The sequence below is a fragment of the Oryctolagus cuniculus genome, chromosome 4 (assembly GCF_051225735.1).
Source record: "Oryctolagus cuniculus isolate XC-2025 breed Fujian yellow rabbit chromosome 4, ASM5122573v1, whole genome shotgun sequence".
In the NCBI taxonomy this organism is placed as follows: domain Eukaryota; kingdom Metazoa; phylum Chordata; class Mammalia; order Lagomorpha; family Leporidae; genus Oryctolagus; species Oryctolagus cuniculus.
In genome coordinates, this window is record NC_142870.1 from 103,169,103 (window position 1) to 103,311,975 (window position 142,873).

Genomic DNA, 142,873 nt, shown 5'->3' on the forward strand with positions numbered 1-142,873 from the left:
GTTGATTTTTGTGCATTGATTTTATACCCTGCTACTTTGCCAAAATCTTCTATGAGTTCCAATTGTCTCTTAGTAGAGTTCTTTGGGTCCCCTAAATAAAGAATCATGTCATCTGCAAAGAGGGATAGTTTGAGTTCTTCCTTCCCAATTTGTATCCCTTTAATTTCTTTTTCTTGCCTAATAGCTCTGGCTAGAACCTCCAGAACTATATTGAATAGCAGTGGTGAGAGTGGACATCCCTGTCTGGTACCAGATCTCAGTGGAAATGCTTCCAACTTTTCCCCATTCAATAGGATGTTGGCTGTGGGTTTTTCATAGATTGCTTTGATTGTATTGAGGAATGTTCCTTCCAAACCCAGTTTGCTTAGAGTTTTCATCATGAACGGGTGTTGTATTTTATCAAATGCTTTCTCGGCATCTATTGAGATAATCATATGGTTTTTCTTCTGCAGTCTGTTAATGTGGTGTATCACATTGATTGTCTTGCGCACATTAAACCATCCCTGCATACCAGGGATAAATCCCACTTGGTCTGGGTGGATGATCTTTCTGATATGTTGTGCATTCTATTGGCGAGAATTTTATTGAGGATTTTTGCATCTATGTTCATCAGGGATATTGGTCTGTAATTCTCTTTCAGTGCTGCATCTTTTTCCGGCTTAGGAATTAAGGTGATGCTGGCTTCATAGAAAGAATTTGGGAGGATTCCCTCTTTTTCGATTGTTCTGAATAGTTTGAGAAGAATTGGAGTTAGTTCTTCTTTAAATGTCTGGTAGAATTCAGCAGTGAATCCATCTGGTCCTGGGCTTTTCTTTGTTGGGAGGGCCTTTATTACTGTTTCAATTTCTGTCTCAGTTATGGGTCAGTTTAGGTTTTCTATGTCTTCCTGGTTCAATTTAGGTAGATTGCAGGTTCTCATTTTTTTTTTTTTTGGAAAATTTTGCATAGTTTTCTCATAATACACATTTTCCATGAATGTCTTAAAGACTTCTCTATGTATGGATTTCAAATTTGTTTGCATCAAAATAAACTTACCTTTTAATTCAATTTTCACAAAATATTTGAAGTGCTCTTGGATAAGAGAAGCTTGGGTAACTGGGAGCAGTCACTGTCTCATCTGGTACTGAGGGGCATGACCGTATGAAACAGGAATCTGGTAGCAAGGGCCAGGTTGTGATGGAAGGGCAAGTGGCAGGTAGAGTTAGAGGTGAGCATGAGGGACAGCAGATCACTGTCTGACTGGTCTCCAGGTGTCTTCAAATCTTAGAATGTTTGTACTCACTGCCTATATTAAAAGATCATAAATTAAGCTCAGACTGGAGTATGAAGTCATTGTTGATTTTCACATGTACCTAAGATTATTTGGCCATGAGTGTCTGGGAGATATGTGAAAAGCAAATTCTAGATTCAAGAAAACTCTCCTGTGTTGAGCCATGAGGCTCATTTTCCTAGGAACTGTAGAGAAAGTGGTTGGGAGGTGTGGCAAAGAGCTTATTTCTTTTGTTTTTGGTACTAGTCAACCCTAATGCCTATTTCTTCTTGTCATGGGGGTGTGGTGGGAGAAGTAGCTCATTCATATGTTGCCAGTTGTGGCTATAAATTTTGTTCTAACAGACATGGATGATCTTTTCTGTTTTCACTTGCAATTCTGAAAAAAAATCAGTGACTTGGAATTCCTTATTTTAGTTAATCATAAAATAAGTTAATTTAATTAACATTGTGTTGATAGATATCAAATATGAAAAAGGTCATATGGAAAAGACAACTCTTAAACCTCACTTAAAATATGTAATTTGTAACACGGAGCACTTTAGTGTGAAAACATAACACTCTTAAGGATCTTGAATGGAAGAGCAATGAGTGCTAGCCTAGGACAAGAAGAAAAAGGCTATGTGAAAGGCTCAGAAGTCAATTTTATTCTTTTCAAGATACATTTCCACTGAGTGAACTAAAATGTCACCTTAAGTATCAGCATATTTTTAAAGAAACCCTCCAAGACCAGGGCAAATGCCCTTTTGTTTATCAGGATCTAAGTAAAGAATTTTTTTTTTTTTTTTTGAAAATGAATGATTCATACGTTCAGGATTCTATCAGATAGAACTCAAAGAGATTTGTTTAGCATCCGGATACTTCTAGAAGTCTAAAGCTATCATGAAACATTTTTTCAAAATCTAAATAACTGACAGAAAAACATCTATGTATGGGAGTTTCTTAGAAATATTTTAGGCCGGCTCCGTGGCTCAATAGGCTAATACTCCGCCTAGCGGCGCCGGCACACCGGGTTCTAGTCCTGGTTGGGGCGTCAGATTCAGTCCCGGTTGCCCTTCTTCCAGGCCAGCCCTCTGCTATGGCCCGGGGGTGCAGTGGAGGATGGCCCAGGTCCTTGGGCACTGTACCTGCATGGGAGACCAGGAGAAGCACCTGGCTCCTGGCTTCAGATCAGCGCGATGCACCAGCTGCAGCGCGCTGGCCGCAGCAGCCATTGGAGGGTGAACCAATGGCAAAAGGAAGACCTTTCTCTCTCTCTCTCTCTCTCTCTCTCACTGTCCACTCTGCCTGTCAAAAATAAAAAAAATTAAAAAAAATTTAAAAAAAGAAATATTTTAAGCAGTAAGCATATTTACATTTTCCTGATATAAAATGTCAGGACTTTGCATAAGTTAATTTCTATTCCTTGGTCCAATTTGAATAAATTATGAAATAGGGCCATGTGTGTTTTCATGAGCCAGAAACACATTTTCAAGTTCAATTGAGTATTTCTAGGTTTGGAGGCAGATTTGCTAATCTTTTTTGTGTACACCATTGCTTCTCCACCAGAGTGAAAAACTCCTGCACTGTGAGGCTCATGCTTCTGGCCTATTCTCTGTGCCATCATGAACACCAAGAAGTATTTTTGTCACCCATGAACATAGAGATAGATGCTATTTGTTAAAGTCTTAAGCATTAGGCTTAAAGTCATCATCTCCATTTTTGTCAGTTCTTTGCCTCATTTTTGTCAGTTTTCAGTTGGTTTTCCATCCATGTGTATTTCACATCTCATTTGGACATTTTGGATTCCCCATACCTAGAATACTTTCTTCTTGGCATCAAAGCCACCTCTTGATTTTTTTATGTCCAATGAAGGATTCCTTTTGGTCTCTATGTTCATGATTAAATATTGCTCCCCAGGCTTCATTCTGTGTGCCTTCCTTGGGGCATTTCATTTCTCTAATGGTGTCAATAGACAGCTATAATGGATGAAAAAAATCTGTAGCTCTAGTATAGAAATAATCTTTGAACTCAAGTTCCCAGTGAAATTTTATATTGGGTCTCTGCATTTAGAAACTGCGATGATTTGGATTAGTTTGTGTGTCCCAAAAAGTCCGTGTGGCAAAGGCTTGATCCTTGGATGGTAGAAACTTTAGGAGATAAGGCCTAGTGAGAGGTACTTAGGTCATTGGGGATGGACACATAGAAGTAATTGTCATGAGAAGGTTATTATAAAAGCCCAAGTTTGGGCCCAACCTCTCTCTTTGCTTCTTGGCTAACGACATGATCCTTCCTCTGCATGCATGCAGTCATCTGCCATGAATGAGGTTTTGCCAAAGCATGCATCATGCCATTTGGATTTAAGCCTCCAGAACTGTAAGTTAACTAAATAACAGCTTGCCTCAAGTATTTTGTTATAGTCGCAAAAACCTAATACAGAGGTCTAACAAAAGTCTCAAAAGCAGCATGTTTCTCATGCATTCATTACCTTCTACCTTGTCAATTTTCCATTGTCCAGTTCATTGGGGGAGATTAAAATTGCTTTCTTTCCTCTTTTTGAATCTTATCGTTGGCATCTGGTTCAAACCTTAAAGTTGGAAGCTATGTTTTGCTACTTCTTTTCTATAATATTTTATCTCTATAAAACCAATCCTGGGGCTGGTATTGTGGCACAGTGGGTTCACCTGTTGCCTACAATGACTGATACCCAGCATCCCATAATGAAGTGTTGTTTTGAGTGCTGGCTGCTCCTATTCAGATTCAACTCCCTGGGAAAGTAGGTGCTTGGGCCCCTGATACCTACGAGGGAGACCCAGATGGAGTTCCAAGCTCCTGGTTTTGATCTGGCTTAGCCCTGGCCATTGGGGCCATTTAGCTGATGGAAGATTGATTTTTCCCTCACCCCTTCTTCCTTTGTCTTTCCCCTTTTCTCCCTGTAACTCTGTCTTTCAAATAAATAAATAATAAGTAAATAAATAAACAAACAAACTAGTACTGTAGATTCTCCTTCCTGAATAAACCACAATATCTCTAAAATTTGCTTTATTTCTCCTAAATTTCCTGCAATTACCCATTTACAGATGATGACTATTTCAAAAACTGTATTTCAAAAACTTTGCTGCCTTCAGCTTACCTATCATCTAAGTATCTTTACTCCAAAAAGTAATTATAATTATTTTACTCCTCTTTGATAGTATCCCTTTTCAAAACCTGAATTCCTAATTATTTGATTACAATGCCTGGTTCTTACATCCCAGCCTCATTTCCTGCCATTCCTTTCTTTGGAAACCTCTAAGTCCCTCTCATGTTTCTTTTTTTCTCTATTCAGAACATTCTCCCATTATTGTCTGTTCCATGTAGGTTCTCAAGAGGCTGACTTCTATGTATCTTGATTTTAATTGGACCTCTCTTGGTTGTCTCTCTTAATACTCCATGACTGCTTGCCTTTTTTTTTTTCTGATTACATTTTAAGTCCAGATTGCTTTATCACTTTGTTCACCATTGCTTCTTCACTGCTCAGAAAAGTGCCTAGAATGTAGTAGACACTTGATACAAAATGTAAAGGATAAATATATCAATAGGCAGGATTGCTGAGGACTCAAGAACTCAAGTCTGGAGGTAAGTACATACACTTTGGAATTCCTTTTCCACTGTTACTGGCTCTGTGGTATTGGACATATTCTTTAATTAAAAATATATGTATACAGTGTATTTTTTTCTTTTCATGCATCTTTTCTCTGAATGACTATGCTAGGGAGGAGGTAGATCATGAACAAAAAAACAACTTATAAATAAATAAATATATCATGTTGGGAAAGTGCTATGAGGAAAATGGGTGAAGCATCACTATGTGGGACAGCAGTGGTCATTCAACATTTAAACTCTGATATCAGAGAGAAGCGAGTCGGCCACGGGAGGAGCTTGAGGAGAACATTGTTGGAGGAGGCACAGTGACTGAGAGTTCTTCAGAAATCTGTGCCTTCTTCCCTCATTTGTAAATTAGAATGGTAATAGTAACTACCACATGAGATGGCTTCAAGGTTTGAACCAGATAAGTCATGGACAGCGTCTATCCCACTAAACATGTATTAGTAATATTATGGACAGTAAAGTGGAACAGGCTGTCCTTTCATGAATGGGGTGGTCTTTAGTTATGGATATTTCACTTTGTGTGCCCACTGTCAAATCCATCTGGGCAAATCATAACAGCACCTACTAAGTGTGAGGCAGTATGATGCCTGCCTTGGAAATCTTAAGAAATATCTAGGATCTAGGGTCTTTTTTATATTTTACTTTTCATTTCTGTTGTTTATTACTGCTTCATCTCACTATCCATCCTAGAAGCTACTTCCTCATGCACACACACACACACATGCACACACACATTCACATCCCTCTTTTATTTTCCCTCTGTATGGCTGCTTGGAAATTCAGTATATGTGGCTTTTCTTGGGTGATGACCTTATAAATCATTTGAATCACAGTTGGTATTTCTGAACATTTGAAATGCTCACGGCAAGGAAGCCTTCACATTTCTGAAAGAAAGGCTGTCACAAATACTGAACTTTATTGAAAAAGAAGCCAGATGCTAATGGAAAATATAAATGTTATCCAAGAAAAGTTTTGTATTTGTATATTAAAAATATTTTTGTACCTAATAGCTTTATGTGCCTATATTTCTTTTCTTCATATAGATGTCCACTTCCAAGGAAATGATGACTGAAATGTTGGAAATGTAAAATTAATTAACAGCTTGTATAGTTCATTTGGCTCCTGCAGATTCAATAATGGCTTTATTTGTATATAACTGTGTCTGTTCCTTATGTTTGACAAGTTTGGACAAAATATCTGCTCTGCATAATTTCTGGGTTTCTGATGCTGCTGAGAAAACTGCAAGGATAAGAGGCAATGAAAGGGGAATGAAAGGCTGAAAAATGTTTTTGTGAGGGATTATGCTTTTATCTGAACTCATTGTGTGTCAATCCTGGGTTTTTATTAAAAATGAGAGGATATTTTTAGGCTAATGGCTTCCTTTATGGAAATAAAGTAAAGGAAGTGACATTTTAATTGTAATTTTTAAAGCACAAAAGTTACACCTTTAAAGATGTTTTTGTAACTTGATTGCCAAATGTCCCTCAATAATGAAATGTTGATCTAAATCTGACATCTAAAAAAAAGTCATGAAACTTACATTCATTCTTTTACCCATTATTTAATTCTTTTTATGTTTTTATCTTGTTTCTTTCTTTCTTTTTATACAAAATTATACCAAAACTACCCAAAATACTAGGGATCCTATTCTTAAACTTAAATTTTTCCTGGTAAAACCTCTATTTAATATGTATGGTATAAAATACTATTTTTAGTATGTAGTTGTAGGGCAGAGTATAAAACAAATCTCATCAAATTTACAGGTTAGTTTTCTATTTAAGAATTATCACTCTGATGTGAGAATGACTTCTTTTAATATATATGTAAACGTGTTTATACAGCATTCATAAATATAAATATATACATTGATATGTGTTTATGTGAGTATATTTCATCCTTGAGAAAACTTCCTGATTATGTGTGGGACTTCTAAATTATTTTTAAAGTGTTGTTACTATCAGATTTCCAAAGTCATAGATTGGGAATATTTGGGGAACAATTGGTACATGAAGTTTCAGAACTTAACACTGTGAAGTCTGAAGACAATTACCATGAGTAATTGTCTTTTTTAATGTGTAAATTTGTTGATTTATATAAGGAGAACACATTTCATATATTTCATAAATGCAGTTTTAAGAACATAATAATGCTTCCACCCTCTCTATTTTTTCCTTTCTTATTTTTCTTTTGATTTTTACAATATCACACTTCCAATTTACTTTATAACAACAAGCTTAATCCTCTATTAAATGAATAATTCAACAAGTAGAGAGTAGACAGACCATTGTTTCTCAGGTGTATAGACAAGGACTATAAACAATAATCAAATCTCAAGATGTCAGTTTTACTCATATGCATTATATTTCTTTGTCTTTGGAAATACCAAGTATTGGTAAACCTGTTGATAGATTCTCCGAGCATTCATTAGAACATAGGACAACAAGTACTGTTTGTTAATTCAATATTTATTAGCATCTATCAAATACCAAGAATTGCAGTTCTAGAGGAGCAACCTGTCATTGCCCTGGTTTTCAGCTGCTGTCGTGTCGCCATCTCCCCTTTCTCTTGGGATCAGCACACTCTCTCCTTACACACCTCTTAGTTTTTTGGCCTTGGTGGGCAATGGTCATGATGCCGATGGCTTCTGAGCCCATGGAACTGACAGAGTGATAAATTCATGGAGAAGCAAATGAATCATGGGAAGATCCATATGTTGATATTTGAGATGAAATAGTTGCTTTCATTTGGAGTTACTAATCTGAAATCATGTTATCTAGGATGTTTCTGTTAATGAACGCAGAAGTTTCCTGCTTTGCTTAAATTATAATCGGATTTTCTATCTCTTGGCAGCCAATTGACTTGACTAATGAAATTGTGGATGCAGAGATGAATAAAATACAATTATAGCCTTTAAGTTATTATATTTAATTAGAATGTTTATGAAACAATAGTTCATATGCAATTTGGAAGGTGTTACTTGTGGTTCCTACACAGTGAAATGGAGTCAGAGAAGAGAGAAAGTTGATTTAACAGTGCTGGAGAAGGCTTTGGAGTGGCATTTGAGCTGGGTGCTTAATTATGTTTGGGATGTCTTTAAGGTAAGACTAGCTAGAGAAGAAGGAATACTCAGCCCCAAAATATAGCATATCAAAGCATATGAACTCAGAAAAGATATGTTGTGCTCAGGCTTTTTTACTGCTGGGTAAACTGTGAAGACAAATAGATGATGGCTGGATGAGTAGAGGATTTAATGGGTTTGGTACAATTTGAAAGCTATCTACTTCTGGAAAAAATCTCTTTTAAAATACAATATCAGAGAAATTTTAAAAAATCCTGTCAAATGATAAATTAAAAAAAGTTTAAATACACAAGGATTGAAAGCTTCCTACTACTTTCCTGCTTTCCCTGTATGAAACAGCCATTTTAGAAGATCTTTCATATGCTGGCCAGAGCAATGGGTGAAGGAAGAAACTGATAAAGAGAAAAAGGACAAATTATCAGTGAAAAATAATAGGTGGATAACTGGGAAAGCAAAGAGTCCTTCTGGAAAAATGAAAGAATGGAAATGAAAAGAGTGAAGGAAAAAAAGCCAGAGAAGGCTGAATATTAAGAGTTTCTGAGCACGTTAAACACTTGATTCCAGCAGCAAAGGAGGAGACACTGTGGGTAACAATAATATTATGTGAGATAGTAGAGGAAATGCAGGATAGTTATATTTAAAACCACTGCTGTGCTCTTTAAGACTTTAAAGTTTTGAAAATTTATTTTAGAGAAAGAAACAGACACACACACACACAGACACACACATATACACACACAGTGAGAGTCACAATTTACTGGCCTGCTACACAAATGCCAGTAACAGCTGTGGCTGGGCTAGGGCCAATGCGAGGATCTAGAAACTCAATCCAGGTCTCCCACATGGGTGGCGGAACCCTGTCACTTGAGGCATCACTGCTGCCTCCCAGGACTGCATCACTAGAAAGCTAAAATCAGAGATGGAGCTGGGCATCAAACACTGGCACTCTCATGTGGGGCATATGTTCCCATCAGCATCTTAACCCCCAGGGGAAACGCTTGTCCCCACTGTGGTTTTTTTTTTTTTTATTTCACAGGTAGAGTTATAGACAATGAGAGAGCGAGAGAGAGAGAGAGAGAGAGAGAGGTCTTCCTTCCATTGGTTCACTCCCCAAATGGCTGCTATGGCCAGCGCTGCACCGATCCGAAGCCAGGAGCCAGGTGCTTCTTCCTGGTCTCCCATGGGGTGCAGGGACCCAAGAACTTGTGCCATCCTCCACTGCCCTCCTGGGCCACAGCAGAGAGCTGGACTGGAAGAGGAGCAACCAGGACTAGAACTGGTGCCCATATGGGATGCCGGTGCCACAGGCAGAGGATTAACCAAGTGAGCCATGGCACTGGCCCCCCTACTATGTGTTCTGACCATAGTTTCCCTTTGCTGCCTCTTCCAGCAATACTGTTTATTAAATGATTTTTTATCATTATTGATATGTTCCTTTTGTATGAGACATCTGATTAGGCCATCCAATTTTAATCAATATATAAAAGCAAGCAACTTCTCTATGTATCTTCAGCTTGGAAAAGATTAAGTGTGTGTTCCAAATTTTACTTTAGTTAGGCTAATGCATAGAAGGGTGTGATGGTTCATTTTATGGCAGATTGGCTGGGCCACAATGCTCAGATATGTGATCAAACACTAGACTAGATGGTGCCATGAAGGGTATTTTTAGATGCAATTAATATTTAACAAGTAGATTTTGAATAAAGCAGATTGTCTTCCATTGCAAGAATGGGCCTCACTAATAAATTGTGGAAGATTTTAAGAGAAGGAAAAAAACTCTGAAGTCCCCAGAAGAAGAGGAAATGCTGCCTTTACCCTGTCTTCTGACTTGAGCAGAAGCACCAACTTTTCCCACAGTTTAAGCTTGCTGGCCCAGCCTGCAAATCTTTGATTTGATAGCCCATCAATCATGTCAGCCTATTTCTTAAAACAAATCTCTGCTTGTCTGTCTCTGTCTCTTTGTCTCTCTCTCTCTGTATATATCACACACACACATACCCACGCACACCCCAAAGCACACCCTGTTGATTCTGTTTCTTTAAAGAACTCCAGGCAATGCAAAGTGCTAGCATCCAAAATGAGCTAATTAAGTCTATTTGAGCCTGTTTGATAGCATGTTATTAACACTATAGAATGGAAAGAAGTGAGACATGTGTTCAAGATTCAGATCCCAAGATGCTTGACCAGCTGGTCTATGTCTTATAAACATAGAGCCTTTCTGAGAAGAATGGAGACTCAGGCCCACACAAAAAGTTGGAAGAGAGAGAATTAGAGCAAGATGGGGCCAGGATGAGGGCATAGCCTAGGGGAACAAATTTCCTGAAATCAATTGATCTAAAATGTCTTCTTTCCAAACAAGAAAAGTTTCCATTTTGACATCAGAACTTTGGTCCAAGTATCATTGTTTTTGACCTTGATTACTATTAATATTTCTCTAAGGCTTAGAATTTATTGGTTGGGAAAAGAAAGTGGGAGAAAGAAGTTTTGAGTTCATTTCAAAATTCAAGGTAAAGTTTAGGTACCTGTAAGACTCAATTTCTATCATCTTTCCTAAAAAAAAGCAAAAAACAAAAAAAAAACCAAATTTTTACGATACTCTCCTGTTGTTCTTAAAATTTCTTTTGGGGACCGGCGCGTGGCTCACTTGGCTAATCCTCTGCCTGCAGTGCCGGCATCCCATGTGGGCGATGGTTCTAGTCCCGGCTGTTCCTCTTCCAGTCCAGCTCTCTGTTGTGGCCTGGGAGGGCAGTGGAGGATGGCCCAATTGCTTGGGCGCCTGCACCCGTGTGGGAGACCAGGAGGAGGCACCTGGCTCCTGGCTTCGGATGGGCGTAGCTCCGGCCATGGCGGCCATTTGTGGGGTGAACCAACAGAAGGAAGACCTTTCTCTCTGTCTCTCTGTCTCTCACTGTATAACTCTGCCTGTCAAATAAATAAATTTTTTTTCTTTTGACCCACAACACATTTTTCTGCACTGCCTTTTGCTCTGACTCCCCTTAACAACACTGCCATTACAGAATACATCAGAAAGAGTGTCAGTAATTTAGGTGCAGGAAGAAGTACTGAGTGTACTTACTGAATTCAGAGAGGTGCTCAATGTCTTTTTTGGATGAGGTATCATGTCATCTGTGAAACCTAAATCAGTAATCTAACACTACGGATGTTCTTATGATAGTTTTGAGCTTTTTAAAGACATTAAAATATATATATGAAATTGGTATGTATATGTATGGCCAACCAAACTAGATCCAGTATTAAACACGTAGAAATGGTCAAGAGAACCACCTTCCAAGAGGTACAATTTTCTAACCTATATCTCCTGTTGCATTTGGTATTAGCTTATACCCACAGTAGGAATCAAATACTTTTGGAATTAAATTTTTCAATCAAATGGTTCAAAATTTCAAAGTGATGCTGATGGTTTATATATAGTGATAAGCAAAATTATCTTCTGAATAGGAATATGTTAGGTTTCCGAATTAAAGAGCACAGCTTTTAATGAAATAAAAGAATATTTTCTATACTTTTTAATGATGTCAGCAAGCAACACATATTGCTATGCTCTCATGGATGCACTTTGGTAGTATCCCTCTATGCCCAGCTGGGGATGAGTGGCTTTATTTAGTAAAGCTCCTGAAGCAATGCTAACCAGTTATGACCTCCTCGAGAGGTAGGAACAGCAAGCAAATCTCACTGGTATTATTATTAGGGAAGAATACTGGGAAACCAATACAACAGACTCCTTTTCAAAGAAAAAATACACTCATAAATAGAAAAGTGTTTTGAGTGTGGCTGACCCTACAAAAGATTAAAACTAAAGTAAAAATAAATCAAATAGCACTTTAAAATACTTTGTTCTTCACTTGTACAATCAGTGTTCCATATATGTGCTATAAATACCAGAGTATAATTGTGTAATATATGACAACAATATGTGACATTTAAATCTATACTATGGATGTAATCCAAGTCGATATAGTAATCACTGTAGGTTCTGAGTGGAGACTATGTGTGGGGAAAGGTGCTAGGCTCCTCAAGCGTGTCCTCTGATTTATTTTCCTAACAGAGATATGAAGTAAGTTTTCTTAGCTGCATTTTTAAAAGGAGAGACGGAGACACAGTGAAGTTAAGTAACTTGATTAGAGCAAGAGAGCTAGGAAGTTTGTAGGGCAGAAAACTTGAGCCAGGTCTGTTATTCCAAAGTCTGTGCTGTTGCTGGCAGCTATTTATCATTGCTGACGTGTAAATAAATAAATAAATAAATTAGCCAAAGCAAGCCAAAAAACCTCTATATGCAACATGGTGAGTGTATTTGTTTTATTTGTTGTTCATGAAGTAAAACAAGCAAACTAAAAGAATAGCTTCTATTAAAGAAAAATTTGCCGGATGTAACAGTATATTAAAAAAAAACCCTGCAAACTAGATAAAACTACAATTTCACTTTGAGTACATTGTTGGTGACTGTTCACTGAGCTCACACAAAACAAAAAATTAGCAAATCTCAGTTTTCAAGGTCTAATATCCTTGGATATTAGCACTAAGATTATAACATGTGTTTGATTGCTCTAGAATTGAATGTATGAACCATATTGAATATGTTAAAAATTAATTAAAAACAAATTTTAGGCATTGGGAAAAGAAGAATTGTTCTAGACTGTAAGTAATGTGATGAAGTTTGAAGGGAAAACAGCCTTGGAAATATGCATTATATGTAGTTTTGACTTTTTTTTTTTTTTTTTTTTTTTTGGACAGGCAGAGTTAGACAGTGAGAGAGAGAGAGAGACAGAGAGAAAGGTCTTCCTTTTCCGTTGGTTCACCCCCGAGTGCCACCGGTGTGCTGCGGCTGGCGTGCTGCGCCAATCTGAAGCCAGGAGCCAGGGGCTTCCTCCCTCTCATGTGGGTGTAGGGGCCCAAGCACTTGGGCCATCCTCCACTGACTTCCTGAGCCACAACAGAGAGCTGGCCTGGAAGAGGGGCAACCGGGACAGAATCCGGCACCCCAACGGGGACTAGAACCTGGGGTGCCAGCGCCGCAGGTGGAGGATTAGCCTAGTGAGCCGTGGCACCGGCCCTAGTTTGACTTTGAGTAAGAGTCAAACAAAAGATTTAAGAGAGAGCATTGGAGAGTCTTCTGAGATCTCTTATTACTGGATGTAAAAAAAACCCTTGGGTTTGAGCGTTTGTTACAGTGTTTGGAGGGGCTGGTGCTGTGACGTAGTGGGCTAAGCCTCCGCCTGCAGAGCCAGCATCCCAAGTGGGAGCCAGTTCATGCCCTGGCTACTCCTCTTCAATCCAGCTCTCTGCTGCAGTCTGGTAAAGCAGTGGAGGATGGCTCAAGCACTTGGGCCCCTGCACCTGTGTGGGAAGCCTGGAGGAATCTCCTGACTCCTGGCTTCCGATCTGCTCAGCTCCAGCCATTTTCTGTCTCTCCCTCGCTCTGTCTGTAACTCTAACTCTCAAATAAATAAATAAAATCTTGAAAAAAAAAAAAAAAAAGAGTGACACTGCTTGGGATGTTCACATCCCATATTGGGAGTGTCTGGGTTTGAGCCTCAGAAATTTCCAATTCTAGGTTCTTGCTAATGCGCACCCTGGTAGTCAGCAGGTGATGGCCCAAGTATTTGGGTCCCTGCCATCCATGTGGGAGTGTAGGTTGAGTTTTTGGCTCCTGACTTCAGCCTGGCCCAGCCCCAGATATTTCAGGTATCTGTGGAGTGAAATTGTAACTGGAAGATCTCTCTCCTCTCTTTCTCTCCTTCTATCCCTCTCTTTTTACCTATCCCTTTCTGCCTTTCAAATACAGTGAAAATAAATAAAATAATTTATTAAAAACTAAAAAATACCACAAAGTCTAAAATCATGGATTTTGTGCTAAGATTATAATATGTGTTTGACATCTCTTCCTCATTTTTGACTGCTCTTATTATTTTCTGAAGGAGTATTTTCCAGGAACATAAGTATCTAATTTTACTAATCCATACTTGTCTTCTCTATGAAATCAGGTATTGTATACTACTGCTATATTTGAATTTTTTCTGAAATTGACTTTGAGCTAAGCTTATTTTCCATTCCGAATCAGACGATTGAGCTTGCTATATGACAACAGTGTAGATGGATATTATATATAGACTTCACTTTGTCTGGATATATTCTAAATTCCACAGCAAATAGAAACCATGCCACAGCAGAAACGATACTGATGGATAAATACGTCAGGCTTACAGGAGGTAAAATGCAATTGTTCTGATATGCACATTTTTTTAAATTTTTTTTTTTTTATGTTTTGACAGGCAGAGTGGACAGTGAGAGAGAGAGACAGAGAGAAAGGTCTTCCTTTGCCGTTGGTTCACCCTCCAATGGCCACCGCGGCCGGCGCGTTGTGGACGGCGCACCACGTTGATCCGATGGCAGAAGCCAGGTGCTTATCCTGGTCTCCCATGGGGTGCAGGGCTCAAGCACTTGGGTCATCCTCCACTGCCTTCCTGGGCCACAGCAGAGAGCTGGCCTGGAAGAGGGGCAACCGGGACAGAATCCGGCGCCCCGACCGGGACTAGAACCCGGTGTGCTGGCGCCGCAAGGCGGAGGATTAGCCTAGTGAGCCGCGGCGCCGGCCTCTGTTATGCACATTTATTTGATGTGTATTTATTCAACATCTACCAGCTATGAGGCACTGTCATAGGCATGTAGGATACACTAATGAATAAAATGAACTAAGTGGACTGAATGAACTAAAATCCACACCTTAAGATGTGTATCTTCTGCTAAAAGGTGTATTGTAAACATTGCAAACTACTATTCAACATACTCTTAGGCCAAATATCAGAAAAAATTTTCTGCAATGGGCCTGATAAGACATATTTTAGACTTTGGTGGCTATGGTTTCTGTTGCAACTACTCAGATCTGCTACTGTGATGTCAAAGTGTAGACAACATGTAAATGAGTGCAGTTATAGTCCAATCAAACTTTATTTACAAAAATGGGCATTGGATCTAGCTTATAGATGATCTTAGTCTAAGTGTGTGACTTGATGAGTTGGAAAGACATGAGTTGGAAAAGCACAAAAGTTACACAATTTCATTTTGCATTTGAGTAAATGAGATCTTGAGAGGTTTATTGATTAACTTCAGATAAGAAAGTAAACTAGCAGAAGCAGGGCAAGAACCTATAACTTGCATCTCCTCATAGAGTTTCTACTTTACTATTTTGCTTTTACAGCTCTGGGAGTCGTAAGAATTATACTATGGTTGTAGAAAGTATAAGAGAACATTATTATTCTTTTTCTTAAAGTCCAGATACTACTCCTTCTAAAAACTCAACCATATATTACCACTTCTACTACCAAAAACTTACCAGCATCACTGTGACCACTACAACCACCATGACCAACCTCCCTCAATGCCATCACCAATTTCACTCTCACTATTATTATCACCCACCATCATCACAATACAAGAAACAACCAAAGACCTGCACAATCACTCTCATAGTCATCAGATTGAGTTTACTTAACTTCGTCTGGGTATACAATCAAGTGTAAACATGAAAGAACTTCGGCAAGAGTTTGAGCAATTGTTTCTTATGGTGTTTGGATTTGTGCTGCTGATTAGCAAGATGGATTAGACAGCACTTCGAACTGGAGATGCATTGATAAAGAAGCAGTAATCACTTGGGTTAACCAGAAAAGCAGTCAGCTAATCATGCTTGGTTGTAAATGACTATGTCATTATCTTATTCCAGAAAACCCTTTTTAAATATTTATTTTGTTTGTTTAAAAGGCAGAGTTATGGAGGAGGAATGGGAGAGATACAGAGAAAGATGTGGCTGCAACAGCCAGGGCTGGGGGCTGGGTCAGGTTGAGGCCAGGAGCCAAGAGCTTCATCTGGGTCTCCCACGTTGGTGGAGGGGCCCAAACACTCAGGCAATCTTTCACTGCTTTCCCAGGCACATTAGCAGGGAACTGGGTCAGAAATGAAGCAACTAGGCCTTGAACCAGCACCCATTTTGGGATGCCAGTGTTGCAGGCAGCGGTTTAACTCATAGTCCCCAAGCACATTTAAAAAAAATTTCTTACGTGCATTTTTGAATTTTGTTAACAACACAGGTTTTCTACTGAAAACATATAAAATCCAGATAGGGAATAGATGAAAATTAATATCATTAATCCATATATAATTATAATTAACAATTTAGGGTGCACCTTTTTTGTGTATAAATACACATACATACAATGGCACAAATATGAGGCCATAGAATCTATTCCAATTTTAGCTAATATTTTCTTTTAACATATAGCAAACAAGTTCCATATAATAGCACCATTTTAAGGATCTCATAGACATTTCACTTTGTGATTCTGCCATAATTTATTTAATCAACTACTTATGTATTTAGATCATTTCCAATTTTTTGCTATTACTGAAAAAAATATTTATCTTTCCATATATTCTGACCACTTTTCTTTGGATTCATTTCTAGACATGGAAAATTAAATCATAAGCACATTTAAAATTTTCTTTTCAGTAATTTTTTTTGAGAGCAAGGGAGGGAGAGAGAGTGATGAGAGCGATATATCTGATCTACTCACCCATCTGCTGGTTTATTCCCCCAAAAGTCCACATAGCCCTGTTAGGCAAAACCAGGAGTCAGGGACTCAATCCAAGTCTCCAACCTGGGTGGCAGGAACTTGAGCCATCACTGCTCCTCCCTAAGGGTCTGTACTATCAGGAAACTGCAGTCAGGTGCTGGAGCAGACGCTGAGCTGAGGTGCTCTAATATGAGATGTGGGCATCTAACTGTTGGGCTAAAGACTTGCTCCCCCAGCACATTTTTTAATCTTTAAAAAATTCTTGTTAAATTACCATCAGAAAATTTGTATAAATTTTTACTCATTCACACAGCACATGAAAATATTCCCATCTCTCCTCTACCCCAAATAAAATACCCATTTAATTTACAAGTGACTCTACTGTAATGTCCAAAGCGTAATTCTGTTCTTTCTACATACAATTTATTCACATTTCCAATCATTCCAATAAACTTTTATTGAAAAGCTAGTGTGGCTAAGTCACTGTGCTGGATAGCAAAAATACAAAGATGAATAATCTATTATTTTTTGTTAAGTCAGCATCTTTTACTTGTTAAAGTCTAGGTACACGGCTACCAATTTATTTCATTAAAAAAGGTGAGGAGATATATAAATCTTGTTAGATGAGCTTTCATTGGAGAAAAACTCTTTCTATATATTGTGGTTCCAACCAAAATAAATCCATTACTGTGGGGAGCAACTCGGACTAGACTAAGTTACTGGAATTAAGACTTATTCTATGCATCTGCTCTCCCACAATATGGCGCTGAGAAGAGAGAAACAGCTTCTACACAGCTCCCTCCAGTTCAACCAACAAACTGTAGGAGCTGCTCCTGATTGGAGGAGAGCAGCGTACTCGGCGTGTGGGTAGCAGAGTTGGGATTGGTGGATGAGGACTATAAAGGAGGAGAGAGACAACATGCACCAGGAACATCTGAGGGAACACCTGTGCAGCCCCCGAGAGAGCCGGCCGGCGGTGTGCCGCTCCCCCGCGGAAGTGGGGAAAGTGGCAGGGGGAACCGCCCTTCCACGGAGGTGGAAGGGATGGTAGCCAACCCGGGAAGAACCAGCAGCAAACCCGGGGAGGGCTGAGCAGACGAAAGAACAGTGCAGGGTCCTGTGTCGTTCCTCCACGAAGACGGGGAGCGACAATTACAAATAATTTGTCAGTTTCTTGTATATATGATATAAGAATCAACATTTCCTACAACATTTAAGATTCATGCTTTAGATAAGTTAACGTAACTTCTGTCTGATCCATTTCTATCACATGTATTTATTGGACTGCTAAGAAAAAATATTAGGGCTGGCGCCGCGGCTCACTAGGCTAATCCTCCACCTGCGGCGCAGGCACCTGGGGTTCTAGTCCAGGTTGGGGCGCCGGATTCTGTCCCGGTTGCTCCTCTTCCAAGCCAGCTCTCTGCTGTGGCCCAGTAGGCAGTGGAGGCTGACCCAAGTGCTTGGGCCCTGCACCCACATGGGAGACCAGGAGGAAGCACCTGGCTCCTGGCTTCGGATTGGCACAGTGCTGCCGGTAGCAGCCACTTGGGTGGTGAACCAAGTCTCTCTCTCTCACTGTCTAACTCTGCCTGTCAAAAAGAAAAAAAAAAAAAGAAAAAAAAAGAAAAAATATTAGTAGTCATCAATAAAATACTTTCTGGCTCATAAACAAACTCTGAACTAATTATTCTGCCCCCCTCCAAAAAAAAAACCTTCTTGCCCTACTGCTCAATTAATGACATCTGTCAAGACATAACAACAACAACAAAAAGCAACACAAGTATTACTATATGAGATCATGTTGGATATCTTGAAAATAAAGCTTCATGTTGCAAAGCAAAATTAAGATTGAGGTAAATAATTGCACAGCAAAAATATTTTTTCCCTTAAATTTTGTTTTCTGCTGTATTCTCTGAGGTTGGTGAGTGGCTTCCTCAACAATCTCTTTCTTGCTTCTTGCTAAACCTGGAAAACCTTGGGCAATGTACACTGTCTTCAAATTCAATCAAATGTGGGAACTTTTTATTTCCCCATAATATCCTTTTATCTAATTCAGTTTATATCAATAACATTATTAGACTTTTGTACTGAGTTGTAGCTATTTTTTTAAATTAAAGAATTTCATAACAGCTTATACTTTTTTCATTTGGGATTTATTTATGTTCAGAAGTGAAATATAGCCGCTCATATAACAGTTAGTTTGTTCTCTCAATATATTCTTTTGCTTTTTGAATTGTGGTTGATTTTTTCTTGCATGAAACTTGCTTAAACTGTAACAATTTGTTTTTAAAATAAATCATGATAATGACTAATTTGAATTCCTTTGTTTTAAAGTGGCACTGAATCATTCTTCTGATATTTTGTTTAAAAGTAAAATAAACCATACAACATATGAAACTAGTTCTTTGATATACTTTCATTGTGTCCTCATTGTTCTAAAGTAATTTTCTGTTATATATTTCTCAATTAAAATCCAGTTGAAATTTAATATGTTCAGAAAATCATAATCATATATAACATGTAAAAGCCTTAGTCTCGGCCGGCGCTGCGGCGCAATAGGCTAATCTTCCACCTTGCGGCTCTGGCACACCGGGTTCTAGTCCCGGGGCACTCAATTCTGTCCCAGTTGCTCCTCTTCCAGGCCAGCTCTCTGCTGTGGCCAGGGAGTGCAGTGGAGGATGGCCCAAGTCCTTGGGCCCTGCACCCCATGGGAGACCAGGATAAGCACCTGGCTCCTGCCTTCGAATCAGCGTGGTGCGCTGGCCACAGCACGCCAGCCGCAGCGGCCATTGGAGGGTGAACCAACGGCAAAGGAAGACCTTTCTCTCTGTCTCTCTCTCTCACTGTCCACTCTGCCTGTCAAAAAAAAATTTTAAAAAATTAAAAAATAAAAAAAGTAAAAAAGCCTTAGTCTTCTTTTCCACTATTCTGACTTTCAAATCGCAGCTTTATGACCTAAAATGACAATCAGGGTCATCATTTACACCCTGAGTTTTAAATATGTTAATAAATAAATTAATTGAGTCAATTTCGTTGCTTTCATGTGACTTTCTTTGTTGTGAACAGAATGGTACAAGGTCAGAGTTCTTGTTCAAAACCATTACTGAGATAACTGAATTACATTAATTGTTTCATTTTTATATTCAAAATCTAAGTGAAGTTATTTTAAGTTACCTTCTTTCCTTATCTAGTCTTTAATTCAGTTGTTCATTTTGATGTGACAAAAGTTTGCTATATGTACATAAGACCCTGTGTGAGGGAAAAGCCTTTATTTTCCATATATTCACAAAGGATCTATGGTTTTGCAAAATCTCTCTTCACATCACACTCACACACACACATACACACACAGAGTTTGTTATGCAAAAGCAAATACATTTAATAACTTTTAAAAATTTCTATTTAATTCACAGTAAACTTTTTTGGGGGAAGAAGTGGTGTATATAGTGTTACATGCTTTGCTAATACATGGAGGTGTATCTGCTATCACTATAAAGACTAGGAATTTCATTACTAAAAAAAAAGAAAATCCATTTTGCTATCTCTCGGTAATCTCCTCCTCCTCTGTAATCTCTGGCAATCCTCGATCTGTCCTCTCTGCAGTAGTTCTTCCCTTTACCAGAACGCCATACAAATGAAATCACACAGTGATTAGTCTGTGGGTCTGGCTTCTTTCGCATAGCACACTGTATTTGTGTTTCATTCATGCTGTTGCACACATCAGTATTTCCTGTTTGTTGCTAAGCAGTATGACATTGAATGTCTGCACAACTCTTTTCATTAGCGGAAATAAATTTTAGTTGTTTCCAATTTTTAACAATTTTGAATGAAGCACCTTGAAACATTTGCTTACTACTATTTTTGTGAACAATAATTTAATTTCTCTTGTGTAAAGAGCTAATGTATCTGGGAAAGCAGTGGATGATGGCTCAAATACTTGTGCTTCTGTTTCTGATGTGGGCGACAGGATGGAGTTCCTAGCTCCTGGCTTGCCCAGTCCTGGTCATTTGAGAAGTGAACCAGTTGAATTAGTGGGTGGAAGGATTAATCTCTCTCTCTTTCCATCCTTTCAAATTAAAAAAAAATCCGTTTTACATCCCTACCAGCACTGTATGAGAGTTCCAGTTTTTTTTTTTTTTTTTTTTTAGATTTTATTTATTTATTTGAGAGGTAGTGTTATAGACAGAAGAGGGAGAGACAGAGTGAAAGGTCTTCCATCCATTAGTTCACTTCTGGCCCAATGGCTGGAGCTGAGCTGATCTGAAGCCGAGAGCCAGGGGCATGGAGAAGGCACCATTGTGAAATGAGAAGGGACTGTGGCTGGTGGTTCTTGTGCATGTGTGTGATCTAGGGATTTTACCAGAGGAAAAATCTATGTTCTCCACTGATTTTGAGTCTGGCTGGGAGGATTGATAGGGGGCTGGACACCCATGTGGGACTGTGAGGTGCCCCTGACTTCTCAAGATATCACAGGCTCTGGGGCTCCAGCTGCCTATGTGGAGCACTGACAGGCAGCTGGCTCTGAGAACATCTCAGGCTCTCCATTTGCAGGACAAGCTAGTAGAGTAGAGTGGGTCCTCTGTACTCTGTGACTGTGGGATCCGTGTTCCGAGACTGTGGGAATTCTGTGCCTGTATGAGAGTGTACAGGGGGGCTGGGTCTCTGGAAAATCACTATGTGTGGCTTTAGATACTCAGAGCTCCCCGATTGCCTGAGGTGGGTCATTGCAGCAGGATCCGTGCTCACATTGAGGACTGCACATATCCTTTGTGTGGCTCATGCAGAAGCATGGGTGAGTATCGTACTCACTGTAGACTAACACCTGGGCATTGGTTCACTTGGAAGAGAGGAGGTGAGTGTCTGATTACACCAGCAGAAGTGATCGTACCGTTTGTTCTGTGAGTAAGAGGAGATCTAGCACATCCAAATTGGGTGTCAGCATGGATAATCACCTGTGTCTTTCCTTTGGCTAGAGTTGGTGTGGCGTGCTGCTCTTAAGTGCTCAAACATGAGAAAGATACCCCGCTCTCAGAATCCTGTGCAGATTACCAAACATAGTAAATCTATGTGTGATCAGGGCCTGACAGTCCAGGTCCCTGTCTCACAGACAACAGTTGATGACTTAGGGAGAGAGAGCTTGGACAGTGAAAATGACAATGTAGCAAACAAGGTAGCAAACAATGTAGCAATGCATAGTCAGCCACCCACCCCCACATACCCATAGGATGAACTTAGAGGACCTCGAGGCAATAACTCATGCGAGGTCATCCCATCCGCACCCAGTGAGGATCTGCACATTTGTGGCAGTCCTCGGGCACCCCAGGCTCTCAGAGCAGCTACTAGACCCCATCTCACCCACATGTTTGTTGTTAATCTCAAAGTGGACACAAAATTCAGACCCTGGATTCCAACACCTGTAAAAAGGCTTCTGCTAACCAAGGTCGAGGATATGCTTGTGTCTTTCCAGAGTATGTGGGACAGCCCATTTGGGTACCAGCCAGAAACATCAAGCCTGCAACTGACAACCAACCAGAACCAGCTGAACAAGACTGAGAATCCGCCTTGTTGGCAGACGCACCTGCCCTATCATCCTACCCTGAGAAACTGCCCATAGCCACATCTGTTACTGTTTTATAACCTACTAGCTCTGGTCAGCCACTCGAATGGCCCACAGCCTGTGTGCAGTCATGCCATTCCTGATTACCATTGTTCCTCATTCTTACCCCTATCTGAGCAAGCACTCCTGTGGTCTCACATTTTGAGCACTGGTTAGTCAATGACGGGTAAGATCCCCTGGGGGACAACCTAAGACAGTCGCAGCTGTATCAGGAGACCACATGGAAATGGGGTCAACAATGGTATGGCCAAGAATCATGCCTCCCATTGCTCAAAAATAAATGAAAAGGGGGAAATGTGGTGGAATGAGAAGGTGAGAAGGTCATGCCAAGATGGCCACTGACAACAGAAACTGCCTGGCAACAGGCCGTGATTGGATGGCTTTGGAAACCACATGACAACAGAGCCTGACAACAGGCTGTGATTGGATGGTTTCAGAAACTGCCTGGCAACAGAGCCTGACTGGCAACAGGCTGTGATTGGATGGCTTTGGAAAATGCCTGGCAACAGGCTGTGATTGGTTAGGGCATAGACCACCCCTTTGACTGGATTGGCTGCCTTGCCTATATAAGCAGCTGTAGCAACTGAAATAAATGAGTCTGCAGGCTGCTCGCCTCAGGCCTGCTTTTACTCGACTCCTGGGGTCTGTATGGAGACTCTGTGCCTCTTGCCCCCACCACACTCCTCCTCTCAGAATGAATCCTCTCAGAAAGAAATCAACTTCAACAATCACCTACTCTGGAGCATGGACCAGATCCCCCTGGCCACACCCAGCACATGCCTCTGAGTATTCACTGAAAGAGCAGAAGCTCCACTAAGTCACAGAGGCATAGTTCAATGATAGGAGCCATCAGAGTAAAAACAAAAAGTATCTCCACAAATGCCTAAATAGAAATGCAAAAATTCAAGAAAAAAGAATAAGAGAGATGACAAGACTCCCCTCTCCCCCAAAGAACACAACACTTTAATATTAGAATATGAAGATGAAGAGACTGATAAAATGTCAGAAACAGAATTCAAAAGATTAATCATAAGATTACTCAGATGCAATGAGAAGCAAATTCACAAGTTAAAGAAATCCATATATGACATGGATGAAAAATTTTCCCATGAAATTGAGATTTAAAGAGAAATCAAAATGAAATGTTGGAAATGAAGAATTCAATACGTCAAATAAAAAATAACTAGAAAGCCTTAACAACAGATTTGATGAGGCAGAAGAAAGGATGTCTGAGCTAGAAGACAAATCTTTGGGAATTTTTCAATCAGAACAAAAGAGAAAAAAAAAAGGAAAAAGAAATTAGGAAAATTAAAGACAATGTTCCAGATTTTATGGGATACAATCAAGTGTCCCAACATATGGGTCTTAGGAGTTCCTGAGGAAGGAGAGAATGGATTAGAAGGCCTATTCAGTGAAATAATTACAGAAAACTTGCCCAGTTTGGAGAAAGAAGTGTCTAAGAACATGAGGCACATAGAACTCCTAACAGATATGACCAGAAAAGATTTTCACCACCACATGTTGTAGCCAATCTTTCAACAGTAAAACCTGAAGATTCTAAAATGTGCACAAGAGAAATTCCAGATAATTTTCAGAGGTTCTATAATTAGTCTTTCAGCTCACTTCTCATCAGAAACCCTATAGGCTAGGAGAGAATGAAGAGACATTGTCCAAGTCTTAAGAGAGAAAAAAATGTCAATCCACAATACTGTACCCTGAAAAGCTCTCATTTATGAATGAAGGTGAAATAAAGACCTTCCATAACAAACAGAAATTGAAAGAACTTGTCACCACTTGTCTGGACTTAAAAATGATGCTTAAAAATGTGCTACACACAGAGACACAGGAAAATAGTCATTATTATGAAAGAATCTGAAGGCAAAAAATCTTCCAGCAAAAGTACAAAGGAAATCCAAAGTAAACAATAGGAATATTTAAAAAAAAATTCAGGACGATGTCATTACTTATTAATAGTAACCTTGAATATAAATAGTTTAAATTCTTCAACTAAAAGATAAAGGTTGGTGGAATGGGTTAGAAAACAAGACTCATCTTATTTGCTGCCTACAAGAAACTCAGCTCACCAACAAAGATACACACAGAATGAAAGTGAAACGATGGGCAAAGTTATTCATGCTAACAGAAAGCAAAAAAAGAGCATATGTAGCCATCCTAATGTCAGACAAAATGAATTTTAACACAAAAACTGTTAAAAGAGAAAAAGAAGGACACTATGTAATGGTTAAGGCATCAATTCAACAGGAGGATGTGACTACAATAAAGGTATAAGCACCCAATATCAGGATTACTGGCTATTTAAAGAATGCTAATGGATCTAAAGGGAGACTTAGACTCCAATACAACAATAATGGGGGACTTAAACACCCAACATTCATCAATGGATAGATCAATTTGACAGAAAATCATCAAAGAAACAACAGAGATAATGAAGAATATGGACCAAATGGTCCTTACTGATATCTACACAACCTTTCATTTGACAATTGCAGAATATGCATTCTTCTCATCAGTGCATGCAACTTTCTCTATGTTAAGCTATAAACCAAGTCTCAGCCAATTAAAAACATTGAAATCATACCATGAATCTTTTCTAACACAATGGAATGAAGCTGGAAATTAACAACTCAAGAATCTCTAAAACATTTGCAAACCCATGGAGACTGAACAACTTGCTCCTGAATGAACAATGGGTCATAGATGAAAGCAAAAGATAAATAAAAAATTTTTGGAAATGAATGAAGATTAAAATACAACCTATGAAATCTTTTGGGATACAGCAAAAGCTGTGTTGAGAGGGAAATTTATAGCAATTGGTGCCACATCAAGAAATTGGAAAGGCACCAAATAAATGAGCTAACAATGCATCTCAAAGAACTAGGAAAACAACAAACCAAACACAAAATAAATGGGAGGAAAGAAATTATTAAAATTAAAGAAGAAATAAACAAAACTGAAACAAAAAAATACAAAAGTTCAGTGAAATGAAAATCTGGTTTTTTGAAAAAATAAACAAAATTGATTAGTTACCAAAAAAGAAAGAGAGAAGACCCAAATCAATACAATCAGAGATGAAAAATGAAGTGTAATGACAGACCAGCAACATAAAAAGACTCATCAGGATTTACTACAAAGATCTCGATGCAAACAATTTGGAAAATGTAGAAGAAATGGATAGACTCCTGGACACATACAATCTATCAAAATTGAGTCATAAATACATAGAAAACAATTCAAAGACAAGTTTCCTTCCTTATAAATTGAAGCTAATACTTTATGAACACCACGATTCTTTTATTAAAAAAGAGATTTATTTATTTATTTGAGGGATGGAGTTACAGACAGAGAGAGGGAGAGACAGAAAGAAAGGTCTTCCACCTGCTGTTTCACTCCCCAAAGGGTGCAACAGCCAGAGCTGGGCCAATCTGAAGCCAGGAGTCAGGAGCTTCTTTTGGGTTTCCCACATGGGTGCATGGGCCAGAGCACTTGGGTCATCTTCCACTGCTTTCCCAGACCATCAGCAGAGAGCTAGATCAGAAGAGGAACAGCTAGGATTCAAACTAGCACTGATATGGGATGCCAGTGCTGCAGGCAGAGGGGAGGCTTAGCCTACTGTTCCATGGTGCTGGCCCCCTAAGGATTCTTATAATGTGTTAATTCCAAGGTCTAAACCCCAAAGTGTCTCACCAAATCATTGTCGTTATTGTTGGTCTTTACTAGTTGCTATTTATATTGAAATAGAGCCTTCTTTCTCTTTCCACTTTCTTTCAGTAATCAAAATCATACAACAGTATAGGAGCTGAATCTTTCTTGTTGCAATTCTTGCCTCCTGTTGACCAGCTTCCCAGATACCCTATTGCAGTGCACTGTCTTCCTGCAGTGACTTCACCTTATCAATTGCCTTCTGGTGACTATCATCACCAGTGTGCTACAAGACATATATGTGCTACATACTAAATTTTACCTGCTCAGCCTGGCTCTCACTGCTATCCACTGCTCACTTCCGTTCTTTCCAAGTTAGTATTATTGTCTACTGCTCAAGTCCTGAGCTTCATACTGCAGCTTTGAAAGTCTCTCCTCTTTTCAAAGTTTTTTTTTTTAAGTTGTCAACCCTCTTTTACATCTTTAATTTATAATAAAATAAAAGTGTATCATAGATTCAATATTAGTTTCTATTTGCCTAGGCCATGAGATCTCTCAGTTAAGTATAAAAAGTTCATAATAGACTGTGTATGTAGCCTTCATTTCCTTTGGATTTAAATGACTGCTTTGAAAGTAATTTAGATTGCTTAACATATGGTATCCTCACCTTACATTTTCAGTGGAATGTGATAGAGGAAATTATGGGGTGGCAATAATTTGAACACAATTGATATTGAAACATTCCATATTCTAGAATCGTGAGTGTGTGAGGCAAAGTTGGGATATTTTATCTGTAAAACCACTGCTGAACTGTACAGAGAACTGTTGTCTCAGGTCACGTAAGACTCTTTTCATGAAAGGCCGTTTCCTTGTTTGGGAGTTGGCAATACTGCTTATATTGCTCTGTAGTGTTTTGAATACCACCATTTTCTCCCTTTGTAAAGGAAGGAGGTTTCAGAGTGCTTTGAAGTCTGTTTTTATCTTCTTTCATCTCCTTTCACTCTCAAAACTGAGGCTGTGAGAGCTGCACCATCTCCCCTTGCCTTCCCATTTGAGAGCTGTGATTTTTCAGAGGAAGAGATGGAAATGCCCTTTGATTGCTATGAAGGGGCAACTGTGACATCTTCCTGGAAAGTTGAGCACAGGGAGAGATCAAATGCTCTGATTTGAAGTCCATTGTGTGTGTTCACAGCATACGTGAGTAAAATGCGAAATTTAGAAGGACCACTTGTGTAAAAGTAAACTGAAATCCTAATGATAATAGAGTTAGAACCCAAGGAAATGACATAACATTAACTGCTATAAGATATATACTAATTATTTACCACGGAGTGTGTTGGTATTTTAATAAGCTAGAATGAACTTCCTATGCTCTTGAACTACCATAAAGTTGGTTGCCTTCTGCCTATAGTTCTGTGGAAAGTCTCTTTTGGGATCGTCTGCTACTTAACAGATATAGGTGAAGTCAGTATAGGTGCCAACTGCCCACATTATTGGATCAATGCTGATAGAATGTCAAAGAATCATATAATTAGTTCATTTGCTTGCGTAAGTTGTCAGTCTCTTACCTGCAAGAGGGTTAACAAGTGAGATTTTTAAAACAAAATTGTGCCAAATCCTCTTAAGTGTTAGGTTAGCCTGGCATGACCCATATTGCCCTTTCATTTCCATGAGCAGGGACCTTATTGCTCTTCAGTATCTGTTCTCTTTCATTTTGGGTGCTGTTATGATTGTGCTGTAGTTGGAACTTTAATTTTTATCATTCACATCACTCTGGTACTTATCAAGGCCGTACGTTGGGGCAGTAAGGTTCTGGTGTCAGGGTGAGCACAGCAGCTTGCTCTATCTTAGGGATTTTCTGATTGCCAGTGACAGGAATTCTATGTGACAAGTTACCAAGAGCCTTGAAGGAGGTAAGACACAGAATGAGACCCACCACTCCATTGATAAACATCTTAAAATTGAAGTTAAGATCACAGATTTTAATTTCTGCTTTTGTTAGTGATGCCTGCATTACTTAGGAGAGATTATAGAATGCAAAACATTTGAGAAACACCCAATAGTATGGATGGTGTGTGTCACACCTTTTTTATTTACTTTAACTTCTCCTGAATGTTTACTAAGTGCTCTACATATGTGAACCCTTTAGTCTTCTTATTAAGAACTCCACGAAGTTAATGCTGCACCCACTTTACAGAAAAATGACTTGAGATAAGGTATTATTTAGCTTGGGAGGCAAAAGATAAAAGGGCATTATAATTGCCTAAAGTTACACAAGTCCACACTGACTCCACTGTCCTTGCTTTAACTCAGCCCTCCAAGTAGATCATGTCTGATGAGATGGTCCTCAGGGGTAATAATACATATCATTACTTGTGCCTTCCTTCAATCTTTTAAGGTGACAGAGCTGTTGACCATGTTGCATAATGCATATGTGCTGATAGGAAAAGACTAAGGCAGATAGCTTTAAAGGTAGGCATAACAAGGTAAACTTGTAGTATTTCTTGAGGAAGAGACCCTAGTTGTTCTTTCCGAATGGTAAGAAAAGAGCATATGCTGAAATGAGATTGTAGATAACTTATTCCTCTGTCTTCTCTCCCTACTACTGTCATATTTTATTCTTCACTACTGTGCTGTCTTCACCTTCTACTTTCTAACCTCTCTTGCCATTCTTCTCTTGTCTCTGTCCTAGAAGTGATGCATGACTCTTCTGGCCCTCAACTTGGCTTTGACACTTGACTGGAATTTTGGCTCAACCAAGCAATTGCTTTGATCTCTAGCCATGCGATTTTTGTTAGCTGATTCTACTGCCTTTCCATGAGGCCACCCTTGGGATTTGAGTCAACCCTAGTATCTAGCTTTGTTTTTCTAATGCTATTCTGTCATAGATGACTATACTGCATCTTTTTCTAAAAACCAAAAAGATTTTCCAGCAAATGACCCATCACTATTACACTGATTTCCATGCTATGAGCCACAGACAAACTGTACCTTCATATAGAAGAGGAAATAAGGTCATGAGGTTAAGCTTGGTGATTAGCAAATAAGATCATAGCCACATTTCTGGCTGGCTCTGGCTGTACTACTTATCCTTGGAAGCCCTCAGCATAATTTAATGGAAATCTCGAATAGCACCCAGAAATTTTTGCTCCTCTAGCAATTTATATTCAAAGAGGGAAGCAGGGCTATCCTATTACACAAATGAAGACCAGATTAGTTTATTAATTAACTGATTTTAGGCCTCTGTCACTTACTAAATGTATGGCTTTGGGTGAATTAATTTACCTTTCTATGCCCCAATTTGGGAATGTATGTAATTATCTTGAAAGACCATGTGCACAGCAACTACTTATTAAATGTTAACTTTTATTGAGACATGAAAAGTTACTGGATGCTCAGCAATTAAGGGAAATATGTATGGTGGAAATAGACAGGAAAGCAAACAGATTTGCATTTAAATACTAGCTGAACTTCTTTGTAGCCATAAAGCCTTGTTATTTCAACTTATCTTAATGTGTTTATTTGTAACATGGGGATAATGCTACTAATGTCACCACATTTGAGTAGAGACTGGAAAGCTAAGATATATGAGCACCTATCCTAATGCTTAGCATACATCATGTAGTCAGTTAGATAGTTGTTGTAATTATTGTTGTTGATAGCAATAGCCTCTCCAGGGAAGTTTGCACTTTATCTTAAATGTATGAACACATTTAAGAGTGTGTGAGAAGGGTCATGCCATAATCATATCTACATCTTTATGACTCCTCTGCAGTTTGGGAACACATTGAGGGGAGCAGAGATGTGGACAAGATGAGAGGGTTTAGCAGTAATACAAGAAGTCTTGGCTAGAAGAATGGCAGTGTAGTCACGGGATGGCAGACTGGTTTAAGAGGTTCTTGAAGGATGGATTATTAGGTTTTGGTTCCGTATCTGAATGTTAGATATCATTGAGGCCCTCAAAGAGGCCTCTCACTTCCTCCAGCTCGAGATGTGTCAGAGGTGGGAGGGAGTCTGGAGTTGTCTTTTGAGATAACAAATGGCTGCAAATACTGTTACTGGCAACGTTTAGCTATTGTTGAGGAGCAGCTAACATGGGGTGGAGGGGGTTCATAAATTACTGGACAAGTATCTGTGAGTGCAAGTTGGAATTCCCACATTCAAGGTCAGGAGATATTTAGGTATCTTTCCTTTCAACTACTTGACAGAGAGATGTCATTGGCTGGGCACAGTTGGCTCCACAGTGAGCAGTACTCATGGGAAGGAGCTTTAACTCTCCTGTGGTTATCATTTGTCCTAGATGGGAAAGAAAATAACAGATAGACTAGATTTGTGGAGCAGCTGCTCAAGAAAGTCACAGACAGATTTCTTGCAGCCGGCTGTTAGAGGTATCAGTTTCCTGCCTTGAAACTGAACACTTTGTAGGAAGTTGAAAACAATAGAAACGCATTGAATGAAGAGCCACAAATCTCAGCTAGCTTCTTGCTAAGCGATGTGCAGGTAGCCTACAACAGCAAGCAGAAACTCCTATTTATATCTCCAAAATAAATACGAAAAAGAGAATAATGAGGTGCAAGAATATATATATATATATATATAAATATATATACATTTCTATAATTATAGCAAGAGGGAAGGAAGATGCACCATGGGTATATGTTCAGAATCAGTTACATTTTGTGTTTGATAGAGTGTTGTGCCCAGATCGTTGGATCCCCAAATGCCGCCAGAGACTCGAACACTGCAAAAGCAAGGTTTATTTCGGAAGTACAAGCTGGGGCAGGGACCCCGTCTACTCAAATGCGCAGTGGAGGGCAGAGGAAGGCCTTGAGCCGTGCTCGGGAGCCTCTTTTAAAGCAGGGTTACCTCATTGAGGGGTGGGGGTAATGGTGAATTGGTTAGGGTCACCTCTGGTATTTCCTGATCGAATGCAGGGGATTTCCTTATTTGGTGAACGCTAACGAACTGTTCTGTTGTAAGTTTCCATTTCCCCTGAGTGACACTGCTTTTACAGGAAGTGGGGCCTGCCTCTCTGAATGGAGACACTTTTTAAAAAATCTAGCTATTCCAGCCCTTCAAGAGGAATCAAGATAATCCCTTACTGATGGTTTCTGTGTTTCTTATGAACAGTTGGTCAGGACATTTGTTGAGAGGGAAGTGGGCAACATCAGGTTTAGAGATTTGAGGAAACACAGAATTTTAAAAATAGACACAGTGGAGAATAGGAAAGAGATCTGTTTACAGAAGAACTGCAGGATTGCTAGACAGCTTAAGTGTGAGGCCATGGCGTTTTAGCAGTTTCAATCTAAGTAGTTGTTTGATTTTCCTCTAACAGTGATGGAAAATCACTTAGGATATGATTAGGAAGAAAGCAGAATGATGGATGGGATTTGGGATGATCCACATTTGGGATGATCCAAGGTTGGAGTTTTATTATACGGCACTGAATTGAGTATAATTGTGGTAATAAAAGCATTTAGAATATTGTTATAAGGCTTGTAATTTGGAGTGGAATGGTCATGGGGTAATGGGAAGGAGACAGTGAAAAAGTGAAGAGTCTAAGAAATGTGGCTTAGACACCAATTGCAGAAGAAGATACCAAGGAAACACAGAAAATATTCCTGGCTGGAGAATAAGTCAACTACGCGTAGGATTTAGGACATGTGAAGTCACTTCACAGCAGGTTGATATACCAGTTCATGGTTATTTTTTTGTGGGTTCTGTCTTTTGACTTGTACCCTCTCCTTAAAGGGGCCTCTGGTTTCCTCCAGCTCCAGCTGTGTCAGAAGTGGGAGTTTGGAGTGTTTGATTGAGGAGCCAGGATGGCTGCAAATACTCAATTATTAGGTATATAAGTGAGAAACAAACAAACAGAAAGTCAGTCATGGGTTGGACATGGCTTCCTGACTCTGAGTGGTAATTAAATAGTAAACAGAATCTGCAGGAAGAGGCTGGGCTTCCCGTGACAGGTGAGAGGAAAAGGAAGAAACAAAAGTTCTCAAAGGAGTAACATGGCCTCTATTGAGGCCAACCCAGTGCCACTGTCAGTCTATATACTACCACTGCTTAGCTAACCTGTGTCTATGACTCACCCCAGGCTCACCCTCTGCAGATCCATCCCCCACGCCCAGTGTTCTGCTTGGATATGAACAACATTACTAGCTTCTCTATCTTCCACCCTGTAAGCCTCCCTGCCCTTCCTCAGAAGGTGAGGCCCCTAGGCAGTTGTGGTAGGATAAGAAAGCTTTGCTCTCAAGCCTGCTTGGACTACAAAAAGTAATCTTAAATCTTCTTCTGAGTTGTGGAGAGCAGAAACTCACAAGACCCCAGCAGTAAGAATTATTTTTAAAGATACTTTGGAGAAAGATAGTTTTGAACCACATTACATAAAAAGTTAAATTTCAAGATAAGGAATGTAGACCGTACTGTAAAACTCCAGAATAATGTCTTCTCCATTGCTCCAGTCTGCTAGTTCACTCCTCCAGGTATGTGCAATGGCCAGGATTAAGCCAAACAGAAGCTGGGAGGCATGAACCCAAGTCCTTGAGCCATCACTGCTGCTTCCCACAGTCTGTATTACCAGGAAGCTGGAGTCAGGAGCTGCAGTCACGTATCAAATCTAATAACCCTGATATGGGATACAGATGTCCTAACTGGTACACCAAACTAGCATCCTGAAAGTTAACACTTTTCCAAATTCATTAGGTGCGGCTGAATGTGTGGATTGTATATTTGTATCAACTTATAGTAATGGAAAATTGTCTAGATATTTTAGAGTTCCACTTTCATCACATCTTGTAGTTTCTTCCTAGATAATATTTCCTAGTATATTTCCGTTTTCTCCTATTATTCCGCTTTAATTCATATTCAGCCGCTATCATTTTGAATTTTTCTCTTTATTTACTTTCAGATCCCTTATCTTCTATTCTAAAAACTGTAAGTGCTTTTTTCTACTCAGTAACTTTTGTGGACGAATGTTACTCTTTGAGCTACTCGAAAATCTGTCTTCATGATCTCATTTCAATTAAATAAAAATCTCCAATTGTGAGTTTATTTCCTTATCCTTGCCCTGTCTAATTTAATTGCTCTAATTTATTACGATTGCCACATTTAGCCGGTACCACAGCTCCATAGGCTAATCCTCTGCCTGTAGCACTGGCACACCGGGTTCTAGTCCCGGTTGGGGCGCCGGATTCTGTCCCAGTTGCCCCTCTTCCAGGCCAGCTCTCTGCTGTGGCCCGGGAGTGCAGTGAAGGATGGCCCAAGTCCTTGTGTCTTGCACCTGCATGGGAGACCAGGAGAAGCACCTGGCTCCTGGCTTCAGATCAGCACGGCACACCAATGGACAAAGGAAGACCTTTTTTTCTCTCTCTCTCTCACTGTCCACTCTGCCTGTCCAAAAAAAAAAAAAAAAAAAAAAAGATTGCGACATTTACTGCATTTACTGTGCGCTCTTCAGTTGGTCATTTCCTAGTTCAGGTTTCTCACTTTCCAGTTTCCAAGGGACAATATAACTTCTGTAGTGACTTTCCCATTGTGAAATCTCAGCTGTTGATTTGAGCAGACCATGGTCAGCATCAGCCAAGTGGATGTGTATTTCTTGGTCTGAGCTGTTAGAGAAAGAACTTTAGAACCCTGTAATCAGAAAACTACCCTATCTTGCAGTATATTGCTAAAATTCCACTTTCACAAGTATGAGAACAATTGAATATACCCACGGCACCTAACTTTGCCCTTCAACTTTAATGTTTTGTCTGCTGAAATGAGATTTGAATATACAAGAGCATATCAGAAAAGTTTGTAGGGGGGCAGGTGTTGTAACACAGCTGAGTAAGCTGCTACCTGCCATGTCTGCATCTCATATGAGTGCCAGTTCGAGTCCCCTCTGCTCCACTTCCAATCCAGCTCCCTGCTAATGAACCTGGGAAAACAGTGGAAGATGGCCTAAGTGGTTGTGCCACTACCACCCATATGGGAGACCCCGATGAAGCTCCTTTCTCCTGGCTTTGGCCTGGCCCAGCACTGGCTGTTGTGGCCATTTGGGGTGTGAACTAGTGATGGAAGATCTCTCTCTGTCTCTCCCTCTCTCTGTAATTTTGCCTTTCAAATAAGTAAATCTCTAAAAAGAAGTTTGTATAAAATGGTATTAAAAGATAAGTTTCTTTTGGTGCAAACCATGATATCCATGCAGTATTTTCATAATGCACAGATTCCGTAGACTTTTTGGAGATTTCCCTTATTTCTAAATATATATGCTGACATATAAATTTCTAGGGCATACATCACAGTCAATCTAGAAGTATACGAGTGTACCTGGGCAACCCGATAACCTCCCAAAACATTGAATATTAAGTTTTGTGTGTGATTACTTATAGCATTATTTTTTCAAGAGACAGCCTCTAATTTTTTTAATGAAAATGTACTTTGATTTCTTTATTGTTGTGAAGTGACACAAGCTAATTTGGTTACACAGATCTTTTTGATTGAGAATGGGGGTAGCCGATGGAGTTTGGGGTGGTGAAAGTCAGCAGTCCCCACAATTTCACAACCAGCTTATAAGGAAATAAATCTTAGGTCAAATCCTTACACACATCAAGACATTTATTAAACGATAGAACATTAACAACCAGAGAGAAAACAGTTTACAGGACCGAGTCTGTCAGCTTGAAGAAGACCCAGCTGTCTATTCTTTTAACGCTTTGACCTCTGCACTAGATGAAAGATTCACTCAGGATAACATGACAGCACCAAGGGAGGCTGAGTTTTGATATTCATAGTCATGTTGACTTACAGTGCCTGGACATAGAGTTGCTTACTGATTAAGCTTTGATAACTTTCCTAAAATTCAGGCTATACAATATTGCATTCTTATAACTTCTTTATGGAGGGGCTAGAGAGAGGATGTCTCTCACAGTATTTTATACAATGTACATTTCTTGAATACCTTTAATTTTTATCTTTGAGAGCCCAATTCTTTCTCTCTCTCTCTTAAAAGATTTATTTATTCATTTATTTGAAAGGTAGAGTTCCGGGGGCGGGGGGGGGGGGAGAGAATGAGAGAGAGAATCTTCTATCTACCGGTTTACTCCTGAAATGGCCACAATGGCTGGCCCTGGATCAGGCTGAAGCCAGGAGCCAGGAACTCCATCTGGTTCTCCCACATGGAGGGCAGGGGCCCAATCACTTGGGTCATCACCTGCTGCTTTCCCAGGCATATTAGCAGCAAGTCGGACAGAAGTGCAGTAGCTGGGACTTGAAACCATGCTTATATGGGATGCTGGCATCACAGAGTGTGGCTTAACCGACTGTGCCACAACATTGACCCTGAGACCTCAATTCTCACATGTACCATGCTAATAAACAAGCCAATAGTTTCATTAAAAAATCTATTTCCTGGCATTTCCTATATTCAGGTGATAATCAAGATTTGGAAAACAGAGCACCAAGAATGGCCACTTTTTATTTGCATATTTATGATATAAATCTGTGTAACCACTGTTGGAGTACAGTTTATCACTAGGCAAACTGTTACTAGAGTGGAGCCATTAAGTGACTTGAACATACAGAATATATACTATCTATGCTGAAGCATTCTAAAGCTAATTACTGGTATCTATATAATTTATACATATAACACACACATACAAAATTATATTAAAATGCAAAAGCTCATATATATTCAAATTTTAGTTCAATCTTTTGTTTCTATTTTGGTACTAAGTTACCTTTCCCTTTAACCTCCCTCAATTATTTGTTTTGAAAAGATATCATGTTTTACCTCTTTTTCTGTACCTTCTTTTTCTTTTCATTTTAAAAGTTATTAAACTTTGTAACCAACTGTATTGAAATATAACTTACATGCCATAAAATTTACCTATTTAAAGTGACAATGTAATGATTTCTCATAATTTTACTGTGTTGTTCCACCATTATCATAATCTGTGGTAGAATATTTTCATCATTCTTTGTGATAGCTAATTTCCAATCTTACCCTTCATCCTAGATGATCAGTAATCTGCTTTCTTTCTCTGTGGATTTGTCTATCTTGCTTTTCTTAATAACATTCAGTGGAAATCCCTCCAAGTCAAAAGATGTGTCTATAATTCATTGTTTGGATTTCTGTACATTTTTCTATGATGTAGATATGTAATGATTTATTTGGCTCCTTCCCTATTTTTAACATTTATTTATTTATTTGAAAGGCAGAGTTACAGAGAGGTAGAGGCAGAGAGAGAGAGAGAGAGAGAGAGAGAGAGAGAGGTCTTCCAACCACTGGTTTACTCCCCAGATAGCCACAAGGGTTGGAGCTGCACTGATCCGAAGCCAAGAGCCAGGAGTTTCTTCTGGGTCTCCCATGTGGGTGCAGGGGCCCACGGACTTGGGCCATCTTCTACTGCTTTCCCAGGCCATAGCAGAGAGCCGGATCGAAAGTGGAGCATCCAGGACTCGAACCGGCTTCCATATGGGATGCCAGCACTGCAGGCAGCAGCTTTACCCGCTATGCCACAGCGCCAGCCCCAGGCAAGTTTCTATTCAATCTTCCCACCCTCCACTTTATTAACTTAGATATTCTTTTCCATCCTACTTATTATCACATTTAGATTATATTCACTATTTCCTCTATATAATTCAGTTGTTTTTGGTGAGATGGTTCAGGAACAATATTATTTATAACTAACATGTATTGATTCTTTCCCTTGATTCAGAAATATTTTGAAGTGCTCTCCCCAGAAGCATCACATAAATGATGACTTGCTGAAGTCATGCATATCTTAAACTATATTTTCTCACCTCAATCAGAAATTGATATATCATTTGGGTGTAAGATTCTTGGATTTCAATCCTTTTCTTTCAGTGGATTCCATGGGTGCTATCTCACTGGGTACTGGCCAATGTAGACTGGAAGTGAGACGTTTGGTACCAGTATGACTTTAATTTCCATTTTTGCTAAGTTATTCTTTTAGTTGGAAAATTTACAAGATTTTTCTTTTAATTTATATTCCAAGTTCAAGAAGTTTCCCAGGGTACACTTAGTTTTGTATCTTTATTCATTCATTCAGCCCTTAGTGAACTCTGAACTTGCAAACTTAGGTATCTCCTCGTTAGTAGGAAAGTTTCCTTCTCATATTTGTTTATTTGTTTTTCCTCCATCTGTTCTCATTACTCCTCCAGAACTAGTAATGTTTTCACCTCGAGTCTTCCGAATCTATCCTTTAATTCTCTTTATTTTCCTCTGTGATTTTCATCTTTGTAGTTTTCTCCATGCTGTAAGATAAAGTGAGAGTTCTCAAACTTGATCTTCTGAGTCACTAATTTGGGTCTCAGTTGTGCCTTATCTTTCCAACCCATCCATTGCATTTTTAAATAGGAAAATTACATCCTTTATTTCAGGGAACTCTACAATTTCACCTGAAAAATTCTCAAGTGTATGCCTTTCTTTTCAGATCTTAATTTATCTCCTTAATATTTCTATACCCCATGCTATCAGTTCTAGTTGTTTTTCTTGATTGATTGTCATCTCTACTTTTTCACCTGAACTGACATATTTTTTTCTTGGACTTGGTGGTCTAAGGTTGATTACAGTATTTTAAATAGCAGGACTCTTACTCCAGTACCTGCATTGTTCACACATAATTGTGTAGGTTGTCAGGCCTCCTTGGGCTGCTGGTAGATATTCTCCTTCTTGTGTAAATGTGGATTGTTAGATAGAGGAGGTTGGGTCTGACAGTTGAAGAGAAACTAATGCTGGACAGCTCCTTGCCTATATCCAGTACAGCAAGGGTTGGTGATTGACAGCTCCAGGTAATCTGTGGTTTGATAACTGTGTTCAAGCTGCCATGGGGCAGCTGTGGCTGGTTCATATGACAGCCTGGCCAGCCCATATGACAAGTCCCCTTCTGTTCACTATCCCAACTCCCTTCCTTTTCTGTGGACATCATCACCTAGGCTTCTGGAAGGACAATCTTCCCAAGACCACAACTTTTTGTTCTTGCTTCTAGGTTCTGAAGACATTGTTTTGGTTCTTGTCCAGGCATAGGAAGTAAAATTTCTCACCAATTCTTTCCACTATGACAATGACGGAGTTCAGATCTTATTTAAGCAAAACTATCTCTAAGTCTTAGTAAGCCAGAGACCAAATGAGATGTGATGTGGAATATCTGAAGAGCCAATAAAGATAGCATCATTATTTTTGGAACATAAAGTAATTGCTCCATGTGTTCTAAAGCTTTAAAAACACACCTTCTCTGAATGATGTAGGGCTCAGGAGGGATGAGAAAGCAAATGCTGTCAGACTCTGTATTCCTAATCCTTTGTCCACTGCTTTCATTAGATTTCCAAACTAGCTTGTGACCCAGAAGGGAACTGATTCTTTAGAAAATATCAATTTAAATTTTCAAAGTCTCACATTCTTCATATTTTTACTACATTTCTCTAGAAACTATTTTGTATATGAATGACAAGGTTTATTAAGATCCATATGACTGTTAGGTATCTTTCTAGTCTACCAGATAGTTGGCTTAATTTCTATACATCGTAGCTGATTTTTCTTTTCCTGCAGGCAAATCATCATGAATCTATTGCCCCATTTAGGAAAAAATACATGTATCTAATGCCTTCTGTGAGTTTTAGATCCTTAAAAGCATCTGTACCCTCCACGGCTTAGTAATATAAAACAGTGATTTTTTTTTATTTTTTTTAACTTTTATTTAATGAATATAAATTTCCAAAGTACGATTTATGGATTACAATGGCTTCCCCCCCATACCGTCCCTCCCACCCACAGCCCTCCCCTTTCCCACTCCCTCTCCCCTTCCAGTGATTTTTTTAAAAAAAGGCTTTCTATCTAGTAGCAAATATTATTGTTGGAGACTGATTTAAAATAAATAAATTCAGAAAACTTACTGAGTCTCAACACCCACACTTAAGAAATGGAAGGAACTTTAAAGATCCTCTATCCAATATCTCATTAATGCTAAGTGGGTCGTCGAATTTTACTTTAATTCCCTAGAGAGACTAACCCAATACCCCGTGGGCAGCTGATTCATTTATTGAAAATCTCTGGTAAAAAGGTCTTGCAGTAATGAGCTTTGATCAACGTCTTTGCAAACCATGACCATTGATCCCAGTTCTACCTCCTGAACATCTATTTTTGCAGAACAATACCACCCCTATAAAACCAACATTTTATCATCTAAAGAGAACCACACATGTTTACAAAGTTCTTAGGAGGTGTATATAGGTCTAATTGCTCAACAAGTAGATGCTTAATGTTATGTTAAACTGTCATGCAACTTTAACCTTGAACATTCTGAACCAGTTAGATAAGATAGGCATCCAAAACGTATCTAGTCTGAGGCAATTTCAAGTATATTAATAATTCTAGTAGAAACTTTACACATGCACCTCATAGTACACTAAACTTATTTAACATTTGAACATATTGAAGTCTAGATAAAGGAAGATTCAATAGATATTAAAAGGTGCATATCAAAGAGTAATGGAAAAATTTATAAGTGCCAGAGAGTAGCACAGATGGATTTTTAGATGCTGAAGAAACAATAAATGTAGCATCATTACCAGTTACTGCCAGGTGATACAGTACTTTGAACACCAGTCTATTCCCAATAAATCCTCTCTATAAAAAACTTGCAAACTTTTACAGAGATTAAGCCTAATTACCTAGAATTTGGTGCTATGTAGGCCCAGACCAACATGAAAAATATCAGAAAAAATAATCTTTTAAAATTCATTATTGTTTAAAATTAATAATAGTGCTAAAGTGACTCAGTTGCTGATTTATTAATTTTTTGAAGAAGGAAAATCTAATGCTAAAAGTTTAACATAACATAAAAAGTTTCTGTTCTTAAGGAATAAGTAAGAGACATTTTAAAATGTAAGAATGCGTTAATTAATGACTCTAGGTGACATGTGCTCATGTCATTAAGGGAATTTATCTGTTGAATTATTTGGGTGAAAAACCAAAAGGAACCAAAAAGCACTCCAAAGGACATTGGAGAGTAGAAGAAAAAAATAAAACTCTTCTTTGTTTCTGAAAGTGCTATAGGATGCTGATTCAAAATCCATTTTCCCTGGTGGAGATGTTACTTCTTTTAAGATGCTTAAGAGATCACTTTTCTGCTGTGTGGTTGGATGTGGGTGTAATGAAGAGCTCAATGCTATGACAACATTGTCCTTTATGATGAGCTGAGAAATATGTCTGGTCTATCTGCCCACAATTGGTGGCACACAGTATTACAAATGCCAAACTATTAAAATAGAAACACACAGAAGATTTTTATCAAAACAAATAGTTATTTTGATACTTTATGCCATCCTTGTTGGATACAACTCCTGAGGGGCTGGACTTGTTTTTATTTGTCTTTGGGTTCTCTCTACAGTATCAGGCTGAGGCCGTGGTTTATTTTCACTCTCTTACTTCCTTGAAACATTTGAAGACACTCTGGCCAGGCAGTTCAATATTTATTGAACAGAGCTGAAAGAAATCAAAATGAACAAAATACTTGTGTATGGTGGATGGTATCACAACACTTGGTACATAAACAACTATCCTCCCTTTGTGAATATAATATTTTAACTGTGAAAAGGCAACCAATTGCAATACTGTTTCTCAGTTATACTAGTAGATACAAAAATACCATGTGATTTCATTTCATCAATGCAGTGGACAAAGAAGAATTATTGTTTCTTTCACTCTGTGGCTCTGGTGAGTCCTCAGGAAGTGTAGTTGAAAAATCAATTTTCCAGGCTGAATTCTTTGCTGGTCACAGTTCAGGGATTAGAGAAATCCAATTCGAGGGAAATATTGGTCTGCCTGGAGGCTCCCTTATAGCTTATCTCCTTGAAGTGCTAAGATGGCTTCCCTTCAGGGTGATAATATATAAGTCAGGATTTTCATCTGTTAATAAAAGAACTTTCCCTCCTTGCTCTTTGTATAATAAGTGTTCAAAAACCTCTGGAGTTTTACCTTCTTTCAGAAACAAAGGATATCTGTGTTTTACTAGAGTGTATATATGTGTATCAATTGTTGTCTAGGTTCTACTAAGACCTCATGGTATGGTTGTTATTTGAAGAACTTTGATATGAAGGATTTATTGCCCATCCTTGTCCAGGAATACTACTTTCCATCCTTGTAATCTAATAGAAAATTTAGAAAACTTGATCTTAAATTAATCTTGGTAAGACTAAAGCTGTAAGGTTATCAAGAGTAAGGCTGCCTTATTAATTTGGGTTATTCTGGGTTTCAAAATCTTTCATAGACAGGGTATACTTTGTAGGGGGAATTCTGTAGATAACTATCTAGAAGGAACCAGCTGACCCCAACAGAACCCACACTCTGAATGCAAAAATTGAACAGCTTACTCTTCATGTGCAGTATTCAATCTTTGCTAGATAACTCAAATTTGCTCATTTTTTCCTTCAGAAGAAACAGCATTGACAGTGGTGGCATACTCTTGCCATATTAAGAGTATATTGCCAGCAACCTAGTGTCTAGCAAAAAAAAAAAGTTTCTCGGTAATTATTTGTTGACTAAATAAAGAAATCCATCCTAGCGTTAGAACAGTAAGCACTTAACATATAATTGATGAGAGTCTTTTGTTTTCTTTGCATATACTCGGTCCCTAAAGAACAGCTGGTTTGCAGTCCTATTGTGGGACTCTGGGCCTCGGAACTAGCATGTGGGAAGAGTAATTGCATCTTAGTATACATTTTCCCTGTAACTACAGACTTGTTGAACTGAAACGGGATTTAGAATATTTCAATGCTCTTTTTAAAATTCCAAACCCTTACTCTTCAAAGAAAGGGTAAGTTATTAGCCAAAAAGATCAAGGCAGCATTGTAGATTCATTTCTTTATTGTATTCTTAATCCTCCATTTTCTTCTCTTGCCTGACCAGCATTGTAGCTTCCCATAACCTCCAGTTTAAGGTGATGAAATCTATGATCCTCCATATGGTATAGACCTGGAAATCACACCATGGTGTTCAGTTCATCAGTGTTCCAGAAAGTGTGTAACTCAAGACATGAAATCCCTATAAGGTTTTCCATTTGGGAACCATCTGGAGCTTGGCTTTCTGGATTCTTTCTATTCTAGTAGTTTCATTGTTTTTGGTCTCTCACTGGTAACATGTTTGCTTTCTCTTCTCCTGCTCTGCTGGAAAAGCCTTTGAGATCAATCTTTTTTTCCCCCTAAAGATTTATTTAGTAACGTGACAGGCAGAGCAAGAGAGAGAGAGAGAGAGAAAGAGATATGTTTCTATCTGCAGATTCTCTCCCCAAATGCTCATAGAAGCCAGGGCTAGGCCATGCTGAAGCCAGGAGCCAGGAACTCCATCCACACCTCCCCCCGGGTGGTGGGGCCCAAACATTTGAGCCATCATTTGTTACTTTCCCAAGTGCATTAAAAGGAAGCTGGATTGGAAGGAGAGCAGCCAGGACTCAAACTGGTGCTCTGATATATGATGCCTGTATCCCAAATGGTGCCTTAACCCATTGTGCATATTAGTCCTTTAGAGCTCAATCTTGATCTTGCCAGGAGATGTATTTCCTGCAGTAATTCCTACAGATACTCTGAATTGCAATCTAGGGAAAAGGAGTTCTTCTGAAAGCTTAGCTGTCCCTGATTACTCACAAATCACCAGGGGGCCTTGCAGCCCCTTACACATTGAGATGCCTATTTGCATTAGAAACTCTGGCAATCTCTTCTGACTGGGTCAAAGTCTTGCTTCTGAAAAGTAAGTTGAAGCATTCATGCTCCAACGAAACATTCCATATTCCACAGAGTCTAACAAGGCACATGGATTAATTTCATGGGTCACTGGATGGAGAATTGTGTATTCACTGACAAATGCTATTTCTCCTGATTCTTGTGAAGTCATAGGAGTCTGCCCAGTGTGTAAATCTTTGTCTTGCTTCCAGTTGTTTGGAATGATTGTTGTTCGATTCAAGACTGCCCAGAGACACACAGTTGACTGCTGGCAGCATGAGAACTAGAACCCATCTCTCTATCAATTCATAGCGCTCTCCGTAGCAAATATGGCCTTGGCTGCTGGCAACAAAGTTTATTTAATATATAGATATAAATTATACTTCCCGGATATGTGAGTCATAAAACAGGAAAATGACAGAAAGCATCTGGCTTATTATGTTTCTTTATTGTTCAGTTTCACTGAAGAGCTTGTTTTTGAAAGAGTGGTGTTGAAGAGAATCTGCAATGAAGGGGTAATTTTGTGTTGTGTTTTGATTGAGCTGAAATATTCATCTACCTTGATTTTCAGCTCAAAAGTGCCTAAAGTGATCAGCAGCTGTTCATTCAAGAGTGCACTACCCCTCTGAATACAGAATAAAATAGATGTGTCTTTGAAATTTCACAAAGGGAGTGGGAGAAACCATGGCTTCTTTGTAGTGAAACAAACACATCCCGGCATGAGAAATCTGATCAGCACGGCCTGCTGAGTTTTCTTAATAATCAATATTCCCATTATATAAATGATTTGGCTTTTGCAATCTATTCTGTAAATTGTTCTCAGTTCTCTTTCTTGCTACTTTTATCATATGCTCTGTAGGGCCTAACATTGGCTTTAAACTTGCTTTAAAACACAGACAATCTTGTATGATATATGCAGTGTAATAAAAGAGCAAATATAACTGGATTGCTTTCTTCCCATACATCTGTCAGTAAGAAAGATATTTGCCAAAAAGAAAAATTCATTTTTCTTAAATGTTTGATGAGGAGAACAAGAATTGTTTAGAACTGTATTATCTCTTTATAAATGAGTATAGGCTCCTACACTACTGCCAGTTTCTGAACCATTCAGTGTTATAGACAGGAGCTGCCAAATTACAGCCAATGGGCCAAGTCTAGTCCCATGCTTATTTTTGTAAGTCTTATTGAAATAGAGCCACACTTATTATTTTATGTATTACCTACAGCTATATGGACTGTATGGCACACCAAGTCTCACATGTTTATTATCTGGACATTCACAGGAAAAGTTTATTGATTCTTGACATTGAACAATGATTTTTATAAAGTATTGCAGTTTCATTGGCATTAATTTTATTCTACTTCTCATCCTCTTAACCATCACTTTTTTCTTTAAACCTTTTGGTTATTCCCTAGGTAGAAATGACTTCATAGCCATGCTCAGATGTAAACATACCTATTAACTACTTTTTGTATTCTTTTGATCAAAAATACTGGTCTAAACAGTCAGAATAAAGCACATGCTTTCTCTACTAATCAGAATAAATGAGAAAATGTGTAGCTAAAGACTGATTTTACTAGATTGTTTACAAAAGTCTTATAGTTGATAAAATATATACTTTGTTTTGTGAGGTCCGGTGAGACTGGTGGCTAGCCTAGAGTCATACAATTGGCAACAATGTTATAAGCAGTGCATCTCTCTTGCTTGCATACCACTCCATCGCCAGGCAATTGTGACTTTGCTCAGTTTGTGCTTTGCTGAGCAAAACATGGTGTCTTCCTTTATGGTTGTGAGGATGCTGTGTGAAAGCCATCTCAGAAAACTGAGCAGTCTTATTTTAGAATGTTATAACTACAGGGTGTTTGTGTTAGTGGTTGGATATTTATGGTATATTCAGAATAGTCACACACTCTCTCTTTGTTGATAAATCTCAAGTGTAACGAATACACAGGGTCTGAAGGTGTTAAATATCCCAGAAAGAATTTAAATATGTGTGGAAATAAAATAATAGCAATGGTTATCGTCACTTAAACATGTCTCCTGTGACCAGTGCTTCCCAATTAATGGATTCTAACTTGTATTAACATGTAAGATCCTGTGTAGTTATGCAATGATCATCTGTAAAACATAAGAACAGTTTAAAATCTACATGCAAGCTTCCAGTTTATAGTAACCAACTTTTAAATCTTATATTTTTTTTTCCTGGTTTATTTTTTTTAACTTTTATTTAATGAATATAAATTTCCAAAGTACAGCTTATGGATTACAATGGCTCCCCCCCCCCCATAACTTCCCTCCCACTCGCAACCTTCCCCTTTCCCTCTCCCTCCGCACTTCCATTCATATCAAGATTCATTTTCAATTCTCTTTATATACAGAAGATCAGTTTAGCATATATTAAGTAAAGATTTCAACAGTTTGCACCCCCATAGAAACACAAAGTGAAAAATACTGTTTGAGTACTAGTTATAGCATTAAATCACAATGTACAGCACATTAAGGACAAAGATCCTACATTAGGAGTAAGTGCACAGTGACTCCTGTTGTTGACTTTACAAACTGACACTCTTGTTTATGGCATCAGTAGTCACCCTAGGCTCTTGTCATGAGTCACCAAGGCTATGGAAGCCTTTTGATTCACCAACTCTGATCATATTTAGACAAGGTCGTAGTCAAAGTGGAAGTTCTCTCCTCCCTTCAGAGAAAGGTACCTCCTTCTTTGATGACCTGTTCTTTTCACTGGGATCTCACTCACGGAGATCTTTCATGTAGGGTGGTGTGGTTTTTTTTTTTTTTTTTTTTTTTTTTTTCCCAGAGTGTTTTGGCGTTCCATGCCTGTAATACTCTAATGGGCTTTTCTGAGGCCAGAGTGCTGTTTAGGACATCTGCCATTCTATGGGTCTGCTGTGTATCTCGCTTCCCATGTTGGATCGTTCTCTCCCTTTTTTATTCTATCAGCTAGTATTTGCAGACACTATTCTTGTTTATGTGCTTCCTTTGGCTCTTAGTCCTATCATTATGATCAATTGTGAACAGAAATTGATCACCGGGACTAGTGAGATGGCATTGGTAAATGCCACCTTGATGGGATTGAATTGGAATCCCCTGGTATGTTTCTAACTCTACCTTTTGAGGTAATTCAGCTTGAGCATGTCTTGAATTGCACATCTCTTCCCTCTCCTACTCCCACTCTTATATTTAACAGCGATCACTTTTCAGTTAAGTTTCAACACTTGAGAATAACTGTGTATTGATTACAGTATTCAACCAAAAGTATTAAGTAGAACAAATAAACAAAAAAATACTAAGAGGGATAACGTATTAAGTTGTTCATCAACAGTCAGGGCAAGGGCTGATCAAGTCACTGTTTCTCATAGTGTTCATTTCACTTTAACAGGTTTCCTTTTTGGTGCTCAGTCAGTTGTCACCTATCAGGGAGAACATATGATATTTGTCCCTTTGGGACTGGCTTATTTCACTCAGCATAATGCTTTCCAGATTCCTAACAGGGATCACTGTTCAGTTAAAATTTAAACACCTAAGAATAATTGTGTGTTAATTACAGAGTTCAACCAATAGTACTTCCCTTCTATATTTAGTGTGCTACTTAAAGATAAGAATTAACTATTCCAACTCCCTAAAAGTTATTTTACTTTTTTACTAAAAGCAGCAATATCTTTTAAAAGTATGTGATGAATGAGAAAATATGAATGTATTTAGTATGATTGTTGAATGCCTAATAATATACCTTTGTGGTCTAAGATAACTGAGGATGGAAAAGAAGTAGGAGAAAATTCTACAAAGTGTTTAGGTGGGGGGAACACATGAATAGAAATTGATGACAATGATATCAACTCCAAGCCTTGTTTTACAATATAGAGCATCTTGAAAATTTTATGTGTACTTTATACTCACAGTGCATATTAATCTGGTCTGTATACATTTCAGGTTGTCAATAGCCACATGTGGTTAGTAGTTAGCATACTGGATAGCTTATCTTTAGACAACTCATCCTAACTATATAACACTAATCTTTGTATATTAAATCTCTTCTGATTGACAATTAGAATGTTTCCAATTATTTTGTTATTTTTATAAACTACTCTAAAATTTTTTCTTAAATATTTATTTATTTATTTTCAATTTTATTTGAAAGGCAAAGAACAGAGAGAGCTTCCCTCCACCGCTTCACTTCCCAAATAAGCAATAACCAGGACTGGTCCAGGCCACAGCCAGAAGATCAAAACTCAAATCAGGTCTCCCACATGGGTGGCAGGGACCCACATACTTGAACCATCACCTGTTGCCTTCTGTAATACGCATCAGCAGGAAGCTGGATTAGAAGCACAGGAGCTGGAACTTGAACCAGGCACTCTGATATGGGATGCGGGCATCTCAAGATGTGACCCTAATGTCCACTCCTTAAATTTGTTATACATGCATCATAATCATACTGTGTTTATACTAGTAGAACTAATGGATTAAGGGGATGTTTAATTTCAACTTTACTAGAGATGTAGTAAAATACTCTTCAAAAAATTTGCATTATTTCAGAGTTCCCATGTCACACATGTATACCAAATTTGTTAATCTCACACTTTAAAAATACAATCTGATTGATATAAAATGCAATTCCACTGTGATTTAAAAAAATATATACAGACATGATTAATAGTAGCACCAGCAACTTTATACATGCTTTCTGGCTGCTCAGTTTTTCTCTTGTATAAATTACCGGTTCTTACATTTTGGCTGATTGTTGTTGGCTTGATTTCTGTAAATAATTTCAATATTCTATATGCTGATCTTTTGCCTTCGTAGTTGCAAGTATCTTCTTGTAGATTGGGCCTTGATTTTACTCTTTTCTTTTTTTTTTTTTTTTTAGATTTATTTACTTATTTGAAAGGCAGAGTACAGAGAGGCAGAGACAGAGGCAGAGGGAGAGAGTTATTCTTTCTGCTGGTTCACTCCCCAATGGCCACGATGGCTGGAGCTGGGCTAATCAAAAGTCAGGAGCCAGGAGCTTCCTCTGGGCTCCCAAGTGGGTGCAGGGGCCCAGATATTGGGACCATCTTCCACTGCTTTCCTAGGCCATTAAGCAGAGAGCTGAATTGTTAAGTGGAACAGCCGGGACAGGAACCACTGCCCATATGGGATGCTGGCCCTGCAGGTTTGCGGCTTTACCCAGTATGCCACAGTACACGCCCCCTTTGCTTTCTTCTTTTTCTTTTTTCTTTTTTTTTTTCTTAATTAGAAATTTTATGTGTATTGATGCTAAACGTATTGGCTATTTCCTGTATAGGATATGTTTTTGCTTCTGGTTTAGCAAATGCTGTTTCATTGAAGTTTCCTATATTTTCTTCTAAAGTTTCAAATTTTTGATTTTTCTGCATTTTCTTCTTTAATGCATCTGGATTTAAATTTCATTAGATATCAAATGTATTACTTTCCAAAGGAAAACCAATTGGTCTTCATAATTTGTTGAGAGGCCCATCCAATCTCTACTAAACTATCATATATCAAGTTTCTATGTACATTTGGTCTCATTTAGGTACTTTTTCTATTTGTGTGTCATCATAGCTACTATAGCTTGATAATAAATCTGAAGATGGGACAGGTTAAAGTTCTTCATCCTGTTCTTTAGTATAGACTTAGCTAGTGTTGAGCCTTTAAATTTCCATGGAAATTTTTGATGAGTTTATCAAGTTCTGTGGAAAACTTTAGTGAAGTCTTGATTGTCATTGTAGAAAGTTGATAAATTCATTTTGATTCAATTGATAATTATAATCATTTAATGATGTCTTCCTACCTATGAGTATGCTATATATCATTATTTTTAGATTATTGAAGACATGTTACAACTACTTTTCATAGTTCCTCTCAATAAAGGGATTAGAAATATTGTTAAGTTTATTCTTAAGAGGTAATTTTTGATTTATTATTTTATGCATGCTATTATGTATATTACTACAATATTATATATATACTTTTTGAAAAATATTTATTTCTTTGCGAGGCAGAGTTATAGACAGAGAGAGGGATAAATAGAGAGAAAGGTCTCCCATCTGCTGGTTCATCCCCCAAATTTTGTGATGGCCAGAGCTGTGCCAGACCAAAACCAGGAACCAGGAGCCAGGAGTTTCTTCTGGGTTTTCCACATGGATGCAGGGTCCCATACACTTGGGCCATCTTCTGCTGCCTTCCCAGGCCATAAGCTGAGAGCTGGATAGGAAAAGGAGCAGGTAGGATATGAACTGGCACCTATATGGGGTGCCAAGGCAGAGGCTTAGCCTACTATGCTACAGTGCCAGCTCCTATATATACTTCTAAAATTACATTATCTGCGTGGGCATAAAGAAATTATTTGCTAAACTTTTACTTCCATATTATCATACCTTTTTCAGTAATTGAGAAAGGAAGCAGATACAGTTAACATAAGAGGTCGACCTAAAGAATATATGTTGGAACACTGCTTCTAGCAGTTAGAGATTATATTCCTTTTGAGTACATAAGGAAATTTCACAAAACTTTTCTATTTTACACTCTACCAACTTTTTCTTTTTGTTCATTATAAACCATTTAATTCATATATTAGATGTTAATCATAATAATCTTATCTTAATTTATGGAAATTTAGTTGTTTTTCTCAGACTTACTGGTAATATTAGATATAGCTTTGTATTATTCTAATATCATTAACTTAAATGTTCTTAGTTTACATTGTTTATTTGGTGATATTGTTGCTTATTATTTCTGTTTATTCTTATTGATGAATTTTATCTTCTACATGTTTCATTGCAACATCATGTTTATCTAGTGGTTTTATCTGTGGAAATATTATGAGATCTGGTTTGAGGGTCCCTACTCAGATATTTGCATTTGCTCTTGAGAGACAAGTATTATTCATTCAACCCTATGTTAAGTAAATTTCATCCTTTTGAGATTCTAGGACCATGCAGTTGATACACATTCATACTTCAGTCTCATTAGAGTCAAGAATTTGCCTCTGAAATTTCAGGGAGACTTTTTCTTTCACCCAGAAGTCAGGTTCAGTTGGGAGGTTTTCTGGTCATCTCTTATTTGTGTCAGCTAGTTCACTTTTTTTTAAACTTTCATTTAATAAATATAAATTTCCAAAGTACAGCTTTTGGATTACAGTGGCTTTTTCCCCCCATAACTTCCTTCCCACCCGCAACCCTCCCATCTCCCGCTCCCTCTCTCATTCCATTCATATCAAGATTCATTTTCAATTATCTTTATATACAGAAGATCAATTTAGTATATATTAACTAAATATTTCAACAGTTGTACCCACACAGAAACACAAAGTGTAAAGTACCGTTTGTACAATTCACATTGTACAACACATTAAGGACAGAGATCCTACATGGGGGGTAAGTGCACAGTGACTCCTGTTGTTGACTTAGCAAATTGACACTCTTGTTTATGGCATCAGTAATCTCCCTAGGCTCTTGTCATGAGTTTCCAAGGCTATGGAAGCCTTTTGAGTTCTCCGACTCTGATTTTATTTCGACAAGGTCATAGTCAAAGTGGAAGTTCTCTCCTCCCTTCAGAGAAAGGTACCTCCTTCTTTGATGACCCATTCTTTCCACTGGGATCTCACAGAGATCTTTCAGTTAGGTGTTTTTTTTTTTTTTTTTTTTTTTTTTTTTTTTTTTTTTTGCCAGAGTGTCTTGGCTTTCCACACCTAAAATACTCTCATGGACTTTTTAGCCAGATCCAAATGCCTTAAGGGCTGATTGCTGTTTAGGACATCTGCCATTCTGTGAGTCTGCTGTGTATCCTGCTTCCCATGTTGGATCGTTCTCTCATTTTTAATTCTATCAGTTAGTATTAGCAGACACTATTCTTGCTTCTGTGATCTTAGACCTATCAGTGTGATCAATTGTGAACTGAAACTGATCACTTGGACTAGTGAGATGGCATTGGTACATGCCACCTCGATGGGATTGAATTGGAATCCCCTGGCATGTTTCTAACTCTACCATTTGTGGCAAGTCAGATTGAGCTTGTCCCAAATTGTACATCTCCTCCTTCTCTTATTCTCACTCTTATATTTAAGAGTTCACTTAGAAAAAAAAGTCTATTCTGTAGAATATAACATGTTTATCTACTGGTTGTTATTGCAACTCTCACTTTATATGGACCTCATCTGCTATGCTTTGCCTGGTCATCAAAACCCAAGCATTTTTGTTTGCTGAGATGGTCAAATATTCCCACAGTAGTTATTTCAGCATCAATTCATTACTCTAATATCAAGTTCCCCATTTGTATTTGGTACCCATGTATTTCCCTTATTTTCTTTCTTTGTGTTTAAAAAGCTGTATATAATATTGTTTTACTTTCATGAAGATATGTAACTCCCCCAACAAAACGTCTGAAAGTGGAGCCTTGAGAACGTTTTAAAAAATGAAATTGCCAGGTCAAAGGATTTGCAATTCAGACATTTCCAAAATTCCTCCTCCCACCCTGAAGAATAATGTACAGATTTACAGCCCTGCCAGCAAAACGTGAATTTATAATTTCTATATCCACAATAAATTTTGCTGTAATTAATAAAACAATTCAACTCTTGGTATTTGTTTAATATGTGCTTTTTTGTTATTTTCAAAGGAGACCTTTCTAAAGGTCTGATTGCAAGCCATTGATTTTCATTTTCTATGTTTCTTGCTGTTAAATTGCGTCTGCTAGGAAAAAAGAAAACAAAGTAGAAGGATGAGAAATAAGTATTTAATATTCAAAGCATTTTATTCTGGAGTTGGTGTTTTGTGCTCTAGTGGTTCCTTGGCTAGGTTTTTGGATTAATATGCTCACTAAGACTCTGTGCAAAAATTTGTCAATAGCAATTTTTTTTTGACAAGTAGAGTTAGACAGTGAGCGAGAGAGACACACAGAGAGAGTTAGAAACAGTGAGAGAGAGACAAAGAGAAAGGTCTTTCTTCCATTGGTTCACCCCCTAATGGCCGCCGATCCGAAGCCAGGAGCCAGTTGCTTCCTCCCGGTCTCCCATGCGGGTGCAGGGACCCAAGCACTTGGGCCAGCCTCCACTGCCCTCCTGGGCTACAGAAGAGAGCTGGACTGGAAGAGGAGCAACCGGGACTAGTACCCGACACCCCAACTAGGACTAGAATCCGGGGTGCTGGTGCCTCAGGCAGAGGATTAGCCAAGTGAGCCATGGCGCCAGCCAATTGCAGCTATATTTTTGGATGAATAGGCTTCATAATTTTCATTAGGTTCTTGAAATGTGATCCACATATAATTAATAACCATCATATTTAATGTAATCTGATCCATTTTGGAGACTCAGATGTCAACTCATCATTGGTTTGTTTTCTTCAGAGCAGTAAGCCCAGAACGAAAATAGAGGGTACATAGTGAAGAATGAAAAATGAAAGTTTCCATGTACTTCATGGTGTTTTTGGATCCAAAATTATTAAAAATAAAAAATAATCCCTCACAGATAATATAATTTCTTCCCCCATTTTATAGATTGAATTGATTAAAAAGAAAAAAAGAAAGAATAGTTCTACATAATTTAATTGCATATAGTTCTCTTCATTTGTGAACATTAACTCTTGAATAGTCCTTAACAAATAAACAAACAAGTAGACTTAGAGAAAGACACAAACGTGTTCTAGGACAGAGTGAAGCACATAAAATCCCTTGCTTTCTTCTTCTTCCATAGTAGAATTTTATATTGAAATTTTACATTGACTTACTTTTTAAGAAAAGTGGTAGTAGTAAGGAAACGGAGGTCGCTTCCATCTTGTGAGTGAAATAATGAAGACATAGATGATGAAGAGATTTTCTAGAGAATGCAAAGAAATCACCCTAATTGAGATTGATGGAGCAGATGGCAAATGTAAGACTTCAGAGCGGTGGTGCAACTAGTTTAAATTCTAATATGTAATGTATATGAATAAATATAGTACAGCAGGTGGTTTGGTAAATGTTAGTAACCAGACTCATGGAATTCTTGTCTTTTAGTTTTAGGAAAATTATGTTACTATAGGTCAAAGTGGAAGGGTGTTCTGCCTATTGATTTACCAGATCTAGCCCTGTCATTGACTTTTCCCCCAGATAATAATCTCTCCTTAATGTTAAGATATCTATTTCTTATAAGCAATGTAGCCAATAGAATTTTGATGCTGGTATACTTCCATGATAGAATAGTTGTTAAAGAAGATGAATAATGGTAATTAACATTTCTAGCATAAAAACTTAAAGGTTTTGTTACTATAGACAAATTTTAGATGACAGTAGAAAGGAAGAGTATATTTAATGAGAATGTGAACCCTATAAGGACAAAGCCCCTTGCCTGTTTTACTCTATAATTTATCCAAACTACCCAGAATAATGCCTGTTGAATCAGAGATTATTGTTTGTTGTTGTTTATCACTGAACTCTATGGCATTTTTGGGGTCTTGGGATTGTATATGTGGATTTTTATTATTATAGCAACAATTCAATACATGGAGTCATAGAATTTGCCAGCTATACAGGACATGATGAAAAAGGTTTATACCATCCAATATCTTCATTTTGTGCTAAAGGTGATTAAAGTCCAGAGTGGCTAGCAGTCTGGTACATTTGACTTCAATCAATTGTAGAACCCATACTGAAACCCAAGATCCTCCTTCTCCATGCATTGTCAGCGCCACTCTTCAAATGGATAGAATTTAATCACAGATTCTAACTTGTTTTTTATTTGTTTATTTTTATGGAGGTAGTCACATACCCAAAATTCTTCATATAATTGTTTACAAATCAGTGCATTTTAATATTATTTTTAAACACTTGTGCAACTATCTCCACTATTACCTTCCAGAAATTTTTCATCACCTCAAAGTAAAACCCTGTATCCACCAGCCATTATTCTCAACTACTTTCAACTGCCAAACCCTGACTATGATTAACCTACTTTTTGTCTTTATGTCTGCTTATTCCAGACTTTTTATACAATTGGATTCTTACCATATGTGATTTTGAGGTCTGGATCTAACTTGTCTTCAAAATTCATCCAAATTGTTGCATGAGTCAACATTTTAATTTTAATTTTTTTGGCACTGGATAATGACCTATTGTATACAGATAGCATATTTAGATATAGATATCTGTTTATCAACTGATAGACATTGAGGATGTTTCTACTTTTTGGCTGTTCTGAACTCCATGTGAAAGTTTTTCTATGGTTGTATATTTAATTTTTTTATATATACAAAGGAACAAAACTGCCTACCATGCAGTAACTCTGTGTTGAACCATGTGAGGAGCTGCCAGATTGTTTTTCAAGTGGCTCTCCTGTTTTACACGCCTACTAGCAACACACAAGGGTTCCAATTTTCCCACATCTTATCTCATTCTTTCCCATTTCTTTCTTTAAAGTTTCTTGATGAGTTTGTTGTTTGCCTCAACTGTTATCACCACCTCAGCAGAGGGGGAGTCCAACAATGTCACTGATTGTTTTTGACAACTGCCCTCATGGAAAAGGCTGTTTTCACTGGGTGAGCTTCTGAGGTCAAGTGAAGATAATCCTTGAAAGTAAGATTTCCCCGAGAACTGTCAGACAGGTCAAATAATGGCAATTCTCTGAGAATGAGGCTTTCAAAGAGCTCCAACCCCCGTCTGGTTCTTCCAGTGACTGCTTTGCTGCTGGCTAACACTGTAATTGTGGGTTGTTGGTTTTCAAAGCTGTTATAGAGCTAGGGAGACAGCAATGGGAAGCGATTAAGTTAAAGTGCTACAAAGCTCCTTGGTCTTAACAAGATTCAGTGGTTTTCCTTGAACAGAGATTTCCCAAATGATTTCAAGGTCTTAGTTAATTTTCAGAGTTGTGAGCAATTGATTTTGACTTTTTTTTTTTTTTTTTTTTTTTTTTTTTTTTTTTTTTTTTTTGCTAATGTTCTAGTTGTTTTATGAGGGACAGGATTGGAGGAACCCTTTCTCCACCATTCCCACTGATGTCATTGCCTTAGCTGGTTTTCTAATGACCATAGCTTTAAGTCCTGGGTGGAGCCAAATGGGGAAAAGCAAAACAGAAAAGGCCTAGAAGAGAGTAGGGAGAAGGAAGGAGTTTATTATCTGGACAGTCTGGAAGAAGCAACAATATTTTGTTTACAGAGGACACTGAGCACACTCTCCTTTATGGATCTATGCCTGAAGGAACGCTCAAAAGATCACAACTGGCATGTTTTGTGATTCTGTAGCAGATTCATAATCACAAGGCAAATCTTCCTATAACAGCAAAAGAAAATGCAGCCAATCTCTTCCCTTCTTCTTTTCCCCGTGGTTTTGTTTTTAACTAAGAGTACAAAATCCAAATAAAAATACTGATCAAGTTTAAACTGTGTTTTGTTTATTAAAATCTAACCAAATGTAACAAATTGAATTCAAATCTATGGCATTAAACCACCATTTTAAGGAAGTAAACTTTAAAATAAAATATGGATTTAACTAGAATTCATAATTTCCATCTTACAAAATTGTACTGATAGGGTGAGAATCTCCCTGACAATTTACACTTTGATACCTTCTTAAAGCTCAACTCACTGCCACCTTGGAACGTGATCTAGTAAAGTAATTCCTACTAGGCTTTTAATTAATGATAATTGTCTGATCGAAAACTATTGAAGACATAATAACCTTTATGGCAGTATACTCTTCTGTGAATTACACAGCAAATTAATTTCAAGGAATATTGCTTTTCATGACATAGCTACCTTCTCCCCATAGTGTCCTCACAAGAATATTTGAAATATGGGACAAGTACTACTGACACTTGTTGGCATTTTTAGCACAAAGTTATCAGCAGAAACAATTAACCAGGCTTAAGCATAGTAAAAATAGCATAGTTAATGGAAAGACATAGCATTGGATTTCCATAAGTGTGCATTTGAATCACAAATCTATCTCTTACTAATTTTGTGACTTTTAGGAAAAATTCTTAGCCTCTGAACTTGTTTCCTTGCATCTGAGTTGGAGAAAACAATACCTACTGTGTATGAGTTTGTGGAAGTCTGTCATATCTGAACAGTGTAACTATTGTTAAGCTAGTGGTTATTAGTCTAGTGGTAGTGACTGTGGTTATAGTCCTGATCAGGGTCACCACCATTCAGTAGTACATGGTAACTAAAAGTCCCCTGGACTAAATGGCATTGAAATGTCCTTCACCTGACATGGAGGATTAAGGAGGCAGGTTGTGTTCTGGATTCCCCTACCACAGTTGTATATGTGCTCATTCACATCCAGTGCTCTCTAGCAGTCACCAGAAATATGAGTAAGGAAAGCTTCCAGGAGTCTTCAGTTAATCCACCAACTTTGGGAAATACCAGATTTCAAAGCTGAACCACATTAAAATCCACCTCTCTTGCTCATCTCTGTCTTAATTAACAGGTACAGGGAAGAGACTGTAATTGTTTTTATTTCATATATATGTATTATGTATTTTTTTTCCTTACTCCCAAAAGCTACTATTCAGCTACATGAGGGTAGAAGACGGAGCTGGCCTGAAAGAATCAGTTCTAGTCATCCTTAATATTGCTTTTCCCTATGTTGTCATCATGATAGCTACGAGATCATATTCTGTCTTCACACTACCAAGTTAAGGCCCCTCTACCAATGCTATAGTTAGAGCGTGGGGCAGATAGAAGGCTGGTATTTAAGCTGTTTACATTTTGGCACATAAATGCTGAAGATACAAAACTTTAAAGGTATTCTTCAGTGAGAATTCTTCACACTCGTAATCATCTTTAGATAATTTTCCATATGTTATTTCTGTCATATACGTAGTATTTTGCTTTTTCATTGGGTGAGATAGGGATACAGTCTGGGTTTCTTTTAAGGATTTGGGGTCTAAACAAAAAATCAGGGGCTGGAGGTGAAGAGAAAGGTATGGATCAGAGACAATTGTATAACTGAGTGGCACAAGCAAAGGCAAATTCACAGCCAGTATCATACTGAATGAACAAAAGCTGGACAGATTTCCACTGATATCCAGAATTATACAAGGATGTCAAAAGTTGCCACTACTATTCAATATATTTCTGGAAATTTTAGCCAGAGACATTGGGAAAGAAATTGCTTGCAGATGACCAGATCCTTTATATAGGAGAAACCAAAAGACTACATTAAGACACCATTAGAACTGATAGGAGAATCTAGCAAAGTTGCAGGAAATATAATCAACACACAAGTATTAATAGCATTCGTATATACTAACAATGTTCTTGCTGAGACAGAATTTATAAGTTCAGTCCATTCACAACATGAACAAAAAATTTAAATAACTTGGGAAAAACTTAACCAGGTATGTGAAAGTTCTCTACAATTAAAATCATAAAACATTGAGGAAAGAAATAAAACACACACACAAACCAATTAGAAAATCTTCCATCTTCATGTATTGGAAGAGTTAATTTCAACAAAATGTCCATACTACCAAAGCCATTTACAGATTCAACGCAATCCCAGTCAAAATGCCAAGGATTTTTTTTTTTACAGAACTAGAAAAAAATGTTAGAATTCATATGGAAACACAAAAGACCTCTAATAGTCACAACAATCTTAAACCATAAAAACGAAGTGGGAGGTATCATAATACCAGATTTCAAAGCATACTAAAGGGCCATTTTAATCAAAACATCCTGATACTGGCATAAAATTATACATGTAAATCAATGTAACAGAATATAAGCCCCAGAAATGATCCCCTGCGTCTCCAACAAACTAATTATTTACAAATTAGCTAAAATCACTCCCTGGAGAAAAAGACAGTCTCTTTAACAAATGGAGGGGAAATTGGATTTCCACATTACAGAATGTGCAGAAGTTTGAAACAAGACCCCTAGGTTACATCCTGTACAAAACTCAACTCACTGTGGATCAAGGATCTATACCGATATGGACCAATCAAATTACTAGAGGAAAACATAGTGGAAATGCTTCAGGATGCTAACTTAGGCAAGATTTCTTGGCTAAGACCCTGGAAGTACAGGCAATACAAAGAAAAGCAGACAAATGGGATTACAATAAGCTAAAAAGCTTCTGCACACGAAGGAAAGCATTATCAAAATGAAGAGGCAACCAACAGAATGGGAGAAAACATTTACCAACGATGCATCTGCTAAAAGATAAATATCCAGAAAATATAAAGAGCCCGGGAAACTCCACCACAAAGCAAACAATCTGGTTAAGAAGTGGACAAAGAATATGAAAACATTTTTCAAAGGATGGAATACAAATGGCCAACAGATACAGGAGAGAATGCTCAGGATCACTAGCCATCAGGGAAAAGCAAATAAAGACCACAATGAAGTACACCTTCACCCCAGCTAAAATGACTACTATCCAAAAATCAAAAAATAACAAATATTGGTGAGGTTGTACAGAAAAAGTTACTTTAATACGTTGTTGGTGGGAAAGCAAATTGTTCCAGCCATTGTGGAAAACAGTATGGAGATTTATTAGAAAAGTAAAAAAGAGATCTTTCATATGACCCACATCCCACTTCTAGGAATATATCCAAAGGAAATGAAATCAGTATATGAAAGATATATCTGCACTCCCATGTTTATAGCAGCTCAATTCATAATTGCTATGATATTTTATGATATGGAATCATCCTAGATGTCCATTAGCTGATGATTGGATAAAGAAAATGTGATATATGATATATATATATATATATATACACACACACATATGATGGATTATCACTCCACCATAAAAAGAATGAAATCCTGGCATTTATAATAAAATGAATGGAACTGGAGATCATTATGCTAAATGAATAAGCCAGTCTCAGAAAGACAAATATCACATGTTTTCTCTTATTTGTGGAAGTTAAGATTTATAGAAAGTATAAAAATTGTGTGGATGTAATACCACTTGGTAAATAGTTATCAATATTGCTTCATCAAATCATACCTTGCAAATGACTATATACCCCTTTTCCCCATGTTACTATCATTGTCATAAATCCTTCACTATGTGATATTAATATTCTTTTTTCAAGAAAAAATATGTGTTTGTATGTAATGTTAACATTTGAAGTGAATATGGCAAAATGTTAAAAAAGATGTTAAATTTTAAAACTAAACTAAAATAATTTTTAAAAGACACAAAATTGTTAGACGATAACAAGGCAAGAAACCAATAGAGAGGGGGTAGGTTTAAGAATAGAACAGATTTCAAGTGAGACTCTCAAAGTGTCTGTCTTGGGTGACATGGATTTTGCTACCCACTATATGTGAGATAGGTACTAACAAAGAAGTACTTACAAAGAAAGAGAAAAGTGTGAATTGTGGACATGCCCATGAATTGTTAAGTAATACATCTCACGAAGTAGTGGAAAAAGGAGTCTGCAGTCCTGATAAATTTGTGGGGCATTAGCGTAAATGTAGTTCCTAAGGTATGGTGGTGGCTGAGGTACTTAGAGGATTCTACATGAGAAGTATACTACCCACTGAACCTGCAGGAATGTTACCCGTTAAAGGAGTGGTAGAGGAGGACTTCATAAAAAGTTCAGGCGGGTTGTTGGAAGTATGGGGAGGCAGTCAGGAGCCAGTTGTGCAGTGGAATCCAAGGAAGGAGGAAGGTTCTAAAAGACAGGTCACTTGTGACCACGGCAAGAGTTTCCTAATTGGTATTTCTGCCTCTTGTTTTGCCATGCTCCCTAACCCTACAATGATCTCTCCAATATACAAATATATTTGTATTCTCAGGCTTGCACTTCTAAGATGTCAATAGCACTCAAACTATCATATTCACAAGATTCACCTAGGCCTCATTCATTGCCTAAGTCTAACTGTTTTATTGAAAGGTCCGTTCTGGGCATCATGCACAGACACACTAACTTATGAAGGGACTTCCCTATGAAAAAGCCAAGGTGAGGCGATGTATACTGCAAGAAAAGAATAATAGTCAAGCTCGATTGATTACACATATGGAAAGAAGGCAGACTAGAAAGCCTTTCATTGCTTTTGGTTGTTCTGCAGTAAACTGAGATGCTTGGCTCTTTCACGCTTTGCTCATCATTTTTTTTTTCCCTTAGATTTAGGCATCAGCCTCTTATTAGTGAAACTATATCTTCACTGCAGAGTCTGAACTTTGTAATGAGGTATCTAAACACAAAGAACTGAATTTTAAAGAAGGAAATCTAAAATTTCCACAATGATCAGAAGATCCTGAAATATCCAGACTTAAACTTAATCACAGTTGAAGTGCAATTAACTGGCTTTTGGTTTTCCTAAGCCTGCTTAAAAGGCAGGTAAGCTACTCTGACTGTGCTCTTAACCTTTGTGAAAGTAACAAAGCAAGATAGCTCAAGTGTCTGGAGTTCTGATTCATCACCATAAAACTGAACACCATGTATTTCTCTCCCAGGGAAGATTGCAGCCCAGCCGGGTCCAAGAGAACATACGAGCACCTTATGCTGAACACACACTTCAAGAACTGGATGGTTTTTGCCATCTGCTATGCCTCACATAGCCTCCAGTTTGAAGCTGAAGTGATGTCAGAAACTGATTTAAGCAGCTTACATATGTTGCACTGCAGGAAAAATCATTGGACTTTGGGAACTCTAAAAAACAATGTTAGGCAATTGGGGCCCATAAATGCTTAGTGTTAGTGACAAATATGCCCAGAAGCCAGAGGGGAACATTTTCCCACCTTAGATTTAAGTGTAGGTTTTCCTCCTTTGCTCGGCAAAAGAATTTTCACATTATCTTGTGTGTACCGAGAACCACATGGTCATCATTCATTATAGCAGGTAAGGTTATTTTAGTTAATCACAACCTTCTTTTGTTGCTTAAAGTTTGACAGAAAATGCCAGTGCTATTGCATACTTTGGAAAATTATTTTATGAATGTGCCGCTATTGATCATGGTTTTGGACAATTTAGATGCATTATAAATGGATAAATGGATAATTACTGACCTTCAAAATTCTTGAAGTGTTCTACATGCTTACTGAGTGATGCCCAAATGGCTCAGCTTTTCCTCCCAGGCCTTCTGTGGAGTGACCATATCCATCTTCCTAGCCTTATTTTTCCCTTCTCTCTTATACTTTCCAACACAGTGAATCTATACAATAATTCTTTAATTATGCTGGATTCTAAAAAAAAAAAACCTTTAACTCAATTTTCTAATTTTTTTTTGCCTAATTTTACTTTCCTTCATTTCCTGCTTTTCCTTATTATCTCTCCTTGTTGAGTTGATGCTCACTATCACCACTATCTTATCTATCACTAAAGCCCAGTTCCAAAACCTTCTCTCATGGATCCTTTTTTTTTTATAATGTCTTGTCACTGTCTTGTAGAACTTATCATGATTTGCTTTCTTTGTTAAGTATTAACATAATCAGAGTATTTTCAAAATCTTCTTTTAATAGATCATCCTTTCCTTCATCATTCACTTATGAGCCTTTGCCCCTGTCATGGGCATTTCAGATCTTGGTGACATGCATTTCAGAAATTCTGAATATTAAAAATAAATGAGCATCCGCAGTTGTGATAAGGAAAGCTATAGATTTTCCCATTAGTTTCAACTTTTAAGAAATGAATGATTTTTCATTTAAGCTAAAATCTTAAAATTCTCTTAGAAAAGTTATAGATGTAGCCCCTTTTGTACACGGATCAGCAATTGACTAATGATTGGCTGAACTTCCAGAGAGGCATGAGCTCTCCGATTTACACTCAACCTTCAAACCTTGTGTTTTCTGCTCCAATGCCCCCAGGCATTGAGACAAAAATCCCAGCTTAAACTTTCACCACATCTATTCTTCTTTCCCTAGACTCCTTGCACTTCTGACTTCCTTGGTTTTCTCTGCTGATAATCTTTGTCACCTTTTTATTGTCACTCCAAGCTCCTAAAGACATTGACCCATCCGTCTTACCCTCTATGTGTACAGGGGTCTTTCCTGTAACTATTCAAAGCACAGCTCACATCAGGCTGCAGGGTTTTGATGAAATGTTCCCAAGGATGGAGTAGGAAAGTTAATTTTTTAAAAAAATAATTTTTATTTGAGAGAGACGGCATTGTCCTGTAGCAGGTTAGGCCACTGCCTGCAATGCCAGCATCCCTTATGGGCGCGATTCAAGCCTCAGCGGCTCCACTTCTGATCCAGCTCCCTGGGAAAGCAGAGGAGGATGGCCTAAATCCTTGGGCCCTGCATCCACATGGGGTATGGGAAGAAACTCCTGGCTCCTGGTGTCAGATCTGCCGAGCTCTGGTCCTTGTGGTTTAAATGAGTGAGCCGGCATGGTGATAATGAAGAGAAGACTGCTTTCTTGAAAATCTGTTTTCCTGTTGTTTTAAAATGCTCTGCAGATAATGCTCCTCCTTATTGCCTGCACAGGTGAGTAAGGGAGTCGTGAGGGGGTGCTCCCGTTACTTCCCCTTCCCCTGCCCCTGTTTGCAATCTCCCCAAATGGCAATTCTCCTCGGCTCAATAGCTTTAAGAAATGAATTCTATCTGAAGAAATGAGATAAAATGCTGACAGTCCTTTAGAGATGAAAAGGAAGAATCAAATATTTGTTTATGCACTTTCCTGATTCCTGGGAGCATATGCTTTATTCCTTCGAGACAGAAATTCTGACGTATTGAGAAAGTACCTGGCCAAATCTAAACTTGTGGAGTGCTTGTTGTTTTGAATGAGGTTGAACACATGTCCTCTTTGTTCAAAATTTGTGCTTAGCTAAGAGTCATGAGATTTGTCCTCAAAAATCCTTGGGCAGGCATTCCCTGGATGTCTAGTATGCAAGTTTTTGTTAAGACTGTGTGGAGTGGGAGAGCTTGGGGTAGATGTCGTGGGTCAAAAAGTTGTGTTTCCAGCTACCCTGTTTGGCTAGCACTAAGGAAAGTTAAGATTTCATACCAAACCAACAATGAAAAGAAACCTTTGGAAGCAGGTCCCCTAGGTTTAATGCTGTCTCTGACATTACCATTGCCCAAGTTATTTAATTCTCTATTGTCCTGACTTTCTCATTCAGAAATGTTGGATACAACAGTTTGCTTCTAATGGAGTGACTATAGAGATTAAATAAGTGAGGCAAACCACTAAGGGGATACGGGAACCAGGAATTCTGTGCACTGTGATTGTGGAGTTGGTGTATACCAACTTGAATTGGCTGTACTTAGATCAAGTACACATCTCAAACACCTGTATTAATTTAGTGATTTCACTTTTAGACATAGAACCCACAGAAATTTTGCACAGCATGATAAGAAAATCAATTTCTCCCATAGGTGGAGGTGAAAACTAACATTTATACAATTACCATGTGCAGAAACTCTACATAGGTGGCCTCATTTATAGGATTACAAGAAAGGAACCTTACAAGACTATTATTTTACCTGTTTAAGAACTGGCAGAAATGATTCTCCTTAAAGGTCTATGACCTGCCCAAGGATGCTCAGCTATTGCTGGTCCAAGCTGGGATTCAAACTTTGGTGTAGTTTTCACTCCATTATGATAGTCCAGGTAGTATCTAACAAGGGTAATTATCTGTCTGTCCCACTCACCTATTGTGTTGTGGCTGAGTTCGTGTACTGTATCATGTGTTATCCCTGCCATCTTCCTTTAGTCTTTGTTGAGGTTGCAAGATTTCTCTTGCATCCTATTTCCCTCACTGCTCTGTTTAATAGCCTCTGCGTTTTTCTCACTTCACTGAAAACATTCAAAATTCCCTTTGGATATTTTTAAATAGCAGATTGAAGGATAAGAAAAATTCAGTTTAACTAATAGTGACAAATTAAAGACATTGAAATGTCAGCTATTATTTTTAAGTGGAACAAATCAACTACCTTTTCAGATGTCAGCCAGGTCAAGCTATTCATTTCCTTCCTTTTTTAAATTGACTCAGCTGAATAGAGTGTTCTGGTTTTAATGAGAGGGCTTTAGGACAAGGTCCAAGTTCATTGATTTCTGGTGTATCCATCCATTTTCTCACTTACTTTCTTAAAGATATACTATATCTCTTTAACTTTGAAAATGGAATTTAATTTTTCACTAATGTGAATAATTTCTACCCTTAGGTTAAGAACATTTATCATATGACTACATATTTTACTAATGGCTTGGTTAGTCTGTATTAAGTTTCCACGTGATGTTAACAGTCCAAATACTAATTTGATATATTTGACCTGATGACAACTTATTGCTTCAAGAACTCTATGAACTGCATAAAAACAAACAAATACTTCATCCTAGGGCATGGCTAGTTGCATAAAGATAAATTAGACATTTCATAACGTTTAGGTAATGACACAGGTGGCTCAGATTGAGTTTCATTATGGCTCACAATGAGTTTCATTATAAAGGAATAATACTGTGGCCAAAAAAAGAGGGTTGGATTAATAACAAATGCTCTTCATTTGTATTTGGTGCTGTGATCTGTGAATTATTTATGCTTCTAGGCAAAGCCTGGGAAGTATTTCAATGAAGCTTAAATTGTCAGTGTTACTTATACTTTCCCATATTTTTCCTAACTATGTCTTTCTGGATAGTACCACACATAAATATTTTCATTGTGTTATGCATTTATTTGCAATATTGATGGCACTGTAAAATGTGGGGTATTAGCACCTCTTTAACCAATGTCAGACTTAGAATTAAGATCGGAAACACCAGTGTCGTCTTTTTAGAAATATGGAGGTTATCTTTGATTATTATTCAGCTTTTGTAGCTGATGAGCCAGCTATAAGTCATACTGTAGAAAATTTATTGTCTAGAAATCATGCTACTGAATATTTTATCTTACTGGAAATGTGCAATAAAGGGGCTGCATCTTTAATCAAATACATGATGATGTTGCAGTCTCTTGGTTGGACTGTCATATTAAAATGTTGAGGTTAAGCAAAACTAAAGGCATAGCTCCTTGGGAGAGCAGTGAGTGTGTATGCAGGTGTGAATATTATTCCTCAAAGAGATTGTTTTAATCCACCTTTTATTTTAAATCTCTTAACAGCTGAAAAGGCATGTAATGTTCAGATCCCGGTTACCCTAGGCAGAGAAGCATGGTGATGCTACAGTTAGGAAGAGAGCAAAGTGAAATCAAATAATTTATGTTCATGTGTTTTCAGTTTCTCTCTTTGAGATGTGTCCAAAATCTCACAGAAAATTCAAGGAAATTTTCTGTGGAAAAACCGAAACTTTTTTTAAAGGTGTAGATCAACATTTCCTTTGTGTGTGAAGGTGCCCTCAATGTACACTGTGTCCCAAATGCCTGGTTGTATGGTGGTTGCACTTCTCTGCCCTGCCTTGACCTGGCATACAGGTGCTTGTGAGTCTTTGTGGTGTTGCAGTTTGTTTAGGCATTGGACAGAGGAAATGAGCATTTGCTGTTTGATTTGACTTCCAGTTCTGGCTTCTTTATTTACTGTTGGACATACTATCCTGATGCTTTTATTCCTTTCAGGTCTGAAAAACCATAGGAAAGGGATACTGACAGTGGTTTCACAGCAACAGCAAATCTGAAAAAACTTTAGCTGAGAAAAACCCTAGAGGGAGGTTGGAAATATGATTGAAATATTGTCAAGTCAGCATCATGCTTTGTCTTGACCTTGTATAGCTACTTTTAGTGTCAGTCTCATTGTTCTTTTACATTTTAGCCTATTGCCCTTTAAAAATCTTTCTCCTTGTATTCCTCATAAACCTGGGGTAACTTAATTGCTTATTGCAGAAGTTTTAAAAATACTATACTGAGACTTATTATTGCTGGATCACTAAAAGTAGTGGATATGGAAACCAATGCTGTTCAATGGGATAATGGGATATTTTTGATGATAAAAATAGTTTATTCTGGCACTCTCTGGTAATCACATGTGGCAATTAAGAACTTAATATGGTTAGTGTGCCCAAGGAACTCAATTGTAATTTAAAGTTAAATAGCTCTATGCAACAGATACTGTTGACACTTGACTTTTGAGCAAATTTATAATATTCCTTTAGGAATCACTTTTTAGGTGAAATTCTATATCTTATTTCATTAAAAATTGATCTAGGTCCAACATTGTGATGAAGCCAGTTACTCTGCCACTTGCTACCTAGGCATCTCAAACCGGAGTGTCAGTTTGAGTCCCTGTTGCTCTGCTTCCCAGGGAACTTTCTGCTAAAGTACATAGAAGTCAACAGAAGATAACCCAAATCTGTGGGTCCTTGCCACCCACGTGGGAGACCTGGATGGTGTTCCTGGCTCCTGCCTTTTAGCGTGGCCCTGACCTGGCTGTTGTAGCCAATTGGGGAACAAATCAGCAGATGGAAGTTATCTCTCTCTGTCTCTCCTCCATCTCTGTCACTCTGTCTTTCAAACAGACAAATAATTGATTCGTTTAACGATTAATCTAAATGCATTTATGTGTGTGTATCTATTTTTTTAATGTTTTTGGAAGTAGGTAGTGTAAGAGGCAGTAGTGACAAACACGTTTCTATCCTCATATGTATTATAATTAAGCAAAATCACATGACAAGCCTTTTTTTTGTGGGAAATGTGTTTTACCGTTAAGAATTCAAGAATTGATTACAAATGAAACCTGGTGGTCTGCTATTTCAGAACTAGGAGGAATTATAGCAACACTTCACTTACCTAGAGGTCAATGTCCTCTCCCTCTGTAAGAAGGAAAGCTTAGATGCCAGAAGGAAATGCAGACCTCCGAGTGGCCTCCAGCAAGTCCTGGAGGGCACGGACATCACTGAAGGCTTGGCTTCTTCTGTCTCACTACTTGCATGGCCACACTAGATTCATTCTTCCTGTTACAGAATGTGGGGATTTTCACTGTCCTTTAGGCTCTGCTGAAATCCCATATATGCATTAACGTCAAGTCTAAGCTCTATGTTACCCTGGCCCTTGGCCTCTGCTTCTTCAGTGCTGTATTTGCTCGATCCCTACAGTTAACAACCTAATGAAATGTCACCACACACTAAAGAAAATGCTCTAGAAAGTTTAGCCCAATTCCAATGTCAATTTCCTATCAGAAATATCATTTTCTTGGGTAAACAGGCATCATACTTGTGTAGGAAAAGATTCTTGGAGACACAAAGTGGACCAGATTTTCCATATTTCTCTGGTTATTCTTACCTGATTTCAAGTGGACCAGATGGTGCTGGCATTTTTCTTTCTTATTATAGTACTATATATAAGTTTATAAGAGTTAGCCAATATTCCTCTGTCTCCTTCCGTTTGAGAGTCTTGTCCTCAGTTGCTCCAGACTCTGAGAGCACATCATCTGCATCCAAAAGACAATCATTGAAAGCTTCACCAACTGCTTGGCTGCTGTGTCCCAGGGACTACCATCTGCTCAATTCAGGATTTGGGGATTTTCTCGGTGCTCTTATTTTACCCAGACTCCATCTGATCTGTCACTTGCAACATCTCACGCTTCAGAGTGTATGTATGAGTTAGGATTGTTTGGATTTCAAGTGGCAACATCTCAAACAGACTTGGCTCAAGCAAACGATGATGTTTTTTCAAAATATACTGAACAGAGAGCAACAATCCTGTAGGAAGCATCACAAACAAGTTAGGCCACATAAACATGAGTCCCTAGACTGAACTAACGTGGAAGGAGTCTCTCATCCTTGTGTTCTCTGTATATGGACATCATTCTTCATTCCAACTTAAGATGTTCTCTTTTTTTTGTGGGAAATTTGGCCAAGCACATAATTGACTTTCTGCATCACAAGTCCAAAAATCTTTGTATGAATCTCCTGATTAATTTACTGCTTAATACTTACTGCTTTAAGACTCTGACTTCAATTTTTGGTGATTGTGGAGAGGATGAGGGTAATGGTTAGCATCATGGAGAAATATAATCTGGTTTAAAAGAAGGAAGTTTCCACACCAAGCTGGTGGTCAGCTGGCTCCCTTTGTGCCTCATTTCTTACATCTTGGCTCTTACATCCTCCTTCTCATTCACCCACTATATATCATCTCTTCTTTTTGTCCACCAGTTTAGCCATTTTTCACTTTTAATTCCAGAACTGTGTACATGTTTTGCTTTTTATCTAGTTACTCCAACTTATTTTTCAAATATTAACTAAATTGGGACTTTTTAGAGATGATGAAGTGGATGAGACAAAGTTGAGAAATTTATGAGTAGAAAAATATAGAAATATATTCACAATAGATTATTGAAAAAATGGAATAGATAACATAAATTTAAGTTTTTTTTAAACTTTCATTTAAGAAATACAAATTTCGAAAGTACAACTTTTGGATTATAGTGGTTTTTCCCCCTATAACTTCCTTCGCACCTGCAACCATCCCATCTCCTACTCCCTCTCCCATCCCATTCTTCATTAAGATTCATTTCTAATTATCTTAATATACAGAAGATCAACTTATCATATACTAAATAAGGATTCCAACAGTTTGCACCCACACAGATACACAAAGTATAAAGTATTGCTTGAGTACTAGTTTTACCTTTAATTTGCATAGTACAACACATTAATTTCAGTATCTACTATTTTCAAGGTTGCTGTAGTCTAGAAGAAAACACAATTTCTGGGTTTGGAAACTGAAATCAAGTAGTGGTATAGATTATGGAATTAGGGAAGTAGTTCTCACTTTGTTTAGGTGGTAAAACATTTGATATTGGTGGTGCTTACTGGGCAGTTGGGAAAGTAATGAAATATTGGTCTATTAAATTGGAAGGAAATGCATATGAATCTTTGTGCTTAGTCAGATAGCAACTCATGCTAGATATTAGAACAGAAAAACTCTAAATCTATTAAAGATTAGGAAATAATTATATGAAGAAACATTTACATTGAGAACCTGCTATTCCACTTGCTTAGTATGGTTTTCTGAACTGAGAGAAAAAGTGGAAGATTTGATTTTAGTAATGGAGCATCTTGGTGGAGCTCAGTGAAAACTAGTTATTTAGGATCCAGCACTGAGTATGCTTTCCAGGAGTAACGGGGTACATTTATCACAATATGTGTTGTTTGCTCTCTGCCTTTTATCTGTAATTCTATGGAGTCAAAGTAGATAGCCTGATACTACATACAAAAAGAGACATTGGGTTCTGAACTCTGGCTATCTGCTGGAGTCACTTGAAAACTTTAACAATAAGAGTAGATGACAGATACCATCCCAGGCTATTTTAAGCACAATCCCCCCCCCCCAAGTCACTCCCCCCCTCCCCAGTTCATGCTACTGTGATATTAGTGTTGAATAACTGATAGAAAAGATAAAAAAATCATGAATATCTTAGCCTAGCAAACAAAAGTCTTGCATTATTATTCACATTTAAGGCAGTGCAATGTAATTATCTTTTATCTCAGTTTCTTTTGCTGGGAAACAAAGAAATGAGACTCAGTGAACTCATGTGTTTTTCTAGCTCTAGGACTCTTTAGATGTACTCCTGGAAATTTTCATTTTGAAATACTTATTGAAATTTGTATTTTAAAATAGAATTTTTTAAGTACATCCAATGTACTTAAAGAATAACTACAATGAAATCTTCAGCAATATAAATAATTCATGCATAGTATAATGTGTATAATGTTGGTTTTGTATGTAATTAGAGATCATATTCTGAAATTAAATCATTCAGTGTTTCCTGGTTAGGGATACTTCAACAAATTAAATAAAAAAGATAAACTCTCCCTAGTTATCATCATCATCATTGAGAGAAGATTATTTTATCAGTTCTTTCAACTCTCCTATTGTCAATGTTTCCAAGTTTCTCTATTAATTTTTTAATATTTCCCTTGAGAATGGTGAAGCTGTCATTACTTGGCCCACCTGTCAGTTTGTGGGCCACCTGAACGGTATTTCATTTGCAAAATACTGTTAGAATCATTTATCCATTCTTTCCATTGGTTTAACTGACATGCATCAATAGAGATAGAGTCAGCCTTTCATATAATTGACTGTAGGCATAACTTCATAGCATGAAATAATGGACAGAATTATTGAATTACTTGGAACTGTTCTTTCTCATTCTATCTCTTTGTATGTCAAAGCTGATTTCTGACTTAATGCAGCTGCATTTTCTGCTTCCATTGCCTGGATAAGGAAACTGATAGTCTGAGAGCCTTATTATTTGCCTAGGTCACATCACAGGTGTAACAGGTGATTGATACAGAACCGTTTTACTCTGAACTCGATAGCTCCTGGCAGTTCACCAGTGTTAAAGAAATGTTCAAATATTCAATAAACATTTAAGGAAAATCATCTCTGTGCATGGAGTTGACAGGGATATAAAGGGAATGAGATGAAGCCTCATTAGGATCCCTCTTAGGAGAAAAGATTTTTTTTTAATAACATGATCTGATTGTTACTCAGGATAGTACCTGAGGCCAAGAGACACAGGATTTGCTTGGCTTTTCTACTGTGTAAGAGGGTGGATATTGTTTGTTTTTCATGAGGAGGAGAAGGAATTAAAAATTATGGGAGAGAAAGACAAGAGGTGGATGGGGACAATGAACTACCAAAAGGTCTAGTCAAGTCTAACAAGTTCTGATTATTTAATATGAGAAGTTTCTTGCAGACATTACTATGAATCTTGGTTTCTCATCCGGAGCTCTCCAGGACAATCAGAGATGTTTGTGGAAAGCTGCAAGGCGTTCAGACACATAGGGAAGAAAGCAGCTCTGTATTCATTGCTCAAACTATGGCGATGTCTACAGGGAAGTGAGAGGTGTGGGAGAAAGTGGAGTCACACCTGAACTGTGCCATGCTCAAGGGACAATGTGCCAAATTGTCCTCAGCCTACAATATGGAACTGTGGATACATTTTTAAAAAATAAAAGCAAGATTTATTATGCTCTCCTCAAAAGTAATTGCCAATGACATAGTAGTCCAGAATGTTTCCAAATATGTCAAAGAATATCAAAATAGAAAAGTCTAGAAGTATAACAATTAAGAGCAGCTGCCTACATTATTTCCTTAGCTGATTAACACAGGTGTGCAGAGGCAGAGACATGATGGAAAAGGTCAACATTTGTACAGTTGTAAAAGATTTAAAATTCAAGGATTTAATTAACTCATTTATTTTTTCTTCTTAGACATAGTGTTTCATCCTGGTAGACTTATGAGATTGTGGAGTATTTTTTTTAATTTAATACACCTCATTTCTAACTTGGAATTAATTTATCTCAGTGTGGAAGTGCTACAATGAGCTTTATTACACTCACTGTATTTTAAATAACTACCATGGCCTGCTTTATTATTTTTGGTGATAAAATATTGCTAAATTTCTCATAATGTGCCAGGACAATGATTTGGACAAGTGAGTTGCATATTTACAAGAGATTATTCTTTTGTTTTATTGTGAAAGGTAATCTTGAATAAGTTAACAGAGCATATGCTTCTGTAGTAAGTCAGTCTCCAAAATTTAATTGTTTATAATGAATGTGCCAGGTTCTTTAGAAGATATATTGTTCTACTGTTTAAAAATATTAAGCAATTCCCAGAGCACTTAAATTCAATTTGATTTGACTAGTTCATTACAATTTTTCATTTAAACACAGACAAGAGTCTTCAGAATAATGATACTAGGCCCCAAATTTTCATCCTAAATTTAGGCCAAGTAATTAGTGTGTGTTTCCCCACAAGAAACAGGTAATTATAATGGTAAATGTCCATTGGATAAATCTTCCCAAAAGAGTGGATGTCTTATTTGTATGCTTTAACAACATTAGCATAGCTCTTGAAACCAAGATTTTAACTGCAGCTTATATACTTTCAAAATGTGGCACTTACTACTTGAATAAATTTGTCATATTTGTTTCGTATGTTTCTTCCTACAGAAATGGCACTTGAGCTAAATGCTACTTGTGTTCACCTTGGAAGAAAATCAGATGGGTATGTAATCTGGTATGAATGCACAATACAGTAGTAGATTACTTTTTTTCATGAAAAGGAACCAACAAAAGTATTTTAGGTATCAGTCAATGAGCACCCCACTTGAGGACCTCATGTTCTGCTGTGTCTGCAGTTGTGTAGTGGCTGGGGATCTGATAAGCTCCATATGAGTCTTTTCTCATTTGTCTTCTAACTTAGAAATCCATATGCAAATGACAGATAATGGAGGCACAATGTCAGAGTTGTCTTCCTCTCCTGGGAGACATTCCCTTCCCCACACATAAATGTAGTAATAGCTTATTTTCTTTGTGACAAGAGGAATATTTCCTCTGTTTAGTTTTCTGTGCACATTTTAAAAAATGAAACAAATCTTCTTTTATGGGTGATTGAAAATAAACTGATTGAATACACTGGTTGTCTTCAGCAAAGCAAACAAGTGAAATCATCTTCTGGTTTGACACATGTATCTCAGGGAGTTTTCTTGCACAGTGAGCATGCATGAGTTTCCAGATTTACAGCGAGTCCAAATCTGGACTTTGGTAAATGCTCTCCAAGAATGAAGTCTTTGAAGATGATCATTCGTCCTATGCTGGTGACCTCTCTCTTTCTGCTTCATCATATATCACTGAACAATTTTCTTTCTTTCTTTCTTTCTTTTTTTTTTTGACAGGCAGAGTTAGAGAGAGAGAGAGACAGAGAGAAAGGTCTTCCTTTTCTGTTGTGAACAATTTTCTTTTAAAACCGCTATATCATTCATTCCTGTCTATGTTTTTCAGAGTTATTTATATGTGAACATATATGAATTATACCTACCTACCATCAGAGATCCTCTGCATCATTTCTTGCAGAGAGTGATAACATTGCCTTTTCACATATTTGGTCAGACAATGTGCATTATACCTATTATTGTAGAACTGTTCCATATTGATTATAAGCTAGATATAAAAGAGTAAGCAAAGATAACCATAAGGCATAGACTGATTTATTGTTGACATATTTCTATCCTTTTATTAAGACCTAAAATAAAAAATCTACAAAAGAATTTCTGCTGACAAATATAGAGGCAGAATTTCTCATATGGTGACAAACTAGGCTGGAATTTGTTCAAGGTTGGTGCTATAAAATCTGAATTATTGATTTAGTTAGAGTTCCCTCCAAGATTATGTACTGTATGACCCTCGCTGCTTTCCTTTACACCTGAACTATCTTCAGAAGGTGTTTGTTCCTGGGTTCTACTCATGATAGATCCTTGATGAGGCACATAAAGAACTGATGTAGGTAGACTGATAAGACAGATGCCATCAATAAATGCCTTCACAAAAACACTCGCCTGTCACAAGTTAATTTGACGTAGTATTTTCTGTCAGGAGGGTGGATTAATTTTGTCCATTTTCTCCTCTTGTCGTAATTCTTGTCATGTGAATAAGAATGTATTATAAAAAAGAACATACTAGACATTATAATTCTGTGATAACTCATTTTTGTGACAAAGAATATAATGAGACCAGACAATAGTGCAAATTCATCATATTCTTACAGTGAACTTAATATTGACTTTTTGGCTTCTCCTCATGATTTCCAAGGCATGTCACTTATGGTTTTATACCAACCAAATGATTAAAGGAACCACCATTGAAAGACTTGTACTGATTACAAAAAGCCTTTTCAAAGGGAAATAATAGAACCATTTTTATTTTCTTTTTTTCCAGCTTAGAAACATGTTTAATGTATGTCTGTGATTTCATTTGATGAAGAAAGACTCCTTTATTTGATAAAGCTAGAAAATGTTATAAACTGTAAAATTAGAGTATGTTAATTATTAAGAATAGATTTATCAATAAATCATTTTAACTCATAAGGTGAAGCAAAATTTTATAATAAAGAATCGTTCTGGAGATGAGTGTTGTAGCACTGTAGGTTAACCTGCTGACGGGATGTCTGCACCCCATATAAGAGTGCCGATTTGAATCCTGTCTGCTCCCTTTCCAATACAGCTTCCTGGTATTGCACTCTGAGAGCCAGAAGATGGCTCAAGTGCAGGGACCCTTGCTACCCACATGGGAGACTTGGGTGGCGTTCTGGACTGCTGGCTTTGGTCCGGCTCAGCCCTGGCTGTTGCAGACATTTGGGGAGTGAGTCAAAGAATGAATGATATCCCTTTCTTTGCTGCTCTGACTTTTGATTAGATCAAAATAAATAAATGGTTTTTTTTTAAAGAACGCTCTGAAATGGTCCCTATATTTAGTCCCAGTAGCTAGAGAAAAGCAATCATTTTTAACACGGTCTATAGCTACGAATATCAAACTCTACTTTAGAAAGTACTTCCTTAGTGAACAGACTGTTAGTTTTTTAAATTGATCTTCATTTGTATGACCCTCACCCCAGCCCCATGGATGATTGCTTCACTTCTTTTCATGTTGAAATGAGAAAGAGTAATTATCTAAACAGCCATTCTTTTTGTACTTTAGGCAAACATTTAAACAGAAACATTGAAAATAGAATCTGTAGGAAAAATTGAAGCTGGAAGAACAGCCATGTAGTATGAATGCCATCAAAATAACACATTTGTTACCATTTCTGTACTCATTATGGTCAGTGAAAACCATACATAATCACTCTCATTCTGAGTTCACATAAATCCTCAATTTCTTTCTCGACTCAAGCTCTAGAAATGCATTGCTAATAACAGGTTTTCTCAAAATGAAGTCTATTTATGATTCTTGCTGTAAGAGTCACAATCCCTGTGCAAGGTATATGGATCATGTTAAATAAATGCTTGTTAACTGGATGATCAGATTTTCCTAATTTATGAAGAAAAAAACAACAACATAGCTGAGATCTCATTTTCCCTGAGGCATAAAGTAAGAGTGCTTTCCATCCATAAAGACATTTGCTATTGGATTCTCCTAACAGAAGGGGACAACCCGTGTTTACATGCTTGAACTCTATACACATCATGAGTATTCACATAAATATGAATTCACTCTGAGGAAAGTGAAGTGAGAAGGACTGTTAGGTATGATCTTTGCTTCCAGCCCTTTGTGAACTTGGATCTCAATTTCCTTGATTATAAATTTCTTTTAATTCTAAACTTTGTTTCTATACTTATGTACAAACCAATCATAAACCAGTAAATTTCACCTTACCTGAGTAAATGTATGTATTTGTATCTCATAGAAAAACATATGAATTTTAAAAAGGATGTATTTATTTATTTGAAAGGCAGAGTGAGTGAGTGAGAGAGATATTTCACTCTCTAAATAGCCACAGCATTCAGGTCTGGGCAGACTGAATCCAGGAGCCTAGAGCTTCACACAAGCTTCCCACAAGGGTGGTAGCAGCCTCAGGTACTTAGGTCCTCTTCTACTGCTTTCCCAGTCACATTAGCAGGAAAATGGGTTGGAAGTAGAGTAGCCAGGACTGGAACCAGAAATCTGATATGGGATGCTGGCATTGCAAGCGATGGCTTAATTTATTGCACAATGCAGGCCCACCAATAGACATTTGACTTGAATTTTTTCCATGGACCTTTGATGAGGAAGTCAAAATCCAGTGTTCACTTTCTTTATTTCCTAATTATAATTACATGCAGGAAAAGACATGTAATAGTATTCCTTTCTTTTTTACAACCTGGAAATTGTTGTTTTGTGTGTGAGTGTGTTGAAATCAGAGTGTATCTCTTCGTGAGGAGAATTTCTAGCAGAGGCAGAATCTTCAAATAAAGACCCACTGGAGTCTCTTGGTTGTCTATTGCTTTTTGAGCACAAAAGTCCTGATCTGTTGTGGATCCCTGCAAATGATGTTCATACAAGAAGCCCAAATCACCCAGTGGGGGAGAAGTTAATTGGCCAGTCTTGGAATGAATTTAACTTCTGGTTGGCAGGTGGGGTACACTGTAAAACACCACATCCAGGTTGCACTGTAATTTGTTTTTAATTACTGTGTTTGCTTGGGAGAGTCTGTAAGGTCTTCTCATTGCTCATGCCGGTATGCTAATTGACTGTTTGGAGATTTACAAACTGAGTTTTACACTGTGTCCCTTTGATAGCCTGTGGTGATCTGAATAGTGTACTATTTATTTAGCTCTTTCAAAATTTTGCATTTTAATAACTTAAATAATGATAAAACAGCAAACTTATCTCTTATTAAAATTCCCCATTTCAACTAGTAAAGACTGTAAGAATGTATTGTCCTTGAAGCTTGTCTTTGATTTCATTTTGTTTCCTGGCTTAGAAATAAAATATTTTTATGTGGAATGTTCATAGGTGTCAGCAAGTAAATACTGATTTATGTTCACACCATTATAGCCCAGGGAGATGAGAGGTGAGGTGGGTATGAGAAGAGCAGCCAAGCTGCAAGAGAAGCCAAGCAAATGGCTCACCAGGTGCCTGCCCAGCAGGAAGCATGCCCAGGGGCAGAGCCTGGGAGCTCAAAGTGGGTCAGCTGGGGTTCAGAAGTGCACAGGTGCTGGGCAAATCCGTGCTGCAACCTGGAGCAGTCATGGATCAAGCTGGGAAGGATGAGAATAGGCAGAGAGATGACCTACAAAAATCACAAGGAGATAGAATAGGGTCAATTAGAGGACTCATTAAAGGCAGGTGAGTAGAAGGTGTGCATACAAGTAGAAATGTCCATGGGAAAATTTCCAGATGTTGAACCTGAGAATAGAGATGCTACTGCTTATAATTGAGTCTACTGGGCCTCAAAGCTATTGGACTGGTAGTAAGGGACTGATATAAATGATAAAAAATCTACGAAGATGTCTGTTTATGTTTGTTGCATTTGTACTGATATAAAATTCATAACATAAAATTTTAAATATAAAATCCTGTCTGTACTTTCTGGTGTGGGGAGTGCATTTTTCTTTTTCAAATCCAGGTATTCTCTAGTTCAGCCCTTTAGGGTTTGCAATTGCCCTTGGCTATCATTGGTGCCTAATGAGTTTCATAAAATTTTTATTGAGAGATGGAACGATTATTCTTCCTGCTATTTTTTTGGGCCCAAATCTTAAAGATGTAAATTGAAGCTCTGTTCCCATAAGAACTCAACATAAGCAGCAGGAAGATGAGTTTAGAACCTATATGTGGAATTTAGGCGCCAACTCATCCTGATTGGTAATCTAAATATTTTTGTTTTACCCTATTTGGGAAGTGTGCATGGGCTGTGTTTTCTGCATAATTTTTTTAATTTTTAAATTTATTTAGTCATTGTCAATAATGTTGTAAGTAATTATCACATTAATATGCTAGTTATACAGTATTATGTGGCCAGGAATTCTGGAATTCTGATGTTACCAAAATTTCTACATCCATGTGCTCCATAATACCTATTTCCTGTGAAGATTTCAGTCCTAAATGTATGACTAAATCATTTCTTCTTTCTTTTTAATTTTTATTTAATGAATATAAATTTCCAAAGTATAGCTTATGGATTACAATGGCTTCTCCCCCCCATAACTTCCCTCCCACCCGCAACCCTCCCCTTTCTCGCTCTCTCTCCCTTTCCATTCACATCAAGATTCATTTTCAATTCTCTTTATATGCAGAAGATAAGTTTAGCATACATTAAGTAAAGATTTCAACAGTTTGCACCCACATAGAAACACAAAGTGAAAAATACTGTTTGAGTACTAGTTATAGCATTAAATCACAATGTACAGCACATTAAGGACAGAGATCCTACATGAGGAGTAAGTACACAGTGACTCCTGTTGTTGACTTTACCAATTGACACTCCTGTCTATGGCACCAGTAATTATCCAAGGCTCTTGTCATGAGTTGCCAAGGCTATGGAAGCCTTTTAAGTTCACCGACTCTGATCATATTTAGACAAGGTCATAGTCAAAGTGGAAGTTCTCTCCTCCCTTCAGAGAAAGGTACCTCCTTCTTTGATGATGATCTTAAACTGGAACTGTGCCTACTTCCTTGGTAGGGATGAGGTTGTAGAGCTGGACTGATAGTGCTTGGGATTAAGAGCCACAAGTCAGATTTCTCTGCATTCAGTTTACAGACATACCACTTACACTAGTTATGGCATGGCTCGAGTTATCTCATCTGTAAAATGGGAATAATAACAGACCTCAATTCATGGTGTTGGTGTGAAGACTACATATATTAACCTATGTAATATGCTTATAATAGCACTAGATCCAGAATAAGCATTATATTTTTTATTCTCTATACAATTATTATGATAATTATTCACTATGATCCACAGTGGAGAGGAAAAAGGAAGATGAAGGATAATGAGAGCAAATTTGTTCCTAAGGGTCAACAAATATAACATAAATAGGATGGAAAGAGAACGATGCAATATGAGCAATTTTATCTGCATTTAGATGTTTAACAGTGATTTTATTTTCTGTCCAGGTGTTTGATAACATCGTGAATATAATTTACACTTTTAACCAAATGAAGATGAAACAGTCATAGACCACACTAGAAAAAGGCTACTCGCACACAGATTGATTAATTCTCTCTGTTTTTTTAAAATTGTGAGGGTAGTAATTAACTGTGCTTTCATAACTATAATTACAAAACAATATTGACTGAGAATTCAAGATTTGTGTAATTAACACAAAATGGTAATGATGCAATCAAGCATATCATAATCTACTGACAGCCGTAAAGAAAATGTGTTCTACCAAAACAAGAAAAGAAATCTGATGAGAAAAGTGTCCATGTAGAGCCACAATGGCAAAGGAAAACTTGGATAGCCAAGTGATCCAAGTTGGTCATCCAAGAATATTGATGATTGTAATAAAGATATTACCAATATATCTTTGCTGAGTAATATGAATATAAAGCCCAAACCTGACAGCATAGTGAACAAATCTGCCTGTATAAATTTCTTCCCAGGATTGCCTTCTATTATTTTAAATCACTTTTAATCTTTCCACAATAGGAGGCTGATATTCAATTTGCAAATGCCTGAACCACACTGGCTTACTCCCTAATTTCATCTGAGAAAACCATTTTATAATCTAATATCTTAATTCCACATAGTAAAGAGTGGAAATACACAATAAAGTGTCTACAGGGGCTTTCAATATTTCATCTGGGGTGTCATATTGAACATTAAAATGCAATGTAATGGAAAGATGTGTAGAAGAGATGAAATGATGGTGTCCTGCTGAATACCATAGAGAAAAAAAAAAAAGACTGCTTCAGCTTAGAGTGCTACATCTTATTTACAGCTTCAACTAAGATCTTGACTTCAATCATGGAATCTCTAGTTAGTTTGCAGATCTGGTTTTATAAGTCTCCTGGGGGAAGGGGAAGGGAAATAGTCTCGCCTGATTGGTCCACTGATAGGAGGCTAGCTCAAAGATGCAGAAAACTAGTCAGCAATATGAAAGGTGGAATAGAAGTTTCCTAGGGATAATGTACTTGAGTGGAGGATTAGTTTCAAAAACTAAGAATTTTTGAGGACAATGGAAGGGCAAGATAATAAGCGGAGTCCTACAGAAGAAAGAAGGAAACAGCTACATTGTGAGCAAAGAGCTGGCTTAAAGCAGAAAAATCTGAACTGGATATATACTGTTTTAATTTCACAGACTAAAGATGTGAATGTGGCAATGCAGTATAGCTGTTTGTTAACAGAAATATCAGCAGAATACATGCTATGTGCAGAAAACTGTGGTTAAGGAAAAGCCAAACAAAAATTATATTTGAAAAAACTCAAGAACAGAGGCATCTAGTTCATTACATGCTTGTTGTAAGAACCATGTAAGTTATGTATTTTGGCACATATGCAAGTTTATTTATTTTTTGTGTTTATATAGTTACACTTATTTTACATTATGTGATACATTTCTTAAATGTAGTTACTGTGTTTAATATTTTGTTCAATATCCATTTTCAAGATTTAGATTACATCTGTAAAAATAGAAATGGTTTTAAAGGGTTGTTAAACGCATATGCAGAGCAGTCATTTCCATGTGAATGGATCATGTTCAGTTAAATAGATCCTGAAAGTCAAATCCTGTCAGCTTTACCTTTATTTATTCTTTTAAAGGATTTATTTATTTTATTGAAAGTCAGAGTTACACAGAGAGAGGAGGAGAGGCAGAGAGAGAGAGAGAGAGAGAGAGAGAGAGGTCTTCCATCACTGGTTCACTCCCCAACTGGCCGCAATAGCCAGAGCTGTGCCGATCTGAAGCCAGGAGCCAGGAACCTCCTCCAGGTCTCCCACGTGGGTGCAGGGGCCCAAAGACTCGGGCCATCTTCTACTGCTTTCCCAGGCCATAGCAGAGAGCTGGATCAGAAGTGGAGCAGCCGGGACTTGAACCAGGGCCCATATGGGATGCTGGTGCTTCAGGCAGTGGCTTTACTGGCTAAGCCACAGAGCAAGCCCCACAGCTCTACCTTTAAAGCAGAACCAGAGGCTGACTGCTTTTGGTCCCGCCCCTGCAGCCACTCCTGGTCTTCTAACTGGTCTCATGGCTTCCCAGCATCACAGGTGAGAGGTACTGCGGGAATGAAAGTCACATCACACCCCTCCTGTGCTCACCCCCTAAAGACTGCCACTTCACTCTGAGGAGAAGCCCCTGTGTTTCAGCCACCATGAAAAAGTTGCAGAAGCTCTGCAGAGCCTACCTTACATGGTGCAGCTTTTGTATCTGTGATATCAAAGCGTTTCTCTTCACTTCAAAGTGTAAAGAAATGTATATTTCACTGTATATTCCTTTTCACTTCAAAGATGTTGGAAGTCTTCCATTTTGCTTTCCAAGTTCTACAAACTTGAACTTAATGTCTGACACTGTATTCACTACAACTCAGTTCTACTAGAATATAGCCATTTGGTGGCTTCATGGATCTATTCATAATTGCTTGTAACCTGTTATTATCATGTGCCCTATGCCTCAATGATTTCTTTTTAAAACCTTGGCCTATTACTGCCTCCAGGTTAATAGTCCCAAACTGTCTTTTATTAGAATTATCCTTCTGAGAGTGGACTATTCAAGATAGATATGTTTGTAGGAATTTAAAGTTGTTTGTTAAATTGGGAGGATATGTGATGCAGTGCTGACTTAGAGTGACCCCAGTAGCTAAAAATGGAGGGAAATGCTTTGACTGAACTCTTTTAAGATGCTCTCACAAGGGAGAAGCAGCATTCATAATTGATGAGAATGCAACATTTTGTAAGTATTGAAACTCCTTTGAATCAGATATAGTTGTTGTCACACTTAGTTTAATTGCTGCAAAACATATATTTCAAATATTTATTTCCAAGTGAGAGTGTAAGCAGGAGAAAGAGAGAGAGAGAGAGAGAGAGAGAGAGAGAGAAGCAAAGAGACAGAGAGATATCTCTCATCCTCTGGTTCACTTCCTAAGTGCCTGTGACAGGCTGAGCTGGGCCAGGCCTAAGGTAGGAGCCAAGAGCGCAATTCAGTTTTCCCATGATGGCAGGGATACAAAATGATTCAACAATTACCTGTTGCCTCCCAGAGTATGCATTAGTAAGAAGTTGGAATTGGAAGCAGAACTAGGACATGAACCCGGGCTCACTAATACGGGGCATGGACATCCCAACCCGTGCTTTAACTGTTGAGCTAAACTCTTGCCCCTAAAATACACATTCTTGAGTTTGGCTACACAAATTTTGCTTTAGAACTGGAGTGAGGCTCAGAAATGTGTTTACTTTTTATTGAAAAGTAATCCTTACACTTTTAGATCAGAAACTCTGTTAAAAACTAGAAGACAAAAAGACAAGGTCTAGCTTTGATAAGGCACTGGATTATTACACGACCTTGGACATGTAATGTTCTATTTCTTTTCGGTTTCTTCATCCATAGTATTTGCAATTCACATTTGGATAAAAATTTTACAGACTATGAGTATCATTCTCAGGAATTGTCTGATGTAATCTTTCTAGCATTTTGCAATGCAGTTATTATTATTCTCATTTTATTGAAAAATAAATTGAAAGTCCTGTAGGATTATCACAGATCATTGACACAGGCAGCTCAGTGACAAAACCAAAATGAGAAATAATGCCACTTTTGACCCTAAACTTGCCTGTCACTGTACTTCAGATACAAAAATTGAGTGGGTTGAAACTGTATTTAAATTCCCTTGTAGTGTAATTGTGTGATTAATGCAGCCAGTTTAGACAGATACAGGGCTACTTTGAATCCACATTCCCACTGCAGCAGGGTTTAATTCTAAGAAGTTATTATTCTGGCTAAATTGATAGCTGAAGTACATTAAAAATGGAGCTAATCTTTTCTTGGTCTAAACTATTCTGTTTTATTAATCACTGGGTCACACAGATAACTTATTCAATATTCAATTCCATGACTTTTGTGGAAGGGAAGGAAAGGAGCCAACAGAAGCGAATTGACTCTCACAGTATGAAATGCCCCAAGAAGTTGTGGCAGATCTCCCCCTAGAAGACACATTGCTATTCATTTATGATTAGCAGAAGCAACAATACTTTATCTCTCCCAATCTGCATTCTGACAAAATGTGAAGTAAGACAAAAGAGTAGGAAAGATGAGAGATCAGATAGCACTTGCATTGACTGCACATCTAATAGTAGAGAATGTGTCCAGCTGTTCATAAGCAGTGGGCACAGGGTCAGAGAGCCTCTCCTTGGGCAGAGACCTGTTGACAGAAGTAGATATGCTATCTGTGCAGAGACACTGTTCCCAAGAGAACAGGAGTTAGACAAAACTGAACTGCACATGACTGTTTGTCTTTCACCTTCACTGAACAAGTAAGTTACTGTTCCTCCTTGAAATGGGTAATTAAAGAATAGGGCAAGAGGCCAGGATCATGGAGGAAAAACTCTCTTCATGATCATCAGAGAAGTAGAGATTAAACATTTCCTTGTAATTGATTACACTCCATTTGGTATGATGTCTCTTTGACTTGCAATGGAAACAGAAATCTGGAGTAGAATTTGGAGGAAAGGGTAAGAAAAAGTGGATCTTTTCTGCACCCTCATTGTCCTCATCCACAAACTTCCATTTTTTTTTTTAAACTTTTATTTAATGCATATAATTTTCCAAAGTACGACTTATGGATTACAATGGCTTCCCCCCCATACCGTCCCTCCCACCCACAACCCTCCCCTTTCCCACTCCCTCTCCCCTTCCATTCACATCAAGATTCATTTTCGATTATCTTAATATACAGAAGATCAGCTTAGTATACATTAAGTATGGATTTCAACAGTTTGCTCCCACACAGAAACATAAAGTGAAAAATAATAGATGATTTTTTTAAATGATGATGAAATCAGATCAGACCTATTGTCATGTTTAATCCCAGTGAGAGTCAAGTTGGGAATTGATAATTTCTTTTTTTTTTTTTTTTTTACAGAGGATCAGTTTAGTATGCATTAAGTAAGGATTTCAACAGTTTGCACCCCCATAGAAACACAAAGTGAAATATATTGTTTGAGTACTCGTTATAGCATTAAATCTCAATGTACAGCACATTAAGGATAGAGATCCTACATGAGGAGTAAGTGCACAGTGACTCCTGTTGTTGACTTTACCAATTGACACTCCTGTCTATGGCATCAGTAATCTCCCTATGCTCCAGTCATGAGTTTCCAAGGCTATGGAAGCCCTCTGAGTTCTCTGACTCTTATCTTGTTTAGACAAGGTCATAGATTCTGCTGGATTCACACACTACATTTCTCTTTTTAGGGGCTCCTTTGAGGAAAGCTGCCTCCCTCAAACTTGATATCCCAGCCCATTACATCCAGTTCATTTTCCCCCTCACCCACTTGTGGACATATTGTTCTCTAATATGAAAAGATCCTCATGTCCTTAGTAGACAGCAACAGAAGTGCTTTATTTTCAGGAGAGTGTACTAAGTTGAAGATTTGTCTGCTAGCACTGTTGATATTTTATTTTTAGGAATAGAGGAGCACTTAATTTGAAGGGATAGCTAGTAAACAGCATTGCACGAGATTGGCATCCTATTAAGTCTATTTAGTCAAAACTTGCTGAGTGGCATTGGCTGGAGAGAGCTCTATGGAAACCCAGGAAATAAGAACTTAGAGTGTCAGGCAACAGGGAAAATCAAATTATTGTCAGCTTGCTACAGGAACTGTATTCAAGCAAAGGTATTATGCTGTCAGTGGTAAATGTTTAAAAAGCCTTGCCTCCAAGAAAATATATTGCTTGGTTACTCCTCTAAAGCATTTTCATTTTTAATCTCAATTTCAGGATATATCCCCATTTCTGCTTCTATTTTTTCTTTCCACTGACCTCTCTTCAGAATAGACTCCTTGTTCACCAAGCACAGGAGAGTTGAGTAGAAAGCAACCTCTTTACGTTTCTAATCCAAGAACCTCCTTTTACAAAAGGAAACTGAGTCTGGGTGACATTATGTGATTTGTCTAAGGTGCCCCCACAAAGTAACCACACAGCCAGTGGTTGAACTCAGCTGCTCCAATCCCACACTGACAAGAAAAGGTCCCAGAATTACCTTCTATCATGCTATTTTCTGTTTGTTCCCTGCTATTGTCTTAGCATTGAACAGCTATCTAGTTTAAAAAATAATGCAATTTTATAACAGCTTCTAGGGTGTGTAATAGTGGAGGCTCTTGGAGACGCCTTTACAGGAAATACTTATAAGGATATTGTTGCATTGTTGATCACTCTGTGCTAGACATTATGCTAAGTGCATCATGGGTCTCATTTCCTTTAACCTTCATAACTATATTATAAGGATCTTGCAGAAGTTAAGTCTTTCAGATTATATAATGTTACAACTCATCAAATACAATTACAACTTTTACTTTAGTATCCCAGCGAAGAACATGAAGGGATTATAATTTCTCTTAAAGCAAAGATCCTGATTAATACAACTGAATCTATCAAATAGCATGAAATCCTGTGCTCTCTACTCTGTGGGTGGCAAGTGATATTGATGATAAGTGCTCATGGTGGGGCAGGTATATTGTTAAAAATAGCTGATAAGAAGTTGTTGGAGGCTTGGGCTCAGGTGAACTATTGTGTCTGTCATACTAGGTAAGACATCCAATGAGCTTTGCTGCCTTGAATGTTTGTTGAGACCACCATATTCTAGAATTGAAGCTGGGAACTTCACGGGATAGGAATGCAATGCTACCTCCTCTTATAGCACTATAGTACCCGTTGTTCAATAAGCACCCAGGTTCCATACTGGACCCTGAATTAGGTGCTTTGGACACTTACTTTTAATTTTCACAACAACTGCATCATTGCCATTTTATGTACATGGTTGCTTCAAAAAGTTCATGGAGGGCCGGCGCCGTGACTCAATAGGCTAATCCTCCGCCTTGCAGTGCGGCACACTGGGTTCTAGTCCCAGTGGGGGTGCCGGATTCTGTCCTAGTTACTCCTCTTCCATGCCAGCTCTCTGCTATGGCCCAGGAGTGCAGTGGAGGATGGCCCAAGGGCTTGGGCCCTGCACCTGCATGAGAGACCAGGAGAAGCACCTGGCTCCTGGCTTCGAATCAGCGCAGTGCGCCAGCCTCAGCGCGCTGGCTGCGGCGGCCATTGGAGGGTGAACCAACGGCAAAAGAAGACCTTTCTCTCTGTTTCTCTGTCACTATCCACTCTGCCTGTCAAAAAATAAAAAAAAAAAAAATTTAAAAAAGTTTATGGAGAATGGAATGAAAGGATTATTTGGGGTAAAAAAGATACAAAATCTGTGAACATGAGGGAATCTTCCAAAAATTTATGGGAAATGTATGTTGTGAAGAAACTATGCTCAGACTTCAAGAATTTTCCTATCAAAATAAGCTTATTTTTGATTTTAAAAAAAAATTTCTTTGAGAGCCAGAGTGGCAGAGAGAAAGAGAAACAGACAGAGAAACAGAGGGAAAGATAGCACTTCCATCCTCTTGCTTAATTTCTCAATACCCATGATGGCTGGGGTTGGATTGGGTCAAAGTTGAAGCCAGAAGCCTAGTCCAGGTCTCCCATATGGTGGCAGGGAACAAATTACTGTAGTCATGACTGCAGCCTCTCAGGGTTCACATTGTCAGGGAGCTGGAGTCAGGAGCCAGAGATGGGCATTGAATTCAGATACTCCAATGTGGGATGTAGATGTCTGAATTGGCATCTTGGCCATGAGCTTAACTCCCACCCCTAAACCTATATTTTAATTGCATTTTCCTTGAACTTTCTGAAGTGCCTTCATAGAAGAACACGGAGGCTTGAGGAAGACCTATTGCTGACATAATAGCAAGTGATGGAGCTAGCATTTGCTCCAGGTGTGGCTGGCTCAAGAGTCTATTCTCATTCTGCAGAGCAAACACCACCGTCAGCTCCTGTTAGCTCTGCCTCTTCCCACTCTGCCCCCATAGCCACTCTGTCAGTAAGAGTTTGGAACCTCCTGGCTATGACTAATAATTTGAAACAAAAATTCAGGAATTCCATCGCTGCTGGTAAAAATGGTTTCAAAGATATCCGACTTGATGGATCGATGACTGATATTCCTAGGCATACCAGTTATTTGAGTACGTCATTGAAAGAACACTTATGAGGAATTTATAAAATGAACCAAATGAGTGCTGTTGCTATGACAGTTCATGAGTGCTAAAAATGCTATTAGAAAACCAAGTTTGAGAAAGTCAAGATGAATGCAACCGGTTCAAATTGTGTGTTTTTCAGGGTTTTCATCACTGTAACAAAATACCTGAAGCATGCAGCTTCATAAAGAAATCTATTTTGGTTCACAGTTCTGGCAGTTTACAGTTCAATACTGAGTAAACCCTATTGGTTCAACCTCTAGTGAAGGTATTTTTGCTAATAGAGTCCCAAGGTGGCATTAAGCATCACAAGGCAAGAGGAAGGGAATGTGCATATTTGCCTATAACTCTATCATATCCCCCTCTTTCCTTATAACATCACCAGGGTTCAATCATGAAGGCCCAGCCCTAATGACTTAATCTAATCACTTCCCAAAGGCCCTGCCCTTCAAAATACAATTGGGTTAAATTTCCACCCTCTTAATACCATTAGCAACCTTTGGGGGCTGAACATCTGCATTACTTTGGGTAGCCCAACCATATTCAGATAGCAAATTGTTCCTCGCCTATAATTTCTGTGGTGACTAATATGGCAATGTAGATGGATCTAATGAGCACAAACAAGGAAGGATCTAGCAAATGCAATGGAAATGGATCATTTTACATTCATACAGAAATGTGTTTGGTTAAATCATCTATTCAGTTAGTGTTTATTCAATGCTTATGTGCTGAACACTGCAGTAGATACTAAGGGGGATGAAAAAATTATTAATCATTGTGCCATCTGTAAGTTTATATCCCAGCTGGGATAGAAATGCACAAACATACACAAACACACACAGAGCCCTAATTAGCATGTGTTTCATTCAGAAAAATTTTCATAAATTTCAAGGCACATGTTTGTGTGTGTGAGTATGTGTGTATATATACATATCCACATGTATGTATGTAAAGTATTCATAGCAGACCCATGAAGCAGGTATCATAAATCCTAGGTTAGAGTAAGAAACTTGGAAATGCAGCAAATGTGTTGACTTACACTCAAGTGTCTGCCTAGATTTGTGTACTCTCCACTAGTCTGCTTCCTAACAACATGTCCTTCAAGTAGGTGACATGGTACTTCAGATGTTCAGAAAATGGAGAGCCCTTGAAGGCTAGGATAGCAGGTCCTTGGTGATGAACAAGACTCAAATACACAGAAGAAGGAGAGAGAAACATTCCAAGGAGGAGACATGAGCAGAATTTCAAATATAAATATGGATAAAATGTGTTCAGGGCAATATATTAGCCAAAGTGAAAGGAGTAGAGAGCTGGTGTCAAACAAGGGTCAAAGAAGATTTAGAGAGGCAGTTGGAGTCAGATTATGGCAAACCATGGAAGCCAGTTTATCAAACTCTGACCTTCACGATGTCGGTGAACTCCCTGAGGGGCAAAGCAACATCTTGTCCCGGCCTCTCTTCTGCTTCCCTTCAGCCAAAACAAATGATTTTCTCATTTTAAAGGTCAGTTTAAGTCTTTGGAAAGGTTTCACTGACTGTAACAATGTGTATGTTCTCCCTTTCACGAATTCCTAGAGCATTAAATTTTGTTCTGCAAAATTTATCACTTAATAAGGTTCTGTACTTTGTCTTTCCTTAATTGTTCTAAGTGAGGTTTATCTTATGATTTCAGCCAAGAAATCACCTCTGGAAAGCTAGAACTATGTCTTGTTTATTAGAAGCTGTTGGGACTACCTTTGAAAATGCATATTATGAAGCAAAGAAAATAAGATTAAGAACAAAGCATCAATAGCAGGGGAAATATAAATGGTTTTGGAAGGGTAACTTGATTTGCTCTAGGTGCCAAGATGAAAGTGAACAAGGAATGTAACATATTTCTTACCCTCAACGATGAAGAAACATACCACATCTTCAGACAAGCTTCACTTGTCATGGCAATTACTTCTAAAAGATGAATCCTAACTTAATACTATGTAACCAGAGAAAAATGCAAGGTTCCAGTTGTCAATTTATTAGCCCACTGTTCAGTGACTGATATACAAAGGCAGAATTATACCCTGAATATTTCTCATTTCCCATCAAGCGTGGTGTTTGACTTTGTAGGCAAAGTGCTCCGGAGAGTCCCTGGAGGAGGAAAGGGTTTCTCTTATTGGCTGTGCTCCTCTCAGAGAGCAAGTCTGTTTGCAATAATGATAAGTGATAGAAATTGGTACGTGGGGGGTGTGAACTTGTAAGAAAGGATTTCACATAGGGAGATAAGGAAGGCTCCATTAAGAAAAGTATCCTTGAGCCAATACCTAAAGGATGAATAAGACTTAATAAGGTAAGAGAGGAAGGAATACTGTATTCACCCATCACAGCATATGCACAGATCCTATAGCAGGAATTAGTACAGTAAGTGCATGAGACACAGAGGCCTGTGTGAGTGGGCAGTAGGGAGCGAAGGGGTGATGGTATACAATGGGACTGCATAGGTAGGTGGTAGCTAGACATTGTGGAGCATCTCAGAGTTTTACTGATTTTTATATTATTTCAAGAGAATGGAGAGCCGCTGCAGGAGTTTAGTTGGAAGAAAAGAAGCTGCAGCCAATTGTTGAGGTTCATACCACAGAGAAAATCTCTCAGACAGCGCTGTAGAGAATGAACATAGAGTAGGGATGAAGGGTCAGATCCAAGTGGTATATTCAGAAAGCTATTAGGACATAATTAACTATTTTAAACCTTGAGTATTTTGCCTCAGTTTTAGCTGGTGACTGTTGTGTCGTTAAAGGAAATAATTGTTTCCCCATCTGAACTTGTATTGCAAGCCTCTGCCATGTCATCTCCCAAATATTTGTTCTTCTTTATTGACTGGGTCTGTTGCCAGCTCCTGGACGGTCTTGCTGTAAACAACTGAAGCATCCTGATACAGGATAGTAATTGCAATGTAAAATCCAAATCCTTCCCTCCAGTCACAAATTGAACATGAATTCCTAATGGCCAGGCAACTGCAGAATGTGTACTGAGGCACAGTTGAACTGAGGTTTTATATCTCCTTGATGAACAAATTGGCTTACCACACAGTCAGTCTAATTGTTTGCCTCTCAGCCAATTACTAAGACAACAGAAAATTGCAAATCTGCTTAGCCAGTCAATTTAGTCATGCCATGTAGACTTGGTAATAAAATCTCTTTCCAAGTACCTCTACAAAATGTAAACATGTAACATTTTAAAAATGTTTATTTATTTTTCCCCATCTATTTGGAAGGCAAAGCAAGAGGGAGAAGATGGGGGTAAAAGGATGACTGCAGAGGTAGGGAGAAAGAGAAGGAGACAGAAATAAAGAGAGAGAGAGAGAGAGAGAGAGAGAGAGATCCTTCAGTTCACTCCCCACATGCCCACAACATGGAAGTTTGGACTAGTTCAAAGCCAGGAACCAGGAAATTTTGTGAATCTCATTTATGTGTGGCAGGGGAGCAAGTAACTGAGCTATCATCTGTGGTTTTATAAGACGCATTAACAGGAAGATAGATCAGAAGAAGGGTAGCCAGGACCCAAACCAGATACTCTGAGATGTCAGCATCCCAAGTGGTGGCTTAACACGCTACACTAGGACACCTGCTTGAAACATGTGATATTTGAAAATCATGTTGAAGGATGTAGCAGCCATTCTTCAAATTTGTTGTGCTGACACTGATGTTGCTACATTAAAATCTTTAATTATATTGATTACCTTAAACTTAATTTATCCTGAGTTGACTTGTCAATTCAATTAGAAAACTTGAGATTGACATTTTCTCCTAAAAATTTTAGTGATGTGTGGAAGAGAGAATGATCTGTTGATCAATGAAGCTGAAGACAAATATATTCTCTCTATTTAGGTTATTCAAAAGCTGTCTCCTTTAACATTTCAAAGCTGCATTGGTGTGCAAGCTTTAACAATGACTACTGTGTGCTGCATCCTTGCTGTGGGTAAACAGGATTTCACAGCAGTAAAAACATGGAAATAAGTTAATGTCCACTACTCTATTATAACTGAAAAGCTAAAATAGAATATGTTTTTGTGGGTAATTCAGTGATTATACAGGTTCCTTTAGCAGGTTCAATTCAGCATAGTGGTGATATGAAATTTACACACAAAGAATTGTTTCTCAGAAGATATCCCACACTAGATATTTAACAGTAAGGAGGTTTACAAATAGTAAGCTCCTTAAGCAATTAAGGATGTAACAAATAGGTATGTTCACACTTCAAGTTCCATGAATTGTAGGATGTGGGAAATCATTATTTGGGAAAGTGTTATGTAGAAGTTCTACCTACTTTATTTCCTATGGTTTCAATCACCAGCTAGATTCCCATATTGCCCAAAAGTAAGCCCATTCCAGTGTCTTCTTGGTTCATTTCAGTTTGGGCAATTGATTGAATATGTTGTGCATATACTCTTAGTGCCCAAAGTCTAACCTGTCCAATTCTGAATTTAATGAAATAATCTATTCATTTTCCTGTCTATATTAACATAATTGCTCATTTTCATCTACTTTATTAAGACATTTTCTTTTGCTCTTTCCTCTCATATTTAAATAGACAAGCTGTTTCCAATATTGCCTTTGAAAAAACATTCTGAAACAGGCGCCGTGGCTCAATAGGCTAATCCTCCACCTAGCGGTGCTGGCACACTGGGTTCTAGTCCCGGTCGGGGCGCCGGATTCTGTCCCGGTTGCCCCCCTTCCAGGCCAGTTCTCTGCTGTGGCCAGGGAGTGCAGTGGAGGATGGCCCAAGTACTTGGGCCCTGCACCCCATGGGAGACCAGGATAAGTACCTGGCTCCTGCCATCGGATCAGCGCGGTGCGCCGGCAGCGGCAGCCATTGGAGGGTGAACCAATGGCAAAAGGAAGACCTTTCTCTCTATCTCTCTCTCTCTCTGTCCACTCTGCCTGTTAAAAAAAAAAAAAAAAAAAAAAAAAAAAGAAAGAAAAGAAAAAAACATTCTGAGCAGTTTTCCCATTCCACTGCAATGTCACAGTTCTGTGTGATTTTTTCCAGTAGTTTCTTATTGCCATTAACTCACTGGCTTCCTTAGTTCAGTCTCTTCTTATTCTACAATACATAGTTTAATCAGTGAAACTGAAGTTAATTTTTGGTTTATGATTCTGTGAGTTTTCATTTATGTTAACATTTCTGTAACCATCACCAGAATACAGAGAAGCTATCCCTCTAGTCTTGCTTCATAGTGAGAGATATATCCCTCCTCCCATTTCTAGTTCTTGACACATACTGCACTAAGGTTCTACTATTATTGTTTTGTCTTTCCAAGAATGTCATATAGGCTAATCCTCCACCTGCAGCGCCGGCACCCTGGGTTCTAGTCCCGGTCAGGGCACCGGATTCTGTCCCAGTTGCTCCTCTTCCAGTCTAACTCTCTGCTGTGGCCCAGGAGTGCAGTGGAGGATGGCCCAAGTGCTTGGGCCCTGCACCCCATGGCAGACCAGGAGAAGCACCTGACTCCTGGCTTTGGATCAGTGCGGTGCGCCGGCCGCAGCGTGCCGGCTGCAGCGGCCATTGTGGGGGTGAACCAATGGAAAAGGAAGACCTTTCTCTCTGTCTCTCTCCCTCTCTCTCTCACACACTGTCCACTCTGCCTGTCAAAAAAAAAAAAAAAAAAAAAAAAGAAAAGAAAGGAATGTCATATAAATGGCAGCATTATAGTTCCTTTCACTCACCATAATGCCTCTGAGATGAATCCATATTTTTTCAGGTAGTAACCATTTGTTTCTTTTCAATACTGCATAGTATTCCAGTCTGTGGCTAGGCCACAACTGTTATTTCATACAACAATTCAAGAATTTGGGGGTTTCCATTTTTTTGGTTAATGAATAAAGTTGCTGTGAATTTTTGTGTTCTACTTTGGAGAGTAAACAACTTTTTTCATTTCTTCCAGGTAAATAGCTAAAATTCCTGATAGTTTGTTAATATTAATAGGCCCAAGACTCTTTTTACTTTTAGTTATTTATTTTATTTACTTGAAATAAACAGATTCAGAGAGACAGAGAGACAGACAGAGAGATCCTTCATTCATTAGTTTATTCTAAAAATGCCTGTGACACTGGGGCCGGGCTTATCTGAAGTCAGGGTCTGGGAAACAAATTGGGGCCTCCCATGTGGAAGTTGGGAACCCAATTATCTGAGCTATTGCCTCCTGCCTCCCAGGGTACACATTAGCAGGGAGCTGGAATCTGGAGCACAGTCAAACTTGAACCCAGGCATTCTGACATGGGATGTGGGCATCCCAAGCAGTGTCTTAACTTCTAAGCCAAATTCCCACAACTAGATCCAAGATTCTTAACATTCAAGACATACAATACAGAAGACATTTCTCAACCTCTGGTGATGATATATTCTATTATTTAATGTAATTGTTAACATATCACTATTAGTCTTCAATTGCTTCCATAACAAATTTCTACCAAGTGAGTGACTTAAAGCAACACAAATTCGTTATCTTATATAGATAAGAATTCTAACTGGACTAAAGTTGAGGTGTTGGCTGATTGGCATCCCTTCCCAGAGGTTCTGGAGAAAAATCTTCTCCCAGGTTCATTCAAGTTGTTGACAAAATTCAGTTCTTGGCAGCTGTAGGACTGAGGTCCTTGTTTTCTTGCAGGCTGCAAGCTGAGGGCTATGTCTTCCAGACAGGCCCCTTATCTTTGCTGGTAGATTCACTTTCCCATGGTTCAGGGAGCAATGGAAGTCTCATGTCTCATTTTTCTTGATGCTCCTTCTGCTTTTTCCTCCATGTTTAAAGACTAACAGGATTTGATGGGACCTTACTAAACAATCTGTGACAATCTCCCCATCTCAAATTCAGCTGATTAGCACCCACAATTCCTTCTGCAGTCTTGTTTCCCTTTTTCTGTATGACATGACATGTAGAGGATTAGGATGTGAATACTTTGGGTGGGGACATTTTTCTACACACCAAACACGGCAAATGCTTTTGAAAATGTTTGTTCATTCCTTAGAGTGGAAACTACTAATAATTTACTTATTCCTCTATAGTGCTGAGTTTTATAATATTTGGCCATCAGTTGTCATTCTAAACTTGTTTTAAGAATGAATGGAGAGGGGGCAGGCATTGTGGCACAGTAGGTAATGCTAATGCTGGTATCCCATATGGGTGCTGGTTTGTGTCCCAGCTGCTTCACTTCCAATCTAGCTTCTTGCTAATTGCCTGGGACAAGCAGCGAAAGATGACCCAACTACTTGGGCCCCTGCCACCCATTTGGGGGGCCCAGTTGAAGCTCCTGGCTCCTGGCTTTGGCCTGGCTCAGCCCTGATCATTGTGCCATTTGGAGGGTGAATCAGCGGATGGAAGCTCTCTCTTACTGTCTTTCCCTATCTCTCTGTACTTTGACTTTCAAATAAATAAGTAAAAATCTTTGAAAAAAATGAATAAAAATTGGCCCCAAAGTAGAAGAATCTCAGTCCTGCTTAGCAGGTTAAGCTGCTGCTTGGGACATCAGCATCCCGTATTGGCAACAGTTTGAGTCCTGGCTGCTTTGCTTCTGATCCAGCTTCCTGCTATTGTACCTGACAAAACATCAGAAGATGACTAGCCCAAGTACTTGCATCCCTACTACCATGTAAGAAGGCAAGATGGAGTTCCTTGTTCCTGGTTTTGGTCTGGACCAGCCCAAAGAGTACAGTCATTTGGGCATTGAACCAATGGATGGAAGATCTCTCTGTCTCTTCCTCTCTCTATGTCATTTTGCCTTTCAAAAAATAATTTAATTAATAGCTAAATAAAAAAGTAATAAAATATGGAGGAATCTCAATTACCAACTAAGGAGGAATCTTATTTCAATCTTATTTTAAAAGAAACATAATTGCTGCATATTAATTATAAAACTATGACCATTGTTGTGTTTGCTTTGGTGACAAATATGAAAATGTGATTCTGTTCTCTTCATCCTTGCTTGCTTCCCTGTGGATTTTAGGCCCGGGTCTGACATGCTCAGCCTCCCAGCCATGCGGGGAAATGACATATTTCTGGCCAATGGGTTTGGTCAGGCATCTGCTGGGGAAGATTCTGGGAGGGTTTTTGCTTCTTCTTCTTAAAGGAGCAAATGCAGCCAGCAGACAGGACAACAATCCAGTTTGAAGGTCAACAGAACAGAACCTGAATAGTTTACGGCATTATTAGTCAATTAAATCAACAGTGGTGACTTGCCATATCCAAGTCTCCTATGAGAAAAGAGACCTGAGTCAGTTTTGTTGCTGGCAGTGAGTAGCATTCCAAGCCACTCTCTCTTTCTCCTTCTCTCTCTCTACACACACTCACTGATACTCACATCCTTCCTGCCCCCCCCCCACATTTGCACACACATACGAAGGATCTTTGGAAAGGTCAAGGAAAGTGCATATTATAAGAAAACTAGGCATGGATTTCAAATTTTTTGCACCAAAATAAAATTATCTTCTAAATACATTTTCACAGGCATTTAAAAAGTAGTCATGTGTTAGTGTGTGTGTGTGTGTGTGCATGTGTGCATGTGTGCATGTGTGCAGTATGTTACTGGAATGAATAATGCAAGCATTTGTAACACAATCGCTTTTTGTGTATCTAAACATAGAAAACGTACACTAACAACAGGAGGCAACAGGAATTTTTCAGTTCAGTTGGAGTCACTATCATTTATGGGCCCCTTTGTTGACTGAAATATTGTGATGTGGAGCATTTCTGTGTGTTTGTGGGTGTATTGACAAACACACACACACTGATGTTCTGCATATGTTTATTACCCTTCTTCAGTTTATCAGAAAGAAATAGACTCAAATAAAATATAAATTAGCATACTTAAATTTTTGAAGACAAAAATAATATAGGCATGGAGACAGGGATTTTAAAAAGAGCCAGAGGAAATATATCACCAACCCTTTTCCCGGGTTGTCTCTGAAACTTTGAAAATCAATATTGTGGCAAAGCCACTGGCCAGAACTGACATGGCATAAAATATCGACAATGGTTGCTGACTGTCCCTGCGATGGCCTATAGGTTCTTGCATAAAATTTCCATGGCTGACACTGTTACTCCCATCATGTGCTTGCCACTGTGGCACTTCCAAGAGTTCCTAAACAGGTCAGAAAATGGACAGCCACCTACTTCCTGGGGATCTGTGCCCTTTCCTGGCCAACTCTGCCCAAACATTACCCCACATGCCTCCAGATCACATAAAAAGATGCCCCCAAACCTCAGAGATTACAGCTCATTCTCAAATATACACTCCTGGAGAGTGGGACTTTGCTTTGTCAATGAATCTGCCACTTGTGTCCCATGCTCAAATTCTTTCTTGTGTTGAAGATAAGAACCAGGACCCATGCATCCCATGACAAAAGGGCTTGAATCTTAGTTGAACTAACCTGTGGAAAAAAAAAAAGAAAAAATATTTTAAAATGTTTATTTATTTGAAAGAGTTACAGAAGGAGAGGGACAGAGACAGAGACAAAGAGGTATCTTCCATCCACTGGTTCACTCCCCAGATGGCTGTATTGGCAAGCTCTGGGCCAGGTCAAAGTCAGGAGCCAGGAGTTCATTCAGGTCTCTCACTTGGGTGGCAGAGACCCAAACACTTGGGCCAGGTTTCACTGATTTTACTGGGCCATTAGGAAGGAGCTGGATCAGAAGTAGAGCAGTTGGGAAATGAATTGGCACCCATATGGGATACTGGTGTTGTAGGTGGCAGCTTTATTGGGTATGCCACATCACTGGCCCCAGGAGAAAATTTTAAAGAAGAAAACAGTATTCAATTAATTCTGATATTAAAAGACAAGAAAAGCTGTTCTTGGAAGGCTTTCTTTCTTATTCTCTAGAACCCACAGTGGGAAAATATTTACCAATTTGTCTTTAATCAAAAATCTGAATTAAGTCATTTAATAACTTAGATTCTACATTGCTTTAAATTCCTTGAAGAAATAAACTCACTAGGAAAATTAGTCCTACACATGTGAAAAGTATTTAGGATACTTAGGTCAGCTAGATTTAAAGTAAATTAAGATATGGGACTGGTGCTATGGTGTAGTGGGTAAAGCCACCTGGGGCACTTCATCCCATATGGGAGATTCAAGTCCCGGCTGCTCCTCTTCCCATCTAGCTCTCTACTATGGTTTGAGAAGGCAGTAGAAGATGGCCTAAGTGCTTGGACCCCTGTACCCGAAGAAAGCTCCCGGCTGCTGGCTGAGGCCATCTGGGGAGTGAACTAGTGGGTGGAAGACTTTCTCTCTGTCTCTCTCTTTCTCTGTAACTCTGACTCTCAAATAAATAAATGAACAAATATTTAAAAAAAAAAAACCAGTAAATTACTATGCAAGAAAGAAAATCTCTGAAGATTCCCGACAATATGTTTTAGATTTCTAATTTCCTCTTCTTTTCTTTGGTCTGACTTTATCCTTTCCTGTTCTCTGTCTTCTAAGTCCGATATTCTCTCTTCTGCTTCACCCATTCTGTTTGTAAGGCTCTCTATTGTGTTTTTCATTTGATCTATTGAATTCTTCACTTCAGTCACTATCACAGTTTCCTGTTGTACTAGTTGTTTCATTTCATTTTGATTCCTCCTTAATATTTCATTTTCATGAGAGAGATTTTCTATCTTGTCCATTAAGGATTTCTGTAGTTCAAGAATTTGTTTTTGAGAACTTCTTAATATTCTTATCAATTTTTTGAGATCTGCTTCTTGCATTTCTTCTATGTCATCATCTTCATAATCTTGAATTGGGGTGTCTTTTTCATTTGAGGGCTTCATGGTGACTTCCTTGTTTTTATTACCTCGGTTTTTGCATTTGTTATTTGGCATATTGGAGATATTTGGTTTCTTCACTGTGGTGCTTTTTCTTGTTATACTATGACTCTAGATTAAGTGGACTATCTGTTTTTGATGGAGCCTTAGGGCTTGAGATGGGTGTGGCCTGAGAGCTCTGTTTGGTGTGCCAAAGGTGACACTCCCAGGTTAGGCGTGGTAAACCTCTCTCTCTCTCTCTCTCTTTCTTTTTTTTTTTTTTTTTTTGATTCAAAAGGGAAGTAATTCCACACAGCTGAACGAAGTTGGAGGTAGTTAGCAGGCAAATGATATACCCACAGGAGCCAGAGATCAGAAGCTCTTTCCCAAGGACCACACAGGGAGTCTGTTCGGCCCTCAGAGTGGGCTCAAATTCTCCTTCAGTCTCCCACTGGGTTGCCAAAGTTACGGAATTGTAGTGTCTCTGGAGAGTGCTCACGTGAATTCTGTGAGTTCTCTCCCCCACCATCTCTTTTTTCACAGTCTCAGTTCAGTAGCAGCACAAATTTACTAGGTCCTAATCTCCTGTTAATTCGCCCCGCCCAGAGTCAGGTTTTTCTGCTAGGCTCAGGGCCGGTGCAGACCTGAAGTCGCTCTGCTTATGATGTATGTCCAAGATGGCGCCTGCTCTTTGTCTTGCTCACCCTTGAGAGGTGAGCGGAGAGAGAGAAACCCGTGTCCGTACCAGTCACCTTTTTTTTTCTCTCTCTCTTCCAGTTAGCCTGGTGAACTCCACCCCCCCCCTGCCCCGGGGGTCGTTCCCTCTAGTCTCCTCTCTCTATTGAGGTTCGGCTCACCTCGCGTTCCAGCGCTGGTGTGTTGAGTCTGCCGCTGGTGTCCCGAACTGTGGGCTCCCACGCTCTCCACGCAGGTCCGCTGTGAATCACGCGTTCTGGAAGAGTTTCTTCTGCTGTTTCCTCCCCTACTCTTTCTTGAACCTGCAGTATCTCCACTTTTATTAAACTATCTATCCCTGGACTATCAGTGTGCTCCCTTCCTATTCCGCCATCTTGCCTCCTCCATTTCCACTGAGATCTGGTACCAGACAGGGATGTCCACTCTCACCACTGCTATTCAATATAGTTCTGGAGGTTCTAGCCAGAGCTATTAGGCAAGAAAAAGAAATTAAAGGGATACAAATTGGGAAGGAAGAACTCAAACTATCCCTCTTTGCAGATGACATGATTCTTTATTTAGGGGACCCAAAGAACTCTACTAAGAGACTATTGGAACTCATAGAAGATTTTGGCAAAGTAGCAGGGTATAAAATCAATGCACAAAAATCAACAGCCTTTGTATACACAGACAATGCCATGGCTGAGGAAGAACTTCTAAGATCAATCCCATTCACAATAGCTACAAAAACAATCAAATACCTTGGAATAAACTTAACCAAGGACGTTAAAGATCTCTATGATGAAAATTACAAAACCTTAAAGAAAGAAATAGAAGAGGATACCAAGAAATGGAAAAATCTTCCATGCTCATGGATTGGAAGAATCAATATCATCAAAATGTCCATTCTCCCAAAAGCAATTTATAAATTCAATGCAGTACCAATCAAGATACCGAAGACCTTCTTCTCAGATCTGGAAAAATTGGTGCTGAAATTGATATGGAGGCACAAGAGACCTCGAATAGCTAAAGCAGTCTTGTACAACAAAAACAAAGCCGGAGGCATCACAATACCAGATTTCAGGACATACTACAGGGCAGTTGTTATCAAAAGAGCACGGTACTGGTACAGAAACAGATGGATAGACCAATGGAACAGAATTGAAACACCAGAAATCAATCCAAACATCTACAGCCAACTTATATTTGATCAAGGATCTAAAACTAATTCCTGGAGCAAGGACAGTCTATTCAATAAAAGGTGCTGGGAAAATTGGATTTCCACGTGCAGAATCATGAAGCAAGACCCCTACCTTACACCTTACACAAAAATCCACTCAACATGGATTAAAGACCTAAATCTACGACCTGACACCATCAAGTTACTAGAGAACATTGGAGAAACGCTTCAAGATATTGGCACAGGCAAAGAATTGCTGGAAAAGACCCAGGAGGCACAGGCAGTCAAAGCCAAAATCAACTATTGGGATTGCATCAAATTGAGAAGTTTCTGTACTGCAAAAGAAACAGTCAGGAGAGTGAAGAGACAACCAACAGAATGGGAAAAAATATTTGCAAACTATGCAACAGATAAAGGGTTAATAACCAGAATCTACAAAGAGATCAAGAAACTCCACAAAAACAAAACCAACAACCCACTTAAGAGATGGGCCAAGGACCTCAATGGACATTTTTCAAAAGAGGAAATCCAAATGGCCAACAGGCACATGAACAAATGTTCAAGGTCGCTAGCAATCAGGGAAATGCAAATCAAAACCACAATGAGGTTTCACCTCACCCCGGTTAGAATGGCTCACATACAGAAATCTACCAACAACAGATGCTGGCGAGGATGTGGGGAAAAAGGGACACTAACCCACTGTTGGTGGGAATGCAAACTTGTCAAGCCACTGTGGAAGTCAGTCTGGAGATTCCTCAGAAACCTGAAGATAACCCTACCGTTCGACCCAGCCATCCCACTCCTTGGAATTTACCCAAAGGAAATTAAATTGGCAAACAAAAAAGCGGTCTGCACCCTAATGTTTATTGCAGCACAATTCACAATAGCCAAGACCTGGAACCAACCTAAATGCCCATCAACGGTAGACTGGCTAAAGAAATTATGGGATATGTACTCTTTAGAATACTATACCGCAGTAAGAAACAATGAAATCTGGTCATTTGCAACAAAATGGAGGAATCTGGAACACATCATGCTGAGTGAAATAAGCCAGTCCCAAAGGGACAAATACCATATGTTCTCCCTGATCGGTGACAACTGACAGAACACCAAAAAGGAAACCTGTTGAAGTGAAATGGACACTATGGGAAATGGTGACTTGATCAGCATAGCCCTGACTGTTAATGAACAACTTAATACGTTATCCCTCTTAGTAGTTTTTTTTGTCTGTTCTACTTAATATGACTGGTTTAATTCTGTAATTATCAAACAGTTATTCTTAAGTGTTGAAAATTAACTGAAATGTGATCCCTGTTAAACATAAGAGTGGGAATAAGAGAGGGAAGAGAGGTATAATTTGGGACATGCTCAAGCTGACTTGCCCCAAATGGTAGAGTTAGAAACATACCAGGGGATTCCAATTCAATCCCATCAAGGTGGCATGTACCAATGCCATCTCACTACTCCAAGTGATCAATTTCAGTTCACAATTGATCATAATGAAAGGACTAAGAGTCAAAGGGAGCACATAAACAAGTCTAGTACCTGCTAACACTAACCGATAGAATAAATAAAGGGGAGAGTGATCCAACATGGGAAGTGAGATACTCAGCAGACTCATAGAATGGCAGATGTCCTAAATAGCACTCTGGCCTCAGAATCAGCCCTAAAGCCATTCGGATCTGGCTGAAAAGCCCATGAGAGTATTTCAGGCATGGAAAGCCAAGACACTCTGGCAAAAGATCTCTGTGAGTGAGAGCCCAGTGGAAAGAACAGGTCTTCAAAGAAGGAGGTACCTTTCTCTGAAGGGAGGAGAGAACCTCCACTTTGACTATGAGCTTGTCTAAACAAGATAAGAGTCGGAGAACTCAGAGGGCTTCCATAGCCTTGGAAACTCATGACTGGAGCATAGGGAGATTACTGATGCCATAGACAGGAGTGTCAATTGGTAAAGTCAACAGCAGGAGTCACTGTGCACTTACTCCTCATGTAGGATCTCTGTCCTTAATGTGCTGTGTATTGAGATTTAATGCTATAACGAGTACTCAAACAATATATTTCACTTTGTGTTTCTATGGGGGTGCAAACTGTTGAAATCTTTACTTAATGCATACTAAACTGATCCTCTGAAAAAAAAAAAAAAAAAGAAAAAAGAAATTATCAACTCCCAACTTGACTCTCACTGGGATTAAACATGACAATAGGTCTGATCTGATTTCATCATCATTTAAAAAAATCATCTATTATTTTTCACTTTATGTTTCTGTGTGGGAGCAAACTGTTGAAATCCTTACTTAATGTATACTAAGTTGATCTTCTGTATATTAAGATAATCGAAAATGAATCTTGATGTGAATGGAAGGGGAGAGGGAGTGGGAAAGGGGAGGTTGTGGGTGGGAGGGACGGTATGGGGGGGAAGCCATTGTAATCCATAAATCGTACTTTGGAAATTTATATTCATTATATAAAAGTTAAAAAAAAAGAACTGAGGAAAAAAAAAGAAAATCTCAGACTTCCCTAACATATATATTTACCTGTACAACTTTGTAATGAAAGGATAAAATAATTAAAAAATTTGATGGAGCTCTTCTGAAGTTTATTCTAGGTATTCAGGAATGCGATAAACTCTACCACTAACAGCTACTAAGAAAGACACCTCTGTAGAAATGATCATGAATAATGCCCAGGAAAGACGATTCTATCACTGTACTTGCAGTCCACTAACATTCTGATTTTTAGTCAGTATTAATGCCTTTGCAGCATTACAACGCTGTGTCAAATATTTCCCATGTCTTACATCATGCTGTAATCCTCAACAAATCCAGGAAATATGTGTTCTTACATTGTTTTTCCCATTGTGTAGATAAGGAAGCAGCCCCTGGAGAGATCAGGTAATCTGCTGATGGCAGCACAAATGAAGATAAAGCAAGGATTGAAAGCCCAGCAATCTGCCTGCAGGGAGAGAGCTTGTAGCTACTCCTGCTTGGTAGCAGAGTGGGGATGGCTACGTAGCCTATGTTGAGCTAATCTAGCTCAACCAGCTTGCAGACACAGCATTGCACAATCTCCAAAGGGCAAGCTGTCTAGGAGGTCTAAGCCAACGTCCTGATGGCATAACACCAAAAATACTGCAGGAAATATTGTATATTTGGTCAGAGGGAATTATTGTGGGGTTGAGGATGCTTGCGATTCGTCACTTGTTCTGGAGTCTTTCAAGGCTCTGAACTTATGTCAGTAATTTTGTATTCTTTACTCTAAAAATTCCCTCAAATCAAACAAACTTCAGACCCCCAAAACCTAGTTTATTGTAAACACATTGTTTATGTTCAGGGAATGATAACATAGTTTGAAATTACCTTAGCAATTTGGCAAGATTTAGACTGGTAAATAAATATGTCACAGTCTCCTCTCGTAATTACCAAATGTCTTGGTTTCTCCTTGATCATGTGGATAAAGTAATTAGATTAGAAAATATGTCATCATTTCTAATATTAATTAAGCTTGACAACTTTTTGTGTATCCAATATGATATGCAAATTGCTATCAATCATTTTTACATCCAAATAGCACTGATGCTAGCTGGGAATTTTATTCTGACTTCTCCACATTTATTTGAATTTTTTAATTTTCTTGAACATGAGAGGTAGCATGTATATTGTCGTGGGTTTTATGTCTTACTTATCCCTCAAGTAATCCTTTTTTTAAACGTCTTTTTAACAGCAGTTAAGGCTGCATGGAGCCACCCTTGGCGATGCACTCTCTGATGCAAGCTGCGCTTCTCATTGCTATCACCTTGCTTCCCGCCCGCCCCGCAGCCCCTGCGGGCTCCCGCCAGAACCACCTCAGTAGCTTTTCTTGGGATAACTGTGACGACGGGAAAAACCCTGTAATCGTCAACAGCCTGACGCTGGAACCTGACCCCATTGTCATTCCCGGGAATGTGACCATCGGTGCTGAGGTCAAGACCAGTGTACCCCTCGTGTCTCCTCAGAAGGTGGTATTAACTGTGGAGAAGAAAGTGGCAGGTGTCTGGATCAAGATCCCCTGCGTGGAACAGCTCGGCAGCTGCACCTATGACAACGTCTGTAATGTGCTGGACATGCTCGTTCCCCCTGGGAAGTCGTGCTCAGAGCTGCTGCACGCCGATGGGCTTCCCTGCCACTGCCCCATTAAAGAGGGTACCTACTCATTGCCCAGCCGTGTTTTCACAGTGCCTGAGATGGAGCTGCCCAACTGGCTCGTCACCGGGAACTACTACATCCAAGGCGTTCTAAGCAGTGGGGAGAAACGTCTGGCCTGCGTCAAGATCTCCGCCTCTGTAAAGGGCAAGTAGAGTGGCACAGCCACAGAACAATGAAGGGTGATGAGGAAGAGGTCCCGTTTCCTCAGTCCTGTGTTTATCGGGGCTGAATTCTAGCTCTCTGCCCTCTTCAAACCCTCAGTGCACTCACTGAGCATCCTTTGTGACACTCAGAGTTTTGTCTAGGGCAAGCAGCCCTGACCCAAGGAGGATGCATGGGGCAGTTCTTGGTTGCCCAGGATATCTATTGAGCTGGCCGCCTTGTGGACCTACCACCCGTATAGTTTCCTCTCTAAGAGCCTTGTTCATTTCCAAAGCAATCGTGGGAATGGAACTCACATGTTTGGGGCCCTCAAGTTCAGAATGACCCAACCTTGGCCTCCTGAGTTGCCTTTATGACCTCCTTTTTGTTGGTCACTGACTTAAAAGCAGGGTCTCTATGGTTCACACTAGGGCTTGTTGTGTACTGGAGAGGCAGGGCGTGTGTGATAAGGAGTCCCTTGGGGAGGCATTTAGGGATGTTCTATGTGTTTGAGATAATTTTACAAACATAGATTCCTGTAGGGCCAAGAAAGGGACATAAATGAGTGATAAGGACCACTGGAAACATATTACATTGAGACATGACTTCCATTTCTCCCTTTTGGATACAGATAAAAGATACATTGGATATGATATGTACTTGTGATGCTACTCACAGCACAACAGCACATATATGCTGATACAAGACAGTTGAGGCCCCATCTCCAGTAGGGGATAAGGACAAGGCAGTGTATCCAGTTACTGGAGGGCATATGGTATCCAGAAACACTTAGTGCCCTGCAAGAATGTTGTGTACCCAAACTGCCTTGCCAGATAGTCTTAATTTTTGCCTCTAGAGAGGCCCAAAATCCAGATTTCTAATTGAAATCTTACATTTAAAGATATTGGTACCTAATTAATTTTTTTATTATTTTTATTTATTTATTTTTTATTTTTTGACAGGCAGAGTGGACAGTGAGAGAGAGAGACAGAGAGAAAGGTCTTCTTTTGCCGTTGGTTCACCCTCCAATGGCCGCCCTGGCCGGCGTGATGTGGCCAGCGCACCGCGGCTGGCGCACCGCACTGATCCGAAGGCAGGAGCCAGGTGCTTCTCCTGGTCTGCCATGGGGTGCAGGGCCCAAGTACTTGGGCCATCCTCCACTGCACTCCCGGGCCACAGCAGAGAGCTGGCCTGGAAGAGGGGCAACCGGAACAGAATCTGGCGCCCCGACCGGGACTAGAACCTGGTATGCCGGCGCCATAAGGCGGAGGATTAGCCTAGTGAGCCGCGGCGCTGGCCGGTACCTAATTAATTTTTAAAAAATTGGGGCCAAATGGCTATATGTGGGGAAGTCTGGTCTTGGATGGCCGGTTTGGAAACCTCTGGTCCAAGACCATGTTTGGTCTTGTTCTTTAGTCTCAAGACAAATTTTCTTCTGACACCACTTGTCCCCCTGGAGAGCCAAATCCATAGTGTGTGGCCCCAAAGGAGAAGGCTTTTTTAGATTTGGGGGAGCTCTGGGCTAGCCCCTCAGATCTATGAGCTTCAGGGATCACAAACTGCCTGCTTCAGCCCCACAGTCCTATCAGGGAATGGGCAAACTATTAAAGAGTTGGGTCCACCTGTAGAATGAGGAATGGAGGAGAGGATTGTGGAATGGAGGAGAGGATTGTGGAATGGAGTGGAGAGGGCAGATTCATGTCAGGTTGCCTGAATTGTGTACCGCCCCATTACACCATGACCACTTGCAGAGCCATGGACCAGCCCCATGTTCTGGAGTTATTTGAAGCCTGGAATGACAATGCACCTTTTTTATCTGCTTAAAAAACATTCTACTTAACAAAATACTCTAGATCCTCAAGAAAATAGTTTAGTGCAATTTTCATGCAAACATCCCAGAAGAAATTCATCTGCATCTAAATGCTACAAACTAAATGGCAAATGTGTGAATAAAAGGTCTTCAGGTGACATCATCTAATATTAAGTCATAAGATAACAAATAATAAAACAATGTTGGCTTCAGGAAGACTGTTAACAAGTAGTGTACATTGCATTGGAATTAACAAGATCATATCTAACATTTGAATATTATCTGTATTTAAATCAAACTGTTGCATTAAAAATTTTGGTTGGTGGACATTGTGTATAAAATTATGGTGTTAACAATTTCAAGAAAAGAAATTTTTTTGAATTCTGGAATTAGGCATGAACATTTAATGATCCTTTCATGTTATAATGAGATAGTAAACACTTGTGGGTTAATTGTGAATCACATGTTTAACATTAAAGCCAATAAAAACCCTTGTTCACAAAGTACACATGAAATAGAACTAATGAAATTGGCTTGATTTTTGGGCATTTTTCTAAAACTTTATGCAAATCCAGTAGAGACTAGTTATGACTAGTTTAATTTATCCTCCTAATACTTGACCTGCTCTTTATCTATGGCATTTATTAACTATTTATTAGGTATTTGTGTATCAGTCATTTCTCTCTCACTGCATTTTAAGACCTTCCAATAGAACTGGAATCTGCATGTTCTTTTTGTCCTTTATTACACCTTTAGTTTTTGATGTTCAATGGATTGTTAAATAAATAGATTTTCACTTTAGTGGGAGTAAATTGAGAGACCTGCATTTGTGTGTAGAGAAGCTGAAAGAAGCTGAATTCTTTCAGCAGATAAAGCATTCATTGGCAATAAGTGAGGCATTTCAGGAGCCTCTGTTAAAATTTCCTGATCAATAATTATATTTGTCATACTGAAGGCATAGGAAGGATCGAGGCTTGAAAAGAAAAGAGCACATAGCTATTCGTTAAATAATACCAAGTTGATAGAAAAAAGAAATTTATTTACATTGATTCGTTCATTTACTCATTTAAGTTACATTTGTGAAGCATCTCCATGGGCCCTAGGAACAGCACACTACATTCACGAATTCAGTGCTCCTGAGGTGCTCACAGAGCAGGAGTCAGACTTCCGCCTGATACACAAAGTTAAAGACCAAGCAAGTCCATCTAGGTGTTTTGCTTACATTATGATTAACAAAAATGTCAACATGATTTAATGGCCTCCTTGAAGAAGTTGACTAATGTGCAGATTTTGAGCCTTCATGCTTATAAAGCATTTGTATACAAAAATGCCTCCTTGAAGCTGAGGCTAACTACATTGTAATGAAGATGATGCTGGGTCACTTGATACTTGTAGTTTCCATTAATAATCATAAAAAGTAGAGTGGCACGTGGAGTGGAACTCCAATGCTTTCAGTAAGTTAGCTTTGGTCCACTGGCACAGGCCAATCAAAACAATCAACAAGTGTGGCCTAAGCTAGATTTAAATTATCTTGGTAAAGCTAATTTGAAGGTTCTATTTATCCTGTTCATAAAGAAACCTTCTCACAGATGACAGTAGCTTTCATTTTGAGAATTTCATTTCTATCTCAGACAGCTTTTCACATTTTGAAAGTAGAAGTAAGATGGAAACCAAGTAACATTTTAAAGCTTTCTTTTAATTTATCCATAAATTTCATATTGATAATTCCAACCCTACAATCTCTGGAAATTGAAATTTAAGAATTACTGAAGAGAATCTGCAACAGTGTCAGTACCCTGGTTTCTGTGCTGTGGGTTGTGGTTGTCCAGTATTCTCAGAGTGAATATTTAGTCTGTAATCCTATATGTATACTGATAATTTTCTTTAGCTGAATGAAAACAATTTCATATATATGATATACTATTTTTTGCTATTTTTTAAACCAATGTAGACAATATTTTGAGTAATACAGAAGGAAGTTATTTTAAAATGGTTTTGAAGTCATAACAATGTTTTGATAGTATTTTTCTAATTAGTTGAATTTAAAATCTATTGACAATCACATGGAACACACGGGTGCAGGGTCCCAAGGACTTGGGTCATCTTCTACTGCTTTCTCAGGCTATAGCAGAGAGCTGGTTTGGAAGTAGAGCAGCCCAGATTCAAAATGTTGCCCATATGAGATGCTGGCACTGCGGGTAGTGGCTTAACCTGCTATGCCACAGTACCAGCCCCATGTTCATGTTTTAAAAGTAGTAGAAGTTTTGTATTTTTTTAAAGAATGCTTTATTTATTTGAAAGACAGAGCAACAGAGAGAGCTAGAGGGAGAGATAGAGAAAGAGATCTTCCAACTAGTAGTTCATTCCTCAAATAGAAAGAATGGTTAGGGCTGTGCCAGACCCAAACTAGGAGCCTGGAACTCCATCTGGGTCTCCCATGTGGGTGGCAGGGGCACAAACACTGGGTCACCTTCTGTGAACTTCCTAGGCGCATTAGCAGAGAGCTGAATCAGAAGCAAAGCAGTTGGGTCTTGAACTGGCGCTCTGATATGGTACGGCAAGCAAATTAACCATTGTGTCATAATGCTGACCTGAAATAGGAGAAACTTTAATGCCTAGAAAATGTATTGAATGAGAGATTAACTGACTGTACCAAAGATTTAGCCAAAAGTTTTCATTTTGGGGACTTAGGTAAGTACCTTTCCCAAGGGTACATTCAAAGGTGGTAGCACGTTTTATATAGGGGTACTTGTATTATTTCATGTGTGTGTCATATAAATGTATTTGATTTATGGTCTGAAAGGATCATTATGCCCAGTGCAGCCTTCTGAAACTGTATGACTGTGATTGTAGATAAGTCTTGGCTTTCCTTGAAGATCATTCACAGACACAGTTACTAGGAAATATGTGGAAAAGCGTCAACAAAGTCTCTAGTGTAGAGTGTATCAATATGTGGTCCAAGAAACTTGAATTAAAATCTCCTGGGGCATCCATTAAAATAGAGATTCTCCAGTACCATTCCAGTCCTATTGAGTCAAACTGTCTGGCAGTAGGATCTGTAGATTCTCATGTTCACTCTTCTCTCTAGTGATTCTAGCGGGCACTGAAGTTTAAGGATGACAGTAGTGGGTAGGTGGGAGAAAGGGATAAACTCACTCTTTCAGCATAGACTTTGAGGTATTTGATGATCAGTAAAAGCTAAGATCTTTCTGTATTTTATGTTTCCACTGGAAAGAGAAGGATTTAGATAGGACCCCTCCCCACCCCCTTTCTTGAGGTCATACAAGGACACACATTGCCTGAGAACGTGGAGAGTAAGCTGTATCTTACAAGCCTGTTATCTAGAGTCAATACTCTCCACACTGGCTTTCCTCTGTTACTCCTCAAGCTTCGGTCAGTCTTATTTAAGAGTTTCAGACAGCCTCAGTGGTGCAAACAGAGCAAGTTGTAAGGCACTGTTAAGGGAGGCATCATCTCCTTTGAGCATGACTGAAGTAGGAACTAATTAGTCTCAGAGGGACAAGGAGTGTTGGGGACAGAGTGCAGCCATGTAGTCCAGGTGCCTCTTCCACTAGTTTTCTTCCCCTCTGCTGGCCTTGATGGATCTGTATTTATTTATTTTCTTTTATTGAGGAGAATAGAATTCTTTCATGAAACAAGTTTAGAACAAAATATTCCCTGGTGTTCAGCTCAAAGAATCTCTCAGCTTCCCCCTGGGAAAACTCTTATTTTTTTATTATATGAAATGAGAGGAGCTGCTTTCCATGAGTCCAAACATGTCAACACTTAGAGTTGTTACAATACTCAGGAAATGGGAGGGAGTTTCTTTGTGAATTATTGTTAATGTTTATTTCTCAGAAATCAACAAGAAATTTGGTTCTAAAGAATACAAGTGGAAGAGGTAGTCTCCAAATGTTACAGAATAAACCTGGGTGGTCTACTTTAGACTAAAACTGCTGTTAAAGAAACAGGTTTAAATTGCCATTGTTCATCAAATTATTCATTTTCATATACTAAAGCTTTTAGACACTGAATTAATGAGATCCAAATCAATCTAATTGGAGCATAGGAAGCAAAGTTTAGTAAAGAAAGGATGCAAAGAAATTGCTGATAGTATAAAAGTTTACTCTGATTTAAGGAGAAATGCTTTCAAATTACAGTCAGGCCTCCCAAGACAATAATCACTGCCTTATACAAACATAGCTATTGTAAAGTTAACTTTCAAACCATTTAGATCAATCACTGTTCTTTTATTCACATTTTCAAAGCACTAGTCTGACAACACACCAGAAATCAATTGTGTTCTTTCACTTTAAATGTAGAAACAGTGACTACAGCATTATCCTTGAATTGCTTGCTTGAATTTTATGCACTGTGTAAAGATTAGAGCATGAGCAATTATCAACCATGAGTTCAGGTTTCACATGGCATGGAGTGGGTACAAATGAAGTTGCACAGTTAAAAACATCCAATGGTTGATCAATCTTAATGTTGTTTCTACATTAACCTTCTGTCTTATCATAAACCATAAACATCCATCAAAGCTTAACACAAATGCAGCTTCTTAGTCAAATATTTTTATTCTTTGAATCATATGTCACATATCTCCCATAGTATTTTATACTTGCCCTCTGCTTATTAGAATTAGTAAATAGTTATATGTATTTATGCATGTATTTTATCCTCAATTATTCTCCTGGTTCTTTTTGGTGAATGCCACGACCTTCCTGTTCCACAGCTTCTGCACCACCTAGCACACACGGCCCAATAAAGATGATCTAATGAATAAAGGCACGTATAATGCATTCAGATTGAGTTTAATTTTACATACAAGCTGGATCCAAGTGGAGTTAAGATATATGTGATGATATAGTGGGACAGATTAGCAAGAGCTCCATTAACATGAGGACTGAGCAGCCTGTAGGAAGAGGCCTCATCATAAGGGAGCAAAGAGTCTGGCAAGATGAACCTGATCCAACAACATGACCTTAGTGGTTGGAGGAGTGGGCTGACTGTGAAGAGAGCATCCAGTTAGCCACCAACCATCTCAGTCCCACTTCTCCATGGATGCAAGTGTGAGTTCTCTCACTTTAATAAACATGGAAAGGCTCTTCCCTGCATCAGCATTACTACTAGGATATCTTGTAAAGTATTGGAGATCTAAGTGGAGAAAGATATTGTTCTTCTAAACTAGACAATAAAGCAGAGCTATACAAAGTGTCATACATGGACTGGTGCCATAATGAGATAAGCTGCTTAAATAGAATGTACATCAACAAGTTATTGAGTACACTGTTTCATGCAGCTGATGTTTTTATTTCTATGGTGGCAAGATGATCTTGATGAAGGCGGAACAGTGTTCATTTCCATTCCAGCAGGACTTCCTTTCTCTTGGTAACCTGCATGTATGGATTGGCAGTTTTGAGAAACTCTGTAATACAGTCATGTTGCTTTGACATCTGAATTTCAGAGCATGCCTTGTAGTAGCGAGGATACCATTACTAGCAGACCTACAAATCAGGGGGTTTACATTGGAGGCATAAGCATGGCATTTCCCGGTGAGAACTCTGAGTTCTCAGTAGAAAAGCAGAGACATTACAGTAAGTTTGGGATAGTTTGTGAGGCTGTGTGAAATGTTTCCTGGGAACTTGCTACAGTAGTTGAGGATTAACTTGTAGTGATATAAATTGTATATAGGACATAAACAAGGATCACTGGAATGTGGATTAGTACTGTGGCTTCTTGGGTATCTTGTCTTATTATGGCCTTGTTGCTCTAGAGATACCCGGAGGATGCACTTATAGAAGCAGAAACAATTTCTTATGATAGAGTTAGGGAACAAATATTGATGAAGAGAGGAACAGTAAACAAAGAGCTAAAGAACAAATGAATGGATAGGAAGAAAGCTGAGAAATACAAGTATTAGAAGAATTAGAAAAGAAGCAGATGGATATTTTGTATCTACCTATCTAACTCCTATCCTTAAAGTCTATATTTTTTGAGAGAGACGAGCCCATTTGTTTGGTATGTATATATGTTTGCTATTAAATATGAATGTAATCATTAACAAAACAACAAAGCCTGTGGAAGTCTCTTCAATTTGTTTATTGAATAGTAATGAATAGTAATATTTCTATAAGCCTGCAAAATACATTGAATCAGTTACTGCTATTGGAATATTATCTTTTGAAATTGATGGACACATTTTCTGTCTCTAGGTTTGCGGAAACTACCAAAAGAATAACTGAATTCCCCATATCTCCAGTTATGGCCAACATGCAATATTCAAGTGCCATCACAAGGGGAACATTCTTAGGATGAAACTTGTTATCATCAATGTCACCTATGTCATCAGTAAAGGGTAGTCATCAACTGACTACAAAATAATTATTTACATGCACTGTGTGTCCTCAGGAAGTGCCTATAACTCACTATGAAAGTGGAAATGCAAGCGAAATTTTACATTTTATCATGCAAAAATAAAAACTAAATTAACTATAAATATCAGCCTTTAGATCTTTTGTGTACCTTTACATTTGTGTTGTATCTGGCACATAGTAAGTACTTAATACTCAACAAATGTAATTAAATAAATAAACACATATATTTGGATAGCTGAACTTAGTGTACACAAGGGATTAAGAATTCTGAGGCCAGGCAGGTCAGCCTCAAAACTCTCCCACTTCCTCGTCCTCCATCGCCTAGTCTGACTCCAGCTGGACCTTTGCGTAGCCCTCATATCTCTGTGGATGAGCGTGGTTGTTTCGCTAGTCACTCAGGTAGTGCTCAGGATGTTTTGGTGTACCCGAATGAGAGTAGCTGATTCTTACTTTTTTAGTGACCTCATAGACATAGTAAAATACCAGAAACCATGACAGGACTTACGTGCTCTTTGACTTACCATGGTGTTGCATCCTGATAAACCCAGGGTAAGCTGAAAATTTTGTGAGCTGGGAATGTGTTTAGTACACCTTGGCTTTGTGATACAATATACTGTAGCGTGTGGTAATTTACCCCAAAGAATGTGGTTGATTGGGAGCTGCCTCTGCCCATCATCACAGAAGACTATCGTACCACTTATTGCAAGCCCAGAGAAAGATCAATATTCAAAATTCAAAGAATAGTTTCTACTCAGTTTGTATGGCTACTGAAAATTTGTTCCTTGCCCTCAGTGCCAAATCAAAATAATGAGGACAAGATTTGAGGGAAAAGGAAAGCTTAATCTATTGACAGCTGAGGGGCCAACTGACCTTGGAGTCTCAAGAAATACCTCCCTGCTCAATGAGGGTGCCTTGGGGTTGTTAGAGAGATTGTTAGAAAGGGAAAGCAGGTCTGAATCATGAACTAACTGCAAAACTTTGGTGTCAGGCAGCAAGGCTTGTTGCTAGACTGGTGGCAAAACATTCCTTCCCTGTTTCACCATGGTGGTCCTTGGGGTCCACAGGTAGTGAGATTAGACTTAGCCTGACCGATTTGTCTCGCTCTGATTGGTTGGTATGATGGCCAATTGCTCCTCACTCAGGCAGTATGGGGGCTGCATGCAGGTGGTAGTTCTTTTCTGCCCTGGACCTGGTATTCCCCTGCCCAGACCCGGAATTTTCCTAAATGAAACCCCTGAAGACAGTACTGGCAACTAAGGTGTTATCTATTTAAGAAGAAAATGACCTCACAAGTTGGTGATTAGTGTCGCTCCCCCTCTTCGTGGAGGAACGACACAGGACCCTGCGCTGTTCTTTCGTCTGCTCGGCCCTCCCCGGGTTTGCTGCTGGTTCTTCCCGGGTTGGCTACTATCCCTTCCACCTCCGTGGAAGGGCAGTTCCCCCTGGCCGCATTCCCCACTTCCGCAGGGGAACTGCCCTTCCACGGAGGTGGAAGGGATAGTAGCCAACCCGGGAAGAACCAGCAGCAAACCCGGGGAGGGCCGAGCAGACGAAAGAACAGCGCAGGGTCCTGTGTCGTTCCTCCACGAAGAGGGGGAGCGACATAATGGTGCCGTGACTCGGATATGAAGCCTAGGCAGGGCTTAGTGTTGCTCCTCCATGAAGAGGGGGAGCGACATAATGGTGCCGTGACTCGGATAGGAAACCTAGGAGGGAAGAAGCAGGAAAATACCAGAGAGAGAGACTATCAAAGAGCCTAGGTGCCGGAAGAAGCTATTGAAAGCCTAGGCAGAGACTCGGATATGGACTGTGGGAAAGAAGTTAGGATTTAAAGTGAAAGCAAGAAGAAACTTAGACTCAGATATGGACTGCAGGTTGAAAGTGAAAGTGAAACCTGTAAGAAACTTGGACTCGGATACGAACTGTGGGGAGAAGCCAGGAGAAATGAGAGGAATATTGTTGGAAGAAAACTTAAGGAAACATACCGGGTAGAGAAAAATGTTAGGGAGGATGAAGCCGCGAGTGCAGGCCGAGGCGGAGATATAAGCCACCTTGGAATTCTTCAAGTCACCCCCGGGAGCAAGAGGTGAAGATCTGGAACCAGAGGCAGAGACGTGGGCCGCCAGGATTCGCCAGGTTAGTCCGGGGAACTTGGACTGAATGCCGGTGGTGGCGGAAACATTCGCGGAAGCCGCTGCGTGCAGAGAGAGCACGGGGCGTGAATAGATGGGGAACGCGGGGCTGGCGCGAGGCCGTGGTGCGGGCGCGAAGTGCATGGAGACCGCGGAGCGTGCGCGCAGAGCCGGGAACCCGCCGGCGGGGCGAGGCGCCGGGAAGCCGCGCAGAGCCGTGAAGCTGCTGCGGGGCGAGGTGCCGAGAAGCAGCCTCGGGGCGAGCGCCGCCGGGAAGCCGCAGGGATAAGAGAAACAGAAGTTTAGAAGTAAAAGGAGAGAAATAGGAATGCTGGAAGATAGAAGTAAAATGGGAGAAATAGGAATGCCCGGAGATAGAGAAATAGAGAAATAGAGAGGCCTCCCTACAACACTGCAATGTGAGAGCTTGGATTCGGTCTGCCTGATTAGGGAGGTGGTGAGCACCTGCGGGCGGCTAGCAGCTTATGCGCCGCAGGTCACCGAAGACAGGCACATTATCAACACCAATAAGTCACCCCACAACATGGCAATGAGAGAGCTTGGATTCGGTCTGCCTGATTAAGGCGGTAAGCACCAGCAAGCAGCTCGACCAGAGTATGAGCTGCAGGTCACCGAAGATAGGCACGAATCAACACCAATAAGCCTCCCCACAATATGGCAATGAGAAGGCTTGGATTTGGTTTGCCTGATTGTTAGGGCTTGTAAGCCCCTGCAGGCAGAGCAGAGCATGCGCTGCGGGGCACCGAACACAGGCACACATCAGCGCCTAAAAACCTCCTCACAACATGGCGAAGAGAGGACCTGGATTCGGTTTGCCTGATTGATAGGACTTGTAAGAACCTGTGGCAACTCTAGCAAGCAGAGCAGAGTGTGTGCCGCGGGACACCGAAGACAGGCGCGTATCAACGCCAAAAAATAAAAAGAAAGGGGGATCTGTGGGGAGCAACTCGGACTATACTGTTACTGGAATTAAGACTTATTCTATGCATCTGCTCTCCCACTGTGGGGAGCAACTCGGACTATATTGTTACTGGAATTAAGACTTATTCTATGCATCTGCTCTCCCACAATATGGCGCTGGGAGAGGAGAAAACAGCTTCTACACAGCTGCCTCCAGTTCAACCAATAAACTGTAGGACCTACTCCTGATTGGAGGAGAGCAGCGTACTCGGCGTGTGGGCAGCCGAGTTAGGATTGGCGGAGGAGGACTATAAAGGAGGAGAGAGACGGCATGCACCAGGAACATCTAAGGGGAACATCTAAGGGGAACACCTGTGCAGCCCCCGAGAAAGCCGGCCGGCGGTGTGCCGCTCCCCTGCGGAAGTGGGGAATGCGGCCAGGGGGAACTGCCCTTCCACGGAGGTGGAAGGGATAGTAGCCAACCCGGGAAGAACCAGCAGCAAACCCGGGGAGGGCCGAGCAGACGAAAGAACAGCGCAGGGTCCTGTGTCGTTCCTCCACGAAGACGGGGAGCGACATAATGGTGCCGTGACTCGGATATGAAGCCTAGGCAGGGTCTTGTGTCGTTCCTCCACGAAGAGGGGGAGCGACATAATGGTGCCGTGACTCGGATATGAAGCCTAGGCAGGGTCTTGTGTCGTTCCTCCACGAAGAGGGGGAGCGACATAATGGTGCCGTGACTCAGATATGAAGCCTAGGCAGGGCTTAGTGTTGCTCCTCCATGAAGAGGGGGAGCGACAATTAGAATCTTGTAAGGCCTGGGTGGACCACTCCCTCAATTCAGTGGTTAAGCAAAGGAAGGTGGTTAGTAGGTTTGACCCTGATGTTATCTGGCATGTGTGCCTATTCAAGGTGCTGTTTGGGCGCTCAGTTTCTGTATCACTTTGTACCACCATAAAGTTGAAAACTCTTAAGCAGAATGATTCTAACTGGAGACTGCCTGTAGTTTAATGACCTCATTTTATAGATGAAGAAACTGAAGTTTAGATTCCAAATCATACTATTGATTTTATTTCCTCTTAGGGTACTTGTTTACTCCAGACAGTTGTTGGTAAAAAAAATAATAATCCAATAAGCCTCCCAGGCATTTGCTACACCACTGTGTACAAAGTGATCATCAATGCAACATTCAAAACAGCTGGCTCCAATAAAATCTCCGCGTTCGTTTGCTTAATTCCAAATCCACTCTTCATTTGCTTAGTGAATTCCAAAACAGCAGATAATGTACAACCTCTATCCCAGCTTGGGACTGTGGTACAGTTTGGCAGTTTGCTGGTGGACTTCGAGCCTCTTTGTACAGTCAGATTTTGGAACTGTTTTCTGACTCTTTCACTGTGGGTTTTAGGAGGTTTTTTTTCCCCAAAACTTTACCATCTAGGAAACAAGTGCCTTACCAGCATCAATCACTTTTTAATTTCCATGCTGGTATTGGTTTCAGGGGCCTAGGCACATTCACTCAGTTCTAGGACTGAGCCCATCCTCCTTTTTGCTAGGATGCCTGTAACTTATCTTTGACATCTCTGCAATAGAGCTTAAAGTACTGACTTCAGGGTGGGTTTATGAGCAAAGCGCTGAGAGCAATTAACATTTGAGTGAAAGCTACCTGTGGATTCCCCTATTTAACAGCTGTTAAATGGAATTACTTGTCTGCCACAGACTCCAGGCTGGTGGTTTGTATGTACCCAGGTGGGAATTACAATGCACACATACAAAGTAGGGATTAAATGAATGGGATAACATAAATCAAATTGCAATTTTGAAATCCAGGCAGTAATATCAATAACTTCAGAGAAAAAGCCCATGGAGATGGATCAATATATAATATGTCAGGAACTTTCAAGGATATTTCAGTATTTAATGGCCCCAGCTCAATCCAAGCCTGAGATCCTCTGCATTATCTAAATCAAAAACAACAGAAGCACCACCAGTATCTTTCCTTGTTGGCCAACATTAATTTCCATGTTTCATGTTTGACTTTCAATTAAATGCTCACCCACATAGGTTACCTAATGTTAATGATTTTGCTCAAAACAAGAGTTTTTCCATTAATGAAGACTTTGTGCTTTGGTTTTGTTCTTTATGACTCCTATGACTCCTATTAAGAATAGATTATCACACTATGTTGCAAATGTCCAAAGTGAAGAACAAGTTAATATGTTAAAGAGACTGTACTGATTAAATAAAAAATAAAAGATATGGCAATTACTTATTGAATTTAAATGGTATAGAACAGTCCCCAAAACTCACTGGAGGGGTTCAGCACTGTGGCTTAGTGGGTAAAACTGTCGCCTGTGATGTCAGCAACCATATGGGTACCAGTTTATATCTGCACTGCTCCACTTCTGATCCAGCTCCCTGCTAATGGCCTGGGAAAAAGCGGCAGCAGAAGACAGCCCAAGTAAACTTGGGCCCCTGCCATTCACGTGGGAGACCCAGAAGAAGCTGCTGGCTCTGGGCTTTAGCCTAGCCCAGGCCTGGCGTTGCAGCCATCTGCGGAGTGAACCAGCAGATGAGAGAACTCTTTCCCTGTCTCTCCCTGTCTCTCTGTAGCTCTTTCAAATAAATAAATGTCTTAAAAGAAAAGAATCACTTCTCCAAAGTCATTTATCAAAACACAGAGAAACCTCCTGGGATGCCCCTCCCTGACAATAGGAAACTTGAATTCTTTCCCTGGACTGCTTCTATCTAATGGCAAAGTGCCCATCAAGCCCATTGAACCTAATTCCTCTAGGATAATCGTTTAAAAAAAATTAGAGTTATAAAGTCTCCAAAACCAGGTCCGCCTGCCCAATGCACAGAAAGTCAATCAATGACGTGGAAGTAGTGGAAGAAAGGAGGTGTGCACTGTAAAGCATAGAGCAAGGAGCCAGAGAACTATCATTTCATTCCCAAGCTCCTTGAAAGGTCAGGGATTTAGGTTCTTACAGACTGAATTTAGGGCTGAGAAGTGCGTGTCCAGCTCATGTCCAAGTTCCCACTTGGCTTGCTATGCTTGTGGTCCTCCTTCAATTGGTTAGCAAAATAGCATCCTTTATGGAATTGTGATGATGGCATAATGGCTCCCTTCAGTCCTGGGAGGTTACGTACAGGTGGTGCTTAGTGTCGGCTCAGGCCCAGAGTTCCTGAAAAAAAAAAAAACCCTCCAAGACCAAACATCAACCTGTTATCTATTGAGATGAACCATGGATCCAGGGACGGAGATGAGAATGCTGTAGGGCGAGCTGCACCACTCCCTCCACTCAGTAAGTAATTTTAGTAAGAGGTTGATTTTCATTCAAAAGGCAGAATGAGGACTCTTTAAGTTAACATAGGAAGGCTGAGAGGCCTTTGAGACTAGTACCTGATGCTATCTAGCATCTATGCTCAAGCACTGAATAAAGATTTGCCTTCATAAGCCATATGGAAACCAAGTTATTTATATTTCAAAGTGAAAATTTTTGCTTATTAATCTGAACCATATAGGAACTGTCAAACCACGTATTTGATCAGCAATATGTGTGTACCTACAAGACACTTCGGGATTTGAATAATCTGAAGAGACTCAAAGAATCACATATTAAAATTAAAATATTGGGGTCGGTACTGTGGTGAAGCAGGCTAAGCCTCCACCTGTGGTGCCAGCATCCCATATGGGTGCCAGTTCATATCCTGACTGCTCCTCTTCTGATCCAGCTCTCTGCTCTGGCCTGGAAAAGCAGCAGAAGATGGCCCAAGTCCAAGACCTATGTGGGAGACCTGTAAGGAGCTCCTGGATCCTGGCCTTGGATTGATTCAGCTCTGGCTGTTGCTGTCATCTGGGGAGTGAACCAGTGGATGGAAGACCTCTCTCTCTCTCTCTCTCTCTCTCTAACTCTAACTCTCAAATTAAAAAAATAACTGAAATATTTGTTATCATATTTGGCTCTGTACTAAATGTTTTGGCACAGTGTATGTTTCAATCCCTACAACAACCCACAGGGTGTTGCTAAGAACAAGCACATGTTTAGCTGTAGTGGTTGAAGCACAGAGGAGTTCTGCTCATATAATTTGTACAGGATCACAAAGCTCATAGGTTGGAAGAACTAGTATTTATACAGACGATCTGACCCTTTACCCTTAGATCTCAACCTCTCTGCACTATATTTCAGTTAAATCCTGCTCCCCACCCCCCTCAAAGATAAATCTCTGTGAAATGTGCAATTGGAATGAAATTAGAAATATGTATGTGGACTACAATACTCCCAATTGCTTAGTGGTTACATTTTGGGGTTCCATGTCAGTGGCCTCTTGCAATAGAAGAAAGAGTTGTGAAAAACATTTGAGCCTTCTGTTGTTGCACTGGATGCTACCCCTTCCTTTCAAGCCTTGTAATCTGTTTTGGTTACCATCTTGAATTGCTGTGTTTTGGCTATGAAGGTTGTTATTTTAAAGTCTTTAAAACTGATAATTAATATCGTTTAGGAAATCCTTTAAGAAAATATTTCCTCCTTCTATTTTCCCCCAAGAAAATATCAAACAATTTGCAACCTCATATGTACCACTCATGTAAATGGCACAAATTCTATTTTTCAAGATGTACAGTCTGAAAATCATGAAGTATTATATGTACCATTAATATTTTAAATTACTTTATTGCTTTAGGATTTTTAAAAAATCAAGTAGCTAGCCATTGTTATTTAGATATTTATGTGAATGCATTCTTATAGTTACCAATATATAAGTTAAAGATGAATGAAAATCTTAAAAAATATTTAGTTAGTCTGAAATTATTTTTGTGGGAATTAAACAATCCATAAATAAACCTGATTGGCAACTGCATGACTGACACCTTCTCTCATTTAATTAAAACTACAATTTTGCAAACAAAAAGAACCCATAGGATAGCCACATAACGAGACTGTAACAACCATCCAGTTGTGGAGATTCCAGGTTTAATGCAGGGTACTAATGGATTGTTTTCTCTGCACTGTTATTATTTAGAAAATTTTATTCACTTTATTCCTGTCACATCTAACCTTTGGTTTGACTAACATCAAGTGAATGATGAATAATGGAAGTGAAAGGCATGTCTTTATCTAAAATGCAAAAAGCCTATTAATAAATAAAAACATAAAATTAGGTATGAAGCAATACACATTAAATTAAGTTATTAGCAATATGCTGCTGTATATTAATTTCTAAAGCCACTAACCAGAGCTGAATAATTTACCCTCATGAAAACATCACAGACTTCCTCTGGACAAAGCTTGAGACTTTCTTCTTGCTGGGTGTCTGCCAATGGTGTTAGCTGTCAGAAAAAGGCAAAGAAATTGATGAAATGACTTCTCCAGTGCAAAATGCTTGACAAGAGAAGAAAAAGAAAACTTCCTCCCTTTAGCACTGTGTTCAGATTATCAAACTTCTTGAAATAATTTCTAGAATATATACACTTAAATTGTAATACAATATGAACATACTTCAGTTGTAAACCAAAGATTCTGAAGTAGTTACAAGTAAATTACTTTATTAAGTCTGAAAGTAATCATTTAAGAAGGGAAAGGCATGTGTTCACTGTTTGATTTAACAGAATGGGAAATAGAGATGTTCACAGGTATTCATACAGTGGCCTTGTTTGGAAATTACTGAGGTGGATTTTGAGTGGTATGATAGCACTTAAAGAGTTTAGTTATGGGGCTGGCACTGCAGTGTAGCGGGTAAAGCTGCTGCCTGCAGTGCCGGCATCCCATATGGATGCTGGTTCCAGTCTCGGCAGCTCCACTTCAGATCCAGCTCTCTGCTATGGCCTGGGAAAGCAGTAGAAGATGGCCCAAGTCCTTGGCCCTGCATCCACCTGGGAGACCTAGAAGCTCCTGGCTCCTGGCTTCGAATCAGCCCAGCTCCAGCCGTTTTGGCCATATGGGGAGTGAACCAGCAGATGGAAGACCTGTCTCTCTCTCTCTCTCTCCCCCTCATTCTCCTTCTCTCTTTCTCTCTGCCTCTCTCTGCCTTCCAAATAAATAAAAATGAAATAAATAAATGTGACAGAAATTCAAATATTTTTTGGGAAAATGAAAAAGAAGAGTTATGCTTGGAAAAGGAAGAATATCCAGGGCCTATAAGGACAGACCCACAGTTACTTAAGAATTTGAAGATACTTGTTTATGGGAAGATTTGTGATGGAGCTATGCCAGTGCTATTTCTGCCATTCATTAGATCTGTTGTAAGAAGAAGTGAAAAATATGACTGTTCATTGCCATGTCCAAAGAAAGAGATCAGTTGAACCTACCTGGGCAGTGGAGTAGTTCTTTGGAGTGCTCACTACTCAAGTGATAACCCTTGATATCTTGAGGGACAGATCTGATTGCCTTACCTAAGTTTTCTGTAGGAAGATCTAGATAGGGGTTGATTTTGTTTTTCTCTCAGTAGATTCTCCTACTAAGCTAGATTGAATCATTGCAGCTAATTTGGGATGTACTTTGTGTATTGAAATTGTACATCTATGTCTTATGTTATGTGACTTTACCATGTTACCTACTGAAGAAGGCAGAATGTTTCCTTAAATGATCCATGTTGAGCTTTGCAATGTGACTTGTGAAGGCCATGAAATGTTGTCAAAGTGAAAGTGACATGTTTTTTATGGGTCCAGATTGGTGGAATCAGGCATTTCCTCTCATCCTCCATGATCCTGTCAGCTGCTATGAAAAAAACTAATAGGTGGGTATCGGTTTAAGGAGAATGAGAGACATATGACATTCAGCTGAAACTTAACTACTGCCTGGAGTTCACTTCGTCCAATCAGAGGCAAACGCATCAAAGACAACTCATAAAAGCATACAACAATAATTGTTCACTAAAGGTCATTGAGTTTGGAGTATTTTGTTATATAACCACCTTTCATCTAGCATTCCAAGCCATCATAACTGTTGTGGATTCTTTTTAAGGGTTATCAATTATGGTCTATAAAATATGTGATTTTATTTTATAAAAAGATTAATGCAATGAAGAACATTAAAAAAATAAGGTTTTGCCGGCTGGCGCCGCGGCTCACTAGGCTAATCCTCTGCCTTGCGGCGCCGGCACACCGGGTTCTAGTCCCAGTCGGGGCGCTGGATTCTGTCCCGGTTGCCCCTCTTCCAGGCCAGCTCTCTGCTGTGGCCAGGGAGTGCAGTGGAGGATGGCCCAAGTGCTTGGGCCCTGCACCCCATGGGAGACCAGGAGAAGCACCTGGCTCCTGCCTTTGGATCAGCGCGGTGTGCCGGCCGCAGCACGCTGGCCGCAACAGCCATTGGAGGGTGAACCAACGGCAAAGGAAGACCTTTCTCTCTGTCTCTCTCTCTCACTGTCCACTCTGCCTGTCAAAATAAATAAATAAATAAATAAATAAGGTTTTGCCTTCCTTCTCCCCCTCCCCCAAAATTACCATCTTCTTGTTAGGTGAATCTTTGCAAACATATATTTTCATTTTTACATAAATTTTAAAATTTTAATTTTTTCCTGATTATTTTTATAACACAGTTTTGTTAGAAATGTCTTTCACATGGGCATTTTATTTTAGAACACAAAATAATATTTTTTACTTAAGCAGTTACATGATTGAGACCATTTTTAAGTTTCTTCACTCCGAACTCCATTTAACCATTGAACAAATTGTACTTAATAGTAGTGAAAACGAAAACTTCAAATTTTAACATGAAAATGTGGAACAACAATAAAAAAGAACAGAAAGTATCTTTATTACCAAACAGATTAACAGATACTTTCTGAGGCGTATCAAACACCTACAGCAAAAGTTGCATTCATTTGAGAGGTACCGGTACATGTTCAGTGCTGAGACTATTGTAGCACTTACAGGATATACAAAGCGGCACTAGACTACTGTGGTTCACATTTGAGAAACACAGATTTAAATTAAGCTACAATTGCCGGTTTAACATTACAGCAAACACAGTGATAATTACTCATTTCGTATTTTTTATTCTGGAACTCATATAAGCAAGTTATCATTTAAGCACATGGAATGATGTCATGTCTTCTTCCTTATAATAGTAAATTTTGTAATCTAAGTACTTTGTATCAGAGAAACTTTACCTTGCTGTACAAAGGCTCCCAAATACAGTACAGTCATAAAGTTTCTTCTTTGTAGATTCTGTTAATTTATACTTATTTTAGTACAGATAAATGTAGGACACTACTCCAGATTATTGGGCAACAAAAATGCCAGTGCGTCACTACCTACATTATAGTACGCGCACAGCACAACCACAGCCTGGGCAAGTCAAGGCCCTCACATGTCCTCCAGGTTCTTTCCTCTTCACAGGAGCTAGTTTAATGGATACTGTCAGGTCTCAACCAGTCTCAATAAGCTAGTTTTTTTTCTTACTTTTCACTAACTAGTTCAAATACAATATGTAATGTTTTAAATTTTTATAGACACCTTAGTAAAATGATCAAATACCATTAGTATTTGTCCAATAAAATACCATTAGTGGGTAAAATATTAACCAAAGAAAATGACACAAAGAATATTTTTGAGACTATTTTATTCTAGCTAGAAAAGCTATGGGATTCATAACGAACGGATATAATGACACTTTAACCCTGCTGTTTTTCAACATCAATAATAAGAGTAAATGAAGGAAGCGTAAAACACAAGAGCAGGATTTCAGGAGAAAAATCTACTGACCACTTGAATTTTGGATGCCTTAAAAGATACAAAAGGGTTCACAGTGCTTGTAAAGACTTTCACCCTTTAAGTAGTTCAAATCTTCATTTCATTTCTAATGTTATCCAGAAATAAAAAAACCTAATGCATTCAGTTAAGTATTCAAGTAATTTAAACCCAAGTATTTTCTTTTGTGGCAACAACACACTTATGGACTGAGCTTCAAAGACAGGCAAAATTAATTTAAAATAACTGATACTCTTCTGCTCAAGGACATGAGAACTGAAAACTCTGTAATCACACAAATGGCGTGTAATAAGAGAAGGAAAAAACAAGATGGTTCAATATAATCAATGTGTTCTTTTTAAAAAGATTCAAAAACAGATTGCTTTAATATGTGGCTAGATTCCCAGTAACAAGGTATTCTGAAATCTAAGGAACTACAGAAGTAAAACCAGAGTAAGTTCAATCTCCCTGTCATTTTCCCATAAATATTCCTATTGATTATTTTGGATTTCCTTTGTACTGTTACTGGGAGATTCTCTGCCTTCACCTTTCACAGTGATGACCGTGTTTCTGTGTGTCACACATCCTTAAGCATATTTTGTAAGACTGGACGGGCAGTGACAAATTCTTCAATTTCTGTTTGTTATGGAAGGCCTTTATTTCACCTTCATTCATAAGTGAGAGTTTTACAGGGTACAGTATTCTGGGTTGACAGTTTTTCTCTTAAGATTTGGCATATATCTCACCATTCTCTGCTTGCCTGTAGGATTTCTGATGAGAAGTCAGCTGAGAGTATAATTGGAGATCCTCTGAAAGTAATAAGGCATTTCTCCTGAGTACATTTTAGCATCTTTTCCTTATGGTTTACTGTGGAGAGTTTGACTACCATCTGTCATAGTGAGGATCTTTTCTGGTCATGTTATTAGGAGTTTTATGTGCTTCCTGTACTTGGCTGTCCCTTTTTTCTCCAGATTAGGGAAGTTTTCTGTAATTATTTCATTAAAAGGCCTTCTAATCCCTTCTCTCTTTCCACATCTGTAGGAACTCCTAAAACTCATATGTTGCATCGTTTGATAGTATCTCATAGATCTCTAACACTGACTTTTAGTTTCCTATTTCTTTTTTTTCTTCTTTTTTTTTTTTTTAGGTCTGACTGTAAAATTTCCAGAGATTTGTCTTCTTACTCAGATATTATTTCTTCTACCTCACTGAGTCTATTGTTAAGGCTTTCCACCACATTTGTTATTGGATCTATTGAATTCTTCATTTCCAAATTTAATATTTATTTCTCTTAAAATCTCAATTTCATGAGAAAATGTTCATTCATATCATTATGGATTTCTTTAATTCATTGATTTGATTCTGATTACTTTTAAGTATTGCTACAATCAAAAATATTTTTGAATTCTGTTTCTGGCAGTTCTTCAGTCTCTTCATTTTTACATTCTAGTATTGAAGTGTTGTTGTGTTTCTTTGGGGGTGTCATGTTGTCTTTCTTATTCTTGTTTTTTGAGTTGCTGTGTTTATTTTTGGGCACTTGTGGAGATACTTGTTGGTTGTTGTTTTTTTTTTTTTTTTTTTTTTTCCCTATGATGTGTTTTATCTTTGGACTATGCCTCTGTGGATTAGTGGAGTGTCTACTCCTTCAGTGAATACTCTGAAGCCTGTGCTGGGCGTGGCCAGGGTGTGCTCCAGGGTGAGGGCGGTGTCAAGGTGACACCCAAATTGGCCTGGTAAATTTCTTTATTATTATTATTATTATTATTATTATCAGAGGGAAGGATTACCCTGCTCTTTTTTAAGAAGTCCATTCAAACTTTTTATACATATTAAATTATTTATTATTTAGTTCTTTGTATATCCTGAGTATGTGCTTTATAACATATATGTGTTGAAAAGATTTTGTGTCAGTTTGTGAGTTTTTAAGCTTCTTCTTTAGAAGCACTACATTTTGGATTTTTATGAACTTTACTACATGATATATATTTTAATGAATTATGTTCTTAGTGATAGATCTAAGAAATCTTTGATTGGCTAACATCATAAAATTATCTCCTGTATTTTTTTCTAAAAATTTTATGTTCTAACCTCAATATTTTTTCTTTTGAGCCATTTTGATTCAATTTTATGCATGTTGTGAGGTAAGACCTAAATTTATCATTTATACAGATGGATAACCAATAGTACTAAATTTATTTGTGAAAAAGAGTTATCCTTTCTCATTGAATTGCCTTGGCAATCTTTTTGATGATACACTGACTCTAATTATAAGGGTTTATTTCTGGGCTTTCAGTCCTGTTACAACTATGAATGAGTCTATTCTTATGTTAGCACTAAGATATGTTGATTTCTGCAATTCCACAGTCATTTGAACGTCAGAAAACTCTTTATGCTTTAATGAATCAATTTTCTCTTATGAAACTAATGAGAGGCTTTGAACATTTTCTTCTCTGTGTAGTCTGTCTCCTTCAGGTGTTTTGTTTGTTTCCTGACATTTCCTTTCACTAAAGAAGCTTTATTCAGCTGTCTGTTAACTCTTGGTTATCTGCTCATGTTCAAAGGGGAAGAATAAAAAGCTCTTCAGAAGCTTCCAACATATAGGTGAAACTTGTGGACTTGGGGCTTCATTGTAGGATATGGTTCACTCATATTAAGAGTTTAGGGGTGGATTAAGTAATAATATATACATTCATGGATATCACTTAAAAATTCTTCATAATCAGAAATCTGCCTCTGGTTTTCTAAGTTAAGAAATAAAGAGAACATGGGGGAAAGATAGACTCATGCCGTCTTGACGAGTTTGAAATAGCCAGTTGCAGAAACAATGTATTCCCAGTTGAAGAATCATCCAATGTAAAACTCAGGCAACTGTTACAATAAAATTGTTTATATACTTCTAAATTTCTGAGATTACTTTTTCAATTTATATGTAGTCAAAGGCTTAATGCTCCACTATATAGTTTAATGAACAAAAAGCAAAATGCCTCAACTATTAAAATAACGATTCGTCATTTTTGCTTTGAAACTTCCAGGAATGTATGGTCTTTTGCTCCGCCACTTCCTTTGTGATTTGGAACCAGATACTTACCTCCTATGTGTATGTTGCATCTGAAAATAGAAACAAGGGTATCATGCCATACTGACTTAGCACAGGTTAAGGCACCCGAAACAATGCTAGAGGCAGCTGTAAGGTTTTTGTCTTTCTCCTCCTTCCTTCCTTTCTGAAAAACTTTCTCATGTTAACATTTTTAGAGTTTTTTTCATATGATTTTTTAATTTTTCAATTCGGAGCTACCAAAATATCCATGCTGGAGGATCTAGGTTCTTCAGGTTTCTTAAGTCATCTTTGACTGCTTTAAATTCTTTCACATCTGCATTTGCTGAGTTTACATCAAGCCATTTATCTCAATCAACTACTTGACTTTTCCATTTCTTGCTCTCTCTCATTTATTTATGTTTGTAAGCAAGTGGTTTGTTTCCTAAAAGCCACAGTGTCCCTGTGCTCCTCATTGTGTTCTTATGGTCCCTATTCTGAGTGGAGCTCTTGTATAAATGTTCTTAATGAATTATTTTAAGTTCCAAGTTTTTCAGTGAATCTATTTTGTTTTTCCCCCTGAGAGTTACATTTCTTAGAATTAAGGACATGTTTTGAATGATGTGTTTTTTCTGTATTTGCTTCACCAGACTTGCAAGTGTGGAAATGTAATTAAAGATAATGCACATTTTTCCACGAAATGTTAAAGAGTCCTGGCATGTGGTGCCATTTCTGCATTAGCAGTATCTCTTTTCAGGCTTTTTCCTTCACTTTGTTAGAGTGTGGGGGCTTCTGTATGAACAACTCATGATGTATAAAGTATGTACTCAATGACCTGCCCAGTGCTGCAGTTTGAATTCTGGGTGTTTTGTATTCTATCCTTGCCTTTGGACATCACAACAGGGATAGGGCCTTGAGGGAAGCTGCAGAATTGTGCTCAGTTAAGATGACCAGGATCTGTGATGTCATATGAGGTTTTGCTACTCGTACTTTCAGGATTCGCTGGTACTTTACTGAGGATTGTATTTGAGGGGGCATCTTAGGGTTCACATCATTCTTGAATCATAGAACTCCACTTCTATCGTAGAATTGGATGTTTTTCACTTCCCCTTTAAAATTTGTTCCTACTAGAATTTGTTTCTTTTAGGCTTCAGTATATCCAACTTGATTGCCTCTCCTTCAGATTTGTTGATGGTAGTGAGAATTATAATTATTTTATCTTTTCAATTGACAAATATCAGAGATTGGGTACAAGACATTAGCTTTTTGTATTTGCTCCTCCAGAATTTTGATTTCTTTTTAGCTGTTGTTTGTCAAGTCTCATGGCATTTGACATGCCTTGTTAGTTTGCTATTGATTGTACATACATGTATTTGAGTGAAAATACCATATAGTATCATGTTATCTGTGTATACATCATAAATAATGATATTATGTGGGGGCAGGCAGAGAATAACAGTCTTTGTAGATCTGGGTTTTCATTAGAGATTTAGAATTAGAGATTTTGTGAGGCTCTTTAACGTGACCATTTAAACCAGAATCTTTATGGGCATTATTTTTTGCCTCATCTCTTTTTCTCAGCACCCATTCCAATGCAATTACCACTTTTTAAGGAAATATAATGTACTTATTACGTATCTCTTAAACTCATTCATTTTCTCCAATTTCCCTTTTATTATCTTAGTGCAGCTCTCATCAAGTCTCTCCCAAATTACAAAAACTGTTCCTCACACTATATTTTTTCCAGTATGGCTTCTCTCCAGTTTGTTCCTCGAACATCTCTCCAACCCATTCCTCACAAAGCATAATAGTATTTCTGAATTCAACCTCTTCAGGTTCAGATGAATTCTGTCTTAATTTTGAGGAAACAGAAATGGCCATTGCTTACAGGGTTCAAACTAAATAGATTGTACATTGGTATAAATAGTATTCATCGTTAGCCCACATTTTTTGAACATACGATGCAAGATAATACAACAGATTTTTTGACCCCAATTTACAGCAATAGTGACGGTAGAGAAAACAACAGCAACATCAACAATGTGCTAGGCATTATGCATATATCATCTTTAATACCTTATATCCTGTGTCATAACTGCTTATTCAAAAAATAGAGAGGAAAATGGCACTGAGAAACCCAAGTGATAGCTCCAAGATTACATCTGGTAGCAATTGTAGTAATGCAGCTGATTTTTAATCTATCCGAATTTCTCAAGGTCTTTCTGCTACAGCAAACCAGAAACCTTTAATAACCTGTGAGGCCCATTTTCTTGCAAAACTAGTTTATTTTTATTAATTTGCTTGTTTTACAACAGGTATTTTTTCTAAGAACTTGACTGTCCTTCCTGAATTCAGTTAATGTCAACGTTAACAAGTATAGGCCAGTTCATGTCACAAAGTACACAGTTATTAATGCTTGCAAGAATTAAGAAAGAAGATTTCCAGCTTTTCTTTCTTTTTTTTTTTTTTTTTTGACAGGCAGAGTGGACAGTGAGAGAGAGAGAGACAGAGAGAAAGGTCTTCCTTTGCCGTTGGTTCACCTTCCAATGGCCGCCACGGCCGGCGCACCGCGCTGATCCGATGGCAGGAGCCAGGAGCCAGGAGCCAGGTGCTTTTCCTGGTCTCCCATGGGGTGCAGGGCCCAATCCAGCTTTTCTTACAAACATCATTTTTTCTCAAAATTTTATTTTTAAATTTTTATTCCATATTCATTTTTCTTCTTAGATCCATCTTCTCTCTTTAGCCAATGGTTCTTAACAGAGGGGAATTTTGTCCCTCAGGGGCTATTTGGCAATTCCTGGAGACACTTTTATTTTTAACAACTGTAGAAGTGGAAGATGCTATGACATCCAATTGACAGAAACCCACAGCAAATAATTATGTAGCCCAAAATGTCAATAGAACTAAATTGAGAGAATCTGCTCTTGACAAAGATTTTTTGCTTAGCCCAACCTTTAGTCAGATTTCTGAATCTTCTCCTAGGCTCATCTGGGCACTTGTTGTCAAGTCCAGCTTCATCAAGAATACCGCTAAAATCACATGACCAAGAGTCCCCCTACCTTCAAACCTGCTCACCCTTGTTACCTAATCAGGTTCTTCATCCTCCAGCATTCCCCAAGTGGTGTCTGATCACCCCCACCTGTCTGCAGCAAGAATCCCATTTGTTCAGTTTAGCCAGGATCCCTCTTATTCCTGCTGTTTCCTTTTAACTATTTTCCACCCTGGGAACCATCACTCTGCTCCTTGACTATAAATCACCACTTGCCCATGTTGTAAGTGGAGTTGAGCCCAATCTCTTTCCCTTACTAAAATGGTCCCTATACCTACCATTTTTCTTGAATGAAATCTCTATTATTATATTTTAGTAAGTATCACTGAATAACATTTTCTTTAATGTTTTAAACTGTGATGTAGAGATTCTTGACAATGAAAGAAAAAATCTTTTAGTGGTATAATAGAATTTTTCCAAAAGTAATTTGTGGTTTCTGTTTCTTTATTATTATTTTACATTCTTTTCTATTTTGATTGAGCTAAACTGAGTTCTGTCAAACTTAAAATAACCCAGAGCTTTATGTTGTTTTACTGCTATTTTTGTGTCACTGTGGTTTCATTTGGTTTTTTGCCAATTTTATAATTCTTATCAAAATGCTTTTATATATTTCAATATAGAATCACTGAATTTAGCTGTAATGATTACATTTTGGGAATGAACTTTGAAAAAGAGGTAAGTTGAAGAGACCATTAAAGATATGCTAGTTCCAAATTGAGGCCTTCATTTATGAAGTTCATGACTACTCATTCGATTATTATACAGATCCCATTTTCATTATCCCTGGCAGCAAGTATCTGTAAAGGAAATTAGAGAATATGTTTTGGAGGCAGTCATTTTGGCAAGAAGCCCAGAATTTGTGGTGGATAATTTTGACAGCAGAGGTCATCCTACCTGGCAATCATAGTTGGTTACCACTTTGGTCAGAGTTACTTTCATCTGTTACTCTTGAGAGAGATGATAGGGAGGAGTTCATCAAATCATTAAAATTTTTATCCTTTTCACATGGATAAATCCTAGCATTTGGTACAATTGGGGCCAATGCATTTTTGTAGATCAGGTCTTTTTGACAAGAGGGTATTAGTAAAATCATACAAATTTTTATTTCTTTTAAAATATTTAATTATTATTTTATTTACTTGACAGACACTCACGGAAAGAAAGAGATAGAAAGAAAAGTCGTGAGAGAGCTTTCCCATCTTTTAATTCTCCAAGTGCCCAAAATAGCTTGGGCTGGCCTAAAGCTGAGACCTGGAATAAAATGCAGATCTCCTACATGGATAATGACAGAAGCAATAAGCTTCAATTGCAAATTAAAGTTACTGTACATCAATGGATTTTACTTCTGGAGAGGAAAGAACCTCCCTGATCTTAGTTTTCATAGTATAAATTTGTAGCCATTGTGGAAAATCATGTGGAGATTTCTTAAAAAAAAAAAAACAAAACAAAACTAGGAATAGACTTGCCATGTGATGCAGCAATCTCACTACTGGGTATATACCCCAAAGACCTTAACACAAGGCATCAAGCAGATACCTGCACACCATGTTCATAGCAGCACTGCTCACAATAGCCAAAATTTGGAATCATTGAAAGTGTCCTTCATCAGATGAGTGGATAAAGAAAATGTAGTATATAAAACAATGGAATATTATTCTGCTATATAAAAGAATGAAATTCTACCATATGCAACAAAATAAACACAAAAATAGAGAGCATCATATTGAATGAAATAGACCAGACATGGAAAGACAAATACTTCATTCTCCCTTGCATATGGGAGCTAAAATTTAAAAAAACAAACAAAAGAAATGTCTGTGTGTATCAATGTTGCTGCAAAAATAGTTTTGTGAAACTTTATTTTATACCTTTGTCAAACCACTGGTTAATAATATTATACTACTATGGTTTAATGATGTGATTACTTTAGAATTATTGTATATGGGTGAAATGATCATTTTTCCATTCAATTGTTTATAGCCATTATCTATATTCCCACTAAACTAGGATCCTTTTGCTTTTTACTTGTTAAACTTCTTATGTGGTGAAGTATTACACCTTTCCCCAATAGTGTAAATTTAAAATATGTGGTCTCCAAAACTTAAAAAAGAAGAAAGGAAGGAGGGTGGGTGTTTTTAGAACTGTATCTACAAAGCAAATTGAATCTGTTAAAAGCTAATTAAAATAAAATAATTTAAAAAAAGATATCCATTTCATAGCATAATGATGGAAATTTGTAAACCAGTACCAACATCATGTTTATATATTGGATTTCCTGGTTGTTTTGGATTAGTCCTATAATCATACTGTGTTTCAATTTTCTCATTCATTAATATGGACAATTATTTGGTGATAAATATAAGAATTAATTTATTTAAAAGAAATACTTGGATGCTAATAAGTAAATAAGAAATGTGGTTAATATAATAGAAAACTTTTTAAAATTGAAATAAAATTCTTTGCAAAGAACTTACAAGATATTTGGGAGAGCCAAAGAAAATAATGTAAGTAGAGCGGTTGGTAAGCTCCTGAGGCTGTACATATAAGTGATCTTTGTGGCATGGAGAACTAAACTCCAAATCACGGAGGCCTGAAGGAGGCTTTCCCTGTCCTTAAGTGAGTGTCTTCCAGCTACATGGAAAATGCACTTTCAAAATATTTCCCTTCAAATTTACATAGTGTAAATTTTTTGATGTATTCTTTAATGATGGAAAAGATGTAATGTAGTAAAATCAAGTTCAGTCTGGATTCAGGATGCACCTTCTGACATGCTGATTCAATCAACTAAATAAAGGTCAAAGCGAAAATTAGTCTTGGTTCAAAACTCACACATACTTTTTCCAACAGCCTTATTCTAAGTCAGGCAAAGATAATCAAATTACTGATTTACATATTTGTTAAGTTAATTAATGTTCCCAGGATAATCCTTCAAATTAAATGAATTGACCTGTGTATAAACATAGTTACCCATCAAAGACTTGTCATAGTTATTTCAGCATGACTGATGGGGGTGAGGTCAGACCATGATTGCCCTGACTTGTGCTCTTGGAGGGCAGAGCCATGACCAATGAGAACTAAGCAGCCTCCCATGCTTCTCTGAGTGAAAGTCAATTTACTTTCTAGTCCCTTGTGGAACTGGGGCATTCTTTGTCCTGCAAACACTAGGGAGACTCAGTGCCATTATCACTCAAGGATAGACCTGGGTGTCCAATATGCAGAGATCACAAGATTTGGTTTGTCACTGTAAAGTCCTTCCTCTCAAATAGCTTAGCTTTCCTTTCTTTGCCATCTGGTGCTAAAGATGCTCTTTCCTTGGTAAGTCAAACAGGACAAGAATTATTTGTTGTGAAATACAATGATCATGTTTTGTTTTGAGTCCCAGGAATACCTGCTAATACTGAAAGCCTGTGTTTTGTATGAAGAAAAAGTCTTAACCCACATGGCATTCAATGTCTCTCTTCTCACCAGAGAACCAGTTGCACCATTATATTTTAAATCACACTGCTGAACTATTAGAATTTTTTATTTTTTTTTCATTTTGATTCTTTATTGGGATCTATACCTACCTATATCTATATAGCTAGATAAAATACATTCTCCCACTTCTTTATTTGAAAGGTTAGCATATGCAGTAAGCTCATGAAGCTGAGTAGGATGTGGAATTAGACAAAGAATAGCTTGAAGTCCTGGAAGCCTAGGCCTTAGAAGCAGGTGCACACCACATGATTAAGAGCAAATGTAATTGTGAGTAACAGGATTGTAGCAACAGAACATTAGCTTTTTGACTCATCTGAGATTGCACCTGCGTCTTTGTAGCTTAACTAGAAACTGCTTCTTTTCACAGGAACTGGATGGGTCTTTAGGAGGGATTGGTTACAAAGGAAAAGGTTAATGTGAGGCTATGACAATAAATGAAATAAAATGAACCTGCTATCTTTTAAGATGCATCTCAGATGAGGTATCAACAATAACAACACAGCAAATGTCATAATTGTAATGGAAAGCATTGGCTCAAGTTTTGGAAGATATTAGCCATCTGTGTCATCTTGTGAATTGCCTAATTTCCAAGGACTTCAGTTTCCTGAGGTTCATCAGATAAGACTTTTTTCTTGTTTTAAAATGCTGTAAGCTTAAGCTTATGACAAAGATCAAAATAATAGGCCCTGTTCAATAGTCAATGAATTTACAACTTAAAAGTAACTGGAGAAAATAATGTTGCAAATGCCAGCCAATTTGCAAAGCAAAAGTTTATATTTTGATTTAAAAAAGAAAGGTGAAATAAATGTGCAATTGAAAACCCAAGCAAGTTTGAGTTCTACTTGGGATTTAGTTTTACATTCTATCTATCTATCTATCTATCTATCTATCTATCAATCATTATAGATACATCAGTTTGAGAGGCAAACAGGGAGAAGGAGAGAAAGAAAGAGAGAAAGCTCCCATATGGTTTACTCCCAAATGTCAGCAATGGCAGAGCTGGTTCAGGCAAAAACTAGAAGCTGGGAATACAATCGAAGTCTTTCACATGGGCAGCAAGAACCCAACTATTTGAGCCATCTACACTCCCTCCCAAGGTCTGCATTAGTGGGAAGCTGGAGCCAGGCCTCACATCCCATGACTCCAGTGTGGGAAGCATGTGTCTCTGCCAACAACTTAAACACTGGACCAAATGTTCATTTCCAGACCTGCTTGTTAGGCAAAGCACTGGTCTTTCAAAAGGCAGAAAGTTGAAGTAAGCTGACAGAGCAGCAGAGAAAGTTCTCAGATTCAAAGTATTTTTCTCATTTTCTTTTATTCCTTTGGATCTTGGGAGACTATTATCTTCAAAATTTCCCTTAAATATTTAAATCGCAGAAAACATAGCACAAGTGGTTATTAGCAACTATGTTGATAACCATCTACCACGTTGCAAGGTTCATTGCTAGACAGGTCAGAATGAAATCAGATTGCTTTCAATATTTGGGAGAGAGGTGAACCGTGGGGAGCAGAGGCTTTCTACCTAAAGGAAATGGTGGTAGGGTGGGGACTGGGGGCACGATTTCAGGAGAAGCTACTTTTTGTCCATTTGTTTTTTTCCCTAAAGTATTTCCTTTTAATTTAGTACAAATGAATGTTCTTTCTCCACCTTGATGTTGAACCAAATCTTTTCTTTGAAAATATTTCTTCTATTACTTCTCGACCTTTTGGCTAAGATCAAGTGAAAATAGTTCTTCTGATTGGAGTCCATGTGATTTTTTTTCCAGTAAACTCCATTGCTATGAACTGACCATGAATACAGTTTCTACTGCTTTTATAGTTTTTCTTTTGTATTAACAAGCAATATTTGTACATCTTTATAGGGTATAATTATCATTTCATCACATGTAAATAGCGTTTCCTAATCAAGTTCAGGTAATTGAGATTTCCGTTCCCTTATCATTTCTTAATGACTGGGACCTTTGAGAATCTCTCTTCTAGTTCCTCATAAAATATAACACAGGTCTTTATGAACTATAGTCACTCCACAGTGCTGTGAAGCCCTAGAACTTATTCCTTCTGTCTGTTTAGTTCACCAAAAAGGTGAATATAAATCTGCCAAGAGAAAAAGTATTGAACACTCAGACAAACACAGAACCTTGACGCTTAATGGTAGAGTGAGATACAATGGAGAATACGAAAATACTGAAAAAAGCAAAAGTGAAGAGAATGGAATATTTTTTAAAATAAAAAGAAAATCTGCAGCAACAGAAAACAATAAAAAGTTGTAAATTTGGAGGAATCCTTCTGTATATGCTTTCGGATTCACTGAGCATTGACATGTATCATTTATTCATTCTTTTAAAATGAAAGGCAGAGGGGGGAGACAGAAATAAAGGGGGAGGGAGAAGGAGAAGGAGAAGGAGAGGGAGAGGGAGAGGGAGAGGAAGAGAGGGGGGGGGGAGAGAGAGAGAGAGAAAGAGAAAGAAGGATATCTGATCTGCTGGTTCACTCCCCATATGCCTTCCACAGCCAGGGCTGGGCCAGGCCAAAACCAAGAGCTAGGAACTCAATCTGGGTCTGCCACATTGGTGGCAGCAACCCATGTGCGTGAGCCATTATCTGCTGCCTTCCAGGGTATGCAAGCTGGAAGCTTGAATTGGGAGTGGAATTGAGACTTGAACTCAAGCACTCCAACATGGAATGTGGGTGTCTAAGCCACTGAGTCAAATACCCACTCCTGTAACTCTCCCTTTGGAAAGTCCTGGAATACAGGTCAGTGGGTAGAAGACATCTGGACAGAACCCTTCCAACAACTTCCGGATGGGACAGGTTAGGTTTGAACTTGGAGGGTGGGATTAATACCAGTAGTAAGAACTCAAAATCACAATATTTGGATTTTTTTCAAGATATCCTCCTGGGATGCTTCTCCTTTTGACAGGTACAGTAACACAGAGCCCCTCAGCTACAGCTTTGAGAGGGGTCAACTTTCTAGAAGTCAACCTTGCAAAATGTACCAGCATTTTTAAAATATCCATTGCTCTTTCACATAGTAATTATAATTATAGAAAAAATTAAGTCAGTAACCAGGTGTACACAATGTTATATGAACCAGAAACTCTAAAATGTTATTCTTAAAATTGAAAAATTGCATGTATATCAGTTTCCTAATGGTGCTACTTTGTGATGCACTACCATTTCAATACATTATTAAATGACATGGAAAATATATAAGGTGAATCAAATAAACACAAAAATATATAGAATGTGATACTATGTTCAAAAAACAAGCAATATTTAAAAGAAGACAGACCATAGCATCATGATAATAGTGATTTTGTTTGTGAGGTGAAATCATGAGTAATTTTATAGTCTGCCTGTATTTTTGTACTTTACACATTGTAGAATGCAAATCAAATAGTTTCCTAATCAGAAATGTGAAATAAACATAAATTTTAAGTGCCCACTTCACTTGGTACTATTCCAGGGAAGGATGTAGCCTTCTGAAATGCATCCCATTTTGAGCTTTTAGGTTTCAGCCAGATGCCAGGCACACTGACTGACATTTGGCGAGAAGGTTTCTTGGTTTAAAGTTCCCTTGGCCCAACTCTTAGAAGTTCATGGAACAGATGGCTTCAATTTGAAGGACGTATCTGGTAATAGACAAAGGCAAAGCTGTCCCTTTGTGCTAAAGGAAATAGGGCATTGACCAGGAGACATTTTCAGTTCTGGCATTTTTCTCTAGCTCTTTCAAACAAAGGATTTGTTGCTGAACTCTGGCTCACAGAAAGGGTAAAATCAATGTCACAGGAGTTTCTGTAGCTCATTTAAACAGCCTTGTGTTGGTTCACCTTACAGAGTATGGGCCAATAGACAAAAACTGAAGTGATCTGGAAAGGCAGTGGGTGTGCGTGTTTGTGTGGTGTAGCAGTGATGCTCCTCCGGAGATTTCCTTGTCAAGTCACCGCTTTCTGACTCTCTCATCCTTTGTGGGTGCTTAGAGGTAACAGATCTGAAGAGAGAACATTCAGGTAGCTGTGGTCAGAACCGTGTGCCACCTGTGATGAGCTCATCACGCTATCCGAACTTGTCTTGGTTCTGATGATCACACAGAAGAGGCAAAAGGAGTCTTTAACATGATTCACAGACAATGCATGGGTTTCAAAATTTTTTCACCACAATAAACTTATCTTTTAAATCCATTTCTCTATGAACTGTGTGAAATACCATCAGAGGAGGAACAATGTGGATGCCCCAAACATGAGTCTTTTTATGTTAACCTACAGCCAGCAGGAAATCCAGCTGATATCCTTGGGCCTTTACACAAATTTCTCCTGTAAGTTTCCCCAAAGTGGAATTAGCAAGATTGAGTGTTGCCTGCTGTATTTGCTACTTGTTTTACCTGTAAGTATTATGGTCATGTATTTAACATGATGGGGTGGGGGGTTGGTTGTTAATCACAGAAAACCTGAAAGGAGATAGTGCAGTTCAGTTTCTGGTGAGGTGAATCTCTATCCTCACTTAGCCTGGCTTCACCCGTTTTCTCAGTTTACTTCACTCTTGCAAACATTTCATATTCTCTTCCTACTTGTCACACTGACTAGGATAATTCCAGCACAACTTTAAACATCTCCAAATGTTTATGTCCAAATTATGAGTTATTTCTTTAAATAGGTTTATTACCAAATCTAAAATGCTTTTCTATGGATTTTCCTATTTTAATTCAATATATAGGTTTTCTCCTTTGATTTATTATCAGCTATCTATACAAATTACTCCATATTTGACCATTCTCAAAGTCATTAGGAAAGTTGAAACTAGAGAGGATGAGGTATAGGAAATTATATTGGTGATTTCTAGCTGTTCTTCATTAATCTCATTCTTGATTCTATATAGTATTTTGTATTAAACAAGATTTTCTAAGAATTTGACATACATCAAAGAAGAGTGAAAACATCAGTAGCTGGATAATTGAAAACAGCTGATTTGCGGTCTGACTTTTGAAGTCTAATTGTGTGACCTTGAAGATGTTACTTCATTTCTCTGACTGCCTCTCAAATGTCAGTGGCTGCTGCTTTACTTACTGGCCCATGCCTACTGTGAGATCAAATGGGGCATTGTGTGTGCAAAAGAACCATAAATCTCTACACAAACATAACATATCATCAATGTGAAATATTAGCCTTGGTGTCTATATGTTTCTGGAAAACTGACAAATAGTTTTATGAGCTGGGCAAGTTCTAAAAAACAACAAAGAACAAAACAAGAAAAATTCCCACAGAAACATTATCGTCCTTTTATGGAACTTTCCATTTTTAGCCAGGAGATTTTGAACTCTGATGGCAAAAGCCATGTGTCAATCATATTTATGCTCTCATTACTGGATGGAGTATCTCGCTCTCATTAGTTGCTCAGGTATGAGAAACCATAAGGGCATATATGTAGAAATGCAGCATTTTCCCATTATCATCGATTCCCACATAGAAAAGCTAAGACTTGTAGGATGAGCTGATCATATTAAATCACTCTGTCTGACTACCTGGGTGAATCATATCCAGCTGATCCACCCCATTTTCCTTGGTTTAGTTGATGATCCTCACTTGAACACCAGTCCCTATGGATACTTTGCAAGCTATTCAAAGATGAGAGAATTCTCAAGAACTTTCGTGTATAAGAGCATATGTCTCCGTGTCTATGTGACTTGCACACATGCATATTTAAAAATCTTATTGGAAAATGATAGCTTCAAAGAGATACATCATATACATTTCATATGAAGCTAATTTAGTAAAAAAAAATGGATAACATTTTGTAATCCCTAGAATGTTGACAAATGAATAAAACATTGAGGTGCAAATAACAATAGGAAGAGAACAAGAAGGGGCAGGAAGAAATACTGAGGAGCCACAAATACTAAGGTAATTCTCTATGCTGCTTTTTGCTAATGGTGCTGAAACTCATGCCGTTAAGAGAAATTCAATGTGATTTTTTGTTTTTTGAGATTTTATTCTTCTGGAAGAATCTGTCTGAAGTGAAACAAAGAGAGGGCTATTTGTTTGCTTTAATCCGGAGAAATGTCCAGCTGTCTACGGGAGCTGAAGAGAGACATCTGCGAAGGCTCTCTGTGCCAACAGGTGGCATCATTCACGCAGAAATACCTGATTAGTTATTAACATGACTACAGTGTTTAAGAACAAGTTGCAACTGTTTTAGGCAGTGCTGCTTATAAAAAATATTCCATCAAAATGTATCTAACAACACAGCAGAACATTATATATTTTGGGGGTATTGTAGTTCAATATGTGGAAGTTTTCTGCTTCAGAGAGCAAAATTTATGAGAATATTACATTTTACTTTCCAATACATTAGTACTTGTCAAAATCACATTTTAACAACAGTTGAGCAGATCAGATGTACCAGGAAGTGAAACCTGTGACAGTGATCCAATCTGTGACACTTACCTGCCCCAGTGTGTCTTTGTATGTACAAATACCTCAGTTTGAACATCAGCATTTTAGAATAATTTATACAGTATTAGAATCACAGAACCTAAAATATGTAAAATGGGCTTCCTACTCCAATTATTTTATTTTGTCGATATAAATCAATACCACAAAGTTAAAAGACTTTCCTAATGTTTCAGAACCAGCAGATAACAAAAAAGCATTCAACGTTCTGTATTTTCAGTGCCAAGTTGTCTTCCTTATACCACATTGTGTTCTTATATTTTTTGTTAAAGAATGATCATACTTTAAAACAACAGACATGTTCAATGATGAGGAACACATTGAATTATAGTGTCTTCATAAAATGGAGTAATATGAAGTCATGAAAATCGTATTTCAAGAATAACATCTAAAATGGTCATGGCATATTAAGTGAAAATACTGATTACAAAGCACACATACATTATGAACCTAGGTTTGTAAAACTTAAATTTATATAATCCAATTCAATATTATCACTTATTATCCCTGTGTGGTAATACTACAGATAATGCTTATGCACATATTAGTGTTATTTCGTTTTTTTAATTTATTTCCTTTATTTGAAAGGCAGAAATACAAAGAGAGAAGAAAAACATGTATGTGCTTACACATAGAAGAGGAGAGAGACAGGAAGAGAGAGACATATCTTTTATCTACTATTTCAGTCCCAAATTAGCCACAATAGCTGGGACTGGGCTGGCTGAAACCAGGAGTCTAGAACTCCATTCAGGTCGTCTGCATGGGTAGCAGGGGCACAACGACTCAGGCCATGTTCCACTGCTTCTCTAGGTGCATTATCAGGGAGGTGGATCAGAAGGAGACCATCTGGGGCTCAAACTAGTGCTCATTTGGCACCTCTGTACCATAGGCTGTGGCTTAACCTGCTGTGCCGTAACACTGGCTCCTCAGGGTTGTTTCTGATCAAGAGTTACATTGTTTTTATAACTAGCTAAATGAATGCATGTAAATCAAAGAGCAAGCTAAAGCTTACTTTGATCACTTGTGTGATAAGAGCATGTTATAAACAATGTACTAGAATCACATGGATATGAGTTTGTATTTTACCTGTATATGTGACTAGTGCTCTTGGAGGCTGTGTTTCCTTATCTGGGAAGTGGAATTAATACCTGCTGTACAGATTTTGGTGGTGATTGAGATCATGCATATAATGCATATGAAGTGCCTTCCTCAATGGAGACACATGCAGCCATTGAATAAATCTTGGCTCACTTCTCTTTTATGAGTTCATAAATTTTTTTAATGCAAATTGCTATGAAGTGCTATTTTCATTAAGTAGCCACAAAAATCTGATTTTTAAAATCTATTATGCTATTGTTGAAATGTCTTGCTGTCTAACAAGTGAAGATATCAAGGACAGAATATGAGTTACTGCTTGTGATATTCATGTGAGAATATAGGACAAAGGGAAGAGTGTACATACAGGGTTAAAATGCTTTAACTATTGATTCAATAGCACCAACTTCTTCAATATATCAGATACACATCCATTTTCTGGTTCTACTCTTAAGACATTAGAAACTTAACCATCCTGAATCTTTGAGGTTATTTACCTAAATCCCCCAGTATATGTGTGTGTATACACACACACACACACACACACACACATATGGTATTGAGCAACTCTAACTCATTAGCTTAATTATTTTTCTCCATTTGAGAAACAGCATGATCCAGATGTTGGATAATACCTACATGAGCTAGTAACTCATTTTATTTTAGCAATCGAGCAACTGGGTCCCATTACTGCCTTGGCACTCAGTAAAAATGTCGTGTTGCATTAATCAGGTAGACTGTACTATTAACCAGTTCTTCCACACATCTGCCATGCAATGTTAAGAGCCCTTCAGATCATCAGAGAAATGTTACGTTGTACACAGTCTGGATTTAGTGGTACACCTTTCACATATGTGAAAATTCTCCAATTAGAACCTCTGGTTTTCTATAATGGTTCTTTCTTGCACAGTATTAGAAACCAGAGAGGTGTCTATATGGAAAAACCTTCCGCTGTTTTGTTCTTTTCAAAAGTGTCAAGTGTCAAAACACCTACCCAAACAGCAGAGGAAATGAGAAAGTCAAGATGATGTTAAAAGGAAAGAGCAGAAGTGAGAGGTTTCACTGGATGGAATTCATAATGTAAAGTGAGTGAAAGCACCTTTCAACTCCCTTGTTTCACACCTGCATGATATTTTCTGTCACAAAAAGGTTCAAAATACTGTGTGGTCCAAAGAATTGGTAATGAATCCAATGAAACACCCAGTCTTCTTACCTGGGTTGCTATTTCTAATCATGCGGCTGACTGTTTAGAAGTCTGGATAAAACAGAACATATTTTTTTTCTTATAAAAGTTGCAGCTGCCTCCTGACATTCATGATGAAATATTTTCATGTTTCATTAACTTGGTGTCTACTGGGTAAATATGTGGTAGCATTTATGGCGAAAACAGGTGCTTTTGTCAAGACCCAGACATGTTTTTGTAAAATTTTGACCTAAAACGAAATGGAAAACTGAAGATGGCATTTCCTTTTCTATTATCTCCAATGTGGGTTTTGAGGAAGATATTTGAATGGTCTGAATGAAGGCTTTCCTCTCCAAAATTGGCTAAGTGACATTTTAATATATGGCCCAATTTGTTGTGCTGATAGGCTTGATACTAAAGTAACTCGGAAATGCATATTACTCTGTTCTGATGAGATAGGTAAGCAAGCTTAGACCCTTATCAAAAGGAGGCATTGATATGGGGATGTTCTCAGAAAGCAAACGTTTGCTGCATAGACTTAGTTCCACTTGGTGGACAGAGCTCTGCCTGCCACAGTTAGGTAGCCAGAAAATAGTACTTGGAACAGTGGATTGTCTCTGCCCAAAGGGAAATGCTTTTGTTTTTATCCACTTCTATTTTTCTTCTTCATGCACAGACAGGCACCAGTTTGAGGCTTGCTGACAGCAGAAACAGAGACCAACCACTGTGAGTGACATTCATTTCCCTCACAATGACCTCTTGATTTATAGTCTAACTATGCCTTTGTCTTGAATTAGCGAAAAAAGACTAGGATTGAAAATGATGAAACAGAGACTGCTGGGCTAAGAGGAGTCTCCAGGGGCTTGCGCTGTGACATAGCAGGTGAAGCCTCCGCCTGCGGTCGGTGCCAGCATCCTATGTGGATGCTGATTCGAGTCCCAGGTGCTCCACTTCTGATCCAGCTCTCTGCTGTGGCCTGGGACAAGAGTAGAAGATGGCCCGGGGCCTTGGGCCATGACAGAAGCTCCTGGCTCCTGGCTTCAGATCTGCTCAGCTTCAGCTATTGTGGCTATCTGGGGAGTGGACAAGTGGATGGAGGACCTCTCTGTCTCTCTCTCCCTCTACCTTACCTTTTCTCTTTGTGTAACTCTGTCTTTCAAATAAATAAATAAATCTTAAAAAAAAGAGGAGTCTCCAGTCATGTTACTTTGAATTAAGATGAAGTCTCCAAATCTTTACTGCTCAAAGTGTAGTGCATGGATATACAGCATTGGCATTGGCATCACCTGGGATCTGGTCAGAAATACAGAGCTCTAGTTAATACCTCAGAATCTGCACGTTAATAGGATCCTTGGGAATGTGTATGCATAGCAATGTTGAAAAGCATGGGTGCTTTGTTGAGACTCCTTTCACATACTAATGTAAAGTCTGTTTCGGAAAATGTCCCATGAGCTGAAGAGAAGAATGTATTTTCTTTTGGGATAAGTGTTTCATAATGCTTTCCATTTAGTCTGTAGCATAGTTAAACTCTAGGGTTTCATTCCTTAGTTTCAGTCTGGATGAACTGTCCAGTGAAAAGTGAGCTATTGAGGTTCCCAGCGACTACTGTGCAATCTCACTTCCCTTTAGAATCAATAGTATTTGCTTTACATACTTGGGTGGTATGGTTTTGAGTGTATTGATTTTTTTTATCATTATTTAATATGTGTCTGAAGTGAGTTTCTTGTAGGAAGCACACAGTTGAGTCTCGGTTTTTACCCATTCAGCCAGTCTATATCCTTCAATGGAATGAAATTAGTAATCAACCAGAGGAACTGTGGAAATCATTCAAATATGTGAAAATTAAACCACCTGCTCATG

The 142,873-nt window shown here is 38.5% G+C and overlaps 1 protein-coding gene across 1 annotated transcript; it reads left to right on the forward strand.

Annotated features, from left to right (window-relative positions):
- Positions 1 to 60,164: 60,164 nt before the first annotated feature.
- Positions 60,165 to 112,453, forward strand: LOC100357920 (ganglioside GM2 activator). Its single transcript, XM_089330907.1, has 3 exons — positions 60,165 to 60,354; positions 71,344 to 71,398; positions 102,199 to 112,453. The coding sequence occupies exon 3, from the start codon at positions 102,212 to 102,214 to the stop codon at positions 102,809 to 102,811; it is 600 nt and encodes a 199-aa protein (XP_089187033.1). The 5' UTR covers positions 60,165 to 60,354; positions 71,344 to 71,398; positions 102,199 to 102,211; the 3' UTR covers positions 102,812 to 112,453.
- The last annotated feature ends 30,420 nt before the right edge of the window (positions 112,454 to 142,873 follow it).

Excerpts from the sequence above, each read along its gene's own strand:
- LOC100357920 (XM_089330907.1), top strand. The coding sequence starts at position 102,212 with ATGGAGCCACCCTTGGCGATGCACTCTCTGATGCAAGCTGCGCTTCTC.